Genomic DNA, 121,896 nt, shown 5'->3' with positions numbered 1-121,896 from the left:
ATCATTATATTCGGTGATGTCATAAATAATGGTATTTAAATTGGTAGTAATATAAATTAAAATACAATTTTCTAAATAAAGTTTTTTTTCCTTCTTTTTATTGTAGTTTACATGGCTCATGTGAAGTTTAAGTGTACTTCGTTGGTTTCTTGTTCAGTCTTATTTTGACTGGCTAAGAGTTAGCGGCTTTTATTGTGAAGCATCCAGCTCTCCCAGTCCTGAGAGGAGACAGGCAGCCTGAGGCAGGGACCGGGCCAGCTCAGACATAGCGCAGGCTGCTGCTTGGACAACATCGGAAAAGATAACTATGAGAGGAGATAAGTTCACCAGCTGAGCCGACCTGGCTGACAGCAGTTGTGCCGTTCTCTACACAGACCTCTGAAACTGGTGGTAGCCGAGAGTTCTTGGGATAGTTCGCGGTCCCGGTAAAACAACTTGTTTTTTCGGACACTCTGCGGTGGCAGCAGCGGTCGCTGAAGCGGCGGCGACGGCTGGAGCAGGGCGTAGTGTGCGGGCTTTGGTGGCGTCGATGGTCCTGCTGCTAGCGAAACATGAACAAAAACCACCGAGTACCGAGCAGCCGTTCTCTGAGTGCCGTGGAGGTGAAAAGCAAGGTGATATATGTACTTTTTATTGCCAGTTTTACTTTTCTGTGTGTGATGCTAACTCATTGTGGTGATTAACATTATTACTCCTGCTAATTTAGCCCGCTAAGTGGCTTGGTAGCAGGTTGTGATGTTCCGATTACAGATACGGTATATAAACCTGAGCTACACCCGCAGTTGTTTTGTTTTTACTGTGGGGAGTTCGTTGATAGCTCGACACATTTTAAGGTAACTATTTTGTGGTTGTATTTGCCAAGTTTTATGGCTGGATAAGTTTGAAGGTGGAGGTTAATATCAGCTGACTCCGCAGCGAGCTAGTTTCACCTGTCATATCTCCTTCCGCCGCTCCCTGCACTCTCACCGAAGTTGTAACAATTACGTATTGTATAACTAGGAGATATACGCACTGCCGCCTCATAAAGGGTTTACAACAAACGGAAACAAGTTTAAGGCGTCACAATAAAACAATTTATTAAATGCCCATCATATTATTTATCCGTGTACAGATATCATTCGGATTACGTTCGTCTGGCTCCTTCCGCGGTAGTCTCTCTGTGTCCTGTCTGTAGCCCACATTGAGGAATTCTACCGAAAACTATTATTTACTTAAATCCAATGACACAAACTATGACATCAGTTTTTGGCACAAATGCAAATATTTTTTTAATTATTTTAGAAGCGCTCCTCAATCTGATAGGGCTAAAGTTTATAAATGCACTGATTGCTGGACAGGTGACCGGAATCAGCCAATTGTGGTCTTTTTACAGTTATGTGCAATAGCTAGAAAAAGATACCAGTTGTTACCTTAAAATAAGGAGTCAAACTTACCTATTTAGTAGAGCATGTCAAAGAAGTTGGGGAGGAAAGTTATGTGAACCATTCTGAAGTATTTGACTATTTCTTTTATTTTGTGATCTGTAGCTTATTATTTGTCTGATCTTTAAAACTAATAGAAAAGTTTAAAGTGAATGTGTGAATATTGAATTTACATATGATGGAAGATGTATTTATATATAAATTTGCTGAAGAAGTTATGGGGTGTTCAAGACACAAACATGTACTCTGGGGCAGGAGGGAGTAATTACATTTTCCAAAAGTCTCTTATTAATAACTTGGTTTGTTGTTGCGGGGCAGATCAATGGCTGAAGTCAATCATTAAAGAAATGTATTCGATTTAAAAAAAGTCATAAATGTGTTTTACTTGCCGTTGGTAACATAAGTCAACATGCAATATTGGCCAACTTAAACTTCACGTTATCTCACTGTAAACAATTCAGTTTTCTTGCTGTTGTATTTCCTGGTATGTTTAATCTGGTCTTCAAAAGTAACCCTGCTTTAGTTTTGACTTTATTAAATATGTATTCAACAGTAGGGTGGGATACCCATATTAAGATGATGATATTATTGTTTCAAACAACCCGTGACCTTAACATTTTGGACTTGTGGCAGAATTTGTGACCAACAAACGTTGAACTCTGAACAGTCTTTTGGAATATTATTAATACACACAGAGAGATAATGTAATGATATATTGTGCAGTTCATACCTAGAAACAAGTATATATTTCATAATTCAGCATTCTCTGCAATATTTTATCATATTTTAAAGTTGGATAGAACTTCATGCTTTGAAAAAAAAAAACTTGCCTCAATTGTTTATTCATTTGTTTATATTGCTGCCTCCCACAATCCTATTAATTTTACATGATGAAACCCTTTGAGGGAAAAGGGAAAGACAGTTCCAAGTAGAGACAGATGAAAAGCTTCAGGTTGCTAAAAAATAGATAAGAGGTTTTCTGACATACTGGGATAAGGTTCTTTGTCTGGCCAACAAGTCACAGTTTAACTTGTCCAACCTATAATCAGCACACAGGAGACATATTTAAATGTTAGACATCATTCTGTAATAATACGGTTAACAACCTTTTAAATGTAAATGAACTAAATGTGTCTGAAATTGCTGCAACTTATTGTAAACAGAATTGTTGTAACAGAATGATCTTTCTGGAGCATTTCTACATTTAGATCATATTTATACAAACACTTTCAGATTTTAGCAACAATATGTCGCCCATAGCTACGCCTGTCACAATAACAAATCTTGCTGGAAGAGAAATTCTCAGACGTTATTGTGATAAATGTCTCTATTGTTGTTTTGTGACCATTTTCAAGTAATAAAATGGTAATGAACATAATACTGCAAGAATACGTTCTCAAAGACCAATAGACTTTAAATTCGGATTAACATCTAACACTGGATCTGGAAGACATTTTAAATATCCAAAAGAAATAAACAAAGCAACAGAAACAACAAATAAAAAGAGTCATAGGTTTCTGCAAGCAAAATTGTCTGCCAAAGAAACGACTAGTTTAGATCAAAGCACCAGACTGAAGACTTTTTGTTATCCAGTTTTTGGTAGAAAAGAGGATTGATAAATCCCGCAAATGGAAATTAATGAGCTTGTTTTAATTTGGCATGCAATTAACTGATTTATTGCTTATTGCGACAGGCCTACCGGTATCAGGCAAAGAGAATTTAATATTTTCTTTTTAGATGTTTTTACATGAGCCACAGACATTTGCTCCTCACAGTTAATTGATGCCATAAATTCAGACTGGATGGGTAAAATTTAGATGTAAAAATGAGACTTTCTATTGAAGCAGCCAGAAGTACATCCTAACTGTTTTTCTCCAAGCTTCCCTGAAGAAACCGACCAAAATCATTGTGTGCTCTAAAGTCCGACTGCTTTTACTTTAGTCCTACAACTTAATCTCTACATTGCTGGGCACCGATGTGCAACAAGTGTCCAAGTTGGCAGTGAATTGTAGTATTTTTTTTTGTCCATCCTGGGCAACAGCAACCACAACAACCAGAACTTGTCGTCAACATGACCAGGGAGACTTTCTATCTGCTGATGAGATCCGACATCTGTAGTTTGACCCTGTCAGCTATTATGCTCCGGTTTCATTTATTTTTCAAAATCAGATTCCATAAGAACGCATCCTGTAATTGACTGGAGTTGTAGTTTAATTCCTCAGAATAGTTTAGCAAAACGCCCTTGATTCTCAGCGCACACCTTTTTTCTGAATTTGTTTCCGTTCCGACCTCTCCGATATGATCCATGTTAATATTCATACTGTGATCCTGTGTGTCCTGTCCCAGTTTGGCGCAGAGTTCCGTCGGTTCTCTCTGGATCGCTCGAAGCCAGGCCGCTTCGATGAGTTCTATGGCCTTCTGCAGCATGTTCATCGCATCCCCAACGTGGAGCTGCTGGTGGCCTACGCCGATGTGCACGGCGACCTGCTGCCCATCAACAATGACGACAATTATCTCAAGGCCGTCAAGAGTGCCAACCCTCTGCTGAGGCTTTTCCTGCAGAGGAAAGGTAACATTTATTCTGACTCAGTTTCTGCGTGTTTTTAAATGACCTAGCTTAGAAATACAATGCTGGTTATGGAACCGTAACGCTTTTACTCTGGATAGTCGAAAAGTTGTGGTTTTGTAGTATATTTGAAATCATACATACACACCTCCTGGCAAATTTAGCATAAAAATATTTGTCAACCAAACAAGAAATGTCTTATCTTGAAAGGAAATTAGGCAAAAAATAATGAAACGATGTAAAAGGAGTGTCAGTTTTGAAAAAAATAATGAGATGAAATGTCATGTTGAAAATTAGTTGTACTCTTACCAATAATAATGGGAAAGTTATTGGTATTACAGCAGTTAAACCTTTCCTAGAATTGTTGACCAGAGTGTTGCATGTTTCCACTGGTATTGGAAGACGAGGGAGATTCAGATGAATCTCAGATCAGAGTCATGTCTGGACTATGACTGAGTTGGTCGCAGGATTTTAATGAGCATGTGTCAGGAAATCCTTCTCGTTCATCTGTATTTGTTTATTTTCATTAGAACTCAATTGTACTTCCCTCATAGTCCTCCCATTACAGTGCTTGACAATTTTCAGCTTTCAGAATATATGAGAGGTTTCAGTGGGTTTACTTGTGAGAGTTTTAAAGTTAATGCTTCTCATGTTCAGGCATTGCAACACTTTCCTGTCTGTTTGGATTTTTAACCCTGTGAGTTTCCGAGTGTGACCTGTTGAATGTTGGGAGGATCCCAGGGTCTGGTGGCCGAGGAGGGATGAGGAGGCGGGGTTTAAGCTGTCTCCTTGTGCCATATAACCCTGTAGAAGCTAAGCCACTTTGTCAGGAGGAGATTAGCGAGGCAAGTACGTAGCGCTGCATGGGGCGCTGTTTGAATTACACGCTCCAGACACAAGCCCCACGCTGGGTTCACTGCTGTTCATAAACGCACCGGAACAACATGAAAACACGGCGGTGAAGCTAAGCAGGGAGTGCACATCACTCACGCTCTTAGGCAGGCGCTGAAATAAAAACCAACAACGGTCGCCCATCAGTGCAACCACAACCCCCCACAGGCCCTATTAACCTCACACTCCTGTCCCCCACCTGATTTGTTGCCCTCCCCTTGTCTTCACCCTACCGGTAGGCACCAGTAGGATTAAGATGACAGTGTGCAGATGCAGTACATTAACTTTGTAGATGTTTCATTCATTCAACACTGACTTCTTTTTAAACACCTCAGTGATACTACAAGTAGCTTACTTTGAGTCTTCTTCCCTTAGTCACAATTTCCATTTGAAAGAGTGTTATTGTTACCAGACCCTGTCTGGAGAAGGAGAGTTATCTGATAATAAAAAGATGAGATATTTTAGTTTCTGATTAAGCCTGGCAAGATTTTTATCCCAATTTTTGTCTTGATTTCCCCTTTCAACAATCTTAAGGATGTGCAGATTATCAAGATGACTCGTAAGATAAAGTTAAGAGATGTATGGTATGGCTGTGTGTGCTTTTAACATACCACACACAGCAAGTATATATACGTATATAAGATGCAGTATTATATAAAGTGGGTTTTTTTTAGCTTTACGTCATTGTTATAATGTTATTTAATCATCAAGCATACCTGGAGTGTTGCCTTGATTCTTTCTTTCATGTTTAAGAAATCTTTTAATCTTCATGACAACCATTCAGCTATGACACCTTGATGGACCTAACCCCACTGTTGAGGCGCAGCTCCTCCTCGGAGCTGGAGTTTCTAAGCTTCTGTCTCACAGAGCACCCCTCCTCTGTGAACCCCCCTCCCAGCCCCTCCAGACTAACAAGCAGCAATTAGCAAACAGATGCGTAACTCCTGATGTAACAGTATCTGTTACAGTTGAAGGTAACAGATACTTAATTGTGCTCTAAAAGGGCACTATGTGATTGGAAAATACAGAATACTGCCACTTTAAGAGTGATCTTGTTTGTTCTGAAGGAAGTCAGGGCCGCTCCGATCTAAAAGTGGGGATATTCAGCACTTTGGATAGTCGGCGATATCGCAGTGTGTATGGTGTTCTGAGGATAAACGACAATGCAGTCTGTTGAATGTGACGTGTAGGGGAATTTTAAATAAAGAAAACAAATGACTGCCAAGGTGGACTGTAAAGTTTGGTGTACTTTTGAGCTTTCTTTGTATTATATATTTGTATTTCGCAATATTTTCTGTCTGACATCTGAGTGTTGGTGAGTGGAATCAGTTTGTATAGTGACTCGACACCACACACCTTATGACCAAACCTCTTATAGCCAATATGTTGTCATGTGTGATCTCTTAGGTTTTGACAATTGGTCGACAATTTAAAAATCTTGCTGTGTGAAGCAGACATTAGCTGATCAAGCTGAACATTGGTCACCAGACAATTTGTCTGTGTCTTTATGTAAAAGGTACAGTTGAGTCCTAGTGACGAGATTTTTACCAAACAAGAGGAATCCACTCCTAACCTACTGTTAGTACCTTTGAGATTCACTTGTCATATTTCTCTAAATTTCATAAACTTATAGACAGATATGATGTTATTTGTGGATAAAGTGAACCTTCAAAGCATTGGTGAAGAGCGCCTCTCCCTTCGTGGAGCAGTGAACTCTTATTAGAGGGCTTAGAAATGTGTTTAGCTCTGAAATATAAACAGCTCGGTCTCCAGTTACAACGCTTGTTTATCATTCTCAAACTGGCAAATTTACAATCTGTGTGTGTTTAGTCTCAGTGCAGATCCGTTTGCACCTAATGTGGATTGTTCCCAATGTGGCTTTTAGTTTTATTCTGGCTTTTATTTTATTCAGGCTTCTTACATGAGCTCAGTGATCAATGGCTTTTGTTCATTTCTACAGACATTTTGATAGACACACTGATGTCTATGTGGCCGTATGCTTTTTGTATAAAGAGTTTTGTTGTTGTCCTGTGTATCAGTTAACGCAGGCTAACTTTTAAACTCACCTAAAGTGCAAAGAGTGTGTTGATGAAGCCTGAGCTGGCTGTGATGCATTGTTGGTGTTACAGCGGCTCTCAGGTTTTTTCCATTTAGTCTTCCAACATGTGTAATGTCAATTTCTAGTTGACCACTTCATTTTTCTAGTTAGAAAAACACTTAAATGAATTATGGATATAAATAGTCATGAAAATGTGACCATTTAAAGTATATCAGTACCAAAAACTCTACGAAGCTACCACGTCGATGTGTTCAAAAACTTACATGCAATTATAAACACCATTTTATCACTTTTGACTGTCACTATTTGTGGAAATGGCAGTCCCCGTGCGTTTGATTCCATCTTTTTTCATTCCACCAAGCTTTTCTGATCTGCCCATTGGTGTATCAGTGTTGTTGTGCAAAATAGACATTAACTCAAAGACAGGACTTGGAGTTAATGTCCTGTCTAACTGGCAACAGTGACGCGAGTGCTGTACCAACACTGACTAAAAAGCCACTCGGCTTGGAAGAAACCATTACTTCAAAAGCAATATAAAAAGCCAAATTACTGTTTAGAACTACTCAGAGACAAATATGTTGGCTTCTGGAGAGATGTCCTGTTTTCTGATATAGTTAAAACCTGGCTGTTTGGTCACATGAATTTCAACCTGGCCATCAGCAAGCAAAAGGAGAAGTTGTGAATGATGACGGTGAAATCATAACCATTGCTCATTAAAGCAGAGGGCAGGAATGCTTGGATTCACAGTCCCTCATGAGAATGCCTTAGGAGTTAATAACCAGTACATGCAAGAGTCAGAGTGGGGGGAATGTACATTGTGGTTTCAGTGCACAAACAAAGCAACGCATCAAGTCCGTTGAGAGGCAACGATGTAGAAGCAGAGTGACACAAATGGAGTGAAAAATTCACATTTACAGAGCAAAATAGAATAGACTGAAGGTGAAAACAGACAAAACAAGCACAACAAGGTCCGTCGTGGTGCGATCGAGTGAACTCTTTAAAGCTGGATGGACGTGAAAGTGGCAGGTGTAAAAACCGTTCTCCTTCCCCAGTTGCACACTCTGACAAGGCAAGAGAAACCAGCCACTCCCCCTCCAGAGCTCAAGTTTTCAGACTGACATTCATTACTCCCAAGGATGCTGAGTGAGGGAACGAAGGATTCAGAGCACTTGAGGAGGAATGTGTGGACGAGGCGGTGCATATCTTAAAGCTAATGAGAACGACTGAGGGATGGACGGGAGGCAGAGTAAACAGTATTAAAGCAGGAGTAATGTAGAAAGCTTTGTTTTGGTAAGTTGTGTAATTAGTGATGCAGCGAGACGAGAGCGAGGGAGCTGTAAGTGTGATAGGAATGCACCAGGAGGTGAGAGGAGGGGAGCAGGACGGTGGGAATAGTTTTAGTGAAGGAGGAATGCAGAGAGAGGCCCAAGATAGGGTGGGTGGGAGAGAGAGAGAAAGAGGGGAAGAAATGAAGAGTGGGAGGGAGATGGGGAAGCAGAGGGAGGTGGAGGCGTTATGGGTGGTATGTGGCTAGCGTCTGATCATGTCCGCTGGGTAGATTAGACAGGACAGCAGGCCAGACTGGACACTGAGCTTCAGAGCACGGCTCAGTCAACAAGGGCTATAAACGGACAAAGAGAGACTGGTGGAGAGAGATTTAAAAGGAGGACAAAAAGCTGAGAACTTGCTCCTTCTCCTCTGATACCTGACTTACTGAAACTTTATTCAAACTGCAAGAAAACGGAGGCAGGGAGGAAAGAGAGCAGATGGGATACAGGGGTATTAGGAGGCTGCCTGAGTTCTTTTAGCTCTGAAAAGATGAATGAGTCAGAGCAGGAAGGAAAAAGGGGTTGCTGTAAGAAAATCCAATTTGAGCTGCATTAAGAGGTAAAGCTGAGGTTTAGGGCGTGGTTGTAGAAAGGAAAGTCTTGATCACAAACGATTCATAAGGGATAATCTGGAGAGCAAGACGAATGACGGAGTGATGAAGGGAGGACAGAGGTAGTGAGTGAGCTGGACGTTGTACAGAGCCAGAAGACATGAAGGAATGCCCACAATGTCAGGTGGATGTGTGGCGAGAGACTGCTGAGCCATGTCTGCTTAGATTCATGTTAGAAACGACAACTGATGAACTGTCGCTGGAGAGCTCCTTTCCATTTCACAAGCTGAAACTTGGTCTGTGTTGTGTACGCTTTATTCAAATAAAGCAGTCAAAGAGGGAATTGTTTAGCTTTCATTACATTTGTTGGATTCAGATTGGAACAGATGGAAATAATGGAGTTCTTTGCCCATCAGATGTGAAGATGATGTTTTGTTTTTGCTTTTTTAGACAGTCGAGTTGACAGATTTACTTCTTGCTGAGCTTTAATTAAAACCCACGTCTTCTGCCCTGTGGACTTGGTGTCGTGCTTATTGTGATATGCAGCATAATAACTGATATGCTTATCTATGAATTTCTTTCTGCACGCTGTTCCAGCATGTTTCTTCTGATTGGCTGTTCTCCATAGTCAGCAGGCTCAGGCAAGCTGCTTCCAAAACACTGTTGCCTTTCTGCTGTTGGGACACTTTCTGCTTAAGGTTCACAGCATCCAGTTAAACTCCTCCCACTAAGTCATAGTAAACTAGTTCTAGTAGTTATGCAGACTAGTTACCAGTTTTTGACTAATTTCTGTTAATTTTTGGCAGAAAGCATTTTGCTTCCACTAATTCCCCAGACGAGGGTTAAATAATTACATTATTTGTAAATTAAGAGTTTAATGTGTTTTAGAGATTGAATTCATCTAATTTCTTTTCAAACCTTTTATGTAGTCTTATCATAATAGAAGGTGGCTGTTAACATGTCACATTATTTTTCTCTGCTCAAAATAGAAATCCCTTGTTCAGTGGCGACATGGAAAACAAAGAGAAACGTGAGAAAGTGGTCACACTAAGCTGAAGAAGTCCTGAAGGGTTGTCTTGAGGTTATAGACTGGGTTTATCTGTACCAGATACAGAGAGAGGACATTAATGTTGCAATAACATTTGATTTTTCTCTGCAATTAGTAAAGTGTTTCTGAATTGAGTCCATTTATAACACTGCAGTAGGTTCCAAAGAGGGGGGTAATTAGAGAAAAAATGGCTAAATCAAGAGAAGATGGAGAAGAAAGCCAAAATAGGAATCTGTTGGATCAGCTGAAAGCAGAAATGTTTCTGCTGAGGGGTGGACCAGAGTGGCCAAGGGACAGGTTGATGGGAAAGGAAGACAGGAGCCAATGCAGGAAGCAAAAATGTCTCTGTCAGCACTAAACAAATTGATGGAACTGCTTCACACCGCAGTGACAAGATGGGAACAGAGCCGGCCTAAAAGGTTTAAAACGTGCTGCTCCTTCAAGTGCAAACTGGTGAAAAAATGCATTTCTTTTAAGCCCTTTTAAGTAATTCTGTATTTGCTGCTACAGTGCAGTCCTTTTCTATCAAGTTCGTGTTTTTATTCAGGTTTTTCCCAACTAGATTAAAAGATAATAAGACAAGACTGATGATTGTAATTGAGAAGTTATGTCTGACATCGTATCAGGAGGCCTGGAAGCAGGATGATCAGTCTTAATGATGAGGAGTCTTAAATAATACATTTGGTCTAATTCCTCGGTGCCAGCCTAGTTACTCATGGCGACTTTCTGGCCTCACATCGCCTGCAGTCGGGTGAACCTTTTCACATCGGTCCATTGCGCTCTGCTTCAGTTTGTAAAACTGCTGGCCTTATTCCGCCGCCTCCTCTCAGGACTCTCTTTGACCTCCCTGTTCAACTTCTTCTTCCTCCTATCAGCAGCGTTAAGGCTCTTTTATCTGGGAGGTATGCTTACCACACCAGGAATAGTAACAGTTCTGGAATTCACCCCTTTGAAAGCATTTTTATCTATTCACCATCCCAGAAGTGTTCCAGCTCTCCTGTCTCTTCGTATTATTTGTTTCTGTCTCTGTTCTGTATTGTGTTGTTTTCCACCTTTGCTTCTGCTGTGTGAAAATACGCACACGCACACTCTCACATTCTCCTCCTCCTCCTCCTCCTTCTCCTCCTCGTATCAGCCCGTGTTAGGAACATCATGCCACCGGCTGAGTAGTGAACATCCAAGCTTGTCATCAACAAACCTGACTGTTTCCAGAACCCCACAGTCTGCTTGTTTTTAGTTCATCATGCCCTTCTGATGTCTTATATTTGGCTATTTCAAACTAATTACATAAACAGTGAACACAGTGCGTTTATGTTAATATACTAAATAGCTTTTCCTCAACCTTTTATTTTTCTATGTGACCTTTGCATCTTATTTTTTTTGCTAATTTAGCCTGGATTTTAACTGGTCCATTCTAACACATAAATATTCTTTGGTACTAATCTTTCTATTGAAGCTCTGGCTGTTTCAGGTTATTTTCCTGCTGGACGGTGAGCCTCTGCCCAGACAAAAGAACAACATCCGTGTGTCTTAATGCCGCCGCCACCATGATGTTGTCCTCAGGGTTTGCAGTAGAAGTATAAATAGATCCTCATTTAGCTTTCTTTCTGCTGCAGCTTTCTTCTAAGGCTGGACAATAAGTTTATAACAATATATATCGTGATACATATGTTTGGTAGAATTTTCACTTCTCAATATATAGAATACTCACTAAACTCTGATCCAGTATCTCAGTACGGCATTCTGAAGGATGTATCCAGAGGAAAGAATTTAGCTGTCCAACCTTGAGCTAATCAAGGCTGGTTGCACCAGCTAAGTCACTCACTGTAACGAAAGAGTGCAGAAATGACAGAGTAACTTGAGCAGCAGCAGTTTTGGGTTTTGCCTAAAACTACAAAACCTCATAACCGTGTAAAAATACAAACGCAGCGTGGAGTAAAAACTGGACTAAAAATAGGAAAGTTTATGCCACTACCAGTTTGGTTGTGTTTTAGGTATTTCAAACAAAAAAAACCTAATCAATAATTATCAATATCAACTGATATGAAACGCTTGCGTCATAAGTTTTCCAGCCATATCGTCCAGTCCTACTATCTTCCGTGAGGGCTGGATTTGTGAAGTACATGAACAATTATTATCTGTTATCTTTCAGATGATTTTTCCCTTCAGTGTTATCGTGGCTGCTTCTTTGGTTATTGCTCTTTCTTTCAAGGCGGGTCACTTTAGGTGGACATTTTGGTTCTCGTGACGTTTTTTGTTTGCTAATGTTCATAGATGAACTGTTTACCAATTGTGACTATAAATTGACTGGTCCAAAAAAAAAATTATCACAACATTTTGCACATGCACAGTTAAAAATATTCATCCTGCTACTCCCAACTTAGTGACTTTGTTGCTGTAGTTACAAACTTTATAGACCCAAAAAATTGGTAAAGGCCAAAATTGGAATTAGTTGGTCAGGCTCTTTAAAGATCTGCATAAAAAGGTTGAAGGGGAATTAATGTGTTTGCAAGGCTTTGCATGTTTGTCAGGCTTCAAGCTGTTACTCTGTTGGGCTTCTCATCACTCCTGTTTTTTGTTAATGTTACTCAGCAGATTGTTGTAGCTTCTCTGTTCAAGCTGATGTATTTTTAGCTAAAATATTAACAAAACAGCTACAGTTGTCGCAGCTGTGATAGCGGTTCTCTGCGTGTGTGTTCCCGGTCATGGTGAAACCTGAGAGCAGTGTCAAGTTTCCGGAATTACAGGTACTGAGAAATAATGGCTCATTAGAGTTATTGCTAGAGATAATTCTGCTGCAGAGAAAGCATCTCATCACTCTGGATCATTGTAGTTTTGATACTGAATACCAGCTGCAAAGTAGATTTCAAGGAGTGGCTGTAATGAGAGTACCGAGAGAAAGTGGATGCATGAATGCATCGCTGGAGCAGGAAGTATATTGAATTTGTTTTATTTTGCACATGATAGAAGTATAAAATCACACATATAAACAAGGAATGCAAAAGACACAGATTTTAGATCTACAATAATCTTAACATGCTCGAAAAGGAGTTGGAAGAAGCACGAAACTTATAAACCCCATAAACTGTTAATGCTCTCATTATATGTTCATGTTTTATTGTTTATACTTTTTAAGTTACAACGCAGTTACTGTTGTGGAATCCAAATATCAAGACATTCAGATTTGATCTATTAAGAGGTGGTTTTTTTAATTTTATTTTTTATGTTAAGCCCATGATATATGTTCATCCAGAGTGTAGATAGGACCTATTACTGGGTAACATTGCAATTATTTGAATATGAAGGTGCATCCACTTGTGTTCAAGATAATGGCAATCCAGCACCACTAACCACATTAATCAGAGTTTGATAGAAATGATATTTTTACATGGAAAATTTTCCTGTGGCATTCTGTGTAACTGAATCATTAATAGAAAGAGGTAATAGCAGTGTGGCGTTGGCTCAGTGGCTCTTTTACAGGAATAACAGGGAATGTTTGACATGTTGCTTATAGTGCATTTATCTGTGTTTAATGTGGGTAAGATTGGTCTTTCTGGGTGTTTTTCATAGATGCGTACTTTGGTTAAAAAGTAGTTTGAAAATGATCTGAAATGAGAACGTGTAGTACTGAAATGATTAATCATGATGAATCGATTGTTGAAATAATCAACTCATTTAGTAGTTGATTAACTGTTAACAGGAGCATACAGAATAACAAAAGACTCTGTGTCATCATTAAACCAAAACTGTACAAAATATATACACATTTTGCATTTGAGAAAAAAAAAAGTAAACCTTTGTCTGTAAATATGTTCTACCCTAAAATCTTCAAGTGGTATAGTTTTAGCATCACCAGTTTCAAATTATGCAGAATTACTTGGTGAATCCAAAAAATAATCACTAGATTATTAATGTTAAGTCCAGCAGAAAGGGCTGAGCTTGTCACATGTTGGTGTTAAAAGGATTTTGTTTTAGCTGCAGATGTAGTCTTTGCTACAGATGATTGAACGTTCACTATAGGAATAAAAAAGGGAATAAAAAGAATAGTTATTTACTTGGACTAAAACAAATTTCAAGCCCAAAGTAAGCTGAGTAAAGTGGCTCAGTTATAGGGCTGTTTCTCATAGTACGCTGTAAATGCTGCATGTGACCTCAAACATGTTTCAGAGGCAAAATCAAGAAAGGCAAAGAGACCAGGAATGCTGTCTAAAGGAGCTGGGCTGGAATCACTAATTCACTTGTTGGTCAACTGCTTAGGACACAGATGTGAAGCAGAAGCACATCTGTTCTTCTGTGGTTGAGTGGGAAGTTAAGCCTTCATACATTATTCAGTTTACACTGCAAATGTTTGAGTTTGTAAAGTGAACTGCAAACAGTGTAAATAAAATCTCTCTTTTTCCGCTTCGGAATAGAGTACACACTGTTCCCAATGCACTTGTGGAAATACAATGATTTTGATCTCTACTCGTTTACTCACTACCATTATTTTGGACACAACTATACATCCAGGTGACAAACGGGAAACATAAAAAAAAACTGAGCGCCACCTCATGCGTCCTCCCTGGGGGTCATTTTCTCCTCCATTCATGGGGTTCCTTCCCTCCTCACTAACCCCATTCACAGTGTGGGAAGTCAAAACAACCACTGCATTGCTGGAATACCTAACCTGTGCGGAGTGCTGGACCATAATTCAGCAACTACCACAGGTCTCTGTTGGTATTACTGGCTTGATCCCACAGAGTGACAAAGGAAACCCACTGAGCTGTTTTCAGAAATAACTCTGGGTTAATCAGGATTTCAGTTTGGCCTTTTAGCCGAGTCTAATGACTCACAGTGGGGAGTGAAACACAATACAATATGGCTTGGAGGCAAAAATTCCTGACTTGGAAATCATTTTCAGACATACAGTAAAAGTCACTGGATGCTTATGAGCTTGTTTTATGAAGAAAATGTATATTCAATCCGGATTTGATACAGTTTTATAAACCAGTTTCTCTACTTTTTGTATAGTTTGTATATTCAAACACTAACTTGAATTCTCATTTATTCCCATACTCAATAGCTCAACGTGGAAGTAAAATGAAGTACCGCTTGGTTGACAAAGTGTAAAAATGGCAAATTTCAGTAGTTACAAATGTCTACTTATGGTAAGAAAACTATTACTTTTTTTTTTTTCCCTCACCAGGGGGTCTTTTTGTGGGCTCTAGTGTCCCTTATATGACAGTAGGCTGACAGGAAAGGGGGAAGTAGAGGGGGGAAGACATGCGGCAAATGTCGTTGGATCCGGGAATCGAACCCGCGACGGCCGCGCCGAGGACCCAAGGCCTCCAAGCGTGGGCTGCGCTATCCCCCACGCCACCACAGCACGCCCCAGAAAACTATTACTTTTAATGACTTCTCAGAACATGACTTCAAAACGTCTCCTTCATATTGAATTAAGTATGAAGACACTACCTATAAAGTGTCCTATTCCACTTCAGTAAAACCCAAAATTCTAATATTTTGCAATCATGTATCACCTTAAGTAAGGAAAATCTGTAACAGTTAAAACCTGAATCGGCAAATCGGTCTTTTTAAATATTGCTGATCAGACAGTAAACTGCTATAAGTGCACTGCTAAAAGCTGTCGTACGCGGGGTCTTTCAAGGGTTGTAGAATATTTCAAAATGCTTTTGTAACCAACAGAAAAACATGAAGGTGCTGATGCTGGTGTCTAAGTAGATCTACTTTCTAAAATACTGGTTGACAATAGAGAACCTTTTATTTCTTCCCTCTTATAGTTCCTCTATGACTGTGCACGTTAATTATTGGCCAAATATACCACATACCTGTACAGTCACTGTGCAGCACACCACACTCAACCTTTGTAGTGTTTACCAAGCACTGAGTGACTGAAGGCAAACTAATTTATGGTGTGAAGCCTTAGACCTTCCTGTGAATAAGAAAACTGATTGTCAGATTGGTTTTAGGCTTTAATAACTAGCATAAAGATTCATATATATTTAGTTCATATCCTTTAGTAACCTTCCTCTAGACTTCATCAGGTAATGCTGATGAAGTCTAGCTGGCTTTATAGCTCTAGCCAGCTGTAAAGTAAATAATTATTGTTTTTCATGGTGTCGAGTTAGTGGGGATGAAGTGTTTAAGAGCTGAGCTGTGCAGTGAGAGTGTTGGAGATACTCAAATTCATGTCATCTGGTCCTGTTTAGTGGGTGTGAGCATCACTGACGGTCAGGTCTTTCATATGCCGGTCACAGATGGGTGGTTCACATGAAAAGACGACTGGTAAAAGTGAAACGAGATGTAGAGCTCAGGCCCTCTCACACGCATGACCGCTCTGACCGAAAAGGCCTTGTGGCAGCGATGGAGGAAAGATATGTTTGTGTGTTTGTGTGTTCAAACAGCCAGCAGTCGATCATTTAAACACTACAATCCTGCAGGATTTGCAGATGACACATTCGTACGTTTCGGCCTTTTAAGGTATCAGAGGCGTGAATACGTTAAACTAGTGCCTTGTGGGAACTGAAAGGCGAACCGGTAGCGCTTTCTCGGGACAATCGATCCTTTGTTTTGGTTTCGGGATGGAACGGGGAGTGGTGCTCAGCTGTCAGAACCTGAGAGCTGGAATTTTCATCAGCTAGCAGAGCGGATACCTTTTGAGGTTGCTTTCACACACTCGGAAAGGGGGCAGATATTCAAAAAAGTGTCACTAACGCTCTATTTATAGAGCTCCTTCATCTAAATCGGATCGTGCTGAGTCCCATAAATGGAGAGAGTGAAAACTTTGAAGTCTTTTCAAAAGAAAATGGTAAAAATAACATCTAAAACCCAGCAGGATATTAATGACACAGCCGATCACACAGATGTTAATGTTTAGCTGCTTGTTACATGCTAGTTAACTATTAGATTCAAGGTTCAGTTTCTTCCTCTGTAAGCCATGCTCTGCTGTAGTTTGTTGATGTGTACACTGTGCCCTGAAAAGCAGTTCCCTTTTATGATGCTTTGACAGTGTTTTTGGTTCAGGATGTACACGTTTGTTCTGTCCAAACCAGTCAGAGGGGTTCATTGTTGGCCTAAAAATATGAAATACCCAGAAACGCGGAGCGTTACCCTGTCCGGGCTGCTACAGCTCACTCATTAATGTCTTAATTCTGCAGAAAATCTTCAGTAAATTGTTGGAACATGAAGAAATAGGGGATGATTCCTGGAAACCACAGAAGGATTAGACTCATGCAAGCATTAAACCACAACTCAACTGTTTTTCTTTGTTCCTCTTTTTCTGAACGTCACGAACAGTAAATAAACTGGACATTTTTGCTTGTTTATTTTAATTAACAATAAAGGGTTGTAGTGGTGTCACTTAGTGATTTCAGGTGCATCTGTTCTTCTAGAGTCCATGACGTACCAGTTAAACTCTGAGTGAAATAGAGTTAAACTGGTATTGATCTGCAATATCTGCTGCAGATCAATATCTGCAGCAGATATTGATCTTTGATTTAGATTCTTTTCAAATACATGGGTAGTTAACAGATAAATGTGGTTTTAGGATCAATGTGAGTTGTTCATGATAAGATTGTAGTAAATTCACTTGTTTTTGCATTATTATCTGCAAACAGAACAATATTGTCAAAAAAGAATTCAGAGTTTTTGAGCTCCAGTTTCTGCAAAGTTTTTATGTGCTGATGCTAATTAGATGAGATTCTGAATTTTCTTTAATAACTAATTTTAGTATAACGTTTATCAGTGTTGTTTTTGTTTTTTACTGCTAAATGTGTCACAATGTCACAACAGTATAATACGACAGATTATCTGTGAAAAATTCAAGCTCCTCTGCCTTCTCCCTGTAGTCCTACTGTCGTATACTGATCCATCAGAGACAACCAATCAGAGCCAAGAGGCGGGTCTTAGTTAATCATACTCATGCCATTGTAAAGCAGTTGACTAACATTTCAATCAAAAGACAAAATGATTACACAGAGTTGATATTTTCAGCTTTCTCTTGCAATGAGTTAACACCAGCCTCTGTCTTGAATGAAATCAAAAATATGCAGAAAATGTTTGGCAGTAATTCATCCATCCAACTGGAATTCTTACTGCAACAGTCTTTCCAACTTTCTATGATTGCTACCTGTGTATAAACGAAAATTATCTCTGCAAGATTTGAAATAAACTAAAACGGTTTCCTTTTGAATTGCTTCCTACCTGTCTGCATCCTCTGACTTCATTTTTAAACACCTCACTGATACTTATAAAATCTCTTGAGTCTTCTTCCATCATCTTAAATACAAATCCAAGAATACGTTATTAATCTCAAAGGAATATTTAATGCTGTCGAAAGTCATTAATTCAAAACTCTTCAGAGTTATTGGTATTATTTCAGCTTTTGCCATGTTAATCAGGTGCTCCCAATCTGTTGCTATGGTTATTTATCATAACGAAAGAGCAAAGTGTGAAAAGTATTGGCAAAAATCAGTTCTGCTACACCACATCCAAAATGAGAAATAATTATCGTAAAAATAAATAAATAAAAAAAGCAATCCCCCCCACACTCCCAAGAAAAGCATAACTGAAAATTTGAAAAAAACCGAAAAAAAAAACCTAAGAGACTTTGTTTTTTATGCAAATTGGTATGTGCAATCATTGAATAGAATAGAAATGGATTTTTGAGTTCCTGGCTACCTGACCAGTGCACACTTTCTGGTCAGCCTTAAGATTTTTCTGTGCATTTCTACTACGTAGTATCTAAAATGAGATTGAAGATTTTCTCCAGTATCAGTATTGAGTTTTCACATCACAACAACCCTAATGATTCATGATATTTTCACCGTTTGCTGAATGATTTTTCATCAGCTAGAATAGAAATGTCATGTGAACTATCTGCCAAGTCTACCATATGCTTGGTAAATGAATAATGCAGAATATCAGCTCACCACACGCACCTGTAGGGTTCGATGCAGCATAAGGAGGGGACATTTTTGGCTTCAGCAAGAAGGAAAAACCTGATTTTCAAAAGTCGACTTGCCAAGCGACTTGTTGGCTGTGGTGGACTTTTTCATCAGTGCGACCCAAAGGGAGCAGTCAGAATCCCTCTTCCAGCAATGCCTCAGGCTGAGAGAAAAAAAAAAAATTGGTCTCAAATTATATGATGAAACAGAATGTCAGCCGTAGAAACTGTTTCATGTGTGGGAGCCTTAAAGGGCTCTTTTGATTATGTAAAATCAAAACTTTTTTAGTTTGTGTTGCTTTGAGTCTTTCATGCATGACCAGCCGGCAGCAATTAACAAACACCTGGTGGTGCTGCACATCTGCTCATTACAGGAGCTACTTTCAGAACAATTTTGGTAAAAACATTGTTAAAGGGTTAATAGAGGAGAGCTGTTGGGATGACTTCTTGAAGGCATAGTTTCAGAAAGAGCAATAGCGTCTTAAGGAGACTTAGGGCCACTTACAAGTCGTTAAATTAAATTAGAGTAAAATTTAGTGATCTATTGAGATATATATATACACATGGTATTTTTATAACAACTGAAGTTAATATAGGTACTGCATTAATGATTGTGCTACATAACAACACTTGATTACTGGAAATGCATACATAAGAAGAAGCTGCTTCTGTTTAAATCACTTTTCACTTTTTATTTGCCCTGTATCTTCCTCTTCTCTACTTCGCCTATTTTTTTTTTACTTCCTCTCTCTTGTGTTTTGCAGAGGAAGCTGATTACACAACATTTGGTACAGACTCACTGACCAGGAAGAAGAATACGGTGCTCTCTGCGGTTCTTCTGCGGCCGGACCCCAACAAGAAAAAGCCTCCAGTGATCATAAGCCTCCCGAAAGACTTCCGCCCTGTGTCGTCCATCATCGACGTGGACATCCTCCCGGAGACGCACAGGCGCGTCCGTCTGTACAAGCACGGTCAGGAGAAGCCCTTGGGTTTCTATATCCGCGACGGCTCAAGCGTGCGAGTGACTCCACAGGGCCTGGAGAAGGTCCCCGGGATCTTCATCTCCCGCCTGGTGCCCGGCGGCCTGGCTGAAAGCACAGGCCTGCTGGCCGTCAACGACGAGGTTCTGGAGGTGAATGGTATCGAGGTGGTGGGCAAGTCTCTGGACCAAGTGACGGACATGATGATTGCCAACAGCCACAACCTCATCATCACCGTGAAGCCTGCCAATCAGCGGAACAATGTTGTTCGCGGCGTTGGAGGAGGCGGCGGAGCTGCCTCTGGTAGTTCGTCGGACAGTGGTGCCAGTTATCATGGCTATGTACCCCACGGCGCAGCTGCCACCGCCGGGCCGACACACATCATCCAGAACTTCCCTGTTGGGGAGCTGGAGAGCGACGAAGACGACGAGGACCTCGTGATCGAAGTCGGGGGCGAGGCGGAGACCATTCGGCGCACTCCGTCGAACTACAGCATGCCGTCTCTGCCTCGCTATGAACCGCACCTCAATCTTCGCACCACTACTGCCGCCAATTCCGGCTCTGCCTTCTCCATAAATGCCAACGGGAACCTGCGTGGCAGCGGCGGATCTCTGACCAACACCAATGCCAGTTCCACCACGCCGTCCCCCGACAGAGCGAAGGAGAGGCGGAGCCTGGAGGAGGAGGGCACAGTCATCACGCTGTAGACTGGGTTTCAATACACTGATCACTGGGAGGTGCAGCAGCGTCTCAAACGCGTTCAGTGGCCTCATCTGAGGAGCACAGTTAGATGTGCATGTGTTGAACGTCAAACACCACACCGTATGCTGCTCCTTACATGCCAATCATCATGCTGGAGTGCCTAGCGGTGATGAGATGGAACACAGAGCCACAGCTGCTCTCCAGTTCATCTCGAAAACAGTGAGGTTCATGGGTTTTAGCTTTTTAACCGGTAAACTCAACACCTTCATTTGGTCTTCAAATATTTTCAGTGAACAAGTTGGCTCCATGGCATTACAAACACTCTTTGCTAAGGATTCACCAATCCCGATTTTGGTCGGTACCATTTTTTAGATAAGATTGATGAGTAAGATTAGTTTCTTTTGTAAATATCTGCTGATTGCTGATCTCCCAAAATGAAGGAAATCAGGGCCAATTTATCAGTGCACCCCTACTCTCTCTGGCTCAGTTATTAGATGACAGTCGCTTCCAATCACCTGCTTTTCATCTATTTATATTTACTCCATTCAAATGGTAAACACTACTTTCCAGCAACCTAGCAAGTTGTGGTTTTAAAGGTTTTTAACCATTGTTATTATCCTTCTTCCTTTTTGTTCCTCATTATAAGGGTGACCAACTGCAAAAAGAAGGTTATCGTTATCATTATGGCCTTAGTGAAAATATTTTGCTCTTAAACATGGAGATTATTTTTTCCTTAGAAGACCAATTTTGAGTGGTGATTAACTCCAGAATAAGATATCTGTGAATGAATCCTACAATCTGTCCTTCATATTGCACTCCTGCTTCTCATGATTGTTTCCTCTGCCATTTGGTCGACTTGTAAAATAATGTGAATGTGATTTTCATGGTTCTTCATGGGTCAATATATTTAAGAATATTCAGCCATTTTCTAAATCATGCCATGACTTCATAAAGATGTGGATACACTTTTTAGCGCCATTGGTGAAGATGTTTGAACTGCTTTAAGTTAAACGGATCGAAAAAAAAAGAAACTAAAATTTGAGTCTCCCCCCGACCCCCCCCCAAAAAAAAAAAAAAAATAAAAATCCCAATAAGTAAAATTCTAATCTGGAGAGCATGTAAGCATGAACTCTTCACAACTCCAGGTCTCAAAGTGTAAGCCACAATGTGTGTGATAATGATTCAAAACATGCCCAAATGCTTCCAGAAATGGATTTTAGATTAGTTTTTTAAACACAATTTTACAAACAGGATTTTCTCTAAGTCGCCTGCCATTTGCCAGCATTCCTATCAAATCCCCCATTTCCATTCAGTTGTAATATATCGACATGCGTGCTGACGGTCCAGCAATAGCGTCGCTGTAACCATGTTGGTGAACACAACCTCTGAGATGAGTTAGATGACGTGTCCGTGTCCCTGCTGAGGTTGAGTCACTGCTGAACACACAGCTGCAGGTACAGCTGACACAAACTCTCTCTCTTTGTTAAAGGTGAGGCCGTGCCGTCATATGAACCACATGATAATAATCTAAGAACCACCAAAGGAGCCATTTCTGCCCTGCCTTTGTGTTCTCCATTTTCTTTAATTCTCTTCAATTTAACCTCCAGTATCTTTTTTCTCTCTTTTCTTATATTTTAAAAAGTCTAAATCATCTCGGAAGAGAATAATTCAAATGAAAGTGTTACAGTGATGTAAAAGCTGATCCACAGAGGATCTACTGTGGATTTATGCCTCACTGAAACTGAAATGATGCATACTCAGCAAAACAAAGTGAAATTTCTGCTCAGATTCTGGAATAATTATGATAAATATATTGATTTTTGAAAGATGCACACATTGTAATGATGTCCTGTACAACAAACTGATAAAATACAGCCATATTTTTCCAGTTCATATACTTCACACCTCAGATTGACTCATAAACTTCAGTAAAAAACACGAGTAAGCACAAAATAATGAATGAATGATCACTAAAGACTTTTAAATGTCATCTGGGGAAAAAATGACCCCCTCTGGTGGTTCCAGGTGGTACTGAAATGCTGCTGGGTTTTTTTTTATCGTTTTGAAAAAGTCTTCAAAATTAGCCTCTTTTGGTCTAGCATTTCTAATGTTTTTAGAATAATATCTTAAAACTAGAAAATTCCTGAAGAAATTTAACTGGGGCCTGCCAAAGTGTGCCCGTCGGTTTGGACCCAGCGTTCCGATGCTAAAAATTTGCATCAATGCTAAGCTTAGCTCAAACATTCAAAAGAACCATGTGGAGAATCACAAGAATGTTGACTAACATGGACATGAACGATTCAGCATGATAATCAGCTCACTAGCATGTTGTCTATACTTGACTTACACCATTAAGTATACTAAACATGGCTAATAAGTCAGAAAATAGCTAATAGCTTATTTAAGCTAAAAGGCTAATGTTTAAAATTATACATTCTAATATTATAGCATTCTAATATTATTGCATCGCCTTACGGCGATGCATTAACCTGAGGGTCATATTGAGGCTTTTATTTTGAAATTTGCAGTAAGCTTCATATTAAATGCCCACACTAATCCAATGTGTAAGAGTGCTTTGGATAAACCAGTCACATAAAGCCAAAAAGAGCAAATACATGATGTAAAAATTGCCAAGGCTTTTATTTTGAAATTTTTGTTAAGCTTCATTTGAAAGGGTAAAAGTCATTCCATGTGTAACAGTCATTGGATTAAATCAGTCATATAACGCTCAAAGTAATGACCTGATGTAAAAATTTTCAAGGGCTTTTATTTTGAAATTTTCAGTAAGCTTCATTTCAAAGGGCCAAACTCATCCCATGTGTAACAGTGACAGGGTTAAATGAGTTATATACAGCCCATAGCAGCAAGTTGTTCTAAAGGCCAGCTCAGTCCTCTGTTTTAACTGAACTACTAGTTAGAACTACAGTGATGCGTATTTGTAGTCCTAAGCAGCTCTCCCTGCTCTGGGTTCCGTTGCCATGGTAAATAATCCTCTCTGCCAGCTGTGAGTGAGACATCCAGGGGGAGACAATTCTCTGTTTGAGCCAGCCAGTTTGACTAAAAAAAGCATTGCAAACAACTGTTTCCCGTTCGGGAACCGTAATACATATTCGAAAACCGGGATCGAGCCGCACGTTTTGATACCACTTTTGTGGGTGGGCTCGCAGCGGTATGAGCCGCATTCACGGTGACGGAAGAATAAGTTACGATAAAGAGACATTCTATTGGGTGTAGAACAATAGGTGCCTGCCATGCAATGCATGGAGGCAGTGACTGACTTGCTTCGCAAGTCAGTCACTGCTCTCCTTATGCATTGCTATGGGCAGGCCCCAATAAATAAAGAGACATTCTATTGGGTGTAGAACAATAGGTGCCTGCCATGTCAATGCATGGAGGCAGTGACTGACTTGCTTCGCAAGTCAGTCACTGCTCTCCTTATGCATTAGCATTATGGGCAGGCCCCAACTAGAAAATTCCTGAAGAAATTTAACTGGGGCCTGCCAAAGTGTGCCCGTCGGTTTGGACCCAGCGTTCTGATGCTAAGAATTTGCATCGATGCTAAAGAAAGCTGCAATGTAATCAATAGCATGTGGAGAATCACAAGAATGTTAAGTAAGCTGGACATGCAACATTCAGTATGATAAAGCAAGTGTATTAGCTAAATGGAGCAAATATGCTAATGTAAGCATAAATACTTTCAGTAGCATGTGGGGTGTCATTAGAATGTTTACTGTCATTTACTTACTCCATAAAGTATACTAAACATGGCTAATAAGTCTGAAAAAATGAAAATAGCTTATTTAAGCTAAAAGGCTAATGTTAATCAACTGCCTTGCTGTGCAAGGCAGTTCCTAACCTGGGATAAACAGATAATGCAGAATGATATCACTGCAGGTGCACTGTCCAGAGGGGCATTTTGAGGCTTTTATTTTGAAATTTGCAGTAAGCTTCATATTAAATGCCCACACTAATCCAATGTGTAAGAGTGCTTTGGATAAACCAGTCACATAAAGCCAAAAAGAGCAATTAGATGATGTAAAAATTCCCAAGGCTTTTTATTTTGAAATTTTGTTAAGCTTCATTTGAAAGGGTCAAAGTCATCCCATGTGTAACAGTCATTGGATTAAATCAGTCATATAACGCTCAAAAAAGCAATGACCTGATGTAAAAATTTTCAAGGGCTTTTATTTTGAAATTTTCAGTAAGCTTCATTTCAAAGGGCCAAACTCATCCCATGTGTAACAGTGACAGGGTTAAATTAGTTATATACAGCCCATAGCAGCAAGTTTTTCTAAAGGCCAGCTCAGTCCTCCTCTGTTTTAACTGAACTAGTAGTTCGAACTACAGTGATGCGTAGTAGTAGTCCTCAGCAGCTCTCCCTGCTCTGGGTTCCGTTGCCATGGTAAATAATCCTCTCTGCCAGCTGTGAGTGAGACATCCAGGGAGACAATTCTCTGTTTGAGCCAGCCAGTTTGACTAAAAAGCATTGCAAACAACTGTTTCCGTTCGGAACCGTAATACATATTCGAAAACCGTTTGAAGCATATGAGAGGGCTATTTGTCGTCTCACATAGTCCCGCCATTCATATCTCTACCTCACTCACAGTATTAACAGCGATGAGATAAAAAAGTGTGTGCCAAGGTCTGAAATTTTTCAGAAATACATGGAAGTGAATCAGTGAGATCTGTCTGCTACCCTGGCGCATGACTTTGCTCTGAAGCACCTGGAGAGAAAACTGTAAGCGCTAGATAATTTTTGAAAACATTTGACCGGAGCAGGCACGCGTATCAATGTCATGACCAAGTTTGATACCAATCATGCAATATTTGTGAGCGTGAGGGCGAGTTAAAAAATGATTTGGGGTCAAAATGTCGCTCTGACTCTCACTCTAGCGGAGCAGCCTTCACACTCTGATTTTTCCAAAAAACAAAAACTTTGGGTCGCTTAGAAAGAAGTTGTGGACAAACCATAATACATATTGACGTGCTGTCTTCACTTTAAAAGAGATCACGGACGTATCTACAAAATGAAGTTTGAATGGCGTTTCTACATAAAGTTATGACGACACAGAAAATCCTCAAAAATAGGGTATTTTCAGGATTTACTGGTTGCCTCGTCCCCATGACTACGATAGATGCAGCAGGTGAGCTCGTTCGTGATTTTGGGGTCGTTTTTGCTTTTACGTCCGCCATGGTAACTCCAAATCCCACCAAAGTAATAGCTCCAATGCCGGGTTCGAGCCGCATCGTTTTGATACCACTTTTATGGGTGGGCTCATGGCACGAGCCGCATTAACGGTAACGGAAGTATAAAATATAATATACTAGAAAATTCCTGAAGAAATTTAACTGGGGCCTGCCAAAGTGTGCCCGTCGGTTTGGACCCAGCTTTCTGATGCTAAGAATTTGCATCGATGCTAAAGAAAGCTGCAATGTAATCAATAGCATGTGGAGAATCACAAGAATGTTAAGTAAGCTGGACATGCAACATTCAGTATGATAAAGCAAGTGTATTAGCTAAAATGAGCAAATATGCTAATGTAAGCATAAATACTTTCAGTAGCATGTGGGGTATCATTAGAATGTTTACTGTCATTTACTTACTCCATTAAGTATACTAAACATGGCTAATAAGTCTGAAAAATAGAAAATAGCTTATTTAAGCTAAAAGGCTAATGCTAATCAACTGCCTTGCTGTGCAAGGCAGTTCCCTAACCTGGGATAAACAGATAATGCAGAATGATATCATTGCACCGCCTGTGGCGGTGCACTGTCCAGAGGGGCATTTTGAGGCTTTTATTTTGAAATTTGCAGTAAGCTTCATATTAAATGCCCACACTAATCCAATGTGTAAGAGTGCTTTGGATAAACCAGTCACATAAAGCCAAAAAGAGCAATTACATGATGTAAAAATTCCCAAGGCTTTTATTTTGAAATTTTTGTTAAGCTTCATTTGAAAGGGTCAAAGTCATCCCATGTGTAACAGTCATTGGATTAAATCAGTCATGTAACGCTCAAAAAAGCAATGACCTGATGTAAAAAATTTTCAAGGGCTTTTATTTTGAAATTTTCAGTAAGCTTCATTTCAAAGGGCCAAACTCATCCCATGTGTAACAGTGACAGGGTTAAATTAGTTATATACAGCCCATAGCAGCAAGTTGTTCTAAAGGCCAGCTCAGTCCTCCTCTGTTTTAACTGAACTACTAGTTAGAACTACAGTGATGCGTATTTGTAGTCCTCAGCAGCTCTCCCTGCTCTGGGTTCCGTTGCCATGGTAAATAATCCTCTCTGCCAGCTGTGAGTGAGACATCCAGGGGGAGACAATTCTCTGTTTGAGCCAGCCAGTTTGACCAAAAAAAGCATTGCAAACAAGTCTTTCCCGTTCGGGAACCGTAATACATATTCGAAAACCGTTTGAAGCATATGAGAGGGCTATTTGTCGTCTCACATAGTCCCGCCATTCATATCTCTACCTCACTCACAGTATTAACAGCGATGAGATAAAAAAAGTGTGTGCCAAGGTCTGAAATTTATCAGAAATACATGGAAGTAAATCAGTGAGATCTGTCTGCTACCCTGGCGCATGACTTTGCTCTGAAGCACCTGGAGAGAAAACCGTAAGCGCTAGATAATTTTTGAAAACATTTGACCGGAGCAGGCATGCGTATCAATGTCATGACCGAGTTTCACACCAATCATGCAATATTTGTGAGCGTGAGGGCGAGTTAAAAAATGATTTGGGGTCAAAATGTCGCTCTGACTCTCACTCTAGCGGAGCGGCCTTCACACTCTGATTTTTCCAAATATCAAAAACTTTAGGTCGCTTAGAAAGAAGTTGTGGACAAACCATAATTCATATTGACGTGCTGTCTTCACTTTAAAAGAGATCACGGACGTATCTACAAAATGAAGTTTGAATGGCGTTTCTACATAAAGTTATGACGACAGAGAAAATCCTCAAAAATAGGGTATTTTCAGGATTTACTGGTTGCCTCGTCCCCTTGATGACGAGAGTTGCACCTGGTGAGCTCGTTAGTGATTTTGGGGTCGTTTTTTGCTTTTTAACTCCAAATCCCACCAAAATAATAGCACACCTCCGGGATCGAGCACACGCGTTTGATACCACTTTTGTGGGTGGGCTCGCAGCGGTACGAGCCGCATTCCGGGTGACGGAAGAATAATAAACTAGAAAATTCCTGAAGAAATTTAACTGGGGCCTGCCAAAGTGTGCCCGTCGGTTTGGACCCAGCGTTCTGATGCTAAAAATTTGCATCAATGCTAAGCTTAGCTCAAAAATTCAAAAGAAGCATGTGGAGAATCACAAGAATGTTGACTAACATGGACATGAACGATTCAGCATGATAATCAGCTCACTAGCATGTTGTCTATACTTGACCTACACCATTAAGTATACTAAACATGGCTAATAAGTCAGAAAATAGCTAATAGCTTATTTAAGCTAAAAGGCTAATGCTAATGAACTGCCTTGCAAGGCAGTTCCCTAACCTGAGAGAAGAATATGAAGCATTCTAATTATTGCATCGCCAGGCGATGCATTAACCTGAGGGTCATATTCAGGCTTTTATTTTGAAATTTGCAGTAAGCTTCATATTAAATGCCCACACTAATCCAATGTGTAAGAGTGCTTTGGATAAACCAGTCACATAAAGCCAAAAAGAGCAATTACATGATGTAAAAATTCCCAAGGCTTTTATTTTGAAATTTTTGTTAAGCTTCATTTGAAAGGGTCAAAGTCATCCCATGTGTAACAGTCATTGGATTAAATCAGTCATATAACGCTCAAAAAAGCAATGACCTGATGTAAAAATTTTCAAGGGCTTTTATTTTGAAATTTTCAGTAAGCTTCATTTCAAAGGGCTAGACTCATCCCATGTGTAACAGTGACAGGGTTAAATGAGTTATATACAGCCCATAGCAGCAAGTAGTTGTAAAGGCCAGCTCAGTCCTCCTCTGTTTTAACTGAACTACTAGTTAGAACTACAGTGATGCGTATTTGTAGTCCTCAGCAGCTCTCCCTGCTCTGGGTTCCGTTGCCATGGTAAATAATCCTCTCTGCCAGCTGTGAGTGAGACATCCAGGGGGAGACAATTCTCTGTTTGAGCCAGCCAGTTTGACTAAAAAAAGCATTGCAAACAACTGTTTCCCGTTCGGGAACCGTAATACATATTCGAAAACCGTTTGAAGCATATGAGAGGGCTATTTGTCGTCTCACATAGTCCCGCCATTCATATCTCTACCTCACTCACAGTATTAACAGCGATGAGATAAAAAAAGTGTGTGCCAAGGTCTGAAATTTTTCAGAAATACATGGAAGTGAATCAGTGAGATCTGTCTGCTACCCTGGCGCATGACTTTGCTCTGAAGCACCTGGAGAGAAAACCGTAAGCACTAGATAATTTTTGAAAACATTTGACCGGAGCAGGCACGCGTATCAATGTCATGACCAAGTTTGATACCAATCATGCAATATTTGTGAGCGTGAGGGCGAGTTAAAAAATGATTTGGGGTCAAAATGTCGCTCTCACTCTAGCGGAGCGGCCTTCACACTCTGATTTTTCCAAGAATCAAAAACTTTGGGTCGCTTAGAAAGAAGTTGTGGACAAACCATAATACATATTGACGTGCTGTCTTCACTTTAAAAGAGATCACGGACGTATCTACAAAATGAAGTTTGAATGGCGTTTCTACATAAAGTTATGACGACACAGAAAATCCTCAAAAATAGGGTATTTTCAGGATTTAGTGGTTGCCTCGTCCCCTTGATGACGAGAGTTGCACCTGGTGAGCTCGTTAGTGATTTTGGGGTCGTTTTTTGCTTTTTACGTCGCCATGGTAACTCCAAATCCCACCAAAAATAATAGCACACCTCCCGGGATCAAGCCGCACGTTTTGATACCACTTTTGTGGGTGGGCTCGCAGCGGTACGAGCCGCATTCCGGGTGACGGAAGAAAAATAAATAATACTTAAAGAGGCATTCTATTGGGTGTAGAACAATAGGTGCCTGCCATGCAATGCATGGAGGCAGTGACTGACTTGCTTCGCAAGTCAGTCACTGCTCTCCTTATGCATTGCTATGGGCAGGCCCCAATAATTGAATCGAAACCCTTTCATTTCCAGACGGAACCATAAACAGTAAGTCCATTTCTGTCGTAAACTCCCTCTGTGAAGTGAGAGCACATGCTCTGTGGATTTTTAAGCATCTGTTCTCCTTATTGAAGTGCTAAGCCTTACTTTAGTTTTTATTTTACTGTTGCACATGAAACCATAGTCCACACTGTCACTTTTAGAAAATTATGCAAGTGAAAGTATATTCATTTAAATTGACGCTACACTTATGTCCATGATTTGTATCTGTGTTTACGATCTGAGACTTTTAGATTGTGAAATTCCGTGACTGATTAAAAGATGTTTTTATAACAGCACAGGGTACTTACTACGTTTGTTGTATTTGGCCTTGTGTGTGGTCCACAAAATGCAGCATTCCCAGCACTAAGCATAGCAATGAACCATAGTCTAAATGGGATTCTATAATTATTACTTTATTAGCTTTATTTCTGAACTACAGCACAGGACACTGGAATTGTAACTACATCAACATTTTTTATTTATTCTGTAATCTTCATGTTTTCTTTCTTTGTACACATTTTATGCTATTATATTTTTATAACGGATATGTTTGTTTTTGTTGTTGTTGCGTATTCATGATCATTTCTTTTTTGTTTTTGGTCGTAAATCTCAAGGTACAGTAGAGATTTCTTTTTAGAATTAATTTCTATAGATTTTACCTCTCTCTAAAGTTTCAGGAGAATCTCTGCTTAAAAAAATTATATTAATTAAACACTATTTCTACTTTCTTTTCTCATACTGTGAATTCTTATTTTTGGTGACAGCGAGACAGTTGTATTAACAACCACATAGGCAGATGTTTGGTGTCGACTATTTTTAAGTGATCAGGTAATATTTTTTTTTTCTAGCCAGATAAATCCTGTGATGTAGATTTGTAATAAAGAATGTCAGTATTTTCATATCAATGCTATATGTCTGATGGACATTTTTATCATCTGAAGGATATTGTTATAAGAATGAACTGGAAATATTATAAAAAGTAGATGCACACCTGTAACTGCTGACGGTCAGAGCTGGATACAATAAAGTAATATGTAGCAATACTTGCGTTTTTTTGTCTTTAATATGTGGACAAGTTACATTCAGAGCCTTGCAAAAGCACTATCCCTTGAAATTAGTAATTTTCTGATTTTTTTTTGTGTGCAATTTTTCAGCTGTGGGGAAGATGTCCAGGGTGTACCCTGCCTCTTACCCGTTTACTGCTGGAGATAGGCACCAGCTTCCATTGTGACCCCACTAGGGATAAGCGTGTATGATGATGGATGAGTGGATTTTCATTTTTCATCTGTTTTAGAATTTATTTATTTATTTTTGGTCCACAAGTGTTTCTGACTGATGAACAATGTAGATTAATTAAAATATTAGTAACAATAGTGTTTATTAACAATAAATATTTAACAATAATTAAAATTTTCTCCTGTAACAAAGCAAAGTACCTTCCAATTTTCCAGAAAATTCCGCGACAAAAAAACGGACATCTTTGTCCACATGATATAAGACAAAGAAAACCATTCTAAAATAGTTTTTTTCTCAGAATTGCACTCTGATATCTATGACCAGCTGCATAGTTTTTCTATTCACCATTAACAACCTTTTTATTTGCTTTTATAAATCCACAAACCCAGAATGTTCAGGAACATACGACCACTGAATAAACATTCTTCAGAATAAGGAATTACTAAAACCTTCCCTGTGTTTTATCGCCATCTGGTGGACAGTTTGTAAAACGCTTTTAACCAGCGAAACTATTGAGCGGTTCAGCAATAGTGGGAGTTTAAGAGAAACGTTTAGCCAGTTTTCAAACCCATAACATAAAGAAAAATTTATTTTTACTCGCCACGCTGTAAAGTAAGAATGCGTAATTGTAGTTAGTCGTCCACACAGAGTTCTTCACAAATTTTTAAAGGAAAATGTATCAGAGGAGCAGTTATTACTTGAGAAAGCAAGGCCTCAATCTAATATTTTCCCTTGTGAGCAATAATGGAAATTATTATTACCTTTTAAGTGTAACATTTGTTTTTCCTGTAAGGTATTTTAACATGTTGTTTTAATGAGCAGAATAAAAACAAAATCATATACTAAAAATATTGTCATAATATTTCTGACAAGAACACTATCATAAAATTACAATATAATACAAGAGCCAAGCCAGAGATTATGATTCAGATAAACTATTAGAACCAAATGACATTTTGTTTAGTTGACACGTGGGCGCCTCATTACAGGCCTAAAATATTCAACATCTGTCGTCGAATGAATTGAGTATCAACAGACTGACACAATGTTAGTAAATGGGCTTGCAATAGTTTCGCAGTATTTTAAGTCGACTTTTACTTTGACTACAGAGGACTGATTGAAAAAGTTGTAAAAAGTGGGACTATAAAAGTTCGATTGTGTTAAGTACCCTTTTTTGGTTAAACAAAGTACTGGACAAAAAGACTGTTTTTACTTGGACTGTTGTTCTGATGTCAGACCATGGCAGCTCAGTGGGGTAGTCATGGAAATTCCGGATATTTTCCTGGATTCGGATCATGTTTAACGAGTCCCAAGCTCCTAAAATTCATTAGTTAGCTCCAGTTCTTTCAATTAATAGCTAAGCCAAGTTCTCATACTTAATGAGTTTGTTTGTATACAAGCATGCCAAGAATAATTATAGTAATGTACATTACTGTTTATTTTCTAATCCAATGTTTAAAAGAACAAAAACAAAACATTTTTGACGGAATGACTTCCGCTGGAACAAACAGGACAGAGTTGTTGTTGTTGTTCAGGGTAAACTACAAGAACCCAAACTATCGGCTCGGTTTCGAGCGACACACCAGTAGCTGAGCATCACCATCACATGACGTGACGTGTAGCCAGCATGGCGGCGCTGGAGCTGAGATAGAACCCCTACTGGACAGACACCGATAGCCTGGCTTTTGCTAGCTTCGTTCGTTACCTGCTATCTTCGCGGGGGCCAGGCCGAACATGACGGCCTGAGGAGAGGAACGGTTACTCGACCGAGAGATGCAGGAGCAGCGACAGCGGCCGCCACGGGAGCAGCAACGGCAGCACTCGCAGTCGGAAAACAGTAAAACCAAGAGCATGTTTCTGTCCAGGGCGCTGGAGAAAATCCTGTCGGATAAGGAGGTGAAGAGGAGCCAACACAGCCAGCTGCGCAAAGCCTGTCAGGTGGCGCTCGGTAGGTGCTTTATGTTGGCTCCTGGTTCCGACACACCGTTTTATGGGTCACATTTCATGTATTTCTTTGTATCGAACATGTTGTTAGGGGGGTATATTGGATGAGCTACCTGAATTAGCCATTTTCTGTTCCCAAATCAAATATTGTGATTTGAAACAAATGTATTTTGCGGAGGTTAATCCACAACAGGCTTAACGAGTCTAGTAAGATGTGTTTTTCCATCTGGACTCGATCAAAGGCAACCCCCACTCCCAAAAGAAAAAATTTAAAAAATTGAAAAACTCCTGTAAACGTACACAAATGCAATTACGATGTCACTCAACTAAGCTTTACTTTATTTATTAATTTTAAGCACAGTTTGTAATGCATAAAAAATACATCGCGCACAATTTATTCAGATACCAAAAAAATAATTACGAAATAGCCCTTTAATCAACCGTCATATCGGAAGCTAACTTCAGCTTCGTGCACTTTGATGGCCTTTCCTGCATGCTCAGCTGTCAGCTAATCATTGAAGGCAGTGGTGTGTCGCTATGTTTTGCCACCACTCTCACACTTTGATAATGGCTCTCCCATGTGTACTAAACTATGACTATTATCATCGGTGTGAAATGTAGCTGTCGTTAGCTTGCTGTGGCTAGTTTAGCCAAACAGACCAATCGGTGCGTTGTACGTAGCACTGTCACCCAGCCAGACAGTCCAGTCCTGCTGTGCGCACACGCACGCACGAACACACACACACACACACACACACACACACACACACACACACACACACACACACACACACACACACACACACACACACACACACACGCGCGCGCGCGCACACAGAGAAGCTATCCAACTCCCGGATACTCTACCCGGCCTGCTTTTCCATTGAACACATTCACAGATAGTGTTACATACGTCAGGCTGCTGAGCTCACGGTGTCTTTGGTGTGTATTAGTAAACCGCGTGTCTTTGGTTTGAAAAGACCTCCCTATCAGGTCTGACGAGAGCTAGGTATGCATTTGTGCTAATGCTTTCTCCTTCAGTTTTGTATTTGTTTACACTCAGGAGTATTCACAGGATTTGATGACCAGTTTGAAGTGAAAGACTCAATTTATTCACCTAATTTCTCCCAGCTTTCCTACCGGCATTTTGTCTATTTTAACCATTTAATTTAAGCGTCATACCCAGATAGTGCTGTTTTAAAGTTGTTAAGCCTCCATGGGAGTGTGAAATTTAACATAAATGTGTAACCCACTATCAGAAATGACAGTGACTTTATCACATTGTTTATTGGTTGACATTAATCAGATGGTGTGGATCTTGGAACAGCAGAAGCATGATTCCTAAGTTGTGGTTGTTGTTTTGTCTGAATCTCCAACAGAAATAACACCTGTCTTTTTAATTCACAGCTTCCTTTGCAGCTGTATATATCAAAAAATGTGCTACTCAGTGGTTTATAGACATTCAATTCAGACTTTTAATCATGCATTTCTTTTTCCATGGTAGAACAGTTAAACAACATTAAACAAATGTACTGTATTGATTTGTAATGGCAGGGATTGAGTGCACAAGTTTTATTGTTTTGTAGATCTTAATACATGCAGACTCAAATATAACTTTACACTCCTAATATTTAGGCAAATGTTTCCTAGGAACATGTACTTTGATCAAATGCTTTTTTTAAATCAATCAACAAGATTCTTGCTGGATGTTTTACCGCTATTAGCAGAACATTTTAATTGGTCTGTTTTGTTGTACATGTGCTACTTTCGTGCATAATCCATGAATCTGCAACATCTCCGAGGTCAAAGATATCCCAAAAGATTAATGTTAACTTACTTCTGTCTATTGCATAAACCAGCACTTATGTGTTTTTGGGATTATTTTAGAGCTATTTCAAAAATATTTTAGATCAAAGGGAAGTTAAATGTTATAGCTCGTATCTTCAAAGAGTCCTTGTTGGCAGGAAGGATCTTGCGTAGCAGTCAGTCTTGCAATGAATCTGAAAAGTCCTCTGAGTGAAGACTGTTTTATGACAGTGTGACGACATGCTAACAGCTTAATCCCCAGGCAGCAGAGACGATATTCCACAATAACACGACCTGGATGACACTATCAGCTGGCAAACATTGCTAATCCACCTTGTTTGCTTTTGCCGCTCCACTTTAAATCTTTGTCTGGCTGTAAGGTTGGAAAGATGAGGATATGAGGAACTCTGTCCAAGTTTCAACCATCTACCTACTGACTTGAGAAGAAGTCTGTGCACTTTCTGCAATCCCCCATAACAACTAGCAGAGAAACGAACCCCTCCCCCTCTCAACATACTTTGGTCATTGTGGTCAAAAAGCTCAACTGTTGTCTGACTGGAAAAGCCTTCTTTGTCTCGTCTATATGTATATGTTATGAGCAGCTGCAAATTTCACTGATGTTGATGTTCATGGGGTGACATTTGGCAGTTCCTGAACATTACAGAAAATGTTCCATCTTCTGAAGTTGAAAAAGCCAAAGGAACGGCCACACACACTGCCAAATACATTCCAGTAGCTTCTTGATGGCTACAATAAGGATGTGGTCAAGGTACAACTTGACAATGGACATTTAGTTAATTATTTACAGGGGTGACATTGTGTACAAATGAGCCTGTATGCATAATTTTAACTAACCTAAGTGGAAAAACACAGACTATACTACTGCTGCTGTATTTTATAATTACAGTTGTGAATGTCTTCATTTGCCTGTTGTCATCTAAATGTAGCAGTGAACCCTAGCAGTTTTATTCTGTTATAAACATAAAAAAAGTTCTCTCTTTTGTTGAGTCTTTAGCTGTAGAGAAGTCTTTATTTCATTTCCTCCATGACCTGGCACATTGTACACTGCATGTCATTTTGCATTCTGTATTTTGGAGTAAGATGGTTTTGTCAAATTTTAGTCTCTGCATTCATAGATCTCAATAATTAGCCATCATTGCATAAACCGTTATTTTATGCAATGATGTCCTTTTTAATAACACATGGCAACCACTCACTTCATTCAGTTTTATCAAACAATAAAACATAATTCTACTTACCTACAAGGAAAGTAAAATGTCCTCCTACTGTTCTTAAAAAAATATCTACTTGGAATTGGTTTAGTTTAAATCACCTTTGTGCAAAACATTTAATTATGATGATACTTTGACACCTCTGTTGTGCTAAAAGCTGCCTCTTATTTTTTCCTGTCCTAACAGGAGGCCTGCATCCTTAGTCTTAAATTGACGTTTCTAGAATTAAAAAGTTAATTATACAACAATAAATAAGTTTGGCCTAAAATGTCTTGAATTTGTAAAGAATAAGAAGGGGGGGGGAAGTAAGTTGGCCTTAAATACACTATATTGCCAAAAGTATTCGCTCACCTCACTTATTAGCTTTAGAACTGCTCTTTAAAGAGAGCATATCTGCAAACAGTTTGTTTCAGTGAAATACTGGAGCGTTTCACAGTGGTTTGATGTAAATTAATGGCATATTAGTTGCTTATTAAGTATTATTTAAAAACCTCCTGATTCCGAATTTCACTGATGCCTATCTTTGAGATTTATTTCTATTTTGAAAAAAATAAAAATAAAATAAAACAAGTCCATAGTTGCTTCCCCTACATGTGCTGGTGGGACCAGGAGGGCAGGTCTGTCAGTCAGCCCTCTGTCATAGTGCAGCAAGACGGGACAGTGGCTGATTCTTAGACCTTCCTGGAGGCAGATAAGATCGGTAGATAAGATTACTTACACATGAGGCATCTGTCATGTGTAAGTAATGGCCAATCACTGATCACTCAAAATGAAGAAAATTGAGGACATTTTATTGGTGCAGGTAGACTTTTAAATTTTACGTTCAGAACCTGGACTGATTAAAACTTTACTTAAAGCGCACACTTTCCTATAATCTCTATTAATAAAATCATAATACAACTGTAATTGGGACATTTTTTTGTGTATGAGTTGGAGTGAAGTCAGCAGTCTTTCTTATCAGATTGTAATACATTTGGTTGGTCACGTTACTGTGAAGCCCTATCTGAAGCTATTAGTCAGAATAGTTAAAGTAGCAGGAGAAATGAGATGAGGGGATGAAAGTTCAGTAAAATATTGAATATTAAAAACAGACACGGTCTCAGGTTAAATCCTGCTTTGTAACAGGATTGTGTTCCAGACTAAAACATGTGTCTGCCAAAGAAATGTTATGTTCACCCTTTAACCCTCGGATACATGTTCTCATTTGACCTCTCTTGTCTCCTCTGTCTTAGATGAAATCAAGGAAGAACTGGAAAAGCAAAAGTAAGTATTCCTACCTGGATGTGGGGGAGCCAAGGACTATCATAACCCAGTATGAATCAGTAGCGGCTGCAGCTGTAGTGCATCGGCAGCTCTTCAGGCGGCCCTGAGGTCATGGTGTTTATAAGGTTTAAAGCTAAAATCACGGTTATCTGGATTTCTGCAGCGTCAGAGCAGCAGTGAATCATATTACCTGGCACTTTATTTGTTTTAAAAATGTTAAAATGAAGAATGTGGTCCTTTGTTTTGTTTTTGTTTTTTAAGTTGTCTGGTTGTCTTCCAGGGATGGCACAGTGGTCCCACCCAAAGCAAACTACATCGAAGCCGACAAATATGTGGTGCCCTTTGAGCTGGCCTGTCAGTCGAAGTCCCCCCGGATAGTTAGCACCTCTTTGGACTGTTTGCAGGTTTGTTTTTACTAACACACACATACACACTTGTCCAAGCTCTTTTTGCCTCCTGTCCACAGCAGGTGTTTTTCGAATACCTGTCTGTATGTTGCAGGGTGGTGTGTTGGTGAAATCTTGTTCCACCTGTTCCACATGCTTGGTGTGGACCTAAAACAAAGATTCCAAATTTTTTCCTAAAGCTCTGAATCTCGTCTGACCTCATGACTTCATTCAGTAATGATCCTATTAGGCACAGTTGTGTGTCCTATCATCTAATTCAGGGATGAGAAATGCATTTATATTTGGTAATATTTTAAATATAAAAACTTCAATGTTTTTATATTTGTACTTGAGTTTCTGCTATGTGGTTGATGTGAAAAGGCTTCTTTTACAATCTTGATGCTCCCACAAGATGACAGCAGCTTCTTTCACAAAACATGTGCTTTATGAATGGGCCAATGAAGTGATGGGGGTGGAATCATCCTGCCTCATTACACCCCTAACACACCAAACGAGGTAGTCACAGGCCACTTCGTTGGTGGAAAAGGTGATACATTGATAAAAATCATTTCAAGTTCAAGACTTTTCCTCAGTCGACAACCAAACCAATACACAGTTTCTCCACCGTTATTATTTGCTTCTGTGGGGTTGATCCACTTTTTTCACTTCTGATACCAATATCTTTGGTCTGGTATTAGATGTTATGATCTGATACAGAGAAACAACAAAACTTACTTAAAGTGTTTTAATTTTTATAAACACAGACATAAATGTACTGAATTACTAATTTATTTGGTAACTGCACCGGTACAGCACACTTACATACACAAATAGCTTCTCAAGCTCGGTCAAACGTATAAAAAAACACCACAACTTTCATTTGCTCAGTCAGTGTAGTTTAGAGTAGAACAGCCAATGTAAAAATAAATAATAAAGGACCTGAAACTGACACAAATAGGTTGACTACGTTGGTCAAACATGGAAAAATAAAGTGCAACAAACCTTCTTTCAAATAGATCAGAAAGTGCAATTAGGAATTCTAGATATGATGTAAAATAACTAATCATCATGCTGCTCAGACCACCAAGCAAAGAATTAGACAGAATAGATCCGAGCTTATGGATCAGGCACATTGTCTCTCATGTCTGAGCTAGAATTATTTTTTTTTTTTTTTAAATATTGGGACCGATACCAATATTGGTATCTGATCACTGCATCTCTAATCTGGTCATGTCTACATGGTTGAGGAGGGATTATAACCTCGTCAGGATGACTGTAGTTTAACGCGGGTTAGGGTTGCTCCCAGGTGGCCATAGTCATTTAGCCTTATGTTTGATGTATTCTAATACATCGAACATATAGTATCACCAGCTCAGATTTTGCCTTTGCTTCTGTTGCCGTATCGCGTCTCCTCTGTAGAAACTGATTGCATACGGTCACATCACCGGGAACGCCCCAGACAGCAAAGCGCCGGGCAAGAGGCTGATCGACCGTCTGGTGGAAACCATCTGCAACTGTTTCCAGGGCCCACAAACTGATGAGGGAGTCCAGCTACAGATTATCAAGGTACGCACCGAACATATTGCATAATGGCTGACGTATTTTTTTAAATTTTTTTTTTGGCAAAAGTGTTTTTTTAAAAGAAAAATAATATATTTTTATGCATAAAACATATTTTGGAAAGAAAGATGTGGTGATATTTTTTCACTGAAATTGTTTTTGACCAAACATTTCTTGGGCTTTTATGTTAGGAAGGTGATGATATACTAGCTGTTGTGCTCATTGTTTATCTGTTTTGAGATGTGTTGGCTTCACATTGGCACAGAAAATAGCCTTTAGATGTGGTATGTTGCGAGTGGCAACATTTTAACTGTTTCAATAATTTACATAATAAATTAAAACAATCTCAATAATTTCCTTTTGCATGACTTTAGTTTGTAGTTTTTTTTCTCCTTGCTGTCTTTTCGCTAAAGACTGGATGGATTGGACTCAACTAGCTCCTTTTGTGAAGATCACTTTTGTTTACAAAGACTTCAATTTCCTCTTTGTTTTTTGTTTTTTTATTTTATTTGTTTTTTTTTAAACGTTTTCCAATGCCAGTGTTAAATGTTCATTAGAAATCAAAGTTTATTGAGCTATTGGAGGGTGTTCTTGCATTATTTTTCCCGTACTTAAAACTGGTCTCAAAATTATTATTATCACTTATCGCAATAACTTCTGGGGCAATTTAACATTCAGAAAATGTATTGTGACAGTCCTGTTGGTAAGGTGATTCAAACTCTTTCACTAAAACCAACTTAGTTTGATTGTGGTGCTGCTGATTCATATTTAGCAGCATGATTTAGCTTTGAAGATGAAACATGCATCTTATCATTCTTTTACTTCTGCAGGATCCTTAAACAGATCCTGATTAGAACAGGATTGTGTCTGATATGCAGTAAACTTAGAACTGTTGACACAAGATTTATAGACTGATAATCAGTATGTTTTTAAGCTGAAGTGTTGCTGCGGTCTTTGTGTTTTATGCAAAGAGTAAAAAAAACTAGTTTTTTTTCCTGCTTTAGGAGTTTTACACAATGTAGCAACAAGTCTGAAACTCTAACAGAGGCTCTAATAAGTCACAGATAAAGAGAAGCGCAGTGGTGACTCAGCAGGTGCAGAGGCATCCTGTGTGATAAAGCCTTCACTTCCTGTTTTGTTTGTCCAGGCCCTACTGACAGCGGTGACCTCCCCGCACATAGAGATCCACGAGGGCACGGTGCTGCTGACCGTCAGGACCTGCTACAACATTTACCTGGCCAGCCGCAACCTCATCAACCAGACCACAGCCAAGGCCACTCTCACTCAGATGCTCAATGTCATCTTCACACGCATGGAGAACCAGGCCGTTAGTACAACATGCTCCTCCTCCACCACTTCTGGTCAGAACCAACCAATCAGAGCCAGGAGGAGGGTCTTAGCACTGTCAATCATGCGCAAGTTAATTATAGCGTTAATTGCAGGGTCTGTAGTTAATCAAGTTACAGATTCAACACAACAAAGTAAGCAACATTTTCAATTCAAAAATAAATAAATAAATATCATATGAGCTCCACAACAAAGATATGAATTGTTTATAGTCTTTTACTAAAGTTCTTACGCCATCAGATGGTGCAACGTTCCAGTGTTTCAGGAACCCCTGATCATTTATGGAACTTCTTTGGAAAAATAGACTGTATACGTTTTCACCTGTGTGTCAGAGTTACAGGCATACCAGAAACATGCGGGTACTAAGGATCCCGCCACATTAAAAACAAAAAACCCCGCAATTAATTGTATTAACATTTTTTATGTGTTAAAATCTATGTACTTAATTAATTGAAATTAATATGATAAAGTCCCTACATTAAATTTTATGTACACAGAAAAAACAGAAAAAAATAAATATTGCCTACTCCTGCAAACACAATGACATTTATAATAATTTAGAATATAAGCTCCCACTAAACTAAGGGTGGCTGGGGGATCTTTGGTTTTTGCAATCTTATTTTGTGCTTAAACGGCAAATTTCCTTCCTGTAAGTCAGGGCAAAACGTGTCAGCCAGCTAAAAAAAGCTCCACTTCGGTTTCTATAATTCTTATTTCTTCATTTCTGTTACAAACGCCTGTCCTTCTCCCCCTGGTGGTGCCCTCAGGCCCTGGAGGCTCAGGAGCAGGAGAAGGAGCGGCTCCGGCTGCCCCATCAGAACCCTTCCCCGGTTCCAGGCGGCAGGAGGTCTGGCTCCCCCCGCTCTGACCGGACCTCAACCCCGGAGCCTCAGAGCTCTCCCTCCCCAGGAATCAGTACCCCAGACCTCAGCACCAACGCCGACACCACCCGCTCCACCACACCCCCAACCCCAGCAGCTGACCCTGACACAGACAGGCCCTCCGTCAACGGAGAAGCTGAAGACGGAGGTTCAGAGCATGTCACGCCATCTAGAGGTTCGTCACACACGAGATTAAAAAATAAATAAATAAAAAAAGCTTAAAAGTGTGGATTGGATCATGGAGTTTTTCTTTATTAATATCAGATTCAGTGTTTGAAGATGAAGGTGTTGAGAAGCATCCTGTAGCAGCTCAGGAAGGGATCAAATCAAACCCAGCAGAGTCTGTGGCAGCAGACGGAGAGCCTGGGCAGACTCACACTGGAACAGGTTCGTTGTTGATTTATTTTTATTTGACGCGCCGGATGAAGCCTGTTGCAATAAGCAGTTGTTCAATTAATCGCATGATAAATTAAAATGAGGTCAAGAATTTTCATTCTGATGATTAATATTTTTTAAGGGCAATTATGTTCATGGACATTATAATCTGTTTTATTGTTGTTTTATTTGTTTTTAGTAGTTTAGTTGTGTTTTTATTTTGGACATTTAAAATAATTGAGTTCCAGTATTAAACGTTCTTTACCAAATCAAAGCGGGTGAATTTACATTAATATGTAATATGTCTTATTTCAAGCGTACTAAAATATTTGTACTAGAAATTAGGCCAAAAATACTTGATACATTTTGTTGTTTTTGCAGTGTAAGTATGTCTGCCTGTGTTTCAGATGGTGAGCCCCCAGTTCATCCTACTCCTGAGCAGACGGAGGTGGCGCCATCCAGAGGCAGAACAGAGGCTCAGCAGATGAACGGTATCATCGAGGATCGCACCTCGGTTTCCTCCGCTGACATTCTGGTGGGAAAACCTTTTTCTTTTTTTTATTAATAAACATTCATTTAGCCTTAAGTTGGAAAGTTACACTGCTAAATATGTGAAAGTTTATAGCTTTCTATGCTAATTGAGACTTATTGTGATATAGTTGTACCAATATTTTGCCAGAGTTCTCAAAAAATGTTTAAACTGAAGTTTTAGTGACAGATCAGTAGTTTTGCGTCTCAGGTAGCAGGATTGAATCACATTAACAGAATTAGTTCTGTAAAATGAAGCGCATGCTGTGGTGGTTTTGTCTCAGGATGCGGACGCTCTGCATGGACCCAACAACGCAGCGCGGTTCTCTCATATCCTGCAGAAAGATGCTTTTCTGGTGTTCCGCTCTCTGTGCAAACTCTCTATGAAACCTCTGGCCGACGGTCCTCCTGACCCCAAGTATGTATTTTATTTTCTTCCTGAATTCACATTTCTTTTTTTTTTCCTCCTTTCATGTTGATGCTTTAAATCAGGTGTGTCAAACTCCAGTCCTCAATGTCCAGTGTCCTGCAGTTTTTAGATGTGCCACAGGTAAAAAAGAAAAAACACTGGAATGAAATGGCTTAATTACCTCCCCCTAGTGTAGATCAGTTCTCCAGAGCCTTAATGACCTACTTAATCTACTCAGGTGATGCAGCAGAAGCACATCTAAAGGTTGCAGGACACTGGCTGTTGAATATTGGAGTTTGACTCCCCTGCTCTAGATGTTTTTCATGTTGAGAAAAAATGTACACTGTGTTTTTACACTCATGCTTTACAGTGCCCTGCAAAACTTTAACATGATTCACCCAAACACAAATGATTTGAGATCTTATGTAATTTTCAGATTTTTGTGCCTCTGATAAGGCATGTTATCAGAGAAGCAAGTGGAGGAAAAATTTGCTACATCAGAACTTATTTCTGCTTTTTCAGAAAAGCCCACAAACCATCTCAAGCAAGCGTAAAGACATTTATTGCGAAGTTCAGGAAAATAATTTTGAATTTCGCCGTTTCCATCAACCTTTAAAATACAAATAAAAAAACTGTTGATGGAAACACGGCTCTTGATAACCACATCATTTTCTTTCAACTTTGCAACTGTGCACTACTTTGTGTTGGTCTAAATCATGAAATCTCAGTAAAACACATAAAATGTTGTGTTTGCAACATGTAAAGGTTCAATTGAGTTGCAGAAGATTTTCCCTCCATTCTCAGCTGAAACCTCCACTGGGTCTCTTAGTTTACCAAAGGTTGATTTGACCTCCTGCCTTGCAGGTGTGGATCTGGTTACTGTAACACTAGACTTCAAGCCAGACTATGTAAATAGGTCAGAGTGAAATGAAATGAGTACAGGAAGTTCGTCACAAAGCAAACTGCCTGCACCTCGTTAGACATCTCACTGAATTACTAGCAAAGCAGAATATTTCATTAGTTTGTTGCCGTTTGTTAGGTGAATAAATTTAAGTTTGTCGCTCTCGTCTGCAGGTCCCATGAGCTGCGCTCTAAGATCGTGTCCCTGCAGCTGCTGCTGTCTGTGCTGCAGGGCGCCGGACCAGTGTTCCGCACCCACGAGATGTTTGTGAACGCCATCAAACAATATTTGTGCGTGGCCTTGTCCAAAAACGGCGTCTCCTCCGTGCCAGAAGTGTTCGAGCTGTCATTAGCCATCTTCCTAACTCTACTGTCACACTTCAAGGTCCACCTGAAGATGCAGATTGAGGTACGAAGGCGCAGGTTGAGCCTGCTGCTCTGGTTGTGCTGCTTAATTGCAGTAGATGATGATGAGCTTTTACCTTCTCCATATCAGGTGTTTTTTCGGGAAATCTTCCTTACCATCCTGGAGACGACGACCAGTTCCTTTGAACACAAATGGATGGTTATCCAGACCCTGACACGCATCTGTGCAGGTAATGGATGCAAAAAAATGTCTTCTTCTCGTGAGCTGCTTCCAAATCTTTGTTACGTAAATGTGGTTCCTTGATTTTCTATCTTTATTAAATTTGCAAAACACTCTGGAAACCATCTCAGATTATCCCAGGTGAACTGTGTTAAAAGCTGTCCCGTTTGCTCCCTCAGATGCCCAGTGTGTGGTTGACATCTATGTAAATTACGACTGTGATTTAAATGCCGCCAACATCTTTGAGCGTCTTGTCAACGATTTGTCTAAGATCGCTCAGGGCCGGAGTGGGCAGGAACTCGGCATGACTCCTCTGCAGGTGCGATTCCTCTCACTGTGATTGGTTCTTCTGAACATCAGCTTCCTTATCAGGGGTGCCATCGATTAATTGGCTTTTTAAGGCAGTGATGTTATGTAAAATTGACTTTTTTGAGCTTTACATCATGTTATAATGTTATTCTCTCATCAAAAACATACATGGAGTGTTGAGAAATCCCTTAATCTCCATGGCAACCAGTCAGCTGTGCACCCTGTGAGGATGGAGATCCTTCTCTGAGCTGCAGTTTCCAAGCTTCCGCCTCCTTGGACTCAGCTCCTTCAGACTAGCCAGCAGCTATTGGCAAACACCTCGTGGAACTGCATCTGCTGAGCTCCTTATAGGAGCTACTTCTCAGTGCAACGCTGGTAAAAACGAGGCTAAAAGGTTAATAGAGAAGCCATGTTGTGTAGGCTGGGTTTCAGAAAGAGCAGGAGTTAAAGAGACAGTGGTGCCATTTCAGGGTGTTAAACTTTGAAGTCATGTTTCTGGAGGTAACATAGTTAATTGACTGTGCTATAAAATGGTACTCTGTCTGGAAAATGCACAATATTGCCCCTTTGAAAATCACTGATTGGCCAAAAAACTGCAATCGATGTACCTGTATTTTTATTTATTTTATCAATTAATTTTTTTTGCCGTTTGCTGTTTCTTCAGCGCACTTAGTTATTATTTGGAAATTTAAATCCTAGTCAAACCCCCTTGGGTTTCCTGCAGGAGCTGAGTTTACGTAAGAAGGGCTTGGAGTGCCTTGTGTCCATCCTCAAATGCATGGTGGAGTGGAGCAAAGATATGTACGTGAATCCCAACCTTCAAGCCAACTTGGGTGAGTGCAGGGTAAATCCACGGCTGGCATGCTGCACAGGGCGTCTGGATGGACGGTGACGTCAGACGTGTTTTGTCTTCAGGTCAGGAGCATCCACCCGACTCAGAAGGAGGAGAGCTGAAGCTCCCTGAGCAGACGGCAGGACGCCGGGACAGTGTCAGCTCGCTGGACTCCAACTACTCCAGCATCACTATGTCGCAGGCAGACCACCCAGAGCAGTATGAGGTGATCAAGCAGCAGAAGGACATCATCGAGCACGGCATCGAACTGTGAGCACTTTCTCTGCACGATTGGAAATGAGCTTTAGGAGCTTTCACATTGGTGCATCCCTGATATTGGTCAAAATCGGATTCAACTCGAGCTTCTTAAAGATTGTGATCGGCTAGATTACTGCAATCAGTGCAGCTATAATTTTATTAAATATATCAGAGTAAAGGGATCGAATACAAATGCATGCCAAACTTTTTCACTGCTTTGTGTTTCTGTATTGCAGAAAATCCCAATAGTTGAAACTTGACAATGTGAGAAGGTTTAAGGGGTAGAAATGTTTCTGCAAGGCTCTGACTGCATCTAGTCCTCCTGGTGTCAAGGGGGACCAATCAGAACCGTTCCCTTTACAGGTTCAACAAGAAACCCAAGCGTGGCGTCCAGTACCTGCAGGACCAGGGCATGCTCAGCTCCACTGCAGAGGAAATTGCCCAGTTTCTCCACCAGGAGGACCGGCTGGACACGGTCTGGGCTTCACCAACCTTAACATCTGCCCTGATGGATTCCTCGTCTATGCTAGCTAAACCGCTCTCTGTGTGCCCGTCAACAGACGCAGGTGGGGGAGTTTCTTGGCGAGAACACAAAGTTCAACAAAGAGGTGATGTACTGCTACGTGGACCAGCTGGACTTCTGCGGCCGGGACTTTGTTTCGGCTCTGAGAACGTTCTTGGAAGGCTTCCGGCTGCCAGGGGAGGCCCAGAAGATTGACAGGCTCATGGAGAAGTTTGCTGCGCGGTACCTCGAATGTAACCAAGGGTACGGTTAGCCTGTGACTGTTGGAAAGTTCACTTGGGCTCATCTGAAATGACTGTCAGAGCTTTGTGGTTTGATTTTGATGCTCTAACTTTTATCACAAACTCTGTTGTCTTTTACAGACAAACCATGTTTGCCAGTGCAGACACTGCATATGTGCTGGCGTATTCCATCATCATGCTAACCACAGACCTGCACAGTCCTCAGGTAGGAGCTGGTGGCCACCACTCTTCCTGCCAACTCAATAAAATCATCCAAAGGGGCGTAAATAGGCCTTTTGGCCACCTTTGGGACACTTTAGATCAATGAGATAAAGGACATGATCTCTGAAAGCTTTTGACTTGAACCACCAAATCTAAATCCCCAAATCTTTGTCTTTAGGTGAAGAACAAAATGACAAAGGAGCAGTACATCAAGATGAACCGGGGCATTAACGACAGCAAGGACCTCCCTGAGGACTACCTCTCCTCCATATACGATGAAATCGCTGGCAAGAAAATTGCCATGAAGGAAAGCAAAGAGTTTTCGATCACTCCAAAGTCAACCAAGCAGAGTGAGTACTTCAGTCAGCGTTCTTTGCTCGCATTTACGAGTTTGTTTGAAGACCAGTGTTGGATATTTCTTACCAAAAAGACTTGACAGACGCATCAGACCTAATTGTATTCCAGTCTCAGCATTTGGACTGTTGACCCTAAGCTTTTTAGATTGATGCTGCTCCTCCTCCAGGTGTGCCCAGTGAGAAGCAGCGCCGCCTGCTGTACAATATGGAGATGGAGCAGATGGCGAAGACGGCTAAAGCGCTAATGGAGGCCGTCAGCCACGCTCAGGCTCCATTCTTCAGCGCCAAACACCTGGAGCACGTCAGACCCATGTTCAAGGTTATCCTCACATTTTCATCTATTGTGCACAATAAAATATCAAGATGAGGCAAATTTTTATTTTATTTTTCAGTTAGTCAGAAACTACAGAAGTAGAATCAGAAGTTTAGTGCTTAGCATAAATATTCAGAGGAAGGGCTGGAAATTCTGGCCTAAAATCAATATAGTCATTTATTGAGCAGTTCACTTCGAAAAAGATGTGTGTGTACCACACAACTGATTCAATTAAATGGTTCATTAGTAGAGAATAATAATAATAATAATAATAATAATAAGTAAGTTGAAAAATTACTTATTGTTTTAAGGTACATTGGCTTTTTGTGGTAAAGCTACACAACAAAAAGTCATAATTTGAAAATAGTCTTTGCGTCAAAAAGTCCTCTTAATATGAGAAAAAAGTCATAGGGCTTTATAATTGAACTTATATGAGAATAAATTTGTGCTGTTAATAGAAAAAGTCATAATTTTTCGAAGAACTAGGTAGTAATTTCTCAAAAAACTACAGGAAAAATAATAATAGAGTAAAATGAGGAATGTTGGGCATTTTGTAAAGTCATATTTGGGTGTCAGCTTTACAAGTAGAACATATTTGTAAAGTGTTTTAACACATTAGAATCAAATTATTATCATCAGCAAAACTTTGAAACGATTGAAGAAAGAACCACGGACTAGATAAACTTCTCACATCAGAGTTTGATGACTCTATGGAAGCTTTGATCTCATTAAAACGACTTTTTTCTTGTAATTTTCCAACTTTCCTATGATAGTTTTGTGTCTTTATTCTGCTAATATTATCACTTTATTCTTGTAATTCAAATGAAAATCATTTAGTCTGGACCTAAAGTGCATTGGGTAGTTAAAGGTAGGGTATATTCTGTATTTCCTGCTAAATAAAGTGACTCCACCTCTGATTCGTGTATCCCAGCTGGCCTGGACTCCACTGCTGGCCGCCTTCAGCGTGGGACTGCAGGACTGTGACGACCCTGAAGTGGCCTCGCTGTGTCTGGAGGGCATCCGATGTGCCGTCAGGATCGCCTGCATCTTCAGCATGCAGGTTTGCTCGCACCGTCCCCACACACACACTAACACACACTCACAGCGGTGTGACTTCAGAGTTGGTGTAGTGACTTCATCTTCTGCTCTCAGCTGGAGAGAGACGCCTACGTCCAAGCCCTGGCCCGCTTCACGCTGCTGACGGCCAGCTCCAGCATCACCGAGATGAAGCAGAAGAACATCGACACCATAAAGACTCTGATCACCGTCGCTCACTCTGACGGGAACTACCTGGGCAACTCCTGGCATGAGGTGCAGAATCCTACACATAATATGAAGCTCTCCCGTTTTTCCGCCTTAACGAGAGATTTTTATTTTTGTTGTTGTTGTATGGTTGTCATAGATACTGAGATGTATTAGTCAGCTGGAGCTAGCCCAGCTGATCGGCACAGGGGTGAAGACGCGCTACATCTCAGGAGTGGTCCGAGACAGAGAGGGGAGCATCAGGGGGCTTCCTCCTGGTACTGAGGAGTTCATGCCTCTGGGACTGGGTAGGTTCCCCCCAAACCGGGGATCTGCAGCCTGCGGCTCTTTGGACCTTCCAAAACAACTTTTGATACTTGGCTGAAAAAGTGCAGAACCAACATATTTTTTTAAGTATTATGTAAAATTGACTTTTTTTAAGCTTCATTATTCCCTCATCAACAACATACCTGGAGTGTTGCTTTGTTGTATGTTAGAGAAATCCTTTAATCTCCCATGGCAATCATTCAGCTTTGCAAAACACGGGGGTAGATTTAGCACAGCCTTCTAGGCGCAAGTTTTCAAGCTTCCACTAAACGGAGCACCCCTCCTTTCTGTCTCCCCCCCCTCAGCTCCTTCAGACTAGCCAGCAGCAACTAGAAATCACCTGGTAAAACTGCTAAGCTTATTATAGAGCCACTGAAGGTACCTGAAGGTAGAGTTTCAGAAAAACCAAGGTTTCTTAAAGACACAAAAGTATAATTTCATGATGTTAAATTACAAAGTCAAATTTATTTTAAAACATGTTTGATATTTGTAGCATTTTTATAACAACTGTAGGTAGTGTAGTATGATGATTGTGCTATAATATTGTACTTTGTGGCTGGAAAACAAAGTATCAGCATTTTTGCTAGAAAAAACTTGAGCATTTCTAAGTTGATTTATCTAAAGATTTTTTAAATTTCCTGTAAGTTTTTCAACTTTTGGAGCTAAAAAAAAATCCCCCAAAAATTTCTAGAAAATTTCTGAGATTAATCTGAAAATGTTTGAGCTTTTTGAAAAATATTCGGTCTACAATGGCTCTAATATGCCGTCGTACTTTTACGCCCATGTTTTACGCCGATGTGGTTAATTTTGCTTTCCTGTTTAATGTGTTGCTGCTGCAGGAAACCTGGTTGGAAGTCAGGACAAGAGACAAATGGCTCACATCCAGGAGTCAGTGGGAGAGACCAGCTCTCAGAGTGTGGTGGTGGCTGTTGATAGGTGGGACAACAGTTAAAGTTAACGCTTCACTCCTTGCTGTCTTTTGCTTTTCTTCTAAATCCGGTTTTCTGCTTCCAGGATTTTCACCGGCTCCACCCGACTAGACGGAAACGCAATCGGTGAGTCAACGCTGTTTGGGATTAGCTGCAGGTTAGAAAATGAATCCATACACTGCGTGTCCGTTTCTGTGCAGTGGACTTTGTTCGCTGGTTGTGTGCGGTGTCCATGGACGAGCTGGCCTCGGCACATCAGCCCAGAATGTTCAGCCTGCAGAAAATCGTTGAGATTTCGTACTACAACATGAACCGCATCCGGCTGCAGTGGTCTCGAATTTGGCAGGTTATTGGAGATCACTTCAACAAGGTCAGTAGAACGGACCGGAATGTCTGCCTGGGTCTTCCTGTTCCCAAATGAAGCCCCACCTCGTTCCGCTTCTCTAAAGCAAAATCTGCTCTGATGTTTCAACGGCTCCAAATAAATCATAAAGTGCAGAAAATTAGCAGCAACTAAGGCCATTAAAATGTAAGAAGGTAATAATTTTTTGAACAATTACCAAACTATGTGTCTTTTTTTTCTATTTGTGTTGAAGATAAAAGAATATTGCTAAAATGTCATGAGTTTAAGACCAGAGCTAATACCTAATACAATTTTTAAACCAAAACAGTAAAAGGCTTAAGGAGTTTTTATTTAATATCGTCATTTTTTGTTGTTATTTTTCATGTTAATATTAATGCTGTGAGATTTGAAGTTAATAAAATGTGCTCCATGTGTAGATTTGATCTAGAACTATAAAACTACTTATCTATAGATCAATAAACAAATGTATGTAAAAACATCACCCATGTTTCTGTCGCACATTAGCATGACAATAAGGGGAATACAGACACTTATATTTTGTCCCCTTAAAGCACTGATCACTACACTCCTTACAAAAGTTATGTAAATAGCTTTTGCTATCAATTTCATAGTTGGTTACCTCTGACTGAAGAGGTTGCTACTCAAAGTCATGTTATTATTAACCAATATTGTGGTAGTGTTAAATTTAAATAGTTTTTTTTTTTTGTTTTGTTCAAATGTATTGAGCAAGTTGATATATTTTCCAGCTTTAATTTGAACCCAGTTGGAGCTGAAAGCTCACGTTCAATAATGACCCTGGTGTTTATTGTAGGTGGGCTGTAACCCTAATGAAGATGTCGCTATCTTTGCCGTGGATTCACTGAGGCAGCTCTCCATGAAGTTCCTGGAGAAAGGAGAACTGGCTAACTTTCGCTTCCAGAAGGATTTCCTCAGGCCTTTTGAGCACATCATGAAGAAGAACAGGTGAAGATGTGGGTGATACGAGTTCAGAAAGGAGTTGGTGCTCTTAGTCCTCTGAAGAAAAAAAACCCCAATAAACAATACTACAGCTGAAAGGATTAATTGGATTAGTCGTGATTAGTTGGCGATTGTAATAATCGACAACTAACTTATTAGTTGTCGATTAATTAACTGGAGAATACAGATTCAAAAGAATGGCTGAAAAGACAGCACAGTCAGAGCAGTAATTCAGCCAAAACTAAACATTTTGTATTCAAAATGAAAAACCTTCTTCGTCTGATTCAATGTTTTACCCAGAACTCCTGAAGTGACGTTTTAGCATCACCTGGTTCAAATTCTAAAAAAAAAAATCTATTAAGTACCTTTTGCTATCAATTTATTGATCTAAAGAAATCGTCAGATTAGTTGGCAGTATATTTTTATCTGCATTCTCTGCTACAAATGATCAAGCATTCACTAAAGAGCAATAAACAGTTTATTTTTCCTATTTGAAGAACTGCATTGCTTATTCACATCTTTTAATGTATTTGTATTGTGTAAAAGAGGATTAAGTAGTTAAATGAAAACTCTGCAGACTGTGCAAATGTTTTATCTGATTATTCGTCAGAATAATCGATGACTAGAAAACTCATTAGTACCAACCTACTCTGCAATAAATGAAACAGAATTTAGTCTTTCACTTCCCAATAAAAAAATGAAACATTTAAGAACAGGGCATTATTTCTGATCTCTCCTGTTTAAGCACCTTGGATTATTTTACTGTCGCATCCAGCGCCTCTCTCTCTGTCTCCCCCTCCATGTGTCAGGTCTCCCACCATCAGGGACATGGTGATCAGGTGTGTGGCTCAGATGGTCAACTCCCAGGCGGCCAACATCCGTTCAGGCTGGAAGAACATCTTCTCCGTGTTCCACCAGGCCGCCTCGGATCACGACGAGACCATAGTGGAGCTAGCTTTCCAGACGACAGGCCACATCGTCAGTGAGTGCATCAACAGGACTGCCATCTTTAAGCCGTGGAGGAGGGAAAGCCCCTAAATGCACTACAGGCAGGGGGCGCTGTTGCTCCTGTGTGCTCATTATTTTTGTCCTCTTTTTCTCTTCAGTGAAAACCTTCCAGGAGCATTTTGCTGCTGCCATTGACTCCTTTCAGGATGCCGTGAAGTGTTTGTCGGAGTTTGTGTGCAACGCAGCTTTTCCTGACACCAGCATGGAGGCCATCCGGCTCATCCGGCACTGTGCTAAATACGTTTCTGAACGACCTCAGGTGACCTCACCTCAGCTTTTATTGTGATAAGTCCGTATCATGTTTAACTGACAAAGAAAGCACTTAAACTAAACTTGGGAAGATATTGGTTTAGATTAATTAATTACAAATATTTTAAGGGGCAGTGTATTTTGTAGCCACATAGAGCCATTTTATTGATTCATTAAACTTTTTTTTTCTTTTTATTACAAAGATTGTTGCGGGAACCTTTGTTGAAGATCCATAAATGATCAAAAGTTCCTAAGACACTAGAAAGCTGAATGGGTAGAATAACACTGTGCACCAAATTGATGGTTTCGTAACCCGAATAACAGATTAAAAATAACAATAATTGTTGAGCTCATGTGTCTATTTATTCAATAATTTAGCAGCAAAAAGGGTATTTGAATTAAAAATATTACTTACAATGTTCAATTAAAATTTGACTACTTACAGACTTCACAATTAACTGGATTAAAAATTTGAATCGACTCCCAGCTCTAGTTCTGACCTATAAATGTGCTCTCCAGGCGCTGAGGGAGTACACCAGCGATGACATGAACGTTGCGCCTGGGGATCGGGTTTGGGTTCGCGGCTGGTTTCCCATCCTTTTCGAGCTGTCATGCATCATCAATCGCTGCAAACTGGATGTCCGCACCAGGTAGGAAAAAAAAAACGGACGAGCCTCAGGTTTCTGTGTAACACCGACACACGCTGCTTCCATGGAGGCAGCTCTTTGAAACACTTGAATCTGCTTGGTTGAGGTGAAAACAGCTCTTTGAAAAAAGGTTTAATGACTTCCAAGACAGGGAAACATAAAAAAATGAATAAATAAATTATGAAATGAGTCATCAGAATATAGCACCAAACTGCAATTGTGTAAAATATAGCAGGACTGAATGGAATCAGCTAAAAGTTTCACTTTACACATCAAATCAGTCTGGGTTTTACTCATGCAGCTTCCACTGCAGTAAAAGGCAGAAATCTTTTAAAACCATTTAGTTGTGCAGTGTGGTTGTTTGGCTCATAAAAGGTAACTACAAGCTAATATTACGCTTATGACGGCGTGTTAGGGCTATTCTAGCTGGAAAGAAAAGGTGTAAATTTCCGCCAAAAATATCTGCAATTTTGAGAATAATCTCAGAATTATTTTAGAAAGAACAAGGAAATTTCTGAGCTCCTAAAATCAAAGATTTGAGGAAAAAAAAGAAGAATTTCTGCCAAAACTCTAGAAGTTTCTAGATGCGTCTCAGAAATTTTATGGAAAAAACTTTTTGAACATATTTTGAGATTATCTCAAATTTAAAACATTTTTTCTAGCAGAATCTCAATTTCTAGCAAATTTCTGACTTTTGGAGCTCAGCAATTCTTGCTCTATCTACAACCAGCCTAATATGTGATGCACAGGAAGAAAGTCAAAACGGTCTGTGACCTAATGTAGATTTTATTTAAATGTGTTCAAGTTTTGATTTTTACAGCCAGAGTCTTTAGGTTTTTTGCCCTGAAACATTAACATTACCCGTATTTCTTTATCATGTCTGCTTCGTTTTGTCGACATAATCCAACGGAGCTGATGTTGCGGTGTGTGTTTGCTCTGCAGAGGCCTCACGGTTATGTTTGAGATCATGAAAAGTTACGGCCACTCCTTTGAGAAGCACTGGTGGCACGACCTCTTCAGAATCGTCTTCCGTATCTTCGACAATATGAAACTCCCAGAGCAGCAGACGGAGGTCAGAGTTCAAATAACTAATGAGTCAATAAAAAGCACCAAATAGGTGGAATAAGTTCTGAATGATGTTTTTTTTCTTTCTTTCTTTTTTCAGAAAATCGAGTGGATGACGACGACATGTAACCACGCTCTGTACGCCGTCTGTGACGTGTTCACCCAGTTTTATGAGCCGCTCAGTGAAATCCTGCTGCAGGACATCTTCACTCAGCTGCAGTGGTGTGTCCGCCAAGGTGATGACATTACTAGTGTCATTCTTACGTCTCTGATAGTTAAAGGAATAATCTGCATTACATAGCTGTAAACGCCCAAATGTTGGTCTAAAACGGCTAAATGTTCCTGACTAAACTTTATCAGATGGTGCTAAAAAAATGTTATTCTGCATATATCAGAGTTACTTCACAGCCTGGAAAAGGATGGAATTTGATTTCAGCTTTTTTCCAGGTTGGGAGAAGAATGGAAATGGAAAAATATTTATGTTTATTGACTGGATTATATTGTGTTCATCCATGCATTTGTCCATCCATCTATTTATTCATCTGTCCATAAATCCATCCGTCCGCATGCTTGTCCCTCCTCTCATCTTTGCGTCTTGCCCGTTGTTCGGCGCCGAGTCCCAGTCGCTCTCTGATTGGTTCCTCTGTGCTGCAGATAACGAGCAGCTGGCCCGGTCGGGGACCAACTGTCTGGAGAACCTGGTGATTCTGAACGGGGAGAAGTTCAGTCCTGAGGTCTGGGACGTCACCTGCTCCTGCATGCTGGAGATCTTCCAGAACACCAGCCCCCACGCGTGAGCCGCCACACACACACACACACACACACACACACACACACACTTCACTCTCACATCACTCACTCGCATCACACACTCATTCAATCAGTTTTTTTTAATGCGGCCATTTTGCTCATGCGTTAGTCTTGGTGCTGAGGCCCTCTGTGTAAATCTGCCGCTGTGTTTTGTCTTTTCCGCCAATCAGCTTGTTGACATGGCGACCGGCTGGACAGGATGAGGAGGCTGCTGAGGGAAAGCACTTTGTAAGGAACTCACTCTGCAGTAACACACACACAACAAGTCCCCCCCGTTATGTTTTCACCGGTCAAAATGTTTCTGCTGCGTTCGCAGGAAGCCGACTTCGACAGTCAGTCCCAGAGCAGCTTCGACAGAGCTCTGTCCGAGAGGGGGCACAGCCAGATGTCGAGCGACGACACCTGGAAGGGCAAGTCCAGCGCCAGTGAGTAAACGCGGCCGCCATCTTTACCCAAGGTCAGCCGAAAGACTTCTGAGCTTCTCTTTCCCCCGTCCCTCTGTCCTCCAGGAGTCTCGGACCAGAGATTGTTTGCGGGCCTGCTCATTAAATGCGTAGTGCAGCTGGAACTGATCCAGACCCTTGACAACATCGTCTTCTACCCGACAACCAGCAAGAAGGAGGATGCCGACAACATGGCCGCCGCGCAGGTACGTAGCGAACAACCTGCTGCTTTATGTCAACATGCTGTTTATCTGCAAGCTCTTCAGCCGTTATCTGGACGGGAAAACCTTTCTCAGTAGAGATTGAAAGCAAATATTTTACATGATTGCAACAAAAAATATACTTTCTGGAACTGAATTAGATTTTATACATATATATACATATATAAATGGGAAAGGTTTGTACGATGAAACTGGCCTTCTTTCCCAAACGTTACAAATGGCAGAAAATATTTTCAAGAACTGGCTTTAGTTTCAGTCGTCTCTTCTGTACAGCAGAGCGTTGTGACCTGGCTGCAGATAGTCATAATGTTGGCAATATTACCAGAGGAAACCCTCCAAAAATGACAAAAAAGTAAGAATAAAAATATTTCAATGAGGAAAAAAAGCTTCGTTAGAAGTGATCTGACCAGTTCAGTTTTGTGATTCTTTCTTTGAAATAGACAGTTGTTTGCGCAATTATTTAGTCCTGCTACTGATAAGAATAATAATTAAAATATTACATATTTCTATTAAGTATTAATATGATATGTAAAACTCGTACCAAAATATCACTTCACAAGATGCTCAACATTGTTTATTTTAATTTTGTATTTTTTTATGTTGGAGTTCTCATAAAATTACAATTTTATTCCCCTAATATTGTGAGTGTCTTCTTGTAAGATTAATGTTATATTCTCGTAATAAAAAAAAAAAAAAAGTATTTTCGGAGTCTGAATAAGCAAAAGCTGTAAAACAAGCTTATCAAACAAGACAGCGGCATTCTGGGACGAAAAATTGTCCCAGAAATTATTCCAATAAATGATCATTTTGTTAACCTAACGGTAATAGAGTAATAATGCAAGAACATATTCTTAAAGAAAAGTAAACTTTAACGTTCCCTTGAACGTTGAACAAGGGAACTGGAAGATATTTTAACTATCCAGAATAAATAAATAAATAAATAAAACTACAGAAACAACAAATACAATGAATTCTGAAACATCTGTAAGCTAAATTGTCCCTCAAAAAGAAGGGGCCAGTTGAGACCAAAGCACCAGACTGAACACTTTCATCATCCAGTTTTTTGGTAGAAAGAGAGGAAGAAAAGAGAAACGATAAATCATGTAAGTGTAAATTATTGAGCTTTAGTTCATCACATGATTGGAAGTGAACGTGTCCCTTTGTCCCAGCGAGACGCTCTGGAGCAGTCGGAGGCGGCGGGAGAAGAGCCGGCTCCGGATCAGGGTATGTACCATCACATGACGTCCGCTCACCTCTTCAAGCTGCTCGACTGTCTGCTGGAGTCGCACAACTTCGCCAAGGAGTTCAACTCCAACAACGAGCAGAGGACGGCGCTGTGGAGGGCAGGTAGATGGAGGCTCCCGCAATTTAATTACTATCAACAACACTTTAAATTCCCTCGCGACAAATGATTATTTTGGATCCTTTTCTGGAAGGAAGATTCCTTTTTTTTTTTCCTATCAAAATAAGAGCAGACCACATTTAAACCACCTAACCTTTTCAATTTTGTTGCCTCTAGGATTTAAGGGGAAGTCCAAGCCCAACTTGTTGAAGCAGGAAACCAGCAGCCTGGCCTGCAGCCTGAGGATCCTGTTCAGGATGTACTCGGACCCCAAGCTGCAGGACTCGTGGCCGGACATTCAGACACGCCTGGTGCTGTGAGTACAACAGATGATTGTGATCATAATCAAGTCTATAAACAAAACTCATCTCAGAATACTCCTGTCAGAAAGAGCCACATATACGTGAATGACCATTACTGACTGAGTCACAAAAAAACTGCGACTGAGTAATGCATTGCCCCATGGTTGTTGGATTAAACAACAAATTTGAGATGTTTGTTGGAAGAAAAATAGTTTTTTCATAGAATCAGGAATGTGTCCTCCATTCATCTGTAAAGCAGTTTTTTTTAATCATCTATTTTATGTTGGCTATTCTTCTCCTAATTGCACTGATAGGACAGATTATAGTTGTTGTTTTTTGTTTATTTTCTTGCATATTTGACCAAGCATGTGGAGCCATTGTTGTGTTTGTTGTCTATTCTAGTACAGAGTTACCAAATATATTTGTGAATCAGTTCATTTCTGACTGTGTTTTAAAAAGGAAACGTTTTAAGTCAGTTCAGCACTGGTTTCCTGTATTGGTAACGATATCAGCCGATACTAAACCTCAGACATCTGTATTGGTATCGCAGGTGAAAAGAATGGATCGGTGCGTCCCTAGTAAGGTTCTGGTGAATTGACATAAAATTTCTATTTTAGTTTTATGTAACCATAAATAGGCTTCCAGTGGTTACTGCAGACTCGATAGACTATTTAATACGGGAACATTTTTTTGAAAATCACTGCAAGTTACTCCGTCCTGTTTAGTTCTGGTTTCAACACAAATGCTCAACTTTAAATGGAGCTGAATGGACTGATGCTGATGATCAACTTGGGGTAAATAGCAGCTGTTAGACGAAGCAGAGCTGTTTGTTTTTCTCACACATGTCTCATACCTCATTAGCAATGGATGAGCTGATGCAGGCAGTGGAATATATTGGCATTTAAACGCCTGATGCAAATCCCCTCGTTACCTTCATCACTTCTCTGACTCATTGGATCACTTCATGATTGCAAAGGTGGAGGTTTTTGTTTCGGGAAGCGCCGCTGGTGTCTTAATCCTAAGATTTTAAGGAACGCTGCTGATTTTCCTGCCGCACCTATGATGCTCAGCTGTTGTTAAAGTGTGTGTGGATGTGTGTGTCCCGTCTCTCAGGGTGTGTACGGAAGCTCTGAGCTACTTCATCAGCCTGACCTCAGAGAGCCACAGAGAGGCTTGGAACAGCCTGCTGATGCTGCTGCTCACCAGGACACTACGGCTGCCCGACGACAAGGCATGAACACACACACACACACTTTACCTATCATCACACATTAGCTGTCAGTAAACTTTAAAGAGAGGTTTGGAGAATGAGTGAAATGCCCACTGGTTTTAAATAAGTGGGATCAGAGGTGTTTCTGGTTGGGTTTTATTGATGTAAAATGTTAATAATGACATGTTTTGCCATGAGTCATGTCCTGTTGGTGTAAGCCAATGAGTCATCGATGTGTCACTATTCCCCCCCATGTGACTCAGATATTTTCTGAGAATTTCAGGCCAAAAGACCTACAGTTTCTGTTTAGACAAAATGTAGCTGGGGACAGTAAAGTGTTTAAAAGGAGCAAAATCTGCACTTTAGTGGAACTTTTCAGTTCAAATTTAATGGGGCAGTATTATATAAAATCTACTTTTGTGAGCTTTTCATTATGTTATTATGTCATTCCCTCATCAAAAACGTACACGGACTGTTGCTTTGATTCTTTCATGCATCTTTGAGAAACCATAGTAACCGTTCAGCTGTGCGAAACACCTTGGTGGACCTAGCTCCGCCTTCGAGGACGAAGCTCCTCCTAAGAGCTGCAGTTTCCAGCTTTCCCCCTGCAAATCCCCGACTCGTCTCCTTCAGACTAGCCAGCAGCAATTAGCAAACACCTGGTGAAACTGCGCGTCTGCTCAACTTATTATACGAGCCACTTCTCAGTGCAACGCTGGTAAAAATGTTAAAGGGTTAATAGAGGAGACATGTGGTAATGACTTCCTGAAGGCGGAGCTTCGGAAAGAAGAGTTTTTAGAAACGGGGGCCCAATTTTCAATTAAAATACCAAGTCAAAAATGTTTAAGGTATGTTTGACATTTATAGCATTTTTTAACAACTGAAGGCAACATAGTTTTATTCCGGTAGAAAATAGCACTATGTGACTGAATAATACATATTACTGATGCTTTAATGCTTTAGCATTTCAGCTACTCAGTGTATCACATACAATTCCACTGAAAGGAATGAAATTAAATGTTAAATATGTATACTTTAATACTCCATGCAGGATATGATGCCCATCTGTTCCCCATTTGTCCTAATAAGTGTATTTCTGTCTTGCAGTTCAGGCCCCATGCTTCCTGTTACTACCCCCACCTGTGTGAAATGATGCAGTTCGATCTGATCCCGGAGCTGCGGGCCGTCCTCAGGCGCTTCTTCCTGCGCATCGGCTCCGTCTTCCAAATCGCTGCTCCCGACGGGGCGCCCGCCCGGACCCCCGTCTCCTAGGAGATGGTGGGGGAGGAGGGTTCGGTGCATGTCTGGGTCTGGCAAGGAGGGAGAAAATTTTAAAAAAAAATAATAAGAATAATTAAAAAATAAATAAGGTTTTAAGGTGGACTTGGTGCGTAAACTGTCCTCTCGTCTGTCAGACTGGATTGGATTAGAGGGGGAATGGAGTCGGAGTGCGTTTCCGGTCTTGTTTCAGGATTCTACATCAAAGTGTTCAACGTTTCTGTCGTCTCTCAGCCTGTAGAGAAACCTCCATCCTCACTCTCTGGGATAAACAGCACTGTGACTGGCTCTCATCTCTCATTGTCCCACTGACAAAAACTGTAAAGATATAATTTATTGTTGCAAAATCTTCTCTATGTTCCTGGAAAGCTTTCTGGTTTTTTTGGTTTTAATTTTTAAAGCTAATCTAAAGAGAATGGGAGTGAAGCAGACAGGAATCGAAAGGTTTCTCTTTGTTGAAAAATGGCTTTCCGCCAACTGTGCCTGTTTGGACGAGGACCATCTTATCAGTTTCACCTCCACCTTCATATCTGAGTTGTTTGGGTAGCAACCGATTCCCGTTAACAGACTTAAAACCGTTTGCTGCACACAACACTATCGGAGATCAAGCAGCTTTACATGGGACTTCACTCTGTCGTCTTTGTTAGCGACATTTTATTTATTATCTTGATTATTTGCTTTTGTTTGTTTTATTGGTTGTTTTTTTTGTGAGAACTGCGACATTTACACTGAAAAAAGGTGATTTTTAACATTTTTTTTTTGTTCCTTGCTCATTCCCCATCCAGACTAACAGTTAGAGAATCCCTGTTGGCTCCCAAAGCTCTGCCTTCCCCTGTCAGTCAGGTTTACAGTCCATTTCCACACCTTTTGCACATCTGTTTGCCCCATTCAATTATTAGTTCCAAATATCCATCAGTGTTGGTTTACTTTAACCTCGCAGTTCAACAAAAGTGTTCAGGATGACTCCCATCCACGTCGGTCCATTTGGAGTGCGTTTCCCCGCTTTTCTGAAGGATGTATGTAATTATTTCAAGTGCATTTAAATATATTTTTTTTGAAAAAGCATTCCTTCCCTTGCAACTATGGATGTCTACTTTTTCTTCCCTAGTGCCAGGGAGTATATAAATAAATAAATATATATGTATATTATACAGTAAATGACAAAAGTACAGACTGTAAAGTTTTCCATGTAAGATACATAGAAATGAAAGTGCTTATATGGTTCTATACATAATATTGTGATGTAATCTTCCAAACATTTGGTGAAGTAATCAATAAATCTGATTTCTGGTCTGTTCCAGGTACTTTTGGTGTACTGCTAAAACAACATTTTGTCTGTTTCAAAGGAGACAGTCTTCCTCTGACTGTTCCTTCAGTGGATCCCCACAAAGGGTGCACCGATGGCAGTTTTCGTACCGATCACCGATCTTAACAAAGCCGATTTTGGACAGTGCTGATTTGTGGGGTTACTTCACGTGTTCTCGTGGAAGTATGAGCTGATTGCCAATCTCCAAAATTAAGGAAATTGCGGCAGATTTATCAGTGTGCTCCTAGTCTCTAGAGCCGGGGAGCCCAAAGTGGGTCCTGGAGGGCCGGCATCCTGCATGTTTTAGTTCTCTACCTGGTTTAACGCACCTGGGTCAAATGAAGGCTTGTTAGAAGGCCTAAGAAGAACACTGACATGCTGAAAAGGTTGTTACTACAACCAGGGAGAGAACTAAAACATGCAGGATGCCGACCTTTCAGGACTGAGTTTGGGCACCACTGCTCTAGAGACTCAGCTGAGTCATATCCTCCATCAGGTTCTCATTCAGTACATCCACGATTCCTCTTTGTGGTCTTCCTTTGCAGTGACAAAGTTTTGAAATCAGGCAACATTTCACCAGTTAGAGGTCAGAATGGGGTGAAGCTCTTTACCTGATGCAGCGAACGCTCCCCTCAGCTTCTGGATTCAAAGGTTTTCAACGTCTGCTCTCCAATAGCGTCCAGGTCAAGATAATTCTCTGACTGGTTTTCAATTATTGATTGATTTAGTGATCTCTGTGATGTCCTCTTCATGGTAGCACCAAGTGGACCGATCGATGTCTGTTCCGATAATCTGTCAAAATTCATGGGTAACCATCGGATTTTAATCGTTTAAAAAAACCATCAAATACGGAAAGTATTCAGCTAACACAACCCCTGAATAAATGCGTACTAGTTCAGTAAAACTTTTGGCTCTAAATGTTAATACGTCACTAAATAACTGATTGGAGTTATGTGGAGACCCATGAACTAGTCCATTTAAAAAGTGTTAAATACATGTTATTGACACAAAAGTTGAGGCCTGGTGAAAATGAGAAGGTCCAGTTTCTTGTACCACAGTTAATGAATAAATTTGGGCACCCTTATAATTCGCTCTTAAAATTGTATGACTTTGGGATTCACTTTGTTATTCAGCAGTTTGAAGGTTAGCCCTGTTAAAGCCCCACACATTTAGCTTACATAGTCAGTTTGAGAGAGCTGGTTTAGTCATTCTGGAAGGAGACCGAGTCTCCTAAGGCAATTAACGACTCCAAAAAGAATTTAAAGTCAAGTTTCCGCTGCACAGAAAATAGTCTAGACGTGAAGGACATCCCTGACAACTGCGAGCATGTTCATAGGGTCACCTAAAGGTCAGACTATTAGAAAACTAGATACCAGAATATAAGTGATATTCAATTAAAAAATGCTTTGTTAATCCCACAGAAAAATAAAACCAGTTAAAACCTCGTTAAGATTTCAACGAGTACAGATACTGGTGATTGTGGGCAGAAAGTTTTTTTTGTGTTTTTTTTTTTTTTCTGTAGTGGTCAAAATACACTGCTGTTGTATGACAATTTGATGAACAGGATGCTTGGAGTTGTCTGTCATTAAACCAACTAAACCGTTTTAAGAAAAGAACCTCATACCAACTTTGTAGCATAGAGATGGAAGCACGATAGTTTCTGCTGCAGCAAAACCTGTCCAGCTCACCATCATAGACATCATAAGTTCTATCATTGCTCAAAGAATTCTTGAGGCAAAAAAGTATTAGTCGCTAGTGCAAGAAGCTCTACAAACGCCTCACAGTCAAAAACATTTTCCTCAGACTGTTGATGGTATTAAGGTTACAAGAAGCATCTTCCTGAAGTTAATTTAGCAAAGTGAACAACACTACCTTCTGCAATATTCAGTGAAAACATTCTTTTTTCTTTGGAAACATCTAGTTTAATTAACACAAAAAACCACTTGTCCCCCAGACATAAATTAAAAATAAGATTCAACATCTCTTTGCATAAATCTTAAGAAAAAGCCAAAAATATATACATATATGGAATGTCTTAATTGTTTTTGTTGATCATGAATGCAAATGTTTTTCCGGCTCAATAGTCTGTTTATTTGTGTGTGTTTTTTTTTTTTTTTTGTCTTATTTATTTTAAATATGCTTATAAACTTGTGTGGAAAAAAAGGTTTTAATCCGTTGATCCAGTTGTGACAGATTCCATTCTCTCTTTTGTCCACACGATGGCAGTGTGGTCTAACTTTCTGGTGTTCCCATGAGCCTTAGGATTTTGGGGTAACAAAGGTTACTATGGAGACCTCTCGCATCTTTTGTTGTCAACTTAAGTGTAAAGGTGCCCAACTGCTGCTACATGGACCCCTGTAAAGCTAATATTACAAGTCAAGAAGTAAGACAATATTAACTGATAACAGTACGGTTTTGTATTTTTGGCTTACAGTTTTAACTTCTCGTGGAAGCATTCAAACGCTACATTTGGACTCGCTGTTATTCCCCTTTTTAAGCGACAGTTCGCCAGGTGCAGTTCACAACAACAGCGACTTCCAACCAGAAGAGCCTTCCAATGGGTTTAAAACAGTATAGGGTAGTGAAATAAACTTATTCCTCAAGCAAACGGCCACGGCACAGGCTGTGGTATGGTCACGCACCACGTAGAACGGTGGGCGGATCTGTGCAACTGGGAACCAGTAACGAGCTCCGTCGGCGTTAGCCAGGCAGGCTAGCAATGACGGTTTGGATCACTCCTAGTTCTACCGGGCTTCGGATAGTGTTCCGACAGACATGATTTTGTGGAGACCACCCTACAAGTAAGAGTTCCAATTAATCCTACGAGTCTCACTCCGACCCGTGTGTTCTTCCATTGGGGAAATTACGCGTAAAGGCGAGCGTTTGCTTCGGCTTTGCTTGTGAATCTTGTTACAGCAAAGAAATCGACCGACATGGATGAACGAGAGATCTATATTTTGCTTCTGCCAAGATTTTTTACGTTACGTCTTTCTGCTTAAGCCCAAATGTGCTCGGGTGGTTCTGTAAACTATTTGTTGCTTTTTTAGGACACATTTGTATGCTCGCAGCTTTTTATGAGACAGGGTGACAGCCATATTTCTCTGGATTGCTGCCTCTGTTAGGATGGCAAAGGTGGAGCTGTGCTAGTCATCATTGTCGGGTTTAAAAATGTCATTGTTGTTTAAATTGCTGGTGTGGCAAATACTATTTAAATCTGGTACAGGGTGGTGTCTCGCAGTGGCTTAATTTTCACGTGTCGTGATTAACGCTCCTTTCCCAGTGTGTTAAGTCAGGAGAATGGCCTGGTAATGATGCCTTCAGGGACTCCCTCGTTCATCTGGGAAGCAGGGTTTTTTTTTGTTCATTTTGAAATATTAGGGAAATAATGCGGTAAGAGAAAGTTTATATAAGTATTATTTATATTGTTTTAAACTAAACTTAGTAATTTCTCTGAAAATGTAATCCATAATAGGCAGTACTAGTAAGAAGCGTTGTTAATTAAAAAAATCAGTTTGTTAAATGATTTGTTATAATATCTAGTTTCCATTAATAAATAACACTTCATCGACCAAAGGACAACAAATGTAAGATTTTCAGACAGCACTGTTTTACTTATTATATTTTATGGATTCAGGCACATTTTTATGTCGAGACGTGCGGTCCTGCACCGATAGGTCCAGCTCACGATTCAAACGCGGACTACAAGACACCGGATGCGTTACTCAACTGTCCGCCGGTGAATGACCCAGCGGAAGCGTTGACGAAAAGAAGGAGGAGTCTTCCTGGTGCCTGGGATAGTGTTTGTCATCCTACAGTTGAAAACTGTCCGTAGGGGGACTTGTTGTGGCTTTCACGCGCGGCTGAATCTGAGCTTTTTGTTTTATTTGAACATAATGGACTCGCTCCTCCCCGCCTTTCCCATACCTTGGCGTGCGGACTGCCTTGCCGGATGACAAATGAAGCATAGCCGAAATGCAGCTAATCGCGTCTCGTTACGCAACAGGGGAGGGTCCATAAAAGGGGCACATGTTGAAATGTATGCTCAAACCTACTCAACACAGCAAACAGAGTGGTAGTGTTTACATTGAAGCGTTTTGACAGCGTTTCTACACTTGGAAAGAGTCGTAAAGAACCAGTGACCCTGGACCGAGGAGTTTCCTTTTCTATTATTATTTTTCATCCAGCGCTGGTAAGACAATCGCGTTAAATCGGATGTATTACTACTATTATTGTTCTCATCAGGCGAATGTTATGGACTGCTGTAAACATTTAATTTTGAGACAGTCGTCAAATCGACACATCCAGGGGGAAAAAGTTGGGCTGATTTATTTAGTTGTTTATTTTAATAAAAACAAAAAACAATCCAGCCAAAATCTCCCTACCCCCCCGCCCCCCATAATCAATATCACCACAGACTTTACCTAGATCAAACTACTGTTGGATCTCGTGGAAACATTCAAACGCCACATTTGGACTCGCTGTTATTCCTATAGAGCTGCCGTGTTTACATCTCTACTGCGCTGTTCCAGCCCGAGCCACGTGTTGGCAGCTGGGGACCATGTGGCCTTTGTAAACACTGCAGTCTTGTTGCTTTCCATCCGCCACGCTGGGCTGGCCTTGATATCCCTGGAACTGGGCGGGTGCAGACGGACAGCTGAAGTTTCTTTTTCCTTTTTTTTTTTTTTCCTCCGACCTTACTTGAAATATTACTTGTTAGTCAGAGCCTCTGATTCTCCATTGTGTTGTGAAAAAGAGGCATGTGTTATGAGGTGATGCAAGCATCATTTGCATCCATCTGTCTGATACACTAATTATTAGGCTCGTGGGCTTATCAGGCTTAAATGCCATTATTGTTGCAGGAAATGTCAGGTCATCACGTGATAACTTGGAGATAGTTTGGAATCATCACCCAGATCCTTTTGTGAAACAAAAGAGTCAAGTGAATGAGTGGGCTGAAGAACAACAGAATGAAGGTAACTTCTCCCACAGATGATTTGTAACAGAATGTCTCAGTCAGATGTAATCTACCAATTCAGCAACACATTGGATGGGAATGTAACTATGCAAGTAAAATGCGCTTGTTTCCTTTTACAGCAGGGATTACGTTGGTGCGTTTGAGTCTCATTTACTTATAACTTTCATGTCATAATATGACCCAGCAGTGACTCATTTGTTTCCCCTCTTTCAAGAGCTGCCTCTTTTATTATTTTGTGTTCTAAAGTAGATTGTTCATTATTGGAAGTCTAGAAGGTGCTTTCAGAAAGATCTGATTTGGACTTCAGTGCGTTGTTGGCATACAAACATACCTCCTGCCAAGAGGTTTAACATTTAAACTGCTTCCTTAAACCAGTGCAGCAAAACAAAGTGTAGAATTTCTCTGTGGGTGTCGGACCAGAGGCTGGCAACATCTGTCATAGTAACCGATCAGGGATCTTTGTTCACTCTGTTCTACTTTCTACATGCATTTTAAGCATAATTGCTTTAAAAAGACATTTGTGTTGAGAAATAAAGCAAAGCATTGGATTTTATTTTAGATCTACAGAGCTCTACATCTTTAAAAATCCAACAGGATATGGGACAGAGATATCTGTACACACAAAGCCCAATGAAAACAAGTGAAGGACATCTCCATTAGTTCTTAATAAAACAGACTGAGACAAATTAAATACAGAAGTGTTGCATTACAAAATGTTTAATTTATTTTATTAGGGATGCCTTTTGTTTTCGGGCCCATCACCAATCTTTAAAAAGCCTATTCTGCCTATTAAGCTTTTGGCACGGGCAGGTCAGGCTGCTGCCCTTTCACCCCTATGTTACCCAATCAAAGATATTCCAGCTGAGCCCATCTTATTACTTTGAAAGGAACAAAATCTCTTGTTTGCAATTGAGTGTCAGATTTTAAAGTCATTTTTAAGTTATGAATTAGTTACTATTATACTTTTAATAGTTATAAATTTTTCTTTGTAAATCTGCAGGAGACTCAAGCTCTCAATAATCAATCCCAGTTCTCTGCTGGGATTAATTAGCAATTAGCTCGGTTGGCCTTTCTAACAGGAGTGTCTGTGTGCCTTACTTTGTTGCATTGTGATAAATTTTCTTTCTAGAGGCTACGTACATGTTTATTTTTTAGCACATTGCTGATGCTAGAAAGTGACAAAGAAACTGAGTCTTCCTCAGTAACAACTTTCTTTGTCACTCGGACTTGGCCACTTTGTTATAATACACGTTCATTTCTGTAAAGGATTGTATTTTTAAGTTTTTGGGAAACCAGTTGAGCCAAGTATCAGCCAATTTAAGTCACCAACTGATTTTTCTGGGTTTCTTTATTTGTGTTGTATTTAGGGATGGAAATTAGGAAATTTCTACCTGCCGCAGTGGCTGGTAGAAATTTCCTTTTTTACCGCCCACTCAGACATTTCACTAGCCACTGATTTTTCTCATTCGATTACAAACCCCACCTGTACAAGCAAATTATATAAAATATGCAATTTATTCTTTACTCTATGAAAACCGGTTTACTGATAATAAGTTTGCCTGCCATATATATGTACTTGTACAGAATAATTTAACATATTAAAGCATGGACACCTTAACAGCAGATTTAATTACACAACCCTAAAGTTCTTGCAGTCATTTCCCATGTTGAACATTTCCACATTTTGGCTACAACTCCCCCAGATAGTGTTAAGTTAAGATGTGTCTAGTGATTTAAAAAAAAAAAAAAAAAACATTTTTAAATGGTTTCTATAGCTGTTTCTAACTGTTCTATTTGTTTTCCCTTTTTATGGGATTTTGTGGATTTTAAGTATTTACGAACAAATGTCGTCGGTACTTACCACCGTGAATACTGGGGGGTTGCTCCATTAGTATCGTCACAGCTTGTGAAGATATTTTCAATAGCTTCAATAGTTAGTGCTTCAAGGTTGAGTTTACTAATTGGGGGAGAAAAAAATCAGATTTCTTTGCTTCTGAGCAACTGATTGAGGCTAAACAAAACAAAAAAATAGTCTGATTTAGTTCAGATGGAACCGAATCTCCTCTTATGTAAGTGGTGTTTGCCAGACCTTTGTTGATAACACAACTTTCAGGCCATGAAGATACTTTGTGTTGGCCCAGGCACACGGGTTCGAGGTAAAAACTTAAAATATTTTGGAAAAGTCCAGTTTTTGAAGTGGATGCATAAGTGTGACGCCACACAGATGAGTGTGTGAGTTGTACAGAGACAACGTGGAGTTGAGGTAGGTCAAACTGGAGGACAGAGGTCACTGATAAGGAGGACAGTCTGGATCTCTCGCCACCTTCCTGACACTCTCGCCCTCATTCTCTCCTTTCTGTCCAGCTCTCTTACTCCACCGTTGTATCTTTATTGTCGCTGCCATCTGTTCCATGTGCGGCAGCCCAATTAGAGGGTTGCTCTTTGACCCCACCTGTCCAAATTCAATTTGGAAGTACAGGACTGTCCTCATGCTCCCCCTTCCTTCTGTTACTGTTGCAGTATCTTCTATGGATCGGCTACAGAGACTTTGACCTTTTCCTTGTTGTTTTTTCTGCAGGGCCTGATTTGATCCGTCAGCCTTATGTGGGTTGGGTTTTCACCTCCAAGAGTCCTGTGGCTGTCAGCTGACCATGGTGGTCTAAACGGTGGAACCCCAGGAAGAGAAGCACAGTGTGTTTTTGCTCTTACCACAGCTAGGTAGGGACCAAAAGACGGAGAGAGACACGGACCAGAAGAAAGCTCAAGAAACTTGTTTAAACACGAAAAAATGTCACGAAACAGAGAACTGGTGCTTTTCTACATTAAGTTTAAACTGTCTCAGAGGAACTATCCGATCCAACACATATTGCCCAACGAGCCCCTGGACTGCACCGCTGCCGGGGACGCGGGGCTGGACGACGAGCAGACGTTAGAGACGCACGCTAATGGGACTTTCAACGGGACGAGTCCAGGATCTCCCAGGCGGCACCAGGCGGCGTCGGCGGCAACGATGGACGCGGTGAAAGTGGCCCTGCGAGACACGGCCCGTGAGTTCGAGCTGCGCTACTCCCGCGCCTTCAACGACCTTCACAGCACGCTGCACATCACACCGGCCACCGCCTACCAGAGCTTCGAGAACGTGATGGACGAGGTGTTCCGGGACGGCGTCAACTGGGGCCGCATCGTGGGGCTGTTCGCGTTTGGTGGCGCGCTGTGCGTGGAGTGCGTGGAGAAGGAGATGAGCCACCTGGTAGCCAGGATTGTAGAGTGGATGACCGTCTACCTGGATGAGCAGATTGAACCTTGGGTGGAGAGCCAAGGAGGATGGGTGAGTCTTATAAAAAGACACACACACACGCAGACTGCTAAGTCTCATGTTGTTTCCTTAAAGAATGCTTTGATATGCTGGTTTGATTACATGCGGAAGTTCAGTTCAGATTACCGCATGGAAGATTTTCATGTCGACACCTTTGTCTGTGGAACCCTGCTGGCAGTAATCAGATTGGAAAACAGAAATAAATACCTTTTGAACTAGATGTGGAGTTGACATGTGGGCTTTACAAATTAAACACTTTTTACTGTAGTGATGCACCAATAAGAGGTTGGAACTGCATTCATTCCATTAAAGATGATTGAACTACAAAGGCATCAACCAAGAGCATGTGCTTTGAGTTGATTGAAAGGTAAGGTAATTTTATTTATGTGGCACATTTTCAGCAACAAGGCAATTCAAAGTGTTTTAAAAATCAAATAAAGTTTATGAACATACTGTTTCTGGCATAAATGCGGATAAGTCTTTATTATTGTTTTTAAGTTTCTAAACTACAGCATCTGTTCAAAGAACTTGTAGAATTATTGTCTTTTCCTGTTCTATCTTTAGAAAATGTTAATTTGCTGATTAAATGTAAAAAAATAAATTAAATTGGTAGCTGACGGCCGCTGTTACATTCAACCAATAAAGGAAAACCAGAAAGTGGCGTCAGCCAGACAAGCATGATCCTAAACAATAGAATGTTTCTTATCTTTTCTATATAAATGTGATGCATATTAGCTGAAGACTGCTGTTATATTTAACCAAGGAATGAGAATAGAAACCAGAAATCAGCAAGAGCCAGACAAGCGTGATTGGAGCATTTTGTGTATTGTGTTTTTCTGTCAGGACTACACCTGCTTCACTTATGTAGTGTTAATGTGTCGGATGCTCTGAGTCTTGGCCGCCTGCCGATGTTGACCTGCAGGGCTCGGGTTTCATTTCATCACACGCTGTGTCTCTGCCAACCAGCCGTGAACATGCCTTTGAGTCGACGACGCACCAGTCGTCCGGTCGGCCGGCCTGACCGGCAGACAGGAACAGACGTCCGGATTAGCCGCATTGGTTGAGAGGAACGTTCTGCAGGAGTCAGCACACGGTGTTGGAGAACTGTCTGGGTTTAGAACCCAGTAAGAGCAGGATGTTTGCGTGGTCAGCAGCTGTTTCAGCTGTCCACTAATTGATCAGCATCTGGGAACTCGATGAGCTGGATCGAAGTGGGGGGGCTTAACGGGCTTTGTAGCCGTCCTGCCGTCCGCCTGCCTCAGCGATGGAAGTTCTCCTCTCAGGGAAAGATGAAGTCCAGGGCTTTTACAGATAGTCCTTTGTTTGTGCGGTCAGTTGATTGGCTCCGCTCTTTGTGCTTCCACTCCCTCACCATCTGACCAGTTTATCAGGACAGTGTTTTTCTCTTGTGCTCTTTGCCAAAGCAGCTGCATTCACATGAAAGCTATGCATGCCTCTCCTTTTTTTCCTGGGTGTAGTTGTTCAGTGCTGTGCTGCACTGTTGTTTTCTTTGTGTTGTATCACCTCCAGGACAGTCGAGGTCAGCTGTTTTCCTTTGTCCCAGCCGTTTGATTTTATGATATAGAGCACCAGAGGGAGGAGCTGTTTATAGTCACCCACTGCTGGATAACAACAGGTCGGAGGTCGGTTCTATAGAAACCGACATCTCAGCATTCGGAGGCATGTTTGTGAAACTACAGCTAGGCGAGCACAGCTCTGCTGTTTGTGCACAGAAACACATTTCAGGGTTTGCTACCCGGATTCTGTAAGAGTCTGATTTAGCAAACGGCTAACAGGGTGTGTTTTGTAACCATAAAACTTTACAACATGCTGTTAGTTGTTACATAATTGAGTTCCCACCTTTAAAAACAAAAGCACGTGCTGATCTCATGATTACACTCCAGCTGCACTACTTGGTTGGTGGTCTGCACTGACAGATTTGAACCACTGCTCACGTTAGGTGCCCAAGAGAAATTCCATACATATAGTGAATTGTGCATGCATTGTTAAAACCCCTTAACTGTCACGAGGACAGCAGTGTCCTCATGAACCCATTGGACAATCTGTAAGTGTTTTTGGGGTGGCAGTTAAGTTAAATCAGATTTAACTTAAGTTGGAGGAGATATGCCGATCAGAATTTTGTGACCCATTTCTGACTCTTGGTTTATATAAAGCTTCATCACAGCTCATCAGATTCTGACTATTCCAATCATTTTAGAACAAATGAGGAAAACAAACGGAGTTGTGATTTTTCAAATGCATCTTATTGTAGCAACTAGCTAGCAACGTTAGCTAGCTAGGGCAGCTTTGTTGTGATGTACTCATTTTTATTGTTATCAGCTAAAGTTGACTTCAGGTCAGTTGCCAGTTCCACGCTGGTGGGTCCTGCTCACTAAAAACCTAGTTGCACTAATATGAATCAATACAGCATTGTCAAGCTTGAAAAAGGCTGATTTCTTAATGTAGCTCAGAGTTTCAGAACTGTTTTTTGCCAACTATCAGCATCAACTTTAATACTGAATAGTGTTGTTGTCTGTACAACCTGATGAGTTACGATGTCTTCTTACTGTACAAGGTCGGACTTCTTAGTTTTCAACTAGCCTATCGTGCCACAAACGAGCCGATTCCAATCACATGCCGAGTTCTCCGTGCATTTTATGAAGATTTCTTTGTATAATCATTGCCTGCAAAAATATTACAACTGCTTCAGTACTACGTTGACGTAACATATGACTTGAAATGCAGTTGCACATGATTGATGTGAAAGTGAGGGGATTTCTTTGGTTTCATAATAACCAAAACGGTGCTTCTGAAGACGCAGTGAGTATGTTATGTGAAAACATGAACCATGAGGAGGTCAGTCTAAATTTCCCATCATAACCACATGTTGACATCAGTGTTGTTGTTAAACCCATCTGTCCATTGCCAATGATCTCAAGCTTCCTCCATTTGGCTTAGCATAAGCTACATCACTACTATTTTAGGCATACATAAGTGTGTGTGGCGTGCTAACTGATTGGCGTGTCAGTGTCACCCGGACTGGGAGACGTGAATGACTTCATTAGAAATTTTGAATGGATCAGGCTGATTGATGTTTCCATTTACAGTTGTTTCACTTCTCCCCTGCAATTGCAGTTAGCACATGATGTTGCTTCCTTTTTTTTTTTTTTTTGTCTTCATCCTATTTTCTAGATCCATTCAGCTCAATAAACTTGTTGGGTTCTGATCTGTTTGTGACAAATCTGGGCCACTTCCAGTGGTAGCCCATCTTGAGATCTAGGTTCTGTGACTTTTCCCATTTTAGTTTTGCTTATTTCCCCGTTTTTCCTCAGACTCTGCCTACACTTTCTCTGAACCATATCGGTCTCTTGGTAAAAACCCATATAATACTTTGTTGTGGGATTTTTTTTTTCTTCTTCTTTTATTTCCTCTTCTCTTCCTCGCTCTCCTCCCCCGACGCCTCCTCAGAGGAGGGAAGTCAAAGCCGTTGGCAGATGTGGGTATCGCTGTGAGGCAGGTGTGCTCTTACTGTTAGCTGATGAAATATCAGTCTGCCCTGAGAAGCAGCAAGGTCACTCTCTCTGCTGCGCTGAAATATTTCTCAGTCCTTATACTTGTTAATTCATTGTTATTGTTACAATAGCAATGAATTAGAGGAATTGAAACTGAAGAGAGAGAAAAAAAAGTCGTATGTTCGATGTGAATGAGTGACATGAAGTAATCCTTTGTGTTGTAGAAATGAACTGATTGGAGATTTTAGTGAGTCTTTGACTGACTGATAAAACAGAGCAAACTTGCTGTAATACATCTAGCCTTTGTGAAAGCTTGCTATCTGCTAAAGTCTCCTTCTTTTTTAAAATTGACCCCCTCGGATATATTCCTGTCCTTACTTCGATGTATGTACTGTCACCTAGCAACTGTGAAGAAACTAAATATAAGCTGATAAAAATGGAACTCAAAATCTTGCTGAAGTTTTTTGTTTAATTTAATCCATTCAAGTTAATTAAATAATTAAAAGAACATTTTTTTAGCAGAAATTATATTTAAAGAAACTATGTTGTTGTCTACCGTACTATTGTTACAAGAACAAATCTGGAGGAAAGGACGCATTTGTGAAGGAACAATTGATTTTAGACAGCTTTTGTTGTGACATAATCAGCCGTCAAATGTTACCTTCAAAGGGTGCAACTCCTGAATTTGGACACATCCTTTGTTTTTAAACATATTCTGATGTTGGCCAACTTTCAGGCTACCTTACTTAGTAACAGCTTCCACACTGAAGCTTTAGAATTTATCTGGAAAAATTATTTTGGGGAAGCGAAGTGTGTTAACCTTTTCAAAATTAGCCAAAATGTTAAAGCGCTAAGCTAAACACTCAACCCTTAATATTATTTTTACTCAAATGTCCAAAACGCTGCAAAATCTCAGAAATCGGGAACAAGTGCAATTTTAATTTTGAAATATACAGAAACCCCATGTTTCCTACAGTATACTGCTATAGGAGGTTGCACTTTTTTGCTCGATATTTCATAAAATGTTCTTCAAACGACCTAGGAAACAGAAAAGCAGATTCCCAAACAGGGGAAATAGTTGAGTCGGGGGCGGGAGGAGGAGATGCATATTGAAAAGTGAAAGGTGTTTTGCACAACAGAGCATCCCTCGCCATCAGGAAAAGTGAAAGCCTGAGCTTAAACGATCCCGTCGGAGCCTATTTTGGAGTCTTCCCTGTCCGGGCTGCTGAGAGATCTGATTGGAGCTGAGAATGGGAGATAAATGGGCTCAGCCAGATTTCTCCCTCTGCAGCTCGCGCTTTTAAAAGAAGCAGCCAAGTAAAGCCATATATTGTGGGATAATAAACCTCCTTGGCAGACAGCGGAGAGGTAGAGACAGTGCCACCGACCTAATAATGCCGCTTCCACCAGAGGAGGCGATGGCAGTGATTACTTAGTGGAGATTGAGCTGCCTCAGGGTGGGGGTGAGGAAGGGGGGATGGGGTTATTACCAATTAGAGATGAATAATATCTCAAGCAGCTACTGGGGAAAACAGTGTTGTTTTTTTTGTTGTTTTTTCTCCTCTGACAGCCTAATAAAGGCAAAACTCGCTGCCATGGTCTAGGGACGCTTGGCTGGAGCTTGATGGGAACAAGGGAGCGTTTCAGTGGGAAAACGAGGGAAAAAGGGACACCATTAGTGCAGGCAGCGGGCTTTGTGCTCGCGTTGGTTTCAGTGAGGTCACGGAAAGTTAACTACAAGAGGAACGAGCTCACACAGTTGCATTTTTTTTCTTTTTAAATCACCTGAACTTCTGCAGCAACTGCTCTGACATGTTCAGCATTTAGATGAGTTTGTCACATTTTTTAAAGGGTCCATTGGCCTTATTTGTGAGTGGTTGACAGGAAAAAGGGTTATGACAGAGAGAGGAAAGACATGCGGCAAGGGTCATCGACCCGGGACGGCCACGTTGAGGACTATGGCCTCCATATTCGTGTCGCACGCTCTACCCCTGCATCACCGGAGTGACCCAAAGTGCATCACATCTATCCGTGGAGCCGCATCCGAAAACAAGATAGAAAAATTAAAGCTGTTGTTTTGAACTGAAGGGAAAATAACTTTGACTGACCCATTTGGTCAAAAGTTCCCCGTCAACAAAACAAATTCCTTTCTACAAGCTCACAGTGTAGCTGGTGTTTCTCCATTGTTCATACCGACCCACGCACACCATAGCTGACGAAGGTATTCTCAACTTGTACATGTGTATCACTTTACCAGAAACTGTCCTGCGTTTTGGGAAATTACCCTTTAAAAAAAGAAGTTCATCTGAGCAAATAGTTTATGTACTTAGTAGGAACTGACCTACTCTAGACTGAGAGATGGAAAGCGGTTTATAGAGCACCAATACAGTCATGAGCAGATCTATTGATGTAGTTGCTATGTAATCCTTAGAGGAAAAACAGTTATTGCGGTTGCATATACGTTGACTTTTTTAAGAATCCTACTGTTCATTTGAGTAAGTTTGTAATAATTGCTACCTCAAGAATCCCTTTAAAATAAATGTAACAAAGACATTTTGAATTTAATAGGAGTTTAGAGGAACTTGTGATCTGTATCATATGAAGTCGCACTGACAAATCAGCACCAATACATGAGATACATGAGAAACCGATCTTAATGACCTCCTCAAATGTTAACAATAATCATCCCACAGTTGTAAACCTTTTGACTTCGTAGCCATATTAATTGACTTATCATAGGGCAAAAAAAACCCAGTACTGGCCAAAAATGTAAAAATGTGATGCAGCATAAGAAACCCATTTGTTTTGACACAAGGTTTATTGACGACCTATGACACTACTCACAAAAAACATCTCACTGTTAGAAAAGTGCTGCAAACAGTGACATCTTGGAGTGAGCGAGTCTCCATAACAACCATTAGATGTCATCTACATAGCAACCGCTTGTTTAGAAGCGATTCCTGCCCTACTGTTGCTAACACAAATTTGCTCAGCATAAATAATGAAATACCAGGAAATCCCACTAGTAAACTCAACATCATCCACTATACTTATATATATATATATATATATATAAATAGATTACCAGAAGGGGTGTCAATAATTATGCAACCCCTGATTTAGTGAAAACGATCATGAGCTTCATTCCTGACTATTCTCAAATTTTCTCAGATTTTCTTGTTACTACGACGATGGTATGTTGACACAAGTTTCACACATTTGAAGGATTTTTACCCTTTAAACTGAGGGTACTGATAAACTGTGAGTGAGGCTGGTTGTACATTAAAGTGGACAGTGAGAATGAGATTAAAGTCTTGAAGAATGTCTGTTCATTGACTTGTTTTGACTCGGTGGGGAGGGGGGGGTGGCACCTGAGCTTCCAGCGCACCGTTCTCTCTGGCAGACATATTTACTGTCTCTCCTCGTCTGTAATTAACATGCACATCAGATGCGCGGTTAGATCGACGGAGGAAATCTCACTCTTGGGACTTATCAGGGTTCCCCCACTCCCCCCGCCACCCTTCCTCTGCTTCCACCCCCAACCCAGGCTTAATTTTCTTTACATCTCCCCCTCCGTGTCCTTTCCTCTCTCCTTCCTCCTGCCACCAATTGATTTTTGGACCGTGTTTTTCTTTGTGCACCTCCGTCTGCATTGCATCATCCTCACGTCAATAATCTTTTTCTGAAGTTCTTGATTCGGCTCCTCCTGTCCCGGCAGTCTCTCTTCATCGTCTCTGGACTCCAGCCACTGAATCCGCCACAGACCCATAACCGCCCACCCTCTAAATTCCCCCGTTTACCAGAGTTTTCTCCTATTGATCACTTTGTTAAATAGTAGATATTGCTGGAACGTCCAAAATCACTTCATCGACCCTCTCTGGCTCACCATCCTTCCCGTCCTCGCCACCTTTGTCTTTCCCTTCATCCCCTATAACCCCACACCCCGATCAACTCCCAGAGTTTTCTGTTCACTAATGAACTTTCCAGAACCGAGTGGGTGTACGGAGCCAGACACTTGGTGCATCGTTGCTGTTGTCTTTTTATATACGAGTGATTTTATTTTATTGTTGTTTTTTTTATTGTACGGTGGCGCACTGCAGAGGGGAGGGGACGGCGCCAAGTCAGACTGGGTCACATGACTTCTTCAAACAAAGAACATGCGCCCACCCACACACATACACACCTAGAAATTCGCCTCGCTGTCTCTTTAGTTATGCCACACAGGTGTGTCACAGCTCTGCAGACAAAGGACCTGATGATGGAAAAGCCACTTTCGCCTTTGTCTCATCCTGACACGGCCGCCGGATCAATGGCGGCCACTTTTTGTTCAAACCGTGTCAATAAGCGGCTGTGTGTGTGTGTGTGTGTGTGTGCATGCATCCAGTGGGCGGCTCTATGCAGATAACACGCCCAGCCATGCTCCCTTCTCTATTGTTTTTCCATGCATATATTAAAGCCAAGCATTGGTTTGGTGACATCAGAGGTGACCGCTTGTTCAAGTGAGTCAAAAGTCAGGGTCACAACAGCAAACACTCTGATTCACTCGCCTTTGACCTTATGAGCAACGGTTGTTTTTTTCAGTTGTGTTTTCCAGACTAACTCTGTGGGGTTTTTTTGTTTTTGGGAGAAGAAATTTCTGTTGGTACCTTCCAAAGGCGTTCATTCCTATCCTTCCACAGATTATAAACAGAAGTGCACCAATTACAGTTTTCTGGCCGATCTTTTAAACGTCAAAACTGCTGATTCTGGTTTTGTCTGATAGTAGAGTTATGCCAACAAATCGGCCCTGAATTCCTTAGTTTTGGGAGATCAGTGGTCAGCCTATGCTTAAATGTGAAGCCAATTTTATCCACCAATCTTATCCAACTCGGGAAAGGTCTAAAAATCAGCCACTGTCCTCTGCTGTGAGAGAGGTTTGTTGTTATTTGGTAACATTTCAGACAAAAAAATTGGTATCGGCCAAAATCGGAATCGGCTGGTCAGGCTTTTTACAGATCGGTGATCAGGCAGAGAACTGCAATTGGTGCAACCCTAAGCGATATCAATGTTTTCTTATCAGAAATGTCCCTAAAATAACATGAAAGTTGCTGAGTGGGAGTGTTAGTCGACTGGATATTGGAAGGTTTTGAGTTTAATTCCATCTGTTACTTGTTGACATGACGCTGGGCAAGACACTAAGACACAAGTCTCCTCGTGTGATTCGGTGTGTGTGACTGTGTGTGCAGCTGGGCCCATCCGTTACCTTCTCCATCCTTTCTTCCTTACTTCAATCCTTCCCTCTCTCCCTCTAAGGCAGCTTCCTAACCAGAGAGGCCCTGACTTCCCCAGCCAGTTGGACCAGTTCCTCTGGTGGGATCCCAAGGTGTTCCTAAGGCCAGCTGAGAAAGATAATCCCTCCAGTGTCTTGGGTCTTCCTCTGGGTGTCCTTCGTATATATTACATACCTTATAAAGTTGTATTTTTTGCCCAAGTTTTTACTTCAGTAAATTTTGCCGGCTGTTTGTGCTCCCACTTGTAAATTGACTTAAAAGCAAAAATGGGGGGTTGAGGGGGGATCGGCTGACGAGAAAAAAAAAGTTTAATTTTAATGGCTTTTAAAATGACAGTGATAAAAAAATAAATAAAATAAAGGGCTTCTGTAAAAAAATAAATAATTACAAATTGTTTCCGTTTGGATCAAGTTCTTGTGCGGCAAAGCATAATTTTAACCATTCTTGAGTAAGCCGATATAATGAGGCATTCATTGTACGCATATGTGCTGGTGCTTAGGTGATGCATCACATGGAAACACAAAGAAATAATAGATCTATTCAAACTAATGTTTTCCCCCCTTCTGGTCCTTTCTATATATATATTGGATAGCTGGAATAACAACCAGCCTGTAGACAGCAGCGCTCCTATATGTGTTTACAACCTCTGAGAAACTCAGTTGGTCATATGATAGATGAAACCTGAAGTCCTGCAGCACATTACACACACAGGAACACACTGATACACCAGCACCACCTCAGAATCTCCTCCTCTGAAAATTTGATCAGACGTGATATCGATCACGTGTCAGTCGCAAAATATGTTGTAGATTTATTGTCCAGCACGGCGTCTAAATAGAGGAGTTGGCATCTTACCCTGTTGAGGAAGCAAAGAAAATAAGGTGCAGAAGTTCATTAGACTGTCACAAGCAAAGCTCACAGCACAATAAATGAGCACGTAGCTCCGCTCCTGTCAATCACACATCCCAGATGATTTGCACCTGAGTCACCTCGTGGTTACAACAAGTGACGGGATGGAGCTGGAAGATGATAAACAAAAGGAGAAGTTACACTGCTTACTCAAATAATAGACTAAAAATGAAAGCGTCAAAATCTTAATTAAAATGGGTGTTTTGTTTCGGGCTCTGGCCTATAACTAATGTTAACCAGTTGTGTCGGATCGAGCTTGGTCCGGGTCAGGCTGGGTTTTTTTTTTTTTGTTTTTTTTTAAGCCCAGAGAAGATGAGGATGCAGGGAGGCTGATGCAGGAGGCAAAGGGCTTCAGGAAGAGCATGCTAGTGACTCAGCTGCGTGAGGAAACAGTATGTGGGTCAATAGGTGAAGCAGCATGAATGATGCGCTCTGCATGCAGCGCGTGTTGTGTGACAGAGAGACTGAATGTCTGCAGCGAGCCTCAGATGCCTACGTGCTGCTCCACTTTTTTTAGAGCTTAGTGGGGAAAATCGGGTCACCAGTGAGAACACACAGCCCCCCGTCCCCCAGATCCTCTCATTTCTCCGTCTGTGTTCCCCTCTTTCTCTCTCTCTACTGCTGGTCGTCGCCTCGTTTTTCCCACCTTTTCTCTCCTTCCTTTGGGAAGGAATTTTTTTTCTCCCCCGTTTGTCTTAATGCAGCCTGGGCATCCATCCGCATCCGTTCCTTCCTGATTGCATTTTTCTCCCCCCACCATCCTCCTCTCTACCCTCTTCTGTGTTCGTATCCATGATCAGATTATGGAGCATATCATGGGATTAGTAAATCTCCTGGTCTGTATTAAATTTGGGGAACTGAGGGCTGGATAAAGACGGCTGATGAGTCTTTCATGATAATGCAGAGTCCTTCCAGGGTAATAAATGATGCTAGAGAGCATCAGAGCCATCACTGTGATATTCACCAATGAATAGCCGGGGGGAGGCAGTGATGGAAGAAGCTGTAATCAGCAGGTTTGCAGTGAGAGGGAGAAAATAATCGAATTGGAGAACAAAAAGGAAACTTGTCGCTTGCCGATAGATATTAATCATATGTGGAAATGCGTCCAACTTTCTGTGACACAAACGATGTTCTCTGCACAGACTCTCTGGGTTTCCCCCCTTCTGAGAGTGCATCACAGCAGCCATGTTTGGTCAGCTTTAATCAAACTCCAGCCTAGAAAAGCCGGTTCATTTGGGGAGGTGTGGATGCGTAATCGAACTCTGATGCAGATCAAAAAAGCCAACTCTAGTTGGCTTTCTAAAAACCCAGGTCTGTTTGATTGAAGTGAACTCTGGCGGGGTTCCAATGCATATATGAATGCCAAGCTGATCAGAGACCGCTCCAAAAGTAGGAAGTGGACTACAGCGCAGGGCATTCTGGGTAAATACAACCAAATCAAAGTCTAATGTTAGCAGACGAAATGGCTTGTGATCTTTTCCCAATGCCAAAAGAGAAATCTTACGGCCGCTAAAATCCACTCCATTTTTGTTTACGTTTCCTGTAGAAAGAAGTTGTGCTCAGTGTCTTCTTTGGAGGTTTTCATGTCATTTACCTTCAGTGATTTTTAGTACAGCACCACCACAGGCGAGGGCAAGAGGGGGACAGGTTTCTTGATGGTTTGGTTTGTTTTGTTTGACACAGTGCAGAAAGAGAACCACACCTGCTGAAAATGTTGCAAATATTGCAACTTTGGTCCCAAATCAAACCAAGTACTGGACTATCAGGTGCAACAACACTCCTAGTTGCCAACTGTATTCCTCCTGTTTTTTGTTGTTTCTTTTTGTTGTTTCTTTTTCTGGTTTCGCCTCATCGCTCTCTACTCTGCCTCCCTTTGTTCCTTCGTTCCGTCTCTCCCCAGTCCAGCTCGCCGTCCCCTGTTTTTCTCCTTCAGCTCCTCCAGACAGATGGCAGGTCTGTGGGTCGTGATGAGGTGTCAGGGTGGGGTGAAGGCCTACAGGGTGAAGGGTTTTGTTGCTGAACACATCCATTCCTGGTAGCCTCTCTGTTTTCTTTGCCGTCATTCTCTCCACTGTCCCAAACATCTGCTGTCTCTGCCAGACTCTCTAACATGGTCCAGAGTCCTTAGTGTTCCTGCTGCGTCGTATCAGTGTGCACACTAGATATGTGTGTGTGTGTGTGTGTGTGTTTGCTGACAGAACTAGGTTCTGTAGAGAAACAGCCCCCAGAGTGCGGCGGGGAACAGATTGGAGTCTGAGCCTCCTTGTCCTGACTCATTAATCTCTTCTTTAATTCATGGTCTCACCACCGGCTCATCTCAAGCACACACACACATAGACATGCGTGATGTCGCCTTCAAGGTCCAGAAAGTGGAAGAAAGACTACTTTCTGGCACTTCTACGCTTGGCATGAACAACCGCACATGTTACCACCGAGGGGAGGTTTAATCATTTAATTTCCTTGTGTTGGTGATGCTTTCTTCTGCCTGGAAATGATCCATCAAACTTTAAACCGTCTCCTTCCATCGCCCTGCGCCATTCCACGAAGGCCGGCGTTGACGCTTTGTTTTCTGATCGCCTTGCCAAACTCGACACATGAAAGGAATTCAAGATGCATATTTCTAAACAACAAAAGTTGACCGTAGGACGACATCATAAGACAGGAAAATCACATCACACAGATTAAATTATCAAGAAGAAACCTTGTGAGATCCTCACATGAAGAGGTGGTTTATTCAACTGTTTGGGGACATTTAGTAACAACAACTCCATCTCCTCTGCTTTCATCTGGATATGGGAAACAAAAAAGAAAACAAGGGATTTGGGTTTAAACATACAAATCTGTTCTGAAAGGTCCAGGCAGCTAGAGTTAAAAAAGACATTTTTAAAAAGGTGTACGTTCTGGCTGTCTAATCATTTCCACAATATGTAAAACTCAGAATTGTGGAATTATACAAACAAAATGTCACAACAAAGTATTAGGACCAGGCTAAAAATAAGGTACAAGAAAAAAGTCATTTGAGAATAAAGACTAAATAATGTGTAAATAAAGTTTTCATAATACATGAGTAATATAATATGAGAACGAAGTAAAAGTGGAAAGTAAAGGCATTCAAATATCAGAATAAAGTCAACGAAGTCAAAACAATATAAGAAAGTTGGTAAGTTATAATTTGATAATATTCATAAAACGAGAATAATACTGTAGCAGTAAGACTTTATTCCCCTACTAATATGAGAATAAAATTGTAGTAGTACGAGAATAAAGTCACAAAAATATAAAAATAAAGACTTAAAAATATGAGAATAACTTTAACAGTCAAAATAATGTACAAATAAAATTGTGAAAATAAAAAGTGTAAAAATGTGAGAATAAAGTCAAGGATAAATTGACATTATGCTGTAGTTGTACATTTCTGTCTGACATGTGTTGCTATAAAATAAGATTCTTTTTATTGTTTTTCAAATTGAACCTAAAGATGGATGGATGAATAGGTCCATGAATTGACCTGATGGACACCACAAAAGACATTGTAAAGGTTTTGCTGCTCAAATAAAACCACTGCGGTGCTGATCCTATAATCCCAACAGCACATTCCAGAAAAGAAACGGGAATGCTGTGGTGTACCGTATTAAAAGTAGTTCTGGGCTCTTGAAGCACAAACAAGACAGAATTCTCTAACGCAATGAAAGATTACAAGTAGATATAAAAGTAGACATTTTAAAACGGCTGTGTGTGGTTACAAGTAATCTGTCTTGTGGGTTGTTTGTCTGCCGATTTTCTGGGTGACCCTGAAGAGTTCCACTGGGCCTCTCCCCTCCAACATAAAATGAGATTCAAAGTTTTCATCCCACCACTTTATCTCTGGCGCCACTGTGGATTTGTTTAAATTTGGAGTTGTTAAAATTCTCAGTTGGATCCTTTTCTGAATGCCGCCGCTGCCTGTCAGCTTTAATGTGTCACACTCTCAGATTGCGAGGAGCGCATCCAAGAAATAAGCAGAGGGGAACCACATCCAGGCGTACTAAGCAAAGGAAAAAGAATATCTGACTTTAAGACATGCACATTTTTGCCATTACTAGCCGAATGGATGCACTCTGCTTCAGGGATCAGTAAATCTAACAAGTATTTTGTTATATTATCTCTTCACAGTGGTTGGTTTTTTTTTTTTTTTTGACTAGTTGATAGAGTAGTGTTAGTCTTTCGCCAGGACTTTTCTACACCAGTTTTTGCGCTTGCCGGTAAAAACCTCTTAAACCAAAATGCCTCAGTTGTGAGGTGAAAGTAGTTCTTCTCTCTTCAGAGCTCTGTTCCACTCAAATTCCTTCCTCTGGCGGTCATGTGGGATCTTTGGCATTGGACCTGACTCTTATCCTTTCAGATTGCCTTGGCGATAAGGATGCAAACGGGGACGGAAGCCCATAAGGAGGAGCAGGAAGAAATGGAACTCGTGGAGATGATGAGAACATTGATAAGGATGCAGGAACAGGCCTTTCCATTGTTGGCTTTACATCTTAACCGGACACAGATATGAAGGTTTAGAGACTTAAACTGGCATCCTCAAACCACAACTTGACTGGGACGATGAAAGCACTTGTGGTAAAATGATCTAATCATATGATAGTGATGACCCAGTGCCAATAAGCATCACATTTAGGAGGCTTTATGATAGTCTAACTGTAGCAATTATTCATAATTTAAAGTCCAGGAAGATGAAGTTGGATGAAGAGCCAGGCTAATGCTAACATGTTTTCTCACTCATTTATATTTCAGATTGTAATATATTTGAATTTGAATGTACAGTGAACTTTTGTTTTTTGTGGAGTTTGCTTTCCAAAAAGAACCAGTGATAGGCAAAATCTGTAAAGTAGTTACCTGTATTTTTTTTACAATTATTATACAGCATAATTAAATACTCTACATTCAAACCATAGAACAAAAACTGTTTTCAGGCCTTAGCATTTTTTTAAACAAATAGAACACGTTCTTACAAATGACTACAGTAAAATAATAATTTTAATCATCAATACAAACTACACTAGGACAAATTGTGGCTGGTGTATTTCACTGTTCCTCTGACTGTGACGCTGCGGCCTCATTCTGTATCTTTTTCTTCTGAAGCCTGTGGTGCAGGTGTGTTTTTTTTTTGAGAAAAGAACATAGTTATTGGTAGTTATTGTCGCTCTTTTTTTCTTCTGGGCAAAAATATTTGCCAATATTTGCCAAGCTGTATTACGTATATTTAAATACGGTACCGTTATTGGCACACAGGTAGAGAAGAAGCGCAGCGTCTGTTTAGCCAATCAGGATGCAGAACTGTGGGGAAAAAACAAACCTGCACCAAAAACTCTGCGACGCAGCGAGGCCGTGAAAGATGAACCGCGTTCCAGCGAGGGTTCACGGTATTAAAATTGAACTACTGTTTCAGCTACTTTCCCGTTTGCACAGCAGGTTTCATGACAGACTGAATTTTACAATAAATGTCATAATAAATCATAAATTAGTGGAGAAAATCCCAAATTGTTTATTGACAAAGTAATTACAGTACCTATAATAGAGTTTTGCAAACTTTACTGGTGTTTTTTTATATTATTATTATTATTTTGAACTGGTCAAAGCGCCTCTTCATGACTCATGAAGCCTCATACAGTACAGCAACAACAGGTATAATGGTTTCATCAGGAACTACTATGTAGTAAATGTAAACATACCTTGATCCAGGCGTTGCTGGCATAAATAACTCTCAGTTGCATTTCAAGGTGTTTTCCTGCCCAGTTGAGGACATTCACTATGAAAATCCTGAGACTCTTAGTTCATGTTAGGAGGGAAAAGCTCCCCCAGTCCAGACTGTGACAGTCCTGGTTGGGGCTGAGCTGATGAATAAACAAATGTGCAGTAATATTTTGAGCATTAACTTTTTTCTCCAGTCATTTAATAAAGTCCAAGTTTTGCTGCCAGGAGTCAGAATTGACCCCACAGACAGTGGCAGACTTCTTGTCATCAAGTCTCACTTCTTTGGCACAGCTGTCCTAAAAGTGAGTTGTTGTTGCCAGTACTGTCCTTGGCCTGGAACTGTATGTTGACAGATGTTTGCCTCCTTGAAGAACTTTTTCTCAATTATCAGTTGTGCCCTCTGTAAACATATAGTCTGTCACACCTTAACTAGTGTGTGTATAGAATTATAAAGGGAGTCTTTTAAAAGATATTGAATTTAAGCGGGCGAACTGTAATTAAACTGTTGGACTATCTCAAAGATAATAACAGCAAACAGAAAGTGTTCCTGGGGTTGGATTGTGAAAATCTTTCTCGGTTGTGTGTTTGTGGCACAGTGTGTCTCATGGTGATGTTTATCGTACACCATGTTTATCGTCTCGGATACAGTAAGCCATTCAGACCATCATCTGACTTGCACTTTCACATCACGTCAGCGCTCCGTCAGGAGCTGTATGTGGATCAGAGCTGAGCAGCTGCATCTCTTCATCTTGCCGATCCTTTAATCCTGTCATAGACCGTTAGTCACGGTGTAAATCAGAGGTCGCATCACCTCCCAGCCTCACGTCACGATCGCTTTCAGAACAGGGAGTCGCCTCCGTGTCTGTGTGAGGTGATATAAACAGCAGTTTCATCATCCAGTCGGATGTGACTGGAACTTTTGTTTTTTGCTCAATTAAAAAAAAAAAAAAGGCAACACATGAAGCAATAGTGTTGCACGCTGCACTCTGGCCCATGCGTTGTTTGCGTGTAAACAAGCAAGTGTTGCAATTTTTTGGGGGGGGAAGTGTTGCTCAGCTGCAGCCAGGACAGTTTAGAATGTTTTGCAAAGGTCCTTCTGATGAGCTCACTCTGGATCATCAGGCTATGAAAATGCTTTCTCTTGTCCTTTGAGCGAAATGTTCCCTTTATGCTTGATCATTTTATTTTTAATGTCTTAGTAAATAAAGAAAAAATGGTTTTCTTACATCATCCTAATTTCAAAATAAAGCATTTTATCAATTTATGCAGAAAGAAAATTTCAGACTTTGTTTCCTGTGACTTGAGGGCTCCTGATACGTTCAGCCCGACTCGGATCTTGTAGACGTGGTTTCTGATTGAACACTCAAACACTCTTGTGCCATAATTGATTTGTTTTGGCTATTTATTAAATTAACAAAATTGCCAAGTGAGAGCCAACGTTATTAAAGTCAACAAACAAAATAACAAAAACTACAATTAAGAAAACATTTTTGTTAACTGAAATAAATAATAGTAGCTAATGGGGAAAAACTTTAACTCACAGGAACTGTATCGTGTGTTTATAAAACTAAAACATATTTAAATTAGAGATATGACATCCTCCGTTTTTGTGTTTATGAATCTATTTATCAGCCTTTCGGACTTATGTAAAATATATTTTTTCCACACAATCAGTCGGAAAATCTGATTCCGCAAAATGACGATGGAAAAAGTTGAGAGAAAACACCAGAGTCAGTTGGTTGTGTGGCAATAATTGAATCAATTTTTTTGAAAATCTTATCTTTGTTACCCAAATTATGAAGATACTGGGGTAGTAAAGAATTCTTTACTCAATCACTGTAGACATAATCACAATGCGATACTTGGACCTTTTTGAGTTCTACACCTAAAAATTATGAAAAAGTATTAAAAAAAAACTAAAAATTCTACTATAATAACTAAACTGAAAGAAAGCAATATTTAACTAAAAAACTATAAGTAATTTAAAGTAACTAGACAAAGAAAAAGTCACCTTGAAATGAAACTAAACTATAATGAAAAACCCAAAACTATTACAGCCCATGGTGAGGACGCCTCCTGATATAAAATAGTTTTCAGTTTTGTTACGGATGCATCCATTACAGTTTTCTGGTCGATCACAGATCGATGGATAAGATTGATTTCACCCTGGTATTGGCTGATCACCTAAAATTAAGGAAATTAGAGACAATCTGAAGACTTTTAGGGACAATTTTTGCCTATTAGCGGCAGAAGTGATGAGGTCACACCCAGAATTAGCGGTTCAACTCATCAATGAAGTAAACTAGGATTTTAGAGCTATTTTAGCAAACCCCACATGTAGTTTTATCTACCAGTGCTAACTGTTTATGGTCGCCGATGGCATGCTATGGCTGATTGCAGCACAAATGGAGAAAGCTATGCTGTAAACATTTGCAGCTGAGAAGAAACACAATTTAGTATGTTTTTTTTTTTTTAAGGAGGATGTGAAGCTTTTTTTTTTTGTCCAGTTTAGTGAGAAGAAAAAAAAAAGAAAACCTCCTTCAAACGTTACAGGAGTAAAATAACACTTTACCGGTCATTACCTTTACAAAGCAAATCCTTATACCTCAAGCTCAGTGGCCAGTTTGTACATTAAGCATCAAATATGGCAAAAAACACAATTTAATAAACAACATTTTGATTTTTCTCTGCCCAGATAACTTGTCACTTTGACTATTCTTTTGAACAGGGTGTTTTTTTGTCTTCATCATGTCCTTCATGGCTCGGACCCAACGCCTTATAAAACCACTTGGATGGAATGCAAACCGTCTTCATAGTTACGCAGGTTACGCATATGCATGACCTGGATAGTTATGCACATGCTCATCGATGGTCGACCTTCTCTATTTCCTAAAATTTTACACTGAGCTGAGGTTTTGAGTAGAGCCAGACATGGATGACTTGCATGACGTATTGTTGGAATGTTGATTCTTTTAGACGCCCTCCTCAAGAAAAGGTCTCCAAATAGTTTAAATAAACTGGGATCTCCAAACTCTACCCAGTTTAATCTTAAAGTCATCACTAAAATGGATCTTCCAACATAGCTTTGTATGTCAGAAGACCTGCAAGGAAACATGTATTCCATTTACATCCCATTTTGTTCTGAAGACTCATTCCTCCACTTGTTCTGGACAGGACTGGTTGATCCGGATTGTATTTTATCAATTTTTTTTTTTTTTTTTTTTTTTTTTTTTTTACAGATAGAGAGTCAAAGCAGATGTCTGAGAACATGCATGTCTCCAAGTGGAGGAGGAGTCTTTGTCAGCTTGTATTGCAAACAATAATCTGGCGGGTAAAGCTTGGTTGCCTGGGATTGTTCTCTGCGTGTGACTGACACCTAGAGCATCGCCTTGCCAACAGCGTTGTCAGAATCTCCGTCTTTGTGTGCTTCAACTGGTTTGCAGTCAGTTTGTGGTGCATCACGTGCCTTGTGGGTTGCTGGAAAGCGTGTTCCGTCTGTCAAGAGCTGCATGTGTAAATCTGATGTTGCAAACAGACGCAGCAACCGGTGAAGATATAAAACTGAGGGTTCCAAGCACACATGCAGCCAAGAGAAAGTCACACCAGCGCAGGTCCTCCAACTTTCCATGACTTTCATAAAGTATTCAGGATTTTTTTTTCAAGAAGGCTACTAATCATTTAGGTTTGTTTAATGTGAAGACAGTAATTTCACTGAAGAATAGTAACTAGAGCACTTTTAAATTAAAATCTTACTATTTGTGTAGAGGGTGCAGTCCTCAATGCATGCATCGTCTTCCCCCATCTCTCTCCACCTAATTTTCTGTCAGCTTACTGTTTAATAGAGGCCAGTAGTACCAAACAGTCTTTACAAAATGTGACCTAAGAGAAATCTGCCACATTTCCAAATATGTTTTAAAACCGACTGCAAGGAAGCAAGTGGAAAAACTGTTGATAATTGTCCATGAGTGGAGTTTTCATTTTTGAGAACTTTGACCTGAACGATTTTGTTTGCAAGTGGGGAACGTGAAAGTGGCGCAGTACACTTTAATATCATTTGGCGGCGTTGTTTTGAGGTGGACAAAAGATTTAAGAACAAACTTTGCATATTTCACAGAGAAAGAGAGGCAGCATTTTCCCTCAAGCTGAGGCTATGGTCAGCTTAGTGAGGACATTTATTAGTAATAGGTATATGCGCATCCTCGTTATTGGCATATGACCAATATGTATGTATTCTTAAACCTTTTCTTCAGAAAAAATATAAATGAGTGAGACCTACGGTACTTCTTGTAGCTGTGAACGTAGTTCAGAATATGTAAGTGGTGAACTGTGAACATAAATCCCATTTAAGCCTGCATAGACTGATCCTAGCACTATTCAGAATGAACTGGTGTCCTTCAGTTGAAGGACACCTTGACCAGAGGGCAGTGGGCTTTTTACCGAAATAGTTCAACACAGTCCTTGAGTGGAAGAATGCCTGGGGAAGGCTTTCCTTTCAAAAGAGTGGTTACATGGAAAGATGTAGTTACTACAGAAGGAATAGAGCAATGTACCATACCTTGAAGATATGGAAAAAAATCTTAATGCTATTATAGTAGTAAAATGCTAAGATAGTCATTTGAGTTTAACCCTGCCTGCCCAGTGAGCGTCCCACTCAAAGTGTAATGCATCCTGAATATGACAGACCATAAAATGGGCAAAAGTACAGGTCTGTGCTGTGCTACTCAGTAAAAATGAGGCATTACAAAGAGAATGATGACGGAGCTAAATATGTTGAGATTTTCATTTAGATTGACCAAAGCAAACAGTATTGGAAACGGGTAAGATGGTGCATCCTAAGATGGAAAAATTAGGGTACAAAAAGGCAAAACTGGGATGGTTGGGATATGTGCAGAAGGGTATAACGGCTACACTGAACAAAAGATAGTAAAGATTGAGCTGCTGTGCAGGTGAATAAGAGGAAGATCTCTCTCCTCACTAAATGAGGCGTTGAAGGTTACCTTGAATGTTGGTTTTCTTCCTGAAGAATAAGTTGTTCAAAAGAAAGAACCAACCAAAAAACTGATCAAACTAAGAAGTTAAAAACATACAAAATGAACTGCAGAAGTTTATTACTTAATAGTTCCAGGATTAAGGAAAAGTTAGTTATTAATGTAGCGACATTGGAGCTTTTTTTCTTTTTTTTTTTTTAAAGACTTGAAGAATTGATTTAAATAAAATACAATCGTCAATGGCAGACGGTGTTTTTCAAAGCGTCTCCAACTTATTGAACTCCGATCCATCTTCAGTCCTCTTTTGCCTAAGAGGAAGAGGACGTGAGGCGTTAATCGACGTTTGTACGAGTCACGGTCAGGAGGTTTCACCATCGGGGGATTTGAGTGTTGCTGCTTGTTTATGTTGCAACACAGAAGCAACAACAAGTCAGGGGTTGATGGATGGGAAGATGCCTCCAATGATCGTTAAAACACTCCTTTCTTCACACTCCGTACCGGGCCATTTATCAGCTGCAGAGTTGGACCTGCAGATCCAGACAACACCCTTGTACGTCTCACTCGCTAATCAGCTGCTTCCCGGTAGCCGTGGCAACCAGCTGCGGAATCCCTCCCCTCACTTTTAACTCCTCTTCTGTCTTTTTTTTTTTTAATGTTCGCCCTTTTGCTTTCATGAGCTAATCCTTTCTTTATCCTTTTATAGTCTTCCCCAGCTAACAAAGGAAGGGGAAGTTAAAGATGTAGAAAACATTGAGTTAAAAGAAAAATCAGGTCTGGTCTTCAGGCTGCTGCCTAGCATCTGATTTCCTCTGGGAACTCAGCTGAGATAAAGGGAAAGAAAAAAGGCGTGACCGTGTGAAAGAGAAAGCAAAGGAGGAGATAAAGATGGGGTTTACCTGTCAGGTGAAGCTTGAGTTAGAGCCTATTACACCAACAGTCCCAACTTGATATGTGCATAGGTAATAGACGGGATAGAAATAAAGCTGGAATCTCAACGGGCCGGAGAGCAGGGCATTCCGAAAGGAAAACACACATCATTTACTTTCCAAGTTAACAACGAAAAAGTCATATTTTGAATTATGTCTGCAGATCTATGCAAAGAGGAATGTAGCTGCAGGTGATTTGTATTTAAATGTGTCGTGTGACCACGGCAACCTGATAATAAGGAGGCTGCCGCCGTAAAGGTTGAGCTAAAGCATTTGATTTATCTTGCTGTTCACATTTGCGGTGGTTACACCGAGACCTCCTATATCTGCAAGTGGTAGAGCTGCACAATAGCAGGAAAATATGTAATTGCATTACCATTTTAATGATATGATATATTAATTATAGCCCCCCATTTTCATGACTCTTGCTTTTCCTTCATCACAATGTCCCAAACACAGACTGTGAACATTAGCATCTCTACCACTAAAAACGTATATCAAGTGTGAGCATTACAGGTGGAACAGACCAAAAATATTATCAATACAGAATGTGCAGGCATGACATCGAAATATGAAATTCCACTAAACATTACATCCAAGCAATCCTTTGTGATTTTGATAGTGCGCACTTTGATATGGCATTGATGGTTTTAATTTGATATATTGTCCAGGAATCATATATTATTCTGCCTAACAGAATGTGTGACAGAACCTCCAGTGGAAAATTAGTTGTCTAATTGACCTTGATTATAAAAGAACATGACTAAATGGTCATCAGTATATTAATATTACATCCTCCTGATATATTATTGGCCAATAACCAAAATTGATCAATATTATATAACCCTACCACTTTAATAATGACCACACCAGACATTGCTTATCTGTCCCAGTTAACCACTCCACAATCCTATCTTTCTTCACTATCACTTTTTCTATATTGTTCATCCCTAATTATTATCATAAAGCCATAGTATCATCTTAAAGATGATGAAAAAGTAAAAGGAGTCTAAGAAATGATTCCTGAGGAATGATGCAGCAGAGGTTGCCCTCTGTCTGGTTTTGTTCTCTAATAAAAAAAAAAAGATATGTGCTATGATTGTATAGTCATTTAGGTTTAGTTACTTAATGCCTAAAGTACTTTGAACTTACTGTGTTGTTAAAATATTCTTACTTTAGTTGAGGATCAAACTAAAGCAGGATCTTTCCACATTAAGGTTGCATTGACAGCAGGTTGCATTTGGTTGAAGTGAACTTTGGTGCGGTTGAAATGTGAATGTCAAGCGGACTGAAGACTGTAAAGGCAGGAAGTGAACTACAGCGCACGGCATTCTGGGTAAATGCAACCAAAGTAATTGTGCAAGTGTAGTGCTTGTGCTAATTTTATTTTATTTTTTTAACCAAAGAAAAACAAGAAGTCCTACAACCAGAAAACTCAACCACCTCTCCACTTTTGTGATGTAAGGAGTAGCACTTAGTGTCTAAGTGTCTCAGAGATTTATGTGTTACTTCCTTCAGTGGTTCTTAGTGTAGCACCACCATGGACAAGGTGGACAGGCTGCTCAAAGGATTTGGTTTGTTTGACACAGTCAAGTGTGAAAGAGAACAACAGTAGATGAAAATGGAACAAATTTTCCCCAATCAAACCAAGTCTACTGGACTATCAGGTGTGAAAACTAATTTTGAGTGATGATGTGTCACAAAATAGGCAGACACCTATTATGTTGACTTCTTAATCCTACGTTGAGGTAGCTCTTCAAAGGTCCACTAAATCATGTAATTCGCAAACTTTGTTTCAGAAGTAATCCCTTAACACTGACTGGTAACATGTCTAGGCTTGTCTGTTCCAGAAAAGTTAACAAGACCTTATCAAGAGTTATACACCCACATTCCTCACATTGTTCTAGAAGGTTTCACAGGGAGAAGCCAGGGTCAGACTGCCTCTCTCCTTGACTCATTGGAGCCAATAGAAACCTTTCTAATTGCATAGTCATCCTTTTGGGCATTCTTAGTTGAATCTAAGCAAAGTGTTCAAATAAACATTTTGAACTCAACTGCATGCTGTTCATGACGTAATTTGCTTTCGTTCCTGGGCACCGCCTGTTCACGTTGTCCTCGTAAATCATAAGCTGAAGTGTCCGCCTGTCTGATAGTATTCTTTCGCTTCATCCGGGCTGTGCCCCGGGTTCTGGTGAGGTGGAAGTTAAATATTTACTTTACTCTTGACGCTTCCGCCCTTGGCCGGAGTAAATAGTCCTTTTGATTCCTCACAGTCATTACCAAGGCTTTTGGTAGAGTGGGTCATGAGTTTGCTTTACAGAGACAAACTGTTTCATTGAGTAAGAGAACAGAAATGTGAAATATGAAAGGACAAATTCCAGCCTCATGAGCGCAGGCTTTTGATGAAGCCTAAAACTCTTCACTCTGATCTGTTATACATCAACACATTCCACAGGTCCTAGATATTTGACCAAGTTAAAGAGGGGGAAGCTCCTTAAGTGTTTTTACACCGAAGCTGTGGTAATATTTTACAGCATGAGTGTTTTCTGTGTGTGTTTACATAGAATTAAACCATCAATGAATAGAGCTACTGATCAACAGGATTAGCTTATTTTACTATCCCTATCTGTACTGTATGTCTGTGTTGCTTTCTGACAATGATCATGTGCCAGCAGTCACTGCTGAAGCCTCTTATCACAGAGCAGCACACTCTGATGCCTGTGAAAGTTAACATTGGTTTCCTGAGAACTTTGACAACATTACAACACCTACCCTCCAGAGTATGGTATCCCATGTTCTGCCATTATTAATGTTTCCAGACGTTGAGCAACCAGTGTTTCTAGAGAACTTGAAGGCGGGTTCATTTCCTTTGTAAGCGTCAGGCACTTTTCTGACTACGATGAATAGCATGAAAAGAACTACACCTCAGAGATCTGTTCTCACACAACCATGGAACGGCTTCCTCTTCACCTTGCTTTCTGCCTTTGGTTCTGGTATTACCTTCCTCTATGTTCTGGAGAAGAGAGGTGTTCCTTAGAGGCCCCCTCCCTTCTCAAAGACAAGACTCGCAACTCCATCTCCTTATTGATCATATTTTCATTAAAGCTCCTTAATTTAAGTTTTACATTAGAAAGCCAAGGGTGCCATTGGCTCGATATTACATCATTCTCCAGAGTTATCTTTTTTTAAAACGTCAACATAAGCAGGATGTGTCACAGGTGATCTGTTCTCTCACTTTTAGCTACAGTGACTCTCCTGGTTTAAAATGAGCATTGCATCACACGTGTATCTGTGTGTAATGCGCTGACATCAGGACAGTGCACTATACTGCAATTTACTGTAATTTTCTGCCGATACATTATAATGAATTATTCAAAGAGAAGCTTTATATGCACAGCACACTCTTAATCAATGCAGGGTGATCTCATATTTGTCATGCTGTAATTGGTCGCAGTGATGGAGTATTTGTGTTATACTTACCATAATGGATTTTAATGGAATATTCTTCAATCTTTAACATGTCCCATGTGTATGATATTGCAGTTCCAAGAGCTCAAAGTTGCAGTGCGCAACAGTAATGAAGATCTATTAAAAGTTGAAATGAATTAGTTTTTTTTTTATTACCGTATTCCCTCTAGAGTCCTTCAGTGTAACAGAGAACAATGGTGCATAACTACACTTCTAATCAAAACCTGAAGACAGTGCATCACAACCGGGTTGGATGTTATTTTGTAATGTAAGATGAAACCAAAGCAAGAGACAAAACCGTTTTCAAGCTGTTCACCAGATTATCAGCAGTTTAAGGCCATAGCCCTGAAAAGTCTGAATCATAAATATGACCTCCGTCATTTTATCTCAGAGACTCATAAATGTGTCTGAGATGAATCATAAATCATCTTCTCGTAATGACCAATCGCTGCTAAGGTTGGATGCAGCCATTTTCAGTTTCCTGAAGGATCTGGAGTCATTTGGGACGAACGAATCGAGTAGTAAACCCAAGTAACGTGTGTTGAGCTGGGGGATGAAAAGACAGATCCTTGACCCAAAGTACTGTCCAATAATCATAAGATGGCATTTGTGAGCAAAAGTTTTAAAGAACAAAAACCCTTACAATGCCACCTGTCCTTCCACGCCTCAAACTTGCCCACTTAAAATTTGCAAAGGAGCATCAAAAATTGGAAATTGAAAAGTAGAAGTAAGTATCAATCTTGTTCTTCTGAATGCTCCTTCCAACGCTACTGCCATGACGGGTAGAGACCCCTGGAGGTGAAATCTGGAGGTTCTGTCTCGTCATGTGGGAATTTTTTCCTTCAGTGGAACAATGCACTGTAATGAGTATATTCACGTTCAAAACAATGAGTAGAAATATAAACTTACTTTTACACCGTCCCCTCTAACATCAGTAGCATCATCCAATAATTTACTGTTTATGTTAACTTTGTTATAACATTCTCAATTAGCATTTTCTAAATCCATATGTGTGACTGGTACAATGCATTCATATTTCCATGCCATTAAAATTCAGTATACCATAATTGACAACTTCATTAAATAGTAATAACATTGACAATAGCCGTGATAACAGTAATTATTTCTCATATGAATATGCAGGGTTGACATTGCATCTGTTGTTCAGTTTTTTCTAGAAGTGCCTTTTATGTTTTTCCAACGCGTTTGGTAAGGTGATGTCTCATGGTTTCTGGACCAGTCATGAACTCCGGCTTTGCTGCTTGGAAAATGACCAGGCATTCAGGGAAGAATGATTTTGTTCCCAGGAAACCTCCAGTGATTCAGCCGGTCACCGGTGGTCAGCTGACTGCCTGCGTTTTTATTTGTTTGGGTTTTTTTTAAAGGACACATGGAAGGTTCCTGCACCATCTTGACGAGCATGGAAAACGATGAGTTGATAAAAAGTGATGTTCATAATCTGAAAGATAACAGCTGGACTTTCTAAAAAAAAAAAGAAAAGAGGATGTTTTGTATTTATAGTATGGAGCTCCCTAGAGCTCAAGCTTTTTACCAAAGTGGCCAAAATTTAAGAAATCGCTAACTTGAAAGCACAGGACCACAAAAATGTCTAATTTTAAATTTTTAAAACTAACTTTTTGTGCCCTTTTTTATGTTATCTTTTCAATAATAAACAACATTTTCTGTAGAAATGGATCAGTAAATTATAGTAGATGCAAAGAAAGAAAGAAAAGGTTCAGTTTCTCCTTTTTTGCTTTTCAAGTGAAAAAAGAAGTGGAAGACATGGAAGCACATGAAAACAAGCCCATTTATAACCATAGACATGGACAGATTTAATTGTAAATTTAAACATGTACTGACTGAAAGAGATTTTGTTGCAAGGCTCCAATAATTCTAAAATAAATAATAATAAAAGTATCAATATAAATACGATAAAAGATGAAATTAATAGAAGCTGCTGTGGAATCACAGCAGCTTCATCCCTTCATCCAAACGGACCGCAAACACGAGGAAGATAGAGGAAAAAGAGGAAGACAACACAAAAAGAGGAAGACGACTACAACTGTCATTTTGTGAAAATAACTCAAAATTCCAAAAAGTTTGGAATTTTTTTTACATTTTTTTTCCCTCTTGAAGAAAGTTTGTCATGTTCATGCAGAGGTGGCGCTAGGCTTTTTCGGTCATGTACTAATTTTATCCGTCAATTTATAATCAATTCAACATCTGCTATTTAGCCGCATTTTTATACGGTTTGGTTAATATTCACCTAGTTGAACCGTGAATCCAGATCCCATCTCATATGAAGCAGATAAATGCATCTAAGTTTTTCTCCGTGACAAAAACCACTGACTGTGGCCCCAATAACTTACAATAAATTAAAGTAATTTCTAATCAGATGATTAGAAAGCGTATTTTAAACTACATGCTGTTCGGTTATAGATCAAAAGTGGTATTTTTTTTTATCTGACACTTTGTCCACCATATTTTTTTGGTTCATCTGTCACTTTAGAGACTGACATCTGATACAGATGTCTATCCAGACATCTGTCTTTAAAAACATGAGATTTTAACTCCAGTGAATACCTTGCTGTCAGCTGAAACTTTGTTTACAGCAGTACTTTTCCATTTCGATGCTTTTCCTTTTTATGTTTGGTCAGGCAGTTTATTTTCTTTTTTCTCTGTGCAGGTAGAAATCATGCAGATGTTGGGGGAAAAAAATCAGATAAATCCACATATCTGAATGCTTAAAACTTAATAAAGCCCCCCTCGCCCACTCCTCTTAAAGCTCTTCTGACTAACACTGATCCACCTCAGTCAGTCACTCTCACTGTTGTTTTGGTGACATGCTCCTGACAACACGAGGACATTAATTAGTATGACTTAACAGGGGCCTTGTCCGTGTCAGCTGATGAAAGTCTCCAGTCTGTTTGTGTGTTGATCAGAGCCTCGCTGGCGCCTCTGTGTGGCAAGGACTTGAAACCGAACCCTCTGCGGATTCATTTCCAGGAAATAAGTCAGTGGGCGGTGAGGCAGTGCGGGCTTGGCAGACGGAGGATGGCTGTCTGCGACGGCGGCGGTTCTGGAGGGAGCTGTGCGGGGCTGACGGGGTGCCGGAGAGGTGGCAGCGGGAAGGGGCGGGGCCTCTTCCTGTTAATTAGCAAAGCCATGTTGTTAAGAGTCCAGACAGGAACCTCGCAGGGGATCTTTGGGGGGTTTTGATTCACCTGCCTGGTTCCACGTGCGAGTCTGTGGGTTGTGACGGATCTTTCTGAGTGTTTGAGGTCTGGAGACATTTAAAAAGGGAATCTACCTGCTTGTCATTTGCAAAATGTGTGTGTGCTTTTTAAAAAAGTGCCCGCTCCCCCTCACCCCCAGCTTTTAACTAGGGATGCACCGGTCCACATTGTTCACTACCGATACAGATGTCTGAGGTTTGATACAGATTCAGTACAAAATATCGGTGCTGAATTTACTTCAAATGTTTCTGCTTTTGAGACACAGTCACAAATGTACTGAATTAAGTTGATATCTCTGCACCAGCACAGCACACTTAAATATACCAATAGCTTCACAAGCTTGGTCAAAAATGTAAAAACACAACAACTTTAATTTGTTCAGTAGCTTTGTTTCCTTTGAAAATATAATCACACACAGATTTAGACCGAGTAGATCTACCTTTATGTATTGGGAGCGTTGTCACCAATACCCGATGCTGAATATTTTTCAGGATCAGATGCAGACATTAATAACAGATTAAGTCTTGCTGACTCTCTCTCTCTCTCCCTCTCTTTGTCTTAAAGGAGCGTTTCGCTGAGATCTTCGGGGGCAACGTGGCGGCAGAGAGTAGAAGATCTCAGGAGAGCTTCAAAAACTGGCTGCTGCTGGGGATGAGCGTGGTGACGGCCTTCATAGCCGGGTCCATCTTCGCCCAGAAGCGCCTGTGAGCGGAGGGGACAGCCGCGCTCACCCCCACGCCGTCCAATCACTACGCCCAACTTTAAACATGAAGGTCCTGTTTGTCTCATCAGAACTGCTGATGATGTTTACTTCATCCCCACAACAGACTGAGAATCCAAAACGTCGCCGGAAGACTTAAAAAGAAAAAAAAAAGTTTTTAGTATTCTTGTGTTCACTTTTTCTTCGATACAATTTTGTGGTTCTACAAAGACTGACATGTTGTTTTCATTCACTGAGCCATTTGTTCCCTTTTTTTCCTCCCCTCCACCACTTTCCTTTTGTTTCTTTAAACTTTTATTTTTTTTATTTTTCTTTTGCTGCCCAGATTTATTAAAGATCTTATTTTGATCGTTCTTTTCGAATGTTTGGAATTAGTTTTAACCATTCTAGTTTTCTACAAAGCTGAGTTTAGTTTTAACGGAGACACTAAAAGCCTGTCGCATCGAGTTGGTGTGTTTTGTTGCCCCCCCCCACCTCTCTGCTCCCCTGCAGAAAGCAGCTTTTTTTGTGCCATATGGAGAGTGAACTACCTTCTGTAGTTCCAAATTCCCGTCTGCCATCCCCATCATCATCCTCATCCATCAGTCCATATGCAGTTTAAAGGAAAGTCTAGCTGAGGAAAGCATTGTTGGATCTTGGCATAGTGTCGGTGTTTCCGTTCGCCTCATGGTTACCGCGGCGATTCGGTTGGCAGCTTGTCAGGATCTCTTATGAGCGGTTAAAGGATCCAGAAAATACCGTAGCAACGCATGACTTACTGGAGCACAAGTGAACATGAAAACATGAAGCAGTTTACAACACTTTGTCAAAGTATTCATTCACCCACTTTGACTCATTATAATCATAAAATTCATTGTATTTTAATGTGGGCTTTTAATGCAATTGACCAACACAAAGTACAAGGTAATTAGTGAAGTGCAACGTTCTTTAAAAGTTATCAAAGTATCTTCAAACGGTAATTGTGGGCTGGAAGGGTCTCCAGTAGCAGTCAGTCTCGCAGTAAATCTGAAGAGGCCTCTGGCTGGAGATAGGATATGATTTCTGCTTGTTGGAAGAGATGATTTAAACTTCCTGTCTCTGCTTCCATGAAGCATCCATGTTCAACTCCTCTGGGATTCGGCGTTGTAGTTCAGGTGTCGTTTGAGCTTTGAGATGATCATCACCTGCTCGCAGTTGGAAAAATAATACCTCGTTGCCACGGTTAAGCATCCTAACAAGCGCTCAAAAGTAAACGTAACACGGCATGCAAGACCAGAGGGAAAATTTGTCCAAACATGCAACACTTCAACCAAAAACACTGGTAGCAGAGCAGCTCCGACAGGAGTTTTACAGAACTGTTTAGCCGCCCGAGGTTGGGGGGGATAAAAATTAGGAGCAGTACCTCGTATAAACAACAAAACGAAAAGAGAAACATCTCTTGGGGTTTTCAGATGTGGTCTAGACTCAACGACCCAGGATGAGAACAAGGAGATTACTGGAACACTTCATGCATTTTTAACAAGTGACCTGTGAGTGGAACATCATGACGAGATTTAAAACAAACATTTTGGTTATGCTACAGTTTTCTTTTTTGTTCTAACAGGTTTCTCATAACGAGATGAGTTTCGTCTCATTTTTGTCTCGTTAAAATGAGATAAAGTTTACATGTCAATATAACAAAAAAATAATAGTCTCATTTTAAGGGGTTTTATATCGGTTTTTTTCTCCTTTATAAAGAAAAGCAAAACTCCTAAAAGATATATACAAAACTTGTTAAAAGGAGACCTTTTTTAAAAGTTTTTTTTTTCGCTTTAACGAGGTATAGAACTTATTTCAATCTAGTTTTTTTTCTCCTTGCATGGAGATGCAAAACTCATGAGTTTCTGTTATTACAAGACGTTTTATATCTCGAGATGTAAAACTCGTTAAAACAATACAAGTTTATATTGTAACGGGACAAGTTAATGAGTTATAAAATCCGCCTCAAACTCGTTTTAAAGGAGTTTTTCTCGTAACTAGTCTTTTCGATTTAATAATAAACCTCTCCTATATTTCTTTCCGACCTCCAGCAGTTAAACGCTTCCATAAAGTTCTACTTCATACATGAAATAAATTTAGCTAATCATGGTTCAGTAGGAGTCAGACCCCTTAACTGCTGCTGTAAATACAAACAAATGTTTTTGTTGATTTATTAAGGCTAATTAAAAGGACTCCGGTCACAAATCATCATCTCTCTGTCGCCTGTTGCGCCAGCAGAGCTGCACTCATTAAAGGAACTTGAGCAAAGCTAATTAGCCTTATTTGTATCCGTTTACAGTCTGAGTGGTTTGACTTGGAGTTCCTGTTGATTTATTTTTAAGTAGGTTTAAAAGTGAGCAGACTCGGTTCCATCCTGCTGTCCGTAGCTCTTCAGAAATAACCCAGAGGGATGAATTCCTGCTGTCAGTTTCAGTAATTGGGTCGCAATCGAATCCTGAACATGTGCTGCAGTTTTTACACACCCCGTTTCCGCAGCTGTGTGTTGTTGAGCCATTACTCACACCTGACATTTATCAGCAGCTCACTTCCAGTTAATATCAGCCGAAGTATTACAGCCTTTCATATTGATGATGTGGTTCCGTCATCGAACCTCTAGTAGGAAAACGTCTCGCGCCGTAAGGACCATGAAGTCGCACCACTCCCAAAGTTCTCCGTGATTTGCTTTCACAGTCCGCCGTCCTCCCCCTCGTCGTCCTCCGCCCTCCCCTGACACTTGGAAGCTGTCAAACCTCCAGCCGTCTCCCCGCCGCCTCCTCTTCCTCCGCGGGTCCCACGGCTGTCACGGCAGCTTACTCGTGTGTGTCACTCACGGCTGAGCCACCTGCCGCCTCGCGCGCGCTCACGCACCAGCGAGAAAACATCCACGGGAGACTTCGGAGGAGAGAACTGAAGGGGGGGGAAGACCTCTGCTTTGTTTCTGAACATTTATCCATCTTTAATTCAGAGTTGTTGTCCACTCGCGCTGCGGGAGTTGGATCCGCTTCCTGATGAGGTCAGCGTGCCGCCACGTTGCGTCGCGGGTCAAGAATTTAAATGAAATCGTTCCGGTTAATGAGTGAAACATTCATTCTCACTTCGTCATAGTTATCATGACCATTCCACCTCTGATATATCCTCTATCACGTCCCCCCCACACACACACACATCTTCTCTGTTTCTCCCATAATTCCCATCACTGTCTTTGAGAGAAATATCTCACTAAATAAGCAGAAATGGAATCCATATTGATTTTAAAATGCTTGTATCCCGAGCATCATCCTATAAACCAGGGTCTGCTGTCATACATTCCAGTACAGTATATTTATATAGCTATTTTTCTAGTGTATGCTCCATTAAGAAGCTGCTCACAGTTTTCTCTGCTGTCTGGGCCCCAACTCAAACATCTATGTGTGTGTGCGTGTGCATGACGTGTGTGTACGTGTGTTTTTGTCAGGCAACCCGTTTCTGAAGGCGGCACATATGAAGGAAGCGTGACAGCACTGGCACGGCCCTCGACGTACATCTATGAATATGCTTGTTATTTAAATTGATTAGGTTAGTAAGTTAGCTTAGTGACATATTTAAGTAAAGAACTGATGGCTTTTTAAGACTAATTTATATTTGATGTAAAAAAACAAAAACAAAAGAAGCATATTTGTGCCCCTTCAAAATGGCCTTAAACTCCATCTTTGCATTGATGTGCGTCGTCACCGGTGGGTTCTTCTTTTCTTTTGTTTAAGGATTATTCCAATGGTGGTAGACAGGAAGACACGAATATTCGAGTCTCTTTAATGCTGGGTAAACAAGCTGATCAATAAAAAGCAAAAAAATCAAAATAAAAAAAGAAAATCATATTTATGTCCAATTGTCTCTTAGTATGTCTTTAGATTGCCATTGTAAACTTTGAGATAACACTGAACCCAATAAAACAATGTTTAAAGGTATTTTAAGTTTTTCTAGTCTTTCTGGTTTTTTTAAGTCTTGATGACAATAGCTCAACTAGAAAGCTTTATTTTTATACACAATGCTTTATACAGTCCAGACTTTAACTCAGAATGATCACTTTCTGTTTCAGGTCAGTTACCAAAAGGACATAAACTTCTGAATTTGATGAAATGAGGCACAATTTCTTCAAATTAAGAAGGCCTTTCTTAATTTGAAGAAATTTAAGACATTTTAAATAAGAACAAAAGAATTCTTTCTTCATTCAGACATTTTATAATTACGCTTAATTCTGGTAACCCCTAATTAACTTAAAACAGAAAAAGTTAAACAGATTACAGAAAGTGAGCACAAAACGTTTAAATTATATACAATTGAAGAAAGAGAAAGTCCAAGCCCCCAGTGACGGAACGTCTGATGAGAGGAAACAAGAGGAAACAGGCTGAATGTAAACACAAACTAAGGTCAAACATGGTGGAATGAGCAAATTCAAATCTTGGGCTGAGCCTCGAGCCATTTTCCGATGTTCTTTTTCCAGTGCCAAACTTTCACTACTAAAAGTAAAAGCCCCATCTTAAGAAGCCCATTCAACAGAAACCCAATCACAGCCTGCAGCAAAAAGATATGATGACGTTATTCCTGTTCAATAATAATAATAAAAAAACAAAAGTTCTTTTATAATTTCTTTGAAAAATGTTGGAAAAAATACCCTGAACTGAAGTGAACAGAGAATGCCCTGCATTCTGTTCTTTGTACATCATCCGCCTAAGATTGTAAATGTAGATCATGTGTCAGTTATTATCAATGGAAATATAACCTGAGGTAACTGAACTGGCCCGAACCCAGAACCCTGAGGAACACCGTTGATAACTCAGGTAGGTATTACCTGGAAGCAGAAGTCATCATATGTAACAAAATAAAAGGCTTGAAAACATCAGTGTGGTTTATGTTAGCAGAGATGTCCAAGCTTTTGGTCAAAAGAACGTTCTAGTACCTACACAACAGTAAACTGATTTACCTTATTAAAAGAAACTTAGCTAATTTTATCTGTATGAACTGGAATTATTTTTATTTTTTTGTCATTTCCGAGCACTAAAATTAGGATTTGTGTTCCTCTTTCTTTGAAAATGCTTGCTTTAACCAACTTTAATAAATAAATTAAAAGGGGGCAGCATAGTCTGCTTTTCAGTAAAAGTCCTTGGATATATTTGATCCTTGCAAGAAAATGCAAAAAGCGCGTTTATTTAAAGACAAACAATTGATGTTGTCAGTGTTTTCTTTTTAAAGAAATTTTAGTTTGATAATTTTGCCTTAATTAAAAATAGAAAGTCTCTATTCATATCATTGGACGTCAGGAGCCAGACAAAATCATTCCACTGGCTGCTAGTGGCCCCCAGGCTGCACTTTGATACAATAACCCCTGATATGATGTGTTTCACTCAGAGAGCTGCGTTTCTGAAATAAACCAACTTTTTAGTTTTATTGTAATCAGTGGTTCTGGCATCACACTGCTGTTACTGGGTAGTTCTGGATCCTCACAGCGAGACCATCATGGATTCAGCTCCTGATTGGAGAGTTTCTTCTTCAGCTTCTATAAATTTTTTATTTTTTTTTTAAATCAGACTTTATGTCTAAAGTGCCCTCAGCTGAGTGTGCGCATGTGAATTTCTGTTTCTTTGTGGATTTGTATCTTGAAAAGCGAACAATATATAACAGAAGCCTGAAGAGTAAGAGCCCAAGTTGAGAGCCTAAGACTGCGCTGCATCAAGCGACACATTATTCCACAACATTCATCAATGACTGACTGCAAAAGTACAAACACTCCAAGCCAGTAAAAGCTTTAGGAATGAGCCGTCTTCTGGAGTGTGTTGCATCTTCACTATATGTCCTCTCCTGGTCCGGATCTAAAGGGGGAAGGAGCCACAAGTACCTCGGGTTTGACGTAGAGCTTCAAAACGCAACACAAACAAAAAGGAACAAGAGACCAAACCGAGCTGGTAAACAGGCTGTTTGTCAGCGGATCCAGCCTGAAAAAGTTCAGATCTCTGCAGAAATATTTTATTTGTGTTTTTTTATTTTTTACTTCTTATTTTACCAGAATAAAAACCCATTGAGATTAAAAACCTTTTTCAAAGGCCAACAGGCTGCAACAAATACAACACAAAAAGTAGACAGATAAAAGGAAATGTCAAACTATATATAAACTGTTGCATGTCTTTGAATCTCAACACTCACTGTCATGTCTCCCTGTTGGCAAAGACAAGAAGGCTTTCTGTGTCTCAATGTGGAGACATTGCTGATTTGCAAAAGCAAAGTTTGAAGCAACAACCAATCACTGCTAAGGTTTAATGAACAAAACATTTAGTTCTTAAACATCCTACAGGCGTTGGAACAAAAACAAAATAATTTCATCAGAGCTGAGCCGGATGATCCGCAGATCCTCAACTGGAGCTCCGACAACCATAAGAGACCGTCCACGAGAGAAGAGCTTCAATAACAAATGTCTGTGATGGCCACCAACCTCTTAAAACCACTTAAAGATGTAAGAAAGTTTTGTCTTCGGATGAGAAAAAAAATAAACCTTGACGTCTTCCAGCATTACTGAAATGAAATAGAGACGTTTCGTCCCGGTGGACGTCCAGCTGTGACCTCCAGCTGTGACCTCCAGGTTGGGCTTCAGACTGCAGCTGGTGATGGAGAGATGTTGCAGTGAGCATCCGTCTTTGCTGATGTAATAAAATTTAGATTAAAACAAGAAGTAAACCACAGTTGGATTTATATCAACTAGTAAAATGTGGAGATGAAATCTCAGCAAAATGTTGCTGATCAGTTACTCATTGCTGGGGTCATTTTTGAATCATTAAATCATTTTTAAAAATTTCTTTCCATCTCTTTCCTTTTATTCTATTACATCATTTTATCAGGTCTCGATCAGGAGTGCACGCATCATGTATCAAGACTGTAAGCAATCAAATAACACTCCTAGTATGTTTCATAACTAGATTTCCTGTGAAATTAGACTTTTCCATCACATGGCCGTTGATTTCTGACTCAGTGTTGACATTTCTGCAAACGTAATACACCACTCAGCCTGTAAGGTGACCTGTGAACCTCCTTGAACAGGGATATGTCTATGGGTGATACAAAACATGTTCATCACATTTTTTGCACAAATCATTCTTAGATAATGAGATTTGAGTCTGCTCAGTTCTGCCTATTTTGAGCTCCTTCCAAACTGTTTTAGGGCCTCTGTCACTTTAAATCAGAATAAGCTGCTGCTGGTCTCTCCCTCCCATGTGTTGTGCTGGAGATGTGGAGCCTCCTGCACAACCAATAAAAACACAAGTGGTTTTTGGATGATAAGTCAACAACAAAACACTTTTTTCTTTTTCAGCTGCCTTTCTTTTAGTTACTACGTAAGCAATAAATCCAGCTGACCAAATGTGCTGCAGTGGCGCTTGGGATGCTGGGAAACAGGCTGGACTTCGCTGGGGTTGCTGATTTGTGACGTCACATTTGGGAGGTTTTCATTTTCCAGACACCAAAAAAAACAAAAAAAACAACCAAACTTTAAGGTTTTACCTAAAAGCATCTGAGTGTTTTTTGTTTTGTTTGCTTGTTCTTTTCAATGGTTTGGCTGTTTTTAGAAGCAGTAGAAAGCCAAGTGGAAATATAAAAATGTGCAAAATGTGAATTTTCTATTTGATAAAACTATCAAACAAAAAACTTGTTGATATAAAAGCTACGTTTTAGTTCAGTGCTGCAGGAAAGACAATTTCATAAGATGCTCTTCAGAGGTTTGGTTCTGCTCCCTAATCAAAACAAGCTAAACTGAGTTGTCATAAAGTTTTATTATTAATCTGTGATTACATGTGGACGGTTACAGCAGTAGTAGTGCCAGAAGCCTTCAGTAGCTGTGAAGGAGCCTCTGTGGCCCCCCGTCTCACTTCCACTGCACAGGGTTGATCCTCATATCCAGCATTCTCTGGATCTGCATGGCCTTCCAGTCATCGTCCAGCGTCCTGGGGCTGGGGGGGTAGACTGGAGGAAACAACAGCTTAAAACCCCAGGTCTCTCCTTTCACTGTTAAGAAAGTGAAAACCTTTTTTTTTTTTTTTTTTTTTTACCGTAAATCCTCTGCCACCAGACCACCAGACCCGTGAAGCCCAGGAAGAAGAACATTCCACCCAACACAGTCTTCCACTCTCCTGTGGGAGCCTTCATCTCAGCGTAGCTCTGGGAGAACTTGAGACGGTACACTGGAGGGAAGCAGAGAGGAGTCTGCTTTCAACTTCGACATTCAAGATTGAAAAAAAAAAAAGAAAAAAAAAAAAGACAACATAAAACCCCAAAAGGGGACAAGTTTGAAAACCAAAAATGAAATTTGGTGTTTTATAAAACGATTATTTCAGAAGCGTTTGCATCCGTTGAACTTTTCCACATTTTGTCTCGTTACAACTAAAACTTTGAAGGTACTGAGCTGTGATTTTATGCGATTGACCAGAACAAAGTGGTGCGTATTGAAACGAAACCTAAACATGTGTTTCGTTAGACAGCGTTAGAGAACAAAGAGGACCACCAGGACTGAGCAGCAGAGCAGACGGGCCAGGGAGAACATGGCGAAGAAGTTTAAAGCAGAGTTTTGGTCTAAACTTACAGTTTTATCACAATATTGTGTGATATTGCAACTATGCATCTGTGGAAAGCAGAAGGACCTTAACGATTCTCTTACAATAGTAACAGTATTGCAATAGTATCATTATTACTCTAGTAATAAAGCTTAAGGTGATGAAAAGAACTTTTTATGACTTTATTTGTAGTTAACTGACTCCATGACACATCAATTAAAGCCCCACAACACAAATATTGCTCTTGAACAACATTTCCATTTGTTTTTTTAGGACACTGTTCACATAAAGAAGTGTGATTTTCATTGCTCAGCTACCCACAGTGACTGCATTCGATCACATTTTCAAATGTATCCATATTTATTGAGACACCTTTATTAAACAATCTGTGGAGAAAAATTGTAAAAAACAAAAAATAACCAACCAATACGGACAGTTTTGGGGTTTTGTAAACATCGTTAAGTGGAATTTACTGTGACAACATTAAGACATTTATCACAATAAATAATAAACAATACAATAAAAGCTTTCCCCATTCCAAAACAATATCTCAAACTCAAACTATTCAATGGAGAACTGATCCACTACAAAGGCACAACTACAAATCTACCAACACATGGAATGGTTTAACCAATGTGGTGGATGTGTTTAGAATGGCCCAGTCAAAGTCCAAACTGAGTCTGTGGAAAAAATAAAGGTTCACAGATACTCTCCAGCCAACCTGACCGAGTATGAACTGCTTGGAAAGAAGCCTTGGGCTGAAATCTGCAGAACTTTAAAAAACTGTCACTATTTCAAGCCACTTTGGGTTGGTCTGTCACATGAAACCACAATGAAACACTGAATGTGTTAATGTGGTCACATGTGATAGAGATATCTGACTGTGTGAACTAATGAATACCTGAAGAAAGAGAAGCAATCAGAGGGTTGATTTACAAATCTGTGTAAATCTCTTGAGTTTGGTACATTTCTTCATATTTTAGTGTTTCTGAGCCGGCCTGTGTGTTCTTCTTTGAAGGAAAGTTGGTTTACATTCACAACACGGCGCTGGAAATGTAGGTTTTACCATCTGATGTAACGGTTTCTATTTTCTATTTTCTTTTCTTTTTTTTTCTTTTACTAATTTCAGGTCCCCTGTCAAAATTTTCCCTGAATGATTTATTATTGTGACACGTCCAAGTATAAACTGTCTGAGTCATGATCAGCATCAGTTTGAGTTTATTTTCAAAACATTTAAAACATGTGACAAATGATGATTTATAAATATGAACAAAGGAAATGAAGCCTGAACAACCTTCATATTGCTCACTGATGTCAGCTTCCACATGCTCAACGGGAGAGGTTTCATCTGACTGGTGTTACTGATATTAATAACCCGCTGGCTCATTTGGAGCAGATGATGAAAATTCTAACCTTTCAGATTAAAAAGGGGGCGGGGACTTACAGGCGACCTTCTCCTCCTTGGTCAGCTGACTCCAGGGTCCTTTCTCCTTCTGCTTCAGCTTCTCTTCAGCTTCGCTCAGCACGTCCTTATAGGGCTTGTCAGGCAGAGGCATGTCCACGCGCTCGTAGTATGTCGGCCGAGACATGTCCTCTGCCTCTGACACCCCTGGAAGGACGGCAAAACAAGAAGATATGGTTATTATTATTGTTATTGTTGTTTTTATTATTGTTTTCACAGTCATCTAAAGAACGCGATGTTTTCAAGATGGTGCAACAGTGCCATCTGCTGATTCGACACACACACTGTAACAGTTATTTTACTGCTTAGTTCCTAGACATGAGTAGGTATCACCACAAGGGGGCGCCTATTCATGTCTAGGAACTAAGCAGTATAATAACTGTCACATCACGCAAGTTCTGATGTTTGGATTTTGTTTCTATTGGAGTACAAATAAAAACATCGGTAATAATAATTCCTTAACAAGACGCATTTCTGGAACCAATTTTTTTTCCATGCTGACAGGGAGCCATTTAATAAAGAAGCTGCAAACCCTTTTTGTACTGTAACAGAAATTTGTTGATTAAAAACATGGAACAGGGAGGGAATCAGTATGGGTTTTATTAGATCTCAGTATAGTTTCTTTGATAAATATTGAGATTTTTTTTGGTCTGCCCCCCCAAAACAAACAAACAAACAAAAACAAAAAAAACCCATGAACTAATCTCATGAAAAGACAATGAGTTGATTGTTAATGCACAGTGAGAATTAGGAACTTTCTCCATATGCCATGTGTTATTTAGAGATTATATGAATTCTAGTCATATTAAATTCTTACCACTGAATGTCAACAAAGAAAAGAAACAGGAATCATTTACAACAACTTCACATTTTGCTCCAAAATTGAGTTCAGCGCGAGAAACCTTGCCAGTCTATGACAGAAAAAATGGCAAAAACAAATCAAAGTTTTTTTCAGATTATTAATATGAGTAATATTTGTACCATGGCTCTGCTGGCTCGCCGGCCTCCCCTTGCTGCTGGAGGTCAGGGCTGCTGTGGGACGTCTGGCCAGAAGACTTCCCAGGCGAGACGAGGTCAAGCGCAGCATCTTCAAAACACACAAGTGAAGGTTTTTATCCCATCTGCTGCTCAAAACGGTCATTTACTAGAAATCCGGGGACAGAATTTGTTTCCATGACTAACGATAGAAATACAAGCTGCTTAAGCTCCAAATTGGTCGTCACACTCTGAGTTCTCCTGAATTGTAAATGTAAGTTGAAGCAAAGGAAAAATATAATTCATTCCAAAGACCATAAATGTTAACACTTTGGCAGAGCCTGTTTTCTGACTTTAATAGTACTCCTTCTGTCTATTTTTCCTTCCTTCTATCCTTCCTTCCTTCCTTCCTTGGACATGGTATGAATCTGTTTGCCTCTTTTCATACATACATGGTTATTGTTGAAATAACCAACATTTTACAGAAGTATGACTTCATTTTACTTAAAATACCTTAACCACGGTTGTTAATAAATTTCACAGCAACTGTAAAATAGCACTTCTCATTTATTCATATTTTAGAACATGGATATTTTTAAACTGAAACAACGTGACGAGCAGAAAGTTGGATTTTTCATCTGAAACAAGAACAGAAAAACAGTAACCACAACATGGAGTTAACCCAGGCGGAGACATCAGATTATAAAGTTTTCTACACGTGTGTTACAATGCTTAATGCTTCCATAGACTTGATTAGCTGCTGTTTCTCTTTAAATATCAAAGCTTTGCTACGTCATATTGTTATTTACAACAGTGACACAAACCATCTGACTAAGAGCTTCAGAAAGGTGTCCTGGCAGGAAACCAAATCTCTTCTTTACCCGTCCAGCTCTCGCTGTTAATCACACATGACGCTGCAGCCTACAACCCACCTTGTCATGTTTGCCTCCATGTTTGGTATCTTAGGTTTGATCAGTGTGGGTTCTTTAAACAAGGGGCTGCTTTGAAGCAGCAGTGATGGTCGCCAGGTGCTGCTAGCTAACACAAATCTGTGTCTGTCAGCCTCATCTCGTTTGACACTCCAGATGCTGCCGCCGCCGTCACTGGCTCTGCTCTCGCTCTCAACTTCACCCCAAACTCACAGCTAAATGTCTTCTGAGATTTTAATGACATTGAGTTAATATGATTGGATCTCCTGTTTATTTCAAGTCAAGTCATCAATGCATGTTTCAGCAACAAGGCCGTTAAAAAAACCATAATAAATGATGAAACCATCTGATTTTGTCAAATCATCAAGCAAATAAAACAAAATGAAATAAAATTAAAAAATATCAAATATGTTAGTCAATGTTTCAGTTGACATTAAGAAAAGTCGGCTCTAAACAGGAAGGCTTTTGGGCTTGATTTAAAGGAACTCAGGGTTTTGGGTGTTTTCCAGTTTTCTGGAAGTTTGTTCCAGGTTTGTGGTGCATAGAAGATGAATGTTGCTTCTCCATGTTTGGTTCTGTTCTGTTTTAGATTTGAATCAGAACCCCTGGAAGGCTGAAACAACAGCAGATCTTTCATGTATCTTGGTGCTAAGTAAGTATTTCAGTGATTTATTTACAGAAGTATTTTAAAGCTTATCCTCTGAGCTACAGGGACTTTACATCTGGGGTGACGTCTTCTAATTTTTATTTTTACATTTACATTCACATTTACTGAGAATGTGAGAATATACAAGTTGATAGTGCTCAAGGGTCACAAAAATTACATAGATATATTAGAAATGCAAAAGTACATTGATTATGAATTTCTTTTAGTTTTTCCTACAATAAACAAAACATGCAAAATGCTAATGCTAATAACAGAGTAGCACCAAAAGAAAGGTTAGCTTTGGATGTAGGTCGCCCACACTTTGAACACTTACTGGATTTAACTGTGTTTATGGCCTGAGGCACGCTGGCCAATAAAATTCACCGAATGCTTGAGGTCTTCTTAACAATTGAAAGCAAAAACCTGGTTAACAAAAGAAAATGCTTTGTGTTTCGCCTAAAATGTTCCATTTCAAGAAAGCATAATTTGTTGAAGATCTTACACGTGAAAATATAAAAACACGTCTGTTTACATCAACCTCTAAAGACAGCCAGCCAACTGTGTTTCATGTGAACTGTGTCTGGACACTCCGGCTGCAAGGTGGGATTCTAAGAGCATCTATTGTAAATCTGCTGCGTTTCATTTGAACCGTGATTTGATCCAAGAGGGAGAAAAGTCCAGTTTCAAGGTTCCCAGATTTTCCAGACGCTGGTTTCAAATGTACAATTCAAACTAACTCGAGACATTCAGTCTTTGTTCTTCACAGTTTTCAGAGCTGGTCTCTTTCTTGAAACACATTAGAGATCTAAATGTTTGGATTACCAACGAGCCTTTATGTTTACATTTCTACTGGGCTGTTTAATCTCTGCAAGGACAGAAAATAATTTCCTCAAACTACCAGAGAGACGTAAGTTATTTTTTATCTTGTAACTTTTTTTCTACATACTCAGTTCCTCTTTAGTCTTCTCACACTGAATCACTTCTAGAAATCTCTCGGGTCAATCTGTGATCCTGTCCTCGCTGCACGTCAGCCTCTCTCCCCATCCTTTGGGGATTCAACACAGAGACTGGGTCTGTGTTGAAGGGTGGTGGTGGTGGTGGGTGGGAGTCTATTCCTGGTTTTATCCCGTTAAGCTACTCTCCATTTGTTGGTGACCAAAGCGACCAAAGCCGGATACTCACGGTGATGGTGAGACTGGAAGGTGCAGCGGGAAAAGCAGCAACGCTTTGTGAGAAAAAAAGTCTGCTTCGGCCTTCTCTCCTGTCGCCTCTTGACACTGAGCTGGAATCAACTGGTGGGCGGGCGACAAAGGAAAAGAGAGAAAGAGGGGAAGAGAGAGAGAGAAGGGAGGGGGGCAGGGAGAGGGACAGAACTTAGAGGAGGGGAGAGAGATCAGAGTCGGACAAATAATCGAGACGAGTGTGTGAGAGGACTAGCAAAAGCAGAGAGGGGGTTCAGGTCCAAATAAGACAAGGGCAACATACAGCCTCCTTCCAGGTTTTAACTAGGCCAATGGGGCGGCCGGAGTCCTTCAGATGCAGCTTTGTGGGGTTAAGAAGTGGGACTGCAGGTTCTGATTGGCACTGAGCCGCCTTTATGTCAGCATGGCAGCCAAGAGTCAGCAGCAACAGTCGGTCTGGAAAGGTTAAATAAGGACAACAAAAGACAAAAACAGCACATGTTAACTTTCAGATACTCCTCTGTTGGTCCAACTGACAAGACCAGTAACTTTAGGAAGAAACTGAATGCTTAAATATACAAAATGCTAATTTTCTGTCATTTTGCGAGTTTAAGGGAGGAGGTCACTGGTCAGCACTCCAAATGTATTACATAACTAACCAAGTTTGACAGGTTTACATGAATCCTGCATCTGCAGCAAACTCAGGTTAAAGCACAACCAGAGTGAGTTTGGAGATCAATTTAACAATTAAATATCCAGTAGGAAACTTCCACGAAAATGTGTTTTCCTTAAAACATATTTGTTAAAACTGTCTCCATATCATGACAGCATAATATGAGTGAGACAGATAATCAGCAAGAAATTAAGCTCCCTCCCTGTGAATCTACTGCAGAAATAAACCACTCCTGGTCAAAAACAACCAGTCAGAGCCAGGAGGAGGGGCTTAGTGCTCTCAATGAACTCATGCATGTGCTGCTAAATGTCCTAATAATTTACAGGAAAACCGTTCATGTGCTGTCATTGGTGGCTATGCTAACTAGCACAAGCACTTGTGGTGGGCTATGTTGTGGTGAACCAGCTGTAGCATAGCAGAGGATGAAGTAGATGAAGAGGGTCGTGTCAGATTTATGCTGCATTGGTAGCACTGTTGCCACGGAGAAGAAGGTCTTGGGTTTGAATCCCAGTCTGCGGTCTTTTCACATATTCTTCCTGTGTGTGTTTTGTGTTTTTAACAGGTACTCCAGCTTCCTTCCTAACATGACGGCTGGTTAATTAGTCTCTCTGAGTCCTTAGCTATAAATGTGTGGGTGATTGTCCTGTGTGTCTTTGTGCTGCCCTGATGGACTGGTGACCAGTCCATGTCTACCTCTCACCCAGTGACCACTGGGGACAGGCAACACCACACCCTCCTTACCCTGCAAGGAAAAGCAGATACAGAAGATGAATGAACCCACGTACAAATGTTTTCTGGGTGACTCGATTCGACAATGAAAACTTAAACCTTGGGGTTTCGTTATAGAACTGATCACCGTGGTAACCGATGTGCTACTGTTAACCAGAAGGCTACTTCCGGAGAGGCGGATCACCTCACATCTTAATAGTTCATTTAATGGAGGTAAACACAGCTGTTGTGTTGAGTATCTTTGTAAGCCAAACATGTAAACATGCTCCTCCCTGGAGACGGCAGCCTGGAGGTCCACATGTCCAAACAGGATGTGGAGAGGCCTCTGCTTCCTGCTGCCTACATGAGAAACTGGGCCCTCTGGGGCTGCAGAGATAGTCAACTAAAGAAGTTTTCTTTTTCCTTATGGTTAGTTCTGGCCAGATTTTACATTTCAGTATATAAAAAATTGATACCACTAGGTTCCAAATTATACACTGGATAAAGGTTTCTCCTCACTATATGTATTTGTATTAGTCACACATGTGAGTTAAGCAATTGCTTAGATATTACATCTGTGACATTGAACCAAACCTGTATCTAAACAACGTTAAAATTTTAGTTTGACTTTTATGGGTCTCAATAGTTTGCTTACTGAGAAAAACATGTTTGAGCATTATCACTTACTAATCATTTTTGGTCTTGCAGCTTGAACACATTAAAAACTTTTTAAACCACATTTTACATTACATTTCACTGTAAATATTGCCCCCCCTGCCCATAAAAAAAAAAGTTTTTCACAAATTTCCCTGTCTGTGGTCCCCCCCAGTAATGAAATGGGATTTCCTCCCTTGTGGATGCACTTTTCATAACTATCTTCAGTATCTTCAGATTGGAATTTAATAAAACAGTAGCCTTGTGCCATCTGTTTTGTCTTTGTCTTTCTAAAAAAAAAATAACCTACAGATTAAAAAAAAGAATATAAAACAACTAGAGACACACACATAACCAATTATCAAACTAACTAGATAAACAACCTAGAGAACATTGCTAATAGTAAACAAAAAAGAATATGAAATAGATAATTCTATCAACTACAGGGGATCTCTAAGTCGGAACAAATCAAAGATGGACCAGATAATAAGAATGCATAATAAAATATAGAATGCATGGATTTCTTTAGTAAGTAATAACACAGACGTCCACTTGATGGCAGCACTACATAAATAGTAAAGACAAAGAAACAAGCTGGTGGATTTAACATAGAAGGAAAGTAAAAGTAAAAACCTTTTCAGTTGGAGTTGAAACAAAGCCCTTTGGGGCATTAACATTTTTGAACTCTTCAACCTCCTTACTGCAGGTATTCAGAGGATTTGCAACAAGCACCAACGTTTTATTAGAAAGACTCTGAACATATCTTCAAAGGAGGTTCTCATACTTGGATTTATGACTACCAACTGTCAAGTTGCACAAATATTCAATGAACACAACCATTTTTCTGAAGAGTTGCCTTTTCATTTCAGGATTTGATGATCTGTCTATATTGGAGGTCAATGCCAGATTTTTTGTTTTGCACTGATGTTATACCTAACGTCAGTGACGGCTCCAATTTTAGAAAGCAGTCGACAGTCAGAGTCATAAAAAAAGCTGCCAAACAGGTCAGACTTCAGTTTTCCATCCTGGAAAATCATTTGATACAAAGCAACTGAAACAACCTGCAGCACAAGAAATGAAGCGCCAGAGTAAATCAAAGCAAAGAGTTTCTATTTGTCTCTCCAGACAGAGAGCTGCTTCCTCCACGACATCCAACAAAGGCATCTGTCAAACAAGACAGCAGCTGCCAGCTCAACGCCTGACCCAGTAGGGCACGCGTCCCTCATTTATTTATGGAAATTAGCTGAGCACCGTGACAGTGCATATATCTCCCAAACACACTTTGTGCTGTGGATCCTGGGGGGGTCTTTACCCCTCTTTGACCTCCAGCACCCCACCCAGCTCCATCCCTTTTAACAGGGAGGTGTTCCTCCATCTCTCTAGAGGAAACGTTTTTCATCCATCAACTCTCTTCCTTATTGTGTTCATCCCACACCCATCGTCTGTTTTTTAACGGTAAAACAGCAGAACTGGAGATCGAAAAGTGCTAATGAGCTTGGCGTTGATCTGGGTCCAAATGCCACACACCCACACAGTAACCCGTCTCCTCAACCCGCCCGACGACAGAACACATTCAGCCTACTCACATGTATTTCCCATCTGACATCTAGACCACTGTCAGGTTTAGGATGTTTTCACACCTGATAGTCCAGTAGACTCAGTTTGATTGAGAACCAAACTTGCAAAATTTGTTACATTTTCAGTTGTTGCAGTTTGCTTTCAAGCTGCACTGGATCAAACAATCCAAAACCTTTGAGCAACCTGTGCCCGTCTCACCCCACTCAGCTGTGGGGCCGCTGCACCAAGAACTGCTGAAGGAAACGGCACAAAAACCTCTGAAGAAGACACAAAATGAAAACAAACCTGGAGTATTGTTGTGTTTTGTTGTAGGGCTTCTTTTTTATTTTAGTAAAAGACCACGAGTCATTTTTTCTGTTTGTTTATGGGTTTTTTGGTTGTTTTTACCCAGCATCCTCTACGCTATAGTCCGCTTCCTCCTTTTGAAGTGGTCTTCAGTCTGCTTGGCTTTCACATGTTTATTTGAACAGCACCAGAGTTTATTCCAAATGAGCCCAGTCTGAGATTTGTAAGTGGACCAGATCACGTTCACATCAGAGTTTGATTACACATCCTCAAGTGACCCAGACCTTCTAGGCAAATGAAATAGTTTGATTAAAGCGGCTGGTGTGAATGCAGTCTTAGCCTAATTCTTGGTAACTAAGCTGGTGTGTTCTGGATGTATCAAGCGTAACTAGACGCCTTTGTATTGTTTAGTCATTGCTGTGATGAACACACTCTGTTTTGATTAATTCAGTTCAGTTTTTCTGTAGGAAGGAAGTCCTGATGGTAGTCCTCTCAAACTGCACTTCTCTAAGTCTTGTCTCACTTATGTCCATCATTGTAACTACTGATCTCCCTCTGCTAAAGGAAATCCAGAGAGACCGTAGGAACCCAGACTGTCACGAGAATGCGTCTGCAGCAAACCGTTAATTCCTCTCCCGTTGTAAATTGTCAAGAAAATCCGAGATCATCCCACTTCCCCATGCTGGAGATTTTAGTTTAACAGTAAAAATAAATAAAGTTATCTTTAAAATTAATTACTCAAGTTAAATCTAGACCCAACATTAGACTTAAATGTCAATAAAATCAATTTGGTTGTGTGTGTTGTTTCTGTCTCCTGCAAACTTTGCTTTAATTCTACTTTTTTCTATTTAATCATAAGAAATCATAGTCAAGACAGAGAGAGTCATGAAACAGGAAAAGCAGTTTCCTGGAAAAAGAGGAAGTAAGTTTCCAGCCTGCAGATTTATAAAAATAGTTCAGACTATTACTTAGCATGAAAGTTTTAAAGAAAGAAATCTAAATATTGTGAGTAATTGGATAAGATTCAAAGTAAAATACTTATATTAATATTGGTTTACTTGTAATAATACTTACACTTACACTTACATTAGTGGGAACTCTTACAAGTAAAACAAGTAACTGTAACTTTGATATCAAATAATAAGAATCATGGATTATTCTTGGTTTCTTTACAGAAAACATTTGTAATAACTCACATTAAGATTATAACTAAGAGTAACTGATAAATTATGGTTATCATAACATTATAAAGAATGATAAATCAGAGAAGTAAAAGAAGTTATAAATGTGATTTTTACTCTGAACTTGAAATGTTATAAATGTGATTTTTACTCTGAACTTGAAATGGTGTCAAAGGTGTAACTGCAATTAAAGATCACTGATGTGTTGGAGGTAGATTGTAGGTGAAAGGTTAAGGGAGAAAGAGGAACTAACAGGAGAGCAGAGATGGTCAACACCTTATTTGGAAACAGGTTGTTGAGCAAAAGTGGGGTGTGCGACTTTAGCAACTCTCGGTGCGAAGATGTGAGTTTGGAGGATGCAGTTGCTCCTTTTCTCGGAAAAGGAGTCGTGTCCTACGTGCCTGGGTCAAAGTGACCCAGGTCACAAGTGTCACAGGTGCATTATTTCGCAACCTTCAACAGTAACCAGGGCGGAGGCCTGAGCTACGAGTTGGGGCCTGGTTGCGCAGTCATGAGGATGTGCTTACAGATGTTCTTTTTCTATAAAAATGCCTAGGAGACTGCTACAGCTTTGTGTGTTGATTAATAGTGATTGCTTAATGTGTAATCTCTGTATTTTAGTATGTTTTCTGTAACGATGAACCAAAATCAAATAATCTAATGTAATGAATTGATGTTTTATATAAAACAAACTTTATTGATTAAAGTTAATTATATGGATAAAAGTATAGAATCAAAGAAAGAGAAGGAAGGCTGAGGTGGGTGCAAACTGCAAATGTCAGAACATGAGAGTGGGTTTAGTTGTGCAACTGCCAGGTCACAAGTATGCCTGCCACTTGAAAGTTTCCAATAGTCGCAGGTGTCAAAAGCACGTTATCTCGCAACAGGGTCAATATGACCCAAGTCACGAATGTCACCAGAGTGGTGTGCAATCTCCCACAACGGTTGGGGCCTGAGTGTAGAGGCGGAACGCAAGCAGCACCCCTGCTCTCTCTCTCTCTCTATCTGGGGTACATGCCCACAAGTGCAGAAAGCGTATAAAAATGTGAGACCGAGGTGATACGAGGTTCTTCGTTCAGCTGAGACTCGACACAAGTGTGGTAAGAAGACCAGCAGAGGACTACACCCTGGAACCAAGAAAAGCGCCTCACAAGGAGGACAACGGAGCTCCTCACGCCGGACCAAAGGGCGAGTTCCACCAACCCAATCTCTTGGTTCCTCATTGGATTTCCACACTCTGCACTCAACTCCACGATCTCAAAATACATCGCAACGGACTTGGGGAACTGAACAAAAGTCACAGGATTGATCGCGAGCTGTTTGGCAGGACGGCAGACAGTTCATTTTGTTTCGGTTCTGAAGAGGATTTTATGATTCAAAGACAAAGATTCTGACCAAGGACTACAAGGACTCCTGTTGCCAAGATCCGATACCATCGATGGGTATGAGTTGTGCCACACCCCAAAGCCTTATTTGATAGATAGATGACAGTGTAGGGAGGTTGTTAGGTAAAGGTTGAATTGATCTAAACTATATTGATTTTCTTTGTATGGTAGTCTCAAGTAAATTCTGTATGCCTGTCATTTTCCCTGCTAAAGCTTGCTTAATAAATTCATATATTTTAAAAATTCTGATTAGGTTGTGGACATTGAAATTAATTGAGTCATTTGAATTAAAGTGCTTCTATTTATAGTAAAATCAGTATTCATGATTCTAGTAATGTGGTGGCTTCAGACTTTCCTTTGGTGAGAGAAAAATAATGACCCTGTGATTATCTTAGTCTTAGTCACTAAAAATTATCTAGCCGTTACCAAGTGCACGTTACAATTTTAGAAAGGGAACTACCGTTAACAGAAGTGGTTATTGGAACTATGCGGCTGTGAGGGCTACTCGGTTGATTGTTCCTTAACTGGGAAGGGTCATAACTTCTGGACAGAAGGTGGTCAGAGCTAGACGAATCCCTTTCGCCACCAGTTTAAATAGATTATCTCTTACAGATCTTGTTCAGGGTAAGACCCAGGTCTTAGAGATTCTCCGGACCTGTTAGACAGAGAACTGGTTCAGTAGTCAGCCCGAGGAGTTGTGAGGAGAGGGCGGGGCTGGCTATTGCGTAGTAACAAACAAAATGTAGGTCACACTGAGCCAAACCCCCATCTGTGACGGTGTGTGGCCTCAGATCTCTGGGACTGCTGTGTGAAACCTCAGATCTGTCGCTCCTTAACCTCTACAACTCTTGACCTTCCTTCACCAGCTGAACTTGTGTGGACATTGGAAGTACTCTGCAGTACCGGTATGCTGTTGTCAGCACATGAGTGCTCAAGACCCGTCCTGCAAGGCTTTGTACGTAACTGGGTCACACTGTTGTCTCCCCCATATCAACGAGGTTTCATTTCTTCCTCGCTCTCCTCACTCCTGTTGCCAAAGACTGCTGTCATATTCTACCCTGCTGCTTTGTGTTGCACTGGTGGGCCCTGTGTTCTCGCCCCCTTGCTGGCATCTCCTCAAAGAGAACATCCAAAGCATGACTAAGGATGAAAGGGACCGGCAAGCGGCTTGCAATGCACGCATGATCCAAAATAGCAGCAGAATATGGTTCCTAAATCAGCTTTTTCTCATCATCTAAATCAAGGAAAGCAAAATATGCCTCAATCTTGAATCATGCAGCTATTTAAAATCCATGGAAAAGTGGGTTGATGTTATTTTGAGACAGTTATTTTCTGGAAATTTAGACAAGTTGCATTGATGCTATATTGACAAAAGTAAAGACTGTCTTGGTTTTACACATATGAACTTGTACAACATCTCATTCTTTTGTTTCATCTCACTGTTTACTTTGTTATAATAGTTACATATTAACAATGTGAATCTGGTGCTTTTATTAATGTTCATCTGTTTTACTTTTTATTATCCTCCACTGCCAATAGCACAACAAAAGCCATGCTTGCTCATCTTTGTACAGGTAACAGTTTCAGGTTTCCTAAAAAGACTTTCTACAAAGTTTGGGAGTGTACTTATGGAAATTCCTGGGCATTTTTCCAAAAAATACGTTATAGTGAAGTTAGATACAAAAGTTTCCGCTGCTCTGAATTCCAGTGGCTGCATTCTTTACACCACTGCATTGCACGTGGTGACGTGACATGAGGCTTGGATTTGCTTGAGGTATTTAAAATACCACATAAAGTTTGGTGGTCTGTAGTTAATGACTCTGTAGGAGGTTGGTGAAGTTTCTCAGCTCTCCAATAGATGGACAGTGCAGTGTCCATCTATCACGACACTGCACTGGAATTCACTGAGCTCTTGAGGACGACACATTCTTTTGCACAAGTTTGTAGGCGCAGTCTGTATGACCTCAGTTCACAACTTGTTATTATATGGAGCATACTTGTATATCAGAAATAGACAATGAGGGGAAATGGTGCTTCTCTTGTCCAGAGCGTATTGATGAATTTGACTGTTTAGAAGGACATCAAGCAGCACTTGGAACTGAAGCAGCACCTGTCACATCTTGAAGGGAAAGAAAAGGGAGCTTTCTGAGAAGTGAGTTTAACTCCGTTGTCAGCAGTGATGCTTATCTACTAGTCCGTGTTCAGTCTCCATGGTATCCAGCAGTAGGGATCAATGTGTATTGGTAGTCCCGACTGCTTCCATTACTACATCTAGTTTCAACTCAGACATTCACCACAGCATCTGGATGCACAGTATGTTTCACAGCAGACCAACTGTTTGTCATCTGGATGGAAGCGTTCTAACAACCAGCTCTCTGGTGCCACCTGGAATCAGATGCATTGCACAGGTGATGATCATGTTCATTAACATTAACAAGATGGAGTGAGGCAGTTGTTTCCAGGAGGTCGTTGCTAGTGACTCTGCTGCCTATTCTCTGTCCCCAAGCACACCACATTCCATGCATTCTCTTTAGCTGTGTTTCCTTGACCAAAAAATTGCTTAAATTGAATTACAAAAATAAATGTGCCTAATATAAACATGGCAATTTCGAAAACGTTTTTTTTTTTATATATAAAGTTTCCACAAAAACTGCAATAGAAACACTTTTTTGGCATCACACAAATCACGTCATCAACAGCCGGACGTTACTACTGGCGAAAATGACTAAGAAGACGACAGGAAGTGGTTGGAGGATGACGGCTTGTTCATGACAGCTGGCTCCACCAGAGATCTCACAGCATTATGCACTTCTTAAAAAGCTGTGTGTCATCCCATTGTGTTGAATCCATAACTCTTCTGTAAAATCACAGGCTACAATTTCCCCAAAACACAGAAAACTTAGCCACTGTCACGTGTAAGGAGCTTGCCACTAGCAGCATGGGCCCTAACAACTCATAAACACATCCAGAGGTAGATCGCTGCTAAAATTTAACTATTCCTTTTGGCAACCAGATGACCAAGTAGAAGAACAGAGACAATTTTTTTCCTTTGATATTGGTTTGTACTTTTGCACATGCAGTTCTGTGGGGATGCTAACATGTTTTCCACAGACATTCTACTTTCCTTCCTCAGTAATGCGGTATTGCTAGTATTTGTCTGTGTTCAGTCTGGTGTGGTGATGTGTGTGACTTCTCCATGGTGCTACCGCTTCTTGCATACTGCAAGATGGGACAGACTTCATCATTCTGGAATCTAAATGGGATAACACAGAAAAAAGTGTACATTTCTGTGGCAGCAGTACTGGACACTCTGTACACCTCCAGCGTTCGGTGATAATCTATCCCACAAACCCCAGCATTTATGTGGAAAACAATTCACTTCAGGGATGGACGCACAGTTGTTTGAGAGCTGATTTATCACCGTCTATGAGCAGAACAGACAACGGAATCATGAGTCCTCACGAAGAACATAAAGTCCACCGAAACTGGATGTTTTTCTAAAGCCCCAAAATGAAAATCAAAGTCTGACTGAGTCAATTTTCTTCTCTTCAGCAGACTCACTGTAACCTCAAAACTCTGGTTTCTTTGCTCAAGCAATAAACATTTCCGGCAGTTTTTCATTCAGATTCGTTGCTCCACATCCTTACACCGCCAGCCGACATTAGGCTCATGCCGTGACACACATTATGATCCACAAATCAGCTGCTATCTGTCCATTCACCCGATGAAAGACTTCCACTGTTTGTTTTTTCTGATGCTGACCTGGATAAAGTGCCTTGTCAGCAGTGAGGCT

At 40.3% G+C, this 121,896-nt stretch overlaps 4 protein-coding genes across 6 annotated transcripts; 3 read left to right on the top strand and 1 right to left on the bottom strand.

Moving 5' to 3' along the window:
* Positions 1-210: 210 nt before the first annotated feature.
* On the top strand, positions 211-21,575 carry pard6b (par-6 partitioning defective 6 homolog beta (C. elegans)). The gene is made up of 3 exons (XM_044128609.1): positions 211-614; positions 3,768-3,990; positions 19,573-21,575. The coding sequence occupies exons 1-3, from the start codon at positions 552-554 to the stop codon at positions 20,493-20,495; spliced, it is 1,209 nt and encodes a 402-aa protein (XP_043984544.1). The 5' UTR covers positions 211-551; the 3' UTR covers positions 20,496-21,575.
* A 10,867-nt stretch (positions 21,576-32,442) lies between these two features.
* Positions 32,443-60,812, top strand: arfgef2 (ADP-ribosylation factor guanine nucleotide-exchange factor 2 (brefeldin A-inhibited)). Its single transcript, XM_044128597.1, has 39 exons — positions 32,443-32,822; positions 37,089-37,119; positions 37,400-37,523; positions 38,925-39,071; positions 40,213-40,392; positions 41,180-41,468; positions 41,558-41,680; positions 42,076-42,203; positions 42,481-42,614; positions 43,680-43,914; positions 44,002-44,101; positions 44,271-44,410; positions 45,125-45,233; positions 45,316-45,502; positions 45,854-45,965; positions 46,051-46,256; positions 46,376-46,460; positions 46,635-46,806; positions 46,980-47,131; positions 48,057-48,185; positions 48,278-48,436; positions 48,528-48,675; positions 49,534-49,630; positions 49,709-49,749; positions 49,824-49,993; positions 50,799-50,950; positions 51,754-51,926; positions 52,051-52,211; positions 52,721-52,851; positions 53,791-53,920; positions 54,014-54,149; positions 54,568-54,706; positions 54,894-54,951; positions 55,040-55,148; positions 55,233-55,372; positions 56,557-56,734; positions 56,907-57,045; positions 58,145-58,262; positions 59,349-60,812. The coding sequence occupies exons 1-39, from the start codon at positions 32,648-32,650 to the stop codon at positions 59,511-59,513; spliced, it is 5,502 nt and encodes a 1,833-aa protein (XP_043984532.1). The 5' UTR covers positions 32,443-32,647; the 3' UTR covers positions 59,514-60,812.
* Positions 60,813-63,263: 2,451 nt separating this feature from the next.
* Positions 63,264-98,232, top strand: bcl2l1 (BCL2 like 1). 3 transcript variants are annotated; one of them, XM_044116195.1, is made up of 4 exons: positions 63,264-63,626; positions 65,685-65,798; positions 68,379-69,128; positions 97,723-98,232. In XM_044116195.1, the coding sequence occupies exons 3-4, from the start codon at positions 68,589-68,591 to the stop codon at positions 97,864-97,866; spliced, it is 684 nt and encodes a 227-aa protein (XP_043972130.1). In that variant the 5' UTR covers positions 63,264-63,626; positions 65,685-65,798; positions 68,379-68,588; the 3' UTR covers positions 97,867-98,232. The 3 variants fall into 3 exon arrangements, with proteins under 3 accessions (XP_043972130.1, XP_043972120.1, XP_043972138.1); XM_044116185.1 differs by lacking the exon at positions 65,685-65,798; XM_044116203.1 differs by lacking the exon at positions 65,685-65,798 and having other exon boundaries at positions 63,264-65,014.
* A 7,418-nt stretch (positions 98,233-105,650) lies between these two features.
* Positions 105,651-111,775, bottom strand: LOC122830648. The gene is made up of 5 exons (XM_044116170.1): positions 111,641-111,775; positions 108,890-108,995; positions 107,891-108,055; positions 105,946-106,077; positions 105,651-105,859 (listed from the first exon to the last, which is right to left on the bottom strand). The coding sequence occupies exons 2-5, from the start codon at positions 108,993-108,995 to the stop codon at positions 105,762-105,764; spliced, it is 501 nt and encodes a 166-aa protein (XP_043972105.1). The 5' UTR covers positions 111,641-111,775; the 3' UTR covers positions 105,651-105,761.
* Between the last annotated feature and the right edge of the window lie 10,121 nt (positions 111,776-121,896).

Source organism: Gambusia affinis, linkage group LG01, assembly GCF_019740435.1.
Source record: "Gambusia affinis linkage group LG01, SWU_Gaff_1.0, whole genome shotgun sequence".
NCBI classification, from domain to species: domain Eukaryota; kingdom Metazoa; phylum Chordata; class Actinopteri; order Cyprinodontiformes; family Poeciliidae; genus Gambusia; species Gambusia affinis.
This window is presented reverse-complemented; position numbering and strand designations above follow the sequence as displayed.

Excerpts from the sequence above, each read along its gene's own strand:
- bcl2l1 (XM_044116185.1), top strand. The coding sequence starts at position 68,589 with ATGTCACGAAACAGAGAACTGGTGCTTTTCTACATTAAGTTTAAACTG. Across the intron at positions 69,129-97,722 it reads TGGAGAGCCAAGGAGGATGG|GAGCGTTTCGCTGAGATCTT; the intron begins GTGAGTCTTATA and ends TTTGTCTTAAAG.
- LOC122830648 (XM_044116170.1), bottom strand. The coding sequence starts at position 108,995 with ATGCTGCGCTTGACCTCGTCTCGCCTGGGAAGTCTTCTGGCCAGACGT. Across the intron at positions 108,056-108,889 it reads GGCGAGCCAGCAGAGCCATG|GGGTGTCAGAGGCAGAGGAC; the intron begins GTACAAATATTA and ends CCGTCCTTCCAG. Across the intron at positions 105,860-105,945 it reads CTGGTGGCAGAGGATTTACG|TCTACCCCCCCAGCCCCAGG; the intron begins GTAAAAAAAAAA and ends TGTTTCCTCCAG.
- pard6b (XM_044128609.1), top strand. The coding sequence starts at position 552 with ATGAACAAAAACCACCGAGTACCGAGCAGCCGTTCTCTGAGTGCCGTG. Across the intron at positions 615-3,767 it reads CCGTGGAGGTGAAAAGCAAG|TTTGGCGCAGAGTTCCGTCG; the intron begins GTGATATATGTA and ends GTCCTGTCCCAG. Across the intron at positions 3,991-19,572 it reads GCTTTTCCTGCAGAGGAAAG|AGGAAGCTGATTACACAACA; the intron begins GTAACATTTATT and ends TGTGTTTTGCAG.
- arfgef2 (XM_044128597.1), top strand. The coding sequence starts at position 32,648 with ATGCAGGAGCAGCGACAGCGGCCGCCACGGGAGCAGCAACGGCAGCAC. Across the intron at positions 44,411-45,124 it reads TCGGCATGACTCCTCTGCAG|GAGCTGAGTTTACGTAAGAA; the intron begins GTGCGATTCCTC and ends GGTTTCCTGCAG. Across the intron at positions 54,150-54,567 it reads GCAGTGGTGTGTCCGCCAAG|ATAACGAGCAGCTGGCCCGG; the intron begins GTGATGACATTA and ends TCTGTGCTGCAG.